Source organism: Cyrtonyx montezumae, unplaced genomic scaffold (genome assembly GCF_038088225.1).
Source record: "Cyrtonyx montezumae isolate F1298 unplaced genomic scaffold, pur_monq_1.0 scaffold_8, whole genome shotgun sequence".
NCBI lineage: Eukaryota > Metazoa > Chordata > Aves > Galliformes > Odontophoridae > Cyrtonyx > Cyrtonyx montezumae.
The window spans coordinates 41,851,186-41,995,364 of record NW_027072089.1 but is presented as its reverse complement, the minus strand read 5'-3'; positions in this window follow the sequence as shown (position 1 = coordinate 41,995,364).

Sequence of the window (144,179 nt, the reverse complement as noted above, 5' to 3'; positions counted from 1 at the left end):
TTGGCATATAATAGAGAATCTGGTTACTATAACAGCAAGATCTCAAAATAAAAGAAGAAAGAAGCTTGCACAAAAGAGGGCATTAAAATACAAGTGAGTGCTATTTGTTAGCAGCTATAGGATAAGCCCATGTAGAAACTGAGTCCAACTATGTGGCTTGGCTTGCGTCAAAGAACAGTAGAGACATTAACAGATTCCCAACACGGAATGATTTCTATGGGCCATTCATGTATTTTGTTTTACTTAGGCTTAAACTGAATTGCCTGGGCAGACAGGTGGAGATTTGATGTAATTATTAAAAGAGTAGGAACCTGGATGAGTAAACACCACAGCTGACATTCTGGCCACATCTCCTCAAGTTAAGAGGCCCAGTGCTGCACATCTTTGGCTTTCTGATTAGACCTTTTGCTTAGCTGCAGCCTAAATCAGGAAAACTCATTACTTTTTTTTTTTTTTTTTTTTTACTTTTCCCATCTTATTTCTTATGACTATATTCCCTATTCATTTTTTGTACTGCTTTAGATTTTCAACAATGACCACATTATTGGTCAAACCCAGTCTCTCTTTTCCATCCCCCTTCAGAAAAAAATAGAACAAACAGAAAGACTATACAGTTTCTTAAAAATCTGCTGTTGCACTTATGAACTTTAGCTGTCAGGCATTTAGATGCAATGTTTTTCATGAGGGAATACAAATCTGCCCATTTCAGTGCTATTCTGCTTGCCCTTAATTCTCTTCCTTCATTCTGAATAAATAAAAAGATTAATTCCCACACATTCCTGAAGCTCTGCTTGGCCTTAAATTAGATCAAGTTGGGAGTTTTGCTCATTACAGCTCTTCTTCCCTGCTGGCAGAGAGACTCTTGTCTTTGTCACTTGTCTTCCGCCTGTCCTCCTGTCCTTACAATTCAATTGCAAATCCCACATGAGCATCATTCAACCAAAGAACAGACTATCATCTAGACTTTTTAGCATGTTTCTCACTGTAAAATACGTACACATAAATGCACATTTCTTCCAGACAAACCCTTATGCTGCTAATAAAGTTTTAGATGCATAGAAAACTGAGCAGTTGAAAATATGCTACAGCACAAATTTTAAATATCTGCTTAACTCATTAGTGGCATTTCAGCATTTCACTGTGCCAGAATGTCACTTCAGTTTTGTGGGCCCTTCCCTTCAAGAAGAATTACCATCTCTCCTTATGCAGGCGTATTCAGTGACAACAGTTCCCACCATGTTTTTAATACATATGTATATACATTTTAGATGCATAAAAAGCTATACATAGTATGAATCATCTGTTTCATAAACTTGAATATGCTGTTGTCAGAACCTATAAAAATAATGTGACAGGCAGACCTTCGCAGTGTGTCTATCCACCAGCTATTGTGAAGACAATCAACCACTTTCAATCTTCATCACCTCAGCTGGAAAGCAGCCCCTGGAAGCCAGAGGGAATACAGGCAGGCAGGAAGCCAGGAGTTTGACAGATCTGATTTTTCAATAACCAGGGATATGTGTTTCATAGCAGAGATCTTTGAAAACACCTTGTCAGGCCCACCTCCCCATTTATGCTGAAGGAGCTGCAGGCTGAGCAATTTGCTGATTAAGGCACTGGCAATATTGACCCGTATGGGACAATCTAGAATCATTACTGCTTCCACATTTTTAGAAACATTTTTTTCTTTCTTAGTGCAGGCTTCTAAGAGATGGCATGGTCCTACACAACACTCTGGTACACAAACAGTTCACACTGTGCCCCAAATTATGTAACTGAGTCACGTTCAGGCAGACTGCCCTCCTCTTGTCACATGTAGGTAACAAAATATGCCCCTGGAAAGAGCCACCTTGTAGGTATCCCATGGAAAATAGAGAGCTGGAAAGCTCAAAGGAGTTGGAAATGTGTAAGATGAAGGGAGCATTAAGCACACATTTCTTTCACTTCTTTACCTTCCTCTGCAAGGGACACACACACACACACAAACATAGCTATGTATGGAGTAGTACTCTTCCCTCTTTGTAATTCCAGATGGCTACAGGCAAGTGTAAAGGAAAGGGTTTCTCAATATTTTAATACGCTGGTATTATACACACCGAAGTCAGCCTGATGTTGCTAATGTGTTTTTGTTGTAAAGCCAAACAACGAAGTGCAGTGTAATGGATGGCAGTATGTTCCGTTCTTCCACCAGAAAAAAAACAAAACAAAAACCAAAAAACTTAATATTTTCTTGGGGCATTGCCCTTATGAGTATTTTTTTTAGGAAGGTGCTAAAAATACCAAGACTCCTCAACACAAACTAGCCAAACCACAGTACAAATTGGTTTACAAAACTAAGCAGATAGGAGTCCTGTGAACAGGAGCCCAGGAAATTATCTTTGCACTTCTCTATCTCTTTTATCCCCCTTGTAAAAGTGCTAAGATGATTTGTCTGGCCAGCATGGACATGGGGATTTTGTTTATCACTAGAAGCAGTCAGAACATATCCATTTTATCATCCAGAAAAAGTATAGGAACAATAAATAAAATAACACCTCAAAGCACCTTTGGGATTTCATAGAAGGCCATATTTATAATGGTGGAAAAGTGAAAAGTAATGTTCAGTTCCACTTCCAGGAAGTAAGACTTGTGTGTAGTATGACACTATGTGAAATTTTGTATGATTTTGAGTGACAACATGTACGATCATATGTGAGGTAAATAACTCCCAAGGATGGTACTTCACAAATAGTATAGATGATGGTATATTTTGAATAGTCCTATATAGATAGTACACAAATAATACAAAAGAGAGGATAGCTCACCGTCAGGATGACAAGGTGCACAGGGAACTCCATGTGGGAGGGATCTCTGAGAAGAGATCCTTTCCTTGTGGTGGTCAGTCCTTAAATGGGGTTTGGGAGAGGTGCAGCCAGGCTCCACCCCTTCCAATCACACAGGTATATCACCTCCATCTGTGGCCCTATGGCTGACTCGGTGCTCACCTCAGGTGACCAATCAGTGGTTCTTGCTGTGATTCAGCAGTTCCCATACATCATATGCTTACTAACAAGTCATTCTGTATTTGCACATCTGGTCTCAATTTCACCAAATAAATTTGAATTTTGATGAATTTAGACAGGCTTTTTTTTTTTTTCCACTAAAAGGATTTATTAATTCTTTGAATGAACTTATTTGAATGAATGCAAGAATTAGTAATCACATTAAGGACACTTAAAAACAATTCAATATGTACTTCAACATGAGCACTTATTTGGGCTTGACTTTAATGATATGCAAGTTCTGTTTTAAATTTAGAGCATAGGTTGAAGCCTTTTCAAATTGAAGACACATTTCTGTAACGTCAATTTGTCTGAAATTCAGATAAGTAAAAGACAGGTGAAATGGTACATGTTGATATATACATTTTTTTTCTTCAGAATTGTCACCTGTCAAACCCCTACATCATGTTTATTATATTCAGAGACGTGAGAAAGTTCAGGGAGGAATAATTTCACTTCCTAAATTTCAATAAGCACAGTTGTACCTAAATATGAGACATAAAACCTGTCTGAAAGAGAAAAAATATTAAATTAACATGTAACTCCAATAAATGTTTGGCTAGTACGGAGTCAATTCTGAAAATGAAAATACGCATTTGATGTAACACATCACCCTGTAAGATAGCACATAGGACAAATTTCTTTTAGGATCTACTCAGGCATGCTTCTGTTTCCCAAGTTAAGCATTGGAAATCCCCTTTTCTTAACCAGTTTGAACAAAACACTAATGAATATACATAGATGCAGCAAATCCTTTACTGGCAGAGGAACAGATTTTATGACCTAATGGGCCTTTTCTTTCTCCAGAGATTATAATTCTGTGAAAAACGGATCCTTTTCCATGGAAATTTTTACTGCCTGAAATGATAACTCTTTGCAGAGTGATGTGAGTTCGTAATGCTACGTAGAGCTCACCTACACTTTGGTAAAGGTAGCAAATAAACAGATAATCATGTCAACAATACAGGTCCCTGCAGCATGAATGATTCTTTTCTTAAAAGTACATTAAACAATTACCCCATTTCTAGGCAACTCAATCTGTGGCCTCAATAGTTTTGTGTTGCCCATAATCCCACTAAAGTCTTACATAGCTTTGCTGAATTTAATTTCTTCAGTTTCCCAGTTGTATCCCTGTACTTTCTCAAACTAACTATTATTCAACTGATGTTGAATTATACAGAACCTTTTGATTAAAGTGCTAGCAAACACAAGGAGCCTTGAATATATCTGAGGTTTCCACTGGGATCAAACCAGCCTCATCTGCTTCTTTATGCCGAATTACAGAAGCCATGTAACATGGCACACATTCCAGCCCACTTTGGCAGGCCAAAACACTGTTTAAACAAGAAGGTACTTTGGCACCGTGTATAATTCCCAGAAGCACAAAGAAGAAAATTTCAGAGGGCTATGACTCAACAAACAGCCTTAAAAAAAAAAAAAAATCTACTTTCATTTCCTGTTGGAATCAGTAACAAAATAAATTCCTGCTTTCCTTTGTGCTTTAGGGTAGGCTATGCAATTAATTTTTACTAAGGTCTGCTGAGTAATTTTACTGAGGCCCACTAATTTTTACCAAAGGCCTCTGGATAATTTTATTCAGGTCTGCTCAGCAGGAAGCTGCTCTGGCTCCAGCTCTGATGGTCCAGCCAAATGCTGGATGCTGCTCTCATATCTGGGGACAGTAGCAGCGTGCTGCAAGGGCTTCTGGAGAGCTCAGGCCATGTTATGGATACAGTGATACAGGCAGCTATGTGCCTGCAATCTGGGTGAGCTCTGCTCAAAACTGCTTTTCCTCCTAATCCATTTGGAATCTGTTATTCGAGCTGATGTGGACTGTATTTTATTCCTCTGGTATTTTTTTATATTGCGTTGGTGTAATTCCATGAAGTTTACAGAGTTGTTTTTATTTATAGTATTGTCAAGGAGGAATGGAACAGGTCCTGTTTACTAAAGAGTTTTTCTTAGATTTGGAGGTCACTGTCTGCTGTTTGTGATGGTTTATCTGACAATCTCTTCAAGATGAAATGACTATATTATTTGTGAATGCTTTTTTGTCTTTCTTATCCATAACAGTATAAATTGAAGATATTTCAGTAGCTTGACTTAATAGGATCCTTCTTAACCTAATAAGCACAGGTTGCTACTTCCTGTGTATGAAATAAAAGATGAATGCAGAAAATAAGAGATTTTCTCTTTATTTGGATAATATTTTACTGACACGATTGCAAATTGGTATGTATCTCTGGCAAATTAAGGCATCTGAATAATCTGTTTCATAGTCATGTGTCTGAAAGCTATTCTGAAAACCATAGGAGCTGGAAGTACTTCAGGGATGGAAGATCAATCCCTTCTTAAGTATATAAACCTCAGAAAAGATTTCAATTGTCCAGAACATCTACTTTGCCTCAAACCATTGCTTGACATATTGATGTGTATATTTTCTATACGCTCCCTTAAACAGACTGAGGACTCAGATCATACAGGCTTTGCTACAGAAAACACATGCTCCTTATGGAATATCAGGATAAATTGTTTCAAGAAACTGCCTTCATCGCTTAGAAATATTATACTCCTTGTGCTCTGGATAGCAGAACACACTATATGGAAATGTTTTTCTGTCACTCTCTTGATATTATACAGACCTTGCAATTGACTCCTTAAATAAGGAGTCCAGAAGATGTAAGAACTTCTGTCATTTACATACCAGCTCGATCCCAAGAGCCATTTAGGCACTTATCTCCCATTGATTTTATGGAGCATGGGCTCCTAAAAGGCTTTTGCAGATCTAGTAAGTCATATTTTCTTTTCTTTATTGAGATGGAGGCAATTACATGGCCAAATTCCTACAAAATCCAAGAATAGTGTTGTCACTCTAATGTATGTTTTTTGATCAGTACTTGAAAACTTGTCAGTGTATTTGACTGCTGTGCTCAGAAAAATAATTACATGCTTTATAAAGTATAATCAATATTAGCACACTAAGGTAGAGAACAATCCAAATCTTTTAATTTGCTTGCTTTCCATATTAATGCATTTTTCAATATGTTTGGAAACGTTAGCAATTAAGTATCATCATGACTTAGAGAGGGAAGTGGAAACACCCCAGATCACATGGTCCAGGTCCTCTTCTGCTTCCCAGAAACTATAAAGCAATCTCCAATGGCACTTATCTGGTCCATCAGGCTAGTTTTACATCTTTCTACAGCTAGGGCAGTGCACATCAGCCTGAGTAGGCTAGTGACTCTGGCTCATTAATTTTAACTAGACACTGTGCCTGAAGGTTGTTTAATACCCCTGGACTATGGCTTTCTTTGTCCCTTCGGAGGCATGATTAACACAGTTGGCCATTCTGTATCTGTAGGTCCAGACTTGTGACTAACTTCTTGTAACCACACTGAAACTCAGCAATGGGTACAGCTACCCAAGAAGAAAAAGAAGCATCCTATCACCCAGTAATTTCCCTGCTGCTTTTACAGCCAGTTTGGTTTCACAGATAAAAGGCTCCATTTTTAGGAGACGCAGGGGAAATCTGACCCCATGGGCTATGGTGGAAGAGCAGGCCTGCTCTGCTCCTCTCTGCCAGCTTGCAGTAGTCCCCTGGGAACAATTATTTCACCTATGAATCACTGGAGTAAGCTCTTATGTTAGCCTATACAAGAATAGTGCATGGAAGAGCTTGCACTGAGGAGATCCTCAGCAGCTGTTGTGAAACACTTTTAAGTATCTTGCAATGTCAAGAGTCAGTCTGGCATTAATGTACCTTTAACTTCATACTTAAGATTGATGGGTCAACCCTATCATAAAAAATGAAGAACAGAGAATATTATTAATCCAGAAAGGTACTTTGTTTAATGACATATTACGTAAAATATATTGCCTACTGGCTTCAAAGTTAACAAAAAAACTATAACATGCAGGTGGCTTGGTCTGTGAAATAAGGTTTATGTCTAGAGGTGTTTTGGTTGTTGCTGGAACACCATCAAACTCTCTTCTACCCATAAATATCAGCCTTTGGATTGATCCAGGGCAGGACCAGCTATAAAAAATGCAGTGTGCTATTAACAAACTCAGCATACTATCCGAATAAGATTAGGGAACTCAAAGAGTTGCCCATGAATACACAATTATATGATTTCAGCGGAGGCAATATATGCTCCAATAGTAAGAAGGCACCATGGGACTTAAGAAGCTATCCTATCCGAAAAGAAAATCAAATTTTAAACATATTAGACTGAGGGTAAACTGAAGTCAGCTGCTACCACTCGTCTTAAATCTGCATTTCAGAAGCGCAAGCCAAACCCTCACGTTTTGCGCCCCAGGGAGAACCTTGAGCTTTAAAAGAAAAATAAAAACAAATCAAAACAAAGATAAACACCAGACGCAACAACACAGCAACACAAAGCTTGCTAGAATGGAGCAGTTGTGGGATGCCATAGGATGTAAGACCTCTGACCCTGCACTAAGCGCAACCATTTCTAACTCATACAAAAATGTGATTACTCTGATCCTTCCTTATGACTAAAACTTCACATTTACTTCTCAAAATGGATCTTTTGTGTTCCTTCCCCCATCTATTCCTACTGACTGAATGTGATCAGAAATGCCAACCAGCCTACAGAAGGGATGAGGCGAAACTCTAACACTTCAAAGTCCCTGGGCTTCTGAAGCACATCTCCCTCAGCTGCCTCACGGGCCTTGCAGAGAGCCCATGGGAGACACCGGCAGCTGTCAATGGAGCACTTTGTGTCCTCCCAGCCTCTGTGGCAGCTAATGAGAGAGCCCAGTGCAGGAGTGGAGACAGAGAGATGCTATGCCCAGAGGCTGCCGCTCTGAATAGTGCCCATTTAAACTGATGTTCTAGTTCTTCTGCTCATCATTCATTGCACTTCTGCTTGCACTACTTTCTCTGAAAGGAAAGAATTTAGAGGCCTACAGCAGTTAACTATCTGTGTGCATTCTTTAAGTGAGGTGAAGAAGGTGAACCTAGTTTTTCTTTATGGGTGCTGTTCAGGAAAAAAAGGGGAAAAATCAATGAGTGCAGAAAATATCATAAAATTAAATCTTGTTAAATACCCAATCCTACATTTATTTATGCTCATTTAACATGCTAAATGGGGCTATTAGCTGGCTATAACTTTTCTAAGTGTCTTTGCCCAGCCCAGCCCACACTGCTTACCTTCTAAATGCTTATAGAAAAAGGAAGGCTGCAGAGATTTAAAGTTCATTTGTAACCTTACATCCGTGAATAACACCACATTGTGTGTTTATCCATGTATCTCTCACTCTCGGCAATAGGAACGTGGATGTCTTCCTCCTGCTATGTGCCCTCTTGTTAACAGAGTGGTGTCCAATTGTCAGCTCTTACAGCCTGTGTCAACAGCTGCAGACTGAAAATTGGGACCCATCAGAAAACACAGTCGTTAACAACTGAGACACAGCACAAATCACCCCGTCCATTTTGGAGACCAAATTATACCTGGGGACACTTCCTGAAGAGACACAGGATTATGCTGCTATTCATGGACCTTTTTATTTTCTACGGTGAGAGAACACGAGGAAAAATATTTACGCTGTTTTGAAGGACACTGAAAAAAATGTGAGACATCTCACAGAAACTAGCAACAGAGCAAGTAGTTCACTCAGAGGTTACACGTTGCAGGGACTTTCCATGTGCTCCAGAAAGCTTTGTTTGGCATTTGTACAAACTTTGGTTTCTTGAGCCATAGTCCCACAACTTTGTCAAGATTTTTGCATCTCGGTTGTCCTTACATACCCCAGTTCATCAACTTTGACTACTTTTCTTAGGAAAAAAAATGAAGTAGAAACCTAAATCAAAGGAAAAAAGAGAACTTCTATCAGTACATAAAATGCTTGAGGCAGATTTTCATCTGGAAAAATATTAAGGAATGAAAGGGAATGCATAAGTGAGCTTCTGCGAACAACAATAAAATATAGTGATAAGAAAGTATATATAAAATAGACTTGAGCCACCAGCAGAAAGCCCACAGATTGTACAACAGTGCACAACAGTACATGAATGTCCAGCCTGACATGTGAATGCCCAAAGTCATACTTATCTTTCTCTTCTTCACTGCACTGTGGGCAGCATTCTTTAACAGTTATCCTAATAAGTGGTTTGGGGAAAACTCCCTCATATTTTCCATTGATATGCAAAATGCTTCCTTAGAGAAAATAAATAAGCATGAATAAGAGACTCTTAAAGTATGAGTTTCCTTACAAATGAAAATCTGGGCCAAGACTCAGCTAAATGCAAAAAAAAAAAAAAAAAAAAAAATCTTCTAGAAAAAAACCCTCAAAACCCAGCAACTCAGAGACAAGTGAGATGATGCAGAAAATAGTAGTATAAATTATTATTATTTCATTATATAACTGGCTTCATAAGAGTTTCCATCAACATTATGGCTGAATAACTTTGCCATGCCAATAAATCTGCTGTTTCACAAAATATCCTTCCAGGTTGATACTGCTCATTTTGCTCCACAAATGGAGAGCAGAAGAATAGTTCTGAGATTTAGTCTCTTTTCCCTGTTTAAGGTTATAAAGGAGCATAAGAAGGTCCGTTTCCCTTTTATGTTTCTTATCTGCTTCAGCAACCCTTTTAAAGTACAAGCAGGGAGAGAGAAAAAGAAGCAGAAAGAGACAGTTCTAACTAAGAACTCTAGATTCTGGTTAGGATGTACAATGTCCAAGGTAAAAATAGAGACTTGATCTGAGTACTTTCTTCATGGACTTTAAAAGAACTAAGCTGGAAGCACTTAAGTCTCTTGCCTGCTCCAGGCCACTGGCTTGCTCTGTAATTGTGCTGTGGGGCAAGGTTGGCCTTGGCTCCCTGCCTGTGGCAAGGCTGCAAGCAGGATTGTGTTTATCCCCTTTGAACACTGTGCCCATGCCTGCAGTTTCGTTGCAACAGAGTGCCATCTTTAATTCCTGCTGACATGGCCCTTCCTTCCCTCCTGTGTCAGGCTTTTGGCAGAATAGACTTGACTTGACTTTAGGTTCTGCAGAAACCCACCACATGCACAAGACTCACCTCCTGTGTTAATGAAAGGTTTGTACTCACAGAACAAGAATGTTTCCTGCTATGGCACTAGTCACAGCCTGTTAGGCCTTTGTTCTCACATGCTGGGGTGTTGGAGCCCTCCCATGGGGTACAGAGGGCATCTGGAGCTTGGTCTCTGAGTCACTGGGGATGAAGTGACTAGTACAGAGCAGCTGTTGAGGAGAACCAGACTATGATGCCAGGATACTCCTCCAGGCTTATGCTACCCTTGAGGAAATGTGGAAAATTATTTCCTTTTCATCTTAATAGTCAATCTTACCCCTATCAAGGTTAATGGCAAAGCTGCAATTTATTTGAGTGGAAACAAAGTCAGGTCCCAGGTGTCTGGAATTAGAGCTCGGAGTGGGAAAAGTCATTGAAGATTAAGAAGGTGGTTGTGGTTACATGCACATTTTTCCGCTGTTGTGAAGGATAAAATGGTTCTGCTTTGTCACTGTGAACCTAGACCATGAATACAGAGCCAAATTACTGGAAAACAAGCAGGTTTGGTGAGGGTTAGTTTTCAGATGGCTCAGATCCCTCATGTAGTCCATTCTGTACTCCTACATCCTTTTTCAGACATGATGTGGAAGGTGACAGGGATCAAGGATAAGTGGCCACAGAGATTAGGAGTGGCTGTGACACCATCTCAGTTCATTTTCTTTCTACTTCTCCTCTTCACAGGGGTTAATCTCTTCATTGCTAGCACCTTGGTCCCGTTCTCTCCTGTCTTCCAGGAGAGGTCAAGTTCAGGAGATAGGTAGCAAAACTCATTGGCCAGCTACAGTCAGAAAGTTTACTGAAGTCTGCACAAGTATTTAGACACAATGTGCATTAGATACTAGTGTGAATTACTGTTGCTTTAACTACCAACAGATCATCTCTTGATATGCAATAACTGCCAATGTGCATGTCCTAGGCAAATATAAAGTGAGCTGTCTTACTTAAGTCTCTTTTAAAGAAAGAGCAAAGTGCTTCCCAGTTTGCTGGGGCCGATCACTGTGCTGAGGTACAGCGACCTGACTTTGTATCTGAGCCCTTAGTTCAATAGGAAGCACATGAACATTTTAAAGGATCTAAACCTAAATATCAAGGCATGGCACTACAAGTAATCAATTCACTATAGTATGATATTCTCTTTTGGGAAATGATATGTTGCAATGTATCCTGCCTTCCAGTTTTTCTCCTTTTGCCCCCAAACTTCCTTGTTTCTTATCTTTTCTCTTAAAAGCGCCATCAGTTTCAGGGTTCTGCTGCCAGCTGCCAGTCCTGCATTGAGCCCTACTTCCAGCTCCTCTGACTCAGCATTTAGTGAAACCACACTTGGCAGAAAACACTCTTTTAGAGGGAACAACTGTAATTTAGACAAAAAGGCCATTAACTTTACTTAGCAGCAATGGCAAGACTGCGTTTGCTCTGCTGTGTTAAGACAGGCCACAGCAAGGATGAAGTATATTATGTATGTTTACTAATTTTTGGATGGGCAGCTTTTGAAAACTTACCCTGCTTCATTTGCAGCATTTTGGTAAAACAGATTACAGGCTCTGATGTGTGATCCTGCTCCAAGGCACAAAATGGCTAACATTAAATGTGCTGGACCCACAAACCCACTGATGCTTCTGTGGGCATTTCAAAAGAATATAGTGTTTTCTAAATGGGGAAGATCACAGAGTGTAGCAACCAAAACTCAAGGTGGACTTTGATTCTTGTTCCTGCAGGGCTCTGTCCGGAATTGCTCTATAGGACAGAATTATTTTCTTTTTCTCCATGGCCTGTGAGCAAGACACACTGTTTGTATCTCCTCTTTTGGATGTCAAACAGAGGAAAATAGCAGAGGCAGTTTGGGGTGATATATCTACTCCTTGTCAAGGGGAGATGTTTCTATCAAAAGAGTAGAACTCTTGCCTGCTGCAGTCAAGGTCTCTTGGAGTTGTCAAGGTAGATACTCTTCTAAAATATATAGCTCCTGACAAAACAAACAGAAGTTTTTCTGTGGAAACAGAGCAGTCAAAAAATCTATTCAGGCTTTATTTTAGGTAGACTGTATGGTTAAGGACAGGTCAAGGATAATGAGCTGTGATTGTAAGAATCATGTAAGAGAAAAAGATGTAGCAATGTGTCATTTCAATTAGGAGAGAGTGAGTCAGGGAGGGATTCGTCTTCTGCCTTGTCAGGGGGAAATCTGCCTGCTCTGGCAGCACCGCTGTCACCCTGCAGCAGACATGGGTTTGAACTGTCGGGTTCTGCTGCTGTGTCTGTGCCCTGGAGAAGGGGAAGAGCCTGCTGAAGGTTTGGTCTGTAGCAAGGCCCGGATGCAAAATCACGGGCTGAGCATTGCAACTGGGCATGATAAAAAATATCAGTAATTAAGGAGAGCCTTTGTGGGTGTGATTGAAGAGGACTTTATGTCTTTTTGCCTTTCTTTAAAGAATGTCTTTTTCATATATGTATAATATACACAAGACAAATACCCATAGAGCTGTGGGGGTAATACATAATGCTCTCTGCTCCAAAGGTTAATTGTCAAATGATTAAAGCATAGTTGCTTAAGGTTATTCCAACAGGAACCTGCTAACTTTGTTGCTATTGTTGTTTATTTGTGCAATTATGCCAATGTGTACTAAGAATTAGGAGAACAGTAACTTCTAAATGTATGTATGTATGTATGAATACATATATTGATGCATAAACAATATTTAAAATGCCTTTCTGACAAAGAAAGGTGTTAATAAATTAGCATAAGGAAATGTAAACTAGCACACTTTTTTACATGAACAACACGTAGTCTCTAATTGGAAAATTTGAACCTAGTAGCTAAATAAATTCTGAGAAATCACATTTTGTTTTCCCCATCTTCTTTTTCTGTTGAGGAAGAAGGAAACACCAGCAGTTGTGACTTGGCAGCAAACAGGAAAAATAATATGAAATAAAAATAATGCAGAATAGTGGAACACTGATTTTAGTGGTAGAGAAATGCTTAGCAGTTGAAATCTGCTCCCGAGACTATTCTACTTCCACAGATCCTCTGGATTTTGTAATATTAATTTGGATAGAAATTCATATGGAATTATTAAGTCTGACAATCTGAGAATTCATCTTTTTTAAACAACTCTTCAGGGTGGCTTGCCTGTTTGTAATATATATCCACTTCTCAAAGTAAAACTTCAGTTATTTTAAAATAGAACAAAACCAAAAGCACTCTGGACAATCAACAGATCTGATTACAAATTTAATGGTCTGATTCACCCCTGCTTTGCTTCAATTTTGGAGCCCTATGAATCCAGTGCTTTTATCTACTTACCCCAGACACAATCTGGACTGGCACAGCAAGGAGTAAGTTTCTGGGAGTTTAAGCTTGTTCTGCTTTATTCATTTTCTCTGTTTTTTAGAGCTGCTGTCTCAAAGATTTGTGGTCTTTTTCTCAAAGCATGACTGTAATGATCATGAGGGTTGGTGAATTTATTAATGCCACTTGATTAAGTCTTTCCTTGACTCCATTTTAAAATAATTAGTTCAGGAACACAAGTTTAGATATCCTCTACCAAGTATTCTCCAGATCTGGGCTGAATTTGGCAAAAGGTTTTTTCCTGTTTCGGGCTTGAATAAGAAATATCTGAAATAGTAGTGAAGACTACTAAAACCACCCAGTATAACCTGACTTATTCCAAGTACTAAACTCCAAAGTAGATTGTCCAATATAACTCAGCTTCCCCTGCAGTCCCAGGAATAAATGTGTAGCCCTGGCTTAACAGGTAAGTGACATTTTGAGGGAACCAAAAGTGGTTATATGACGTCACCCATGAACAATGTTTTCTCAATTAAATATCCTGCATGGGAGGAGACTGTATTTAAGTTGTAGCATCAGATATTTCAGAAAAGAGATACAGCTCTCCAATATAGATCTCCAATGCAAAACAATCTAAAGGATGAACATTTTGCTCTGAAGCAGTCAACTGTGCTAATGTTCCTTTTGTGGCATTTAGCAATGATTTTCTCATTTGAGTATGACTAAAACTCTCCTCTCCTCCCATTTCTTTTTTGGAGGGTTGTATTTGCCACATAAATCATTTAGTTAATCCTTGATAGTCCAAGAAAAAAATGGAGGCAATAGTTCAAGTTCTTTTGAATGTGTTTAGAAAAATGATATATGATTTCACTGTGAAAACTCTTCATTTTCTATCTCAATTCTAATAAACACTACATGAAGCATAACTCGTAAGTGTTCACAGCACACAGTTGGGCTGCTCCTGGAAATTGCATGTTTTGAGTGCAGCAAAAACCGGCAACTGTAGCGTGATTAGATGCTAAGGAAAGAGAAGAATTTCTTATGGCATTTTGAAACTACTTATAAAACAGCATCTTCACCTATAATTGCCAGCCAACATGTTACCACAGGACCATGGATTGTTATTTAAAAGGCTTATAAAGGCTTTTTCCCTAAAAATAATGATGAAATTAAACATTGTCATTTGAAAGCTTTTAAAAATATGTTCCTTATCTTCTCCCATTCATGCAGCAGTGCCTGACTTAGGGAAGTGAAGGGGATATGCATGATTAGCTAATGACGGATGATTTCCTAAATGACACCCTTAAGAGATTAAGACACTCGGATTTTTCTAAATGTATATTTTAGTGCTATATAAAGGTGCCAAAATGATAGCTCTGGAGACACCTCTTCACCCAGCAGTGGACTGAGGAGAGGATCATTCAGAGTTGGCTCCATTCAGATTATTCTTTGTCTACCTAAAGATACTATTCAGACTGCAAGTCAGCAGTAAGGATTTCTGAGGACATCTTAAAGATTAGAGGTGGAAGACCACTAATAGCTTTTACTTAAGATATCCAGCATCAGCAGCTTTTACTTGAATTGCTGATCTAGTAATATAGAGTTAAAGACTCTTCTGGTAAACAAATGCATTTTTTAAATTAGTATCTTTATCTGTTTTCTAGCTGAAAATGTACCTTACAGGTTTTGATGTGAAGGCGTATTTAAGAAGAGACTGGAAACGATTTCCAGAAGTGAAAAAACTGATTTATATTCAAGGATACTCTTCCTTCAGAAAGGAAGTTTACCTGGGGTAACTGCTGGGTGGGAATGTCCTTTGAAATGATGTTGATTGTACCTTGGTTCAAAGAGTTCTTTGAAATTCCTGTAATGCAATTATGCTAAATCAGAGGAAGTTAAAGGACTGTGTATTGGCAAAAATGCAGTTAGAATTCGAGCTGAAGTCATGTGTCAAAAGTGCTATTGATGATAACATTGACACCTGCCTGTGATAACTTCAAAGTCTGTTCTCTCAGTATCCTAGTTCACTAAGCTCAGCTGGCACAGGGACAAACCAAGACAAAGACACTGGTCCAGACCTACAGGAAGTGCAAATGGAACTGTGTCACTTCACAACAGCACATCAAACCTGAGCTCACTGCCTTTTAACACAGGGAATACAATGACTGCTCCCCACCAAATGAAGCCCAGCATTTGTGCACCTACAGCTGTTAGTCATAGACAGAAAGGGATCTCTGTGACTCTCTGCTTTCACCATGCTGGTGGAAAAAATAAAAGCGCTCTGTGTGAGATACTGAGGAAAGATTGAGTGTAAAAGATAGCTTCCATGCTGGTTTCTGAAGGCACTGAGGTTCTAAGTGTTTCTGATGTCTTCTGGGCTTGAGTTCTACCCTTGTGGGGGGCCATGTTCAGATGGAGTGAGGGTAGGAGACTTTTCATCTATCCCACAAAGTGCTTTAAAAAATGATGAATGAAGTCTGAACTGATGGACGAACCCAGAACTTAGCCTTTGGGACTAAGACTCATTATTCACTGTATCACCTAGTGTTCCACAAGCTGCTGTTCAACAAATAACGTTTGCATATTTTGAGTCTTCTTTGAACACTTCTCTCTTTTTAAACATCATTCTGATATTTTATTTAATTGCTGCTCTCTTCTGCTCAGTTCTGTGAAATGACACAATGGAGCTGAAGACCATGCAGCTCCTAAGATCTCAACCCTTATCTGGATTTGGCTGTGTGTACACTGTAAGAGTTTGTGTAGGAAGTCCAAAAAACAGAACAAAGGAAGTCCAAATAACAGAAGTCCAAAAAATTGGAATCAGGTGCTATTAATCTTTTTAGAAGATTTAAGATTATAAAAATAAGGTGGGAAAAAGACTAGAATTTTCTGCCCAAAGCACTTTTAAAAATTTTTGTTTTTTTTTCCCCCTCCAAAGTCTGTTTTGCAGCAGTGGCTCTGCCTTTAGATTTAGTTCCCTTGAGTTCACTTGCTGGGCACCAGCTGAAACATGTAATGATGTCCTTTTTGGGCATTTTCATTTTTGGAGAAAATTAGGGAGAAGGAAAAGGGAAGAGCAGCCAGGGTCTTCCCCAGTTTGGAGTTTCCATGCAGATTAGGCATATGAAGAGATTTAGATGCAGCCACCTAGAGCCCTCAAATGCAATGGTAGTCAGGTCCTTACCCTCCATTTTTGTTGTTTGCTGTTGCCAGTCTCCTCTGCGTTGAATTCTGTCCATAGCACCACTTAAGAGGAAGATATTTGGACTTCATATAATGAAATAATGGTGGATTTTAGATTTCAGATATTCACAGGGAAAAATGCACATCCTGATTACAGTCTTGTGTTGAAAAAAAAACCGTTTTTTTTTTTCTGCTATTCAAATTAATTCACAGTGAAAAGTGTCAGTGTGCTGAAAAGGAGAAAAAAGCACCCCAAATGCTTTTAAAGTGGAACTGAAAAGTATGGATTTATAGACAAAAATTATATGTAAAAAATTGATTAATTTTTCATGTCTTGTGCTGCAGTTAATCCTTGTGCTCACCGTATATGTTACTTAAAATCACTGAAGAATTCCTCCTCTGAATTTTTCTCCAGAAATTAGCCTGTAGCCTATACTTCAATTTCCTAGGAGCCTAAAATATTTGATTTATTTTGTATCTATGAGTTTTGTTCATTGTTCATTTATTTTAATCACTGTTCATTTTCTTTCTCTTTGACTATATCCTAAGATTTTTGTTCTGATACATCATCAGTTATTATTATCTAAACTGTTCTCCAGTGAATTCAGGTTCCCTAAAATTTCAAGTACAGCAATTTCATTTGAGAATGAGTATCATTAAATGAAACTGTTGAATTAAACTATCTCAGAATGTGCAGCAATAATTTTATATAATGTTTGTATTGGCAGTTCCAGCCATTGTGGCAACTCTTGAGAATTTTCTGAGTATTTTCTATTCAGCTTTTAAAATATAATATTTATTATAAATATCTTGCAAATGTTCTAAAATTGTAAAATGCAAAAGTGATGGTTTTTTTTGCTTTGTTTCGTTTTTGTTTTCTTTTAATAAACATTAGAAATACAAGTACTATGTTCAAAGTTAAACAAAAAAAATATTTCATTGGAGTATACAAAAATAGTTGGATGACAAATCTTTAAAAATTAACCTGCCTATTGCAAGAAAAAATAGAATGCCATGTTCCAGAATTTGAAGCTGCTGGATCCATTTGAATTTACTTACATAGTTTTATCTTTCCTGCATGCAATTAGGTTAGTATTTTTGGATATTGTATAGTTTGATGTTTTGATTCCAACTATAGACAGACAAGTATGCCTTCAGGTGGGTCACTGCCAGCTAAAAATATGGTGCTAGTTAAGGGCATGCAGCCTCCACAGTAGTATTGATGGCATCCAGAAATAAAGCATTCTGTAGCTTGTCCATTATTAAGCTAGAACCTAGCTTAGATATATGTGATAATATGATTAGTATGATGCTGAACAGCTATGCTTTTTCCTCCCCATTCATCCTTCAACTTCCTCCTTCAGTCTGGCCTTTTACACAAGGCCTCACACAGGAAGACAGTGAGCAACAATGCAGATAATAACTGAAAGAACTGATAGCAGATGTGGTTCAATAGCTGAGGGCCAATTGAGAATGTGCTTGAAAAACCAACTTATGATTATCAGTCAGTCATCTTACAACCATAAACAGTGAGCAGCCCAAGAGACCCTTGAACTCTTCTGTACAGTAGAGGTCTGCACAACAGGATCTCCCCTTGAGCAGAGACACCTTTTAAAAACTCACTTACTTGGAGATCCTTTACGTCTTGACATCAAACTGTTCATATTCCAGCTTAAAATTGTGGTTTCTTTAATGAATTACAGAGTCACGGGATTATAGGTGTTGGAAGGGACCGCCAGAAATCATCTAGTGCAACCCCCCTGCCAAAGCAGGCTCCTTAGACCAGGTTGCACAGGTTAGTGTCCAGGTGGGTCTTGAATGTCTCCAGAAGAGACTCCACCACCTCTCTGGGTAGTCTGTTTCAGTGCTTCATTCCCCTTACTATGATGTTCCCCTGCACATTTGTGTGGAACTTCTATACATCAGTTTGTGGCCATTTCCCTTTTTCCTATCGTCACACACTGAAGAGAAGAGTCCAGCCTCATCTCTTTGCCTCCCTCACCTTAGATATTTATAGATGTGGATACTTTCACTATCAGAAAGATGCCCCAGACTGCCACTCCTCCCAAGTTAAAAAAACTGTCATTTAAAATTTAGTTTATCATTGATGAGTCACAGCTTTGTCTTAATCTGTAGGCTGGTGTGTGTGGCATCCCAATGGAAGTCAGCTCGGCTCTTCCCAAAGGAAGACGATGAAGGCTCCCCATGCAGACAGAAGAAAACCTTCTCAAGCCTTGCTAGAACAGAGTGAACACAAAAACTTCTGCATGCTGCCAAATAATCTCTCTAATCCAGCTATTGGATCACACTCTGCATGAAATGAATCCGATCTTTGATAGCAAATAAAAGCCTTGTCTTCATTGGTCTGATTGATGATCTTTCAGAAACCAGAGGGGTGTTTCATTCTTTTGCATACCAAACTTTCAATACAAGACAGCTCTCTCTAGAAACCTTACTGTTTCTGAGTTCAAAGTCTACTGGCCATGGCTGCCTGGCAGAATGATATAAAAAAAGTAAGGATCAGATTTCAAGCATTTTACTCTTTACTTTGCACCACATTTGCAAATTCCATTCAGGCAAGTCATAAAATTGTAGGAAAACATAGCTACAGTGGATTATTTCTAGGCTTTTCCATTTCCATGTACTTTAACTTAAACTATTACTCCTGAAATAGGTGAGCCTGTATTTGTTCTCTCGATACTGGTGAACCAACATGGCCAATATGTTTGCACTTTGCATGTGGAGAATGACCTCACTTGGGCAGAAGGTGCACCTGAGAATACTTCAGCACTGACAGTCAAAAGTTTGACCAGTGTTACTTCACTGAGCACAAACTGTTCAGCAGAAGGTGACTTGAAGTGTTCCCAGAAAAAACATTTTATTCTGAGTCTTGTTTGTGAGACTTCTTGCTTTTAAACTACCGTGCTAGACTGTTAGGGTAAGAGATGTTATAAAAGCAACATTTACTTCTCTGAATTCCTACGATTTCTTTGTTGCAGTTATAATGGGATAATCTGGTGCTCAAAACATGTGAAAAACCTTTTACAGAAGCAATAGAAAGACAGTTTATGTTCCTTTTTTACTGATTGCTTTTGCCTGATGCTAGGAAATAATTATTTTAAGTGGATTAATTCCAAAGAATAATTTAATTTGATAATAAAACAAATACTACTTTTCCATTTATTGATGAATCAAGCAAAGTAATTGGATTTATTACTTCTGAATCTATGAGTAATCCTGTTTCCAAATCACATATGTATTTCCTCCTCTGCTTTTATGTTCATCAGGAGATGACACTTATTTATTCCTTCTCTTTCTGGCAGAAGTTTGCTTTTTTTTTTTTTTAAATCAGGACAGCAGCAGTCTTATGCACTGCATCTGAGCTCACAATGGAGCTAATTTATAGTTATTCAATAAATATCCTTACTGGAAAAAAAGTGAGCGCCAGTCACTCTAAATAGCTGAAAATACTAGTTAAAACACATCTCACATTAGTGTATAAAATATGCACAGTAAGAGTAGAATAGACATAACAGTGCTCTGATACAGTTTTGTACTTCATAACAGGAGTCTGAAAGCCAAAAGCCCCTGGAATATATATAAACCAGACTGGTACGTAGAAGATGCCACTGAAGGGTACATGCAGCTGATCTGAGGAGCAGCTGTGCCAAGCATTACTGTCTCTTCTCTTCCCTCTGCTTTTAGCTTGATATCACAAATCCACCATGTTGAATCTTTAGAAGATTATGGATGATTGAAGAAACAGTAAAATCACAGAGGATTTTTTAATCTGAGTTACTAAAATATTCATTTACAGCAGTAATTAATTTTGCAGCAATTTAGACTCTTACAGCATGTCTTCCCCGTGCATCTCTTGTCAGTTTACAAACATTAGGTAGACATTTAGGACTCCATACTTTCATTGTGCATGTATTGCATGGGGTTTCTATGCATCTAAAATGATCAGCAAGTGTAGCTGTGCTCACTCATATCAAAAGATTTCTTAGGCAGAAATGCAATTTACATTAGCAAAACAATTCCTCCTTTTGGTATAGAGAGAAGTTTGTTCCTTGAATAACTATGTCTGCATATTTTGGTTTAAAATGTGATTTCTTTTCATACTTCCATTCAGCTCAACATTAAAGAGAAAATCAAATCACAATTTGACGGCATTAAAGAAGCTCATTCAAACTTGGATTATTTTATTTCGTAAAGGGCAAACACTGCTTGTGTTCAAAATACATTATATTATTGATGAAATTCATTGATCAGCACATGCCCTTGGTCCCATTGATAAAGATGCAAATCTGGTACATTTCACAGCTTCAGTACCTTCACTGTCTGCATCAGTGTTGTCCTCTTTCCTCATTGCTCAGAAAAGGACTTCCGGAGGTGAAGGACCACATCTGCAGAGCTTGAACAGTGCAGCCAATTTCTGTCATTTGGAGCTGTAACCAAATCGTGTTTGCTGAAAATCACAGAGTTCTGCTAGCTGTTGTGTTTTTACTGTGGATCTCAGTGTTTAGGTGTTTTTCCTGTTCTGCCAGAGTCTGCCATGCTCTTTAGTGGTGGTCAGCAGTGAATTATTGAGATTTACTTAGGAGTTGTTAGGGTTTCCAGGCTACCAAACACCAGTGTGGTTTACAGCTGAAAAATTTCAATCCAGCATTTCCATTTGTAGGTGCCATTTGAAGTCAGTGCTGCACTTTCACTTGTTTATTTTTTATTATTGTTAATTTTTAAGATGGGAATAGAATGTGATTTACAGCTGAAATGATCTTTTGTGGCAGAATATATGGAGGAAAGAGGGCCATGCTATTTGTTAGGAAAAGGATGCTGAGGGCTTTGTGGTGCTGTGGAAAAGCTTGCTTCTGCTGAGTCTACCCAGAGTCTCAAATCCCACATCCTTTGCTCTGATTCCAAACACATTTCCTCTTGTGCCTTCTTCCATTTAGTGACAGAAAATTCCAGATCTTTTGGACTAATCTGATATCATCATTCCTCTTCAGTCTCTTATGTCTCTCCCCATTGTTCCCAGAAAGAGCAAGGAATATTTCTGGCAATTGCAGGGCATCGTAGGGCTTTCTCACATCACTTCCAACACATTCCTTGCCTCCATTCACCCAGGAAGAATCTGCTGCATTTGGTTTCTGTCTCAGCTCTCAGCTATGTGCCAGGTCAGTGCCAGTGCACTGTTGTGTGTGGCAGAGTTTTGTTATACAGGCAGGAGGGTCAAGTTTCACATCTTCAAAAGGAGTCTGTGTAAAGACTAACAGCATATTTTTAAATGCCAGTAATGCATAAACTACTGTGTCAACTACACAGCAGGAATATCTTTATCCAGCAGTGTTTATATATTATTTTCATTAATTAGGAGTGTTCCTAACACTTGATACAAATAATGACACTTTTTCTTTATGTGATTGCCTTTATATTAAGCAATTGTTCTTAAAAAAAATTAAATAAAATTCCTCCTAGCATTAACTTATCAGCTAATATATCACTTTTTATTTTTTATTTTAATTTATTTTTAATAAAATGGTCAAATGTATTCCTGGCATCAAAACACAGAAAAGAACATAATTGCATCATGGATAAACTTAGTCTTGGTAGTTCAACTGTGCTCTGAAAGCTTTTTGATGTACACACTATTGTATGTATGTATGTATATATATATATATATATATATGTTTTTCTTCTGTTTTGGTTTCCTAATACCAGAGCTGTCGGGGGCTGAATGGGTAACACTGACTGCAGAAGAACCCTAATGAACCTAATGGCATTTTAGTCTTTATCAAAGATTATGCGTTGTGTATAACCAACAGTATACATTTATTTTCAGAGATACACGTTTTGAGAGATCAGAATTACTCGTGCATATATTGACTACAGGGAAGCTACTTGAATTCAGACAAATGCATTTCACCCAATTCATTTCAGGGCTGATTCATTTTATCTGTGTGTCTCCTGTGCCAACTGGGAACATTAGGCCTCTTTAAAAAATGATGGGGGATAATAAATGCTCCAGGCATTTGTTTTGCTGAAATGAAGTAATGGCAGAGAAGCATATGGTGAAATATATTTTTAATTACTTTTCAACAATGTTAAATGTTTTTTTCCTTATTTTCATATTTAATGTTCTTGATCCAGCTTGCTAAATAGACAGCTCTTATGGAACATACCACTTTGTGCAATAACACATGACTAATTTTATGGGCAATATTATATATCACAGTATATCAGCAACATATTAGCAGTAGAACTTGGCTTATGGTGCTTTGTGCCACTGAAGGAAGCTGAGGATGGGTGTGGGGGGGAGGGGGGGGCTGTGTTGTTCTTATTTTGCTTTTTCCTGAGAGTTCTCGACATCTTTGGTTTCATTTTCTTATATTTTTGTTTGCGCATGTAAAGCAGGAAATGTGCTGCTCTTCTGGTAGACTAAACAGAAGGAAGCCCACCTGGGACCGAGAGGAGACACTAGCTTCTCCTTTAACAGCTTCAGCACTGAATCACCCTCCCATCCCCTGCTTTCACCTCCCTCCCTGGGACTCAAGCTCTGCACTAAAGCAAAGCGAACAAAAACAAAGGACACCTGTTTCCAGCTCTTCTAAAGAGAGAAAAGCTGCTAGCGCCTGAAGGCTAACGCTGAACTAGGGGTATTGTGGCTGCAGAAGTTGGCTAGGCTGCAGATACAAGGAGAAATAGGAGCCAATAGCACAGTGCCAGCAAACACAACTAAAGAACAACGTACATCACTGGGGATGGCAGTGGGAAGTCAAGGTACAAGTGTCGCTGTTCATCTGTGTTGGGATGTACACAAGTGTTCCCTTGATAGAAATTATTAGAAAAAAAAAAAACTTAAAAAAAAAATAAGGTAATTTGCTGTTAGGACTCAAAGCTGGCGACCATACTCTCCCCTCCCTTGCTGAATGTCTTGTACAATACTTTTACTGCAGATGTCACAGTCATCATCACTGCATGCAGAAGTGTGCTCTTGTAGCATACCCTGAAGATCAATAGGCCCAGGTAGTTTTGGGCCACTGAGTCTTTCCCAGAGCTGAGAACTCTGCTGCTCTGCTACCACCACCTTCATTTTCAGCTCAAATGGGTTTTCCTTCTGTGGCTGTGGCAGTATGATGAAAAGGGATAGGAGAGCTATCTCGCATGTCCACGGCTTCCTTTTTCATTGTTAGTGATTCATGAGATTGAGGAGGCCATGATATAAAGCCACTTCAGGCTGGAATAGAAGATGGGGAAATGCCCCCATTTTTTTCCATCTCTTCCCCTTCTCCTAGGTGTCCATTGGAGAGAAGCAGAAGCCATAGAGGTTGGCAGTGGAAAAGGTGAACCCTGAATACAGCTCCTGTTGTGAGGTATTTGTCTCTTGTCTCTCTGGTAATGGGAAAAATCCCAGAAAAGAAAAGCAGCAATTTGCCTATGTGAGAGGGAAGGCCTCACCAGTGGCTTGCATGTCAATTGGAGCTGCAGAGGAGGAGCTAGCCAGTTTTGAATCCGCTTATAGAAAGATTTCTTTTTGTGGGACATTTTTATGGCCAAGAGATAAATGTAGCCTGTCTGTCCCTTGACAGTGGGGCAGCCTTGTGCAGGTGATTTGTGGAGAGTGAGGAGGTGATACCCTTCAATTCCTTCTCTCCCCAGCTTGCTCATTGGAGGACTTCCAGGGTGAGCCCAGGGCTTCAGCGTCAGGGCAAGAGATAAAGGACACAGCCTCCAGAAATAGACTCAGTCCTGTTTTAACAGAAATCAGGGAAAAAAATTAGTCCCAGAGAAGAGACTTTTGCTTCTGGAGTTCATAACCTGGAGGTGATATGGAGCTTCCAGGACCCAGATATGATAGAGGATGTTAACTTTCCAGAAACGTCATTTTTAATCTCTACACATGAAGAATTGAGTCAATTGTGCATGGCCAGAGACAGCAGTTCCTCTTGCACTGTAGCTTGCCATACTGGAGATAACGCTTTCTATAAATTAAGACAGGCTGTAAAAAGCGACAAAAACTGTGAAGTTCAGCTTGCCAGGAAACTGTTATCATGTATGTGTATTTTTTTTTTTTAGGAAAAAAAGAAACCAAACAAAAAACAACACTTAATATCAACATCCCATTTTGTCAATCTTTCAAACCCCTGACAGGGATGTGAACGTTGCTCGGGAGCTATTACATGTCACGATTATAATTTGTTCTTTTTGAAGAAGGTTATGTCAAGTTGTTTTTGATGATTACATTTCCTTGGTCTATATTTATTCAAAAGGTGCTTTTCAAACCTGAGAATTGTTTCAAAACAGTATGCATAAATGATTAGCACTGCTTTCAGTCGTGCAGTTTGATCCCTAGTCCCTTTAGATGTTAATCTAGATGTGAAGACGACACCCTGCCTGGTGCAGAAATAATAGATCTTAAACTCTGCAGCAGTTGAGAGAGCTGTAATGGTTTAAAGGTAAAGCCAGACACTTCCTGTAGAATCAGCAACAGCTCTGAGTTTTAAAATCCACTGTATACCTTGAATGTGCTAAGAATGTGGTGTTTTCTCACAGAATGCTGTGGAAGTGGCTAGTAAATTCCATGGCTTCAAACTAACAGATTTCCTGTTTCAAATTGCATGCTCTTGCATACATAGATCTTGGTCCCATACTGTGGCTGATACGCCACAAACCCCACATTATCTTCTAATTTTTCAAATTCAGAAGAAATTTGGACTTTTTAGTTGTTTAAGGTCTCTGTAATGGAAGTATTTTGTGAATGCTGCAATTTATTTTCCACTTATGTGACAAAGAACATTTAAGTTTGGATAAAATGGGTGTGCATTTTTTCTTTCTTACCACCTTTTGTATTATTGGCATCCTTCACTATTTGAAGTCCATTTGGACAACTGCAAATAATAGGCAACCACTTAGTGAAAAGCCAAAACCAAATAGCTGTTGTGCTTTGATTACACGTGTTTTATACTGAAATGTCCACACATTCAAATATGCTTTAGATGTGTATTTATTTGGAAAAAAAATAGGAACAGATGTTGCAAAAATTAGCATGGATGCCAAAAACAGTATACAAGCAGAGGGGCTGATTTTTAAGACTGAAACCATGACAAATGTGAAATGAAATTGTTCTAAGTGAGAACTAGCAGCAGTGTAGTCTGATAGTTTTCATAGTCTTGGCTAGTTTTTGTCTAGAGCTTTCCCCTCTGTAGATCCTGTTCCTGGAACCATTCTTTCTCCTTCCCCATCTGATCTGATACCTCTTTCCAAATATAATGTGCGTTCTGCCCTTTATTTTTGTCTAACCATTCTTTTCTTTTTACTTCTGCTGTTATTTAAGACTACAAAGTATTGTAAAACTCAGCAGGCAGCCTTAATGAAAACCAAAACCTCACAAACTGTGCAATATGGGCAGAGTTTCTTCAACTACAGCCAGCATGTTCACAGAAGAGGCGAATGCCACTGAAACAGTTGTTCTTCTGAAATGCAAAAAGGGAGTTGGATTGGGTGTGCTCCTTTTGGTGGCAGTGTGCTGTGAAGCACACCTGATACCTCACCACTTTTGCATGCCAACTGCAAAGCCAGAGGAAGGAAGCACATTCTGCAATTTTACCACTGAGGAGTAAATAGCAAGTGGTTGAGATCTGAAAAAGTACCGAGGGGCAATACTGCATCATTACACAGGGAGAATGGGGAATGGCACAGCTGGAATCACACCAAAGATATCTGGTGACACTCCAGTGTTTATGTGGTGTTGTGATGGTGGGAGGAAGGACTGCTGTGACATCTTTAGTGCCCTGGTAAAACCGTTGCTAGCCCTTCAGCTTACTCTTCCCTTTAATGAAATTAAAAATGTCCTTCAGATGTCTGCTGTTCATCTATTTAGAATTATTTGTAAATTCTTTGCTGAATTTTGGCTTGCAAGTGGGCTGAATGAAGCCAGGAACCAGAGCTGTGAGACAGACCAGATAGTGTCTGCATAACATGTATCCCTTATAGATAATTAGTGTCGTCTTCTAAGAGCAGTAACAGAATATGAGCTGTAATCTTGATGCTCGTAGATTGTCAGTTTGGCTTCATCTAAGCTACCATTTAAGGCCAGTTTGCAAATGGGGTAGGAGTGCTAGAAAGGATAATTGACAATTGCTGCTTTCATCTATCACTTCCTAGCGAATGATTTTTTATTTAATTCCTGCTAATGTTTGTCAACAGTTTTGGCAGGGATCTTTTTTTATTCCTTTTTGATCTTTCTTTGTTCTGGCAAATTTACCTTCTAAAGAGACTGTGTTTCACTCTGCAGGCCATGCAAGAAGGACATCTGCGATGGCTCAGGTTAGGACCACCTTTAAGTCAGAAATGCTGAAAAGGAGAAAGTACACATCCCAGGACTAAATTTCAACACCTCTTCCTGTAGAACATGCAAAGCAGTATTGTTTTTGAATATGCAATAGTATTTTAAAAATCCAACTAAAGATCTGATGTTCAAGAGATCTTGTTTTCTACTCTGAATAATCTGCAGTCTACAGTAAAACTTTGTCATCCAGCCAAAAGCTTGAAGTTAAGAGAAACATTATGTGATCTTAGACTCCATTATGCATCTTTTTATTTATTGAAGGCTTGCTGTAGAATCTGCTTGTTTCTGAGGAATGAAAATTGCTTAGTATCCTGGATAATGAAAGAGAATATCGTCATCTATAATTGTTAGTTTAGGATACTTACTGTACCCTTCTATTATAAAGTGGTTTGCATAGAAACGGTTCAGTTTAGGAAGCAGTTGTTAAGGTTTTTCAGAAAAAAAAAAAAGGATTTGTATATAAGTGAAATTTATGCATTTTTGACTGCAAAATATACTGGAATAAGTTTCTAATTGACAGATTGTAATTTGAATACATACGCTATCTACTGAGTGCAGTCCATGAATATTATAGTTTTTTCTTTTTGTTCAATTACTACAGAAACATGCTTCTATATATACCAAAGTATATAAATAACCCACCTGTCTATGTATATATGTCTGTCTATGTAGGTATACTATATATGGCCTTATTGCTTTTTTAATGTAGATTTGCTGTATCTAGGCATTTTGTCAAGTCTCTTCCTTGCTTTATTTTCCCTGATTGGTTTCTTGCAAGGTAACATTTATGGGTATGAAGGTTTGCATGAACATCCTCTGCCTGGGTGTGAGAGCTCTGTAAACATCAGCTGTATGGCATCAGTCATGAAATCTAGAAATCGAAATTATAAGGGCCAAAGTCACAGCTCATAAGATGAATGCTATGTGCTGGAGTGGACTGCCATTCAGCCTGTGTCTGATAAGCTGCATTAGACTATGTGTCACACTTTCTAGAGCAGTAGTATTTGACATGAACACATAAAAGTATGCATGCATTAAAAAAAATGGAAAAATGAAAGAAAAAAGAGATTATCTACTCCAAGCTCAAGGAAGAGAATATAAAAATAATTCAACTAGAAGGAGAAATAAAGAAATGTTTGTGCCTACAGGGTTGGAAAACGACCTAAAACCCCATGAATATCAGGTATGCAGAGCTGTGAGCTCTTCCTGCAGTTGCAAAAGTGGGCGTTAAAACTGAGGCTGCAGTCAGCAAGTAACAGCCTATGTCTGCACAGAAGGAAAATCCTCAGGGCTGGGACAGAGAACCCAAAGAGCTATGAGAGCTTTATGACAAAGAAAATAGTAAAAAGGAGTGTTAAAATTGCTATCAGCATTCAGGGTAAGAGTTTGCATTAAACTCTTCTCCTGCTATCACTCATGGACTTTTCACCCAGGCCAAGATAGCCCCCATCCATCTCACTGACACGTCCTGCCAGGCTCAGGGTAACTCTACTGTGTTGAAGATATTGTCGCAGGGATGTCAGACCAGGGGAAGCAGGCTGCAGAGTGACTGTAGCTCAATTCTAAGCTCACACACGTGCTTCTCCCCCACAGTTAGCAGGTAGAACGCATCCCTGTGAGGCACACAGGCACAGCTGGGAGCCAGCTTTTGACTTCTGACAGTCTAATTGAAATAATGCTAATTCTAACAATATAATTATGACTTTGTAATGCAAAACAAAATGAAAAAAGTGTTTAACTCAGTGCTTCGTATTTTATTTACCTATAGCTTCCCCTCACCTTCTGCCAATTATGGGAGATATCTGCAGCAAAACTCTCTGTGGAAGCTCTTCAAACGTCTAGGTGGAGCTTGCAATTTAATAAGGCTGCAAAAACATCTCTGCTTTCCTGGGCTCTCCACATCTCTGGTTCTTCCAAAATTCAGCCTACTGAAGGCAAATCTCTCAAACCCCTCAACAACTCTGTGTACAGCCTCTGATGTACTAAAACATCTTTGCATGCTGTGCTGAGCTTTCCAAACCATTTCAGCCCTTCTTCCCATGCTTTATGAAGACCCTAATTCACTGATTTCATGGTGTGCCAAAGTGATGCTACTTTGTGAAAAGCTAGAAAGTAATTCCCCTGGTATGGGATTTGACAAGTAACTCTCCATATATTTCAGAACTTTTGGGTTTCCATCTAATTAGGTTGAACATTGCTGGGAAGTAGGCACCACGCTGTGTTTGCCTGCTTGCATGAAGTCAGACGCTTTCCAGCACTACTCAGGTGCTTCACAAAATACAGACTTATTCATTTATTTGCCCCCAGAGGAGATATGTGTGTGTGTCTGTACGGGGGGTGGGAATAAGAGGAATTTGTTCATCCCCAGATTCACCAGTCTTATAGAAAAGCAGAAGAATTCATATTCCAGCAATTAAATTGTCACAAGTGGAAAAGCTTGGATACCTTTGATTTATAGTACCTCTATTGTTTTATTATGGTATCAGATAGGAGGGATCTTCTTTGTAGTATAACAATAGCTATGAAATTGATCTTCTGGGGGAGGTAATCTTGACAGAATTTGCAACAAGAGAATGTGCATTCCCTTTCTGAAGCCATTTGATGTTATGAAAACTGGATGCTGTACCTGTGCTGATGGGAAAAAAATGTAATTTCAGGAGAGTCCTAGCTCAGTTGTATCTCCTCATATTTCAGCCTGCAGGCTGGTCTGGTGTCCAGAGACAAGTGGAAGGTGGTCTGTAAAACAACTGAAAATGTCAGAGTAAAAACCTTACTTTCACCCTTTTCCATGTATTTGACATTTTTGTGTCACTACCTGCTTACAGCTGCTGTCAGCATTTTTGTTGGGCAAAGTGCATAAAAGAGGGTTCATCTTGTTTTTCTTTTACCAAGAAAAGGTTAACATGGTGCTGGAATGGAAGGAGGTCAAGAAATACAACCCTTCATAGGATTTGTGCGCACATCCACAGAAATTTTAATGTACTGCAAGACTGCAAGCATTTCATGTCTGTATTTGAACCTGGACCTAAAGTTTTAGATGCAATAGCCATCACTTTATCTTTCAGCTCCCCTCCAGGGTCTCCAGGACCGTATGGTCAGCAGTTGTCACAGGTGGCAGACATTTGGCTTCTCCATGAGCACTGTTCTGGCTGTACTTATGGACCTTCAGAGCTTGACAGAAGCAGCTCCTCTGGGCTCACTCATCAGGAGGTTCTGCTTGAGTTCCTCCTGTTGTCTGGATGCTGGAATCTTGGGAATGTCTGCAGAGCAGATCTTCAAGGTTCCTAGAGGTGCTGTAAATCTTACCTTAGATGGCTCCCACATCCAGGAAAGTTTTACAGGGCTGTGGGGGTACAGGAGGGTTTATTCTGGCTAGGGATATTCTACTACACAGTTCAAAGCACTAAGTTGCCTTCATCCCAGCACAGGAGGGAGATCTGAATGTTGTTACCTGAGTGATTATTTCAGAAGAGAGGGTGGAAGCTTGGTTAAATTATCATATTTTAGTCTAATAAGGAAATGGTCCTAACTAACGGCATCAACTATCCCAATTTACTTGATCTGAGCCATTGGGGTCTAGGTCAGCAGGTCATCATCAACTGAGAGAGGATAATCTCTACTTTAATGAGGAAAAATGGCTTATTTTTGTTCTACAGATGGCAGGGGATATGACTCATAGGTGGATATGTCTATCTGGAATGCAGTTTTCCTAACAAGGTAATTTGTCTAGCCCTTTCCAGAATTTCTTGCCCTTCCCTATGGTCCAAAAGTTAGCACATTCTCTGACCATACACTGTTCTATCACATTTAGGAGGAAGGAAAGGCAAAAAGTAAAGCTACAATAATTTTTGCCTATGTTTCGAAAGGCCTTGTTGTTTCAAATAAAAAAAAAAAAACATCAATATGACAGCAACTTGAAGTCCTTATGTTGCCATTTGCTATTCATTATTTTTTTTCTGACAATAGTCCAGACTTCAAAGGGAAAGGAAGTGGAGGATGCTCAGACAGCATTAGGACTATTTGTGTAAGGAGCTAGTGTGACTTTTAGCAAATTATTCTGAGAATGATGGTCTTTTTGACAACTAATATTAGTAGGTTTGTATCTTTTAGTCATTTGTGAGCTCTGTCTGGGATCTTAGACTGCAGTGATCCCACAGTGTAGGTTTCCTAGTATATGGTATGTCAGCTTTTGTTTTGCATGTGGTCCCATGGGCCTCTGCTGCATGTTTATGTGAAACTTGCAGAAAATTATTGTTGAGATTTCTACCCTTCTTCACAGTTGAAGTGAGCCAGGGGATTCAAATGTATGTATGCACACTTGTACTCAGTGTGACTACAGAAACCATGTTTCCAGAGGGAATCAGGCCTCAACGATATGATGACTCTAAGGCCATGAGGAATTGCAGTTCAGAGATCTTGCAAGATAACAGACTCAGAAGCAGGGGCTGTCCTCTATTTAATTTTACAAGCTGATTTTAATGTCTGCTTTGAAAAGTTACATTACCTTTCAGTTTCTTAAAGTTTTATGTATATTTTGTAAAGTTCTTTCAAGCAAAATATCAGTCTCTGAACATTACCAGAGAGCACTCCTGAGCACACAGGATTGGTCTGAAATATGGCACTAGCTATTTTTTCCATAAGTGAATTTAAACACTGTCAGTGACAGTGGAACACTTGCTGTATTCTGACCCTGGCACAAGGAAACAGTTTTACTTGAGCTTTGTTAGGTTGAGTTAAACTGAAGATAAAGTGAGGAACAAAACAACAGTTGCCATACCTGAGATTATTTTGATACAGGTCTATCTGTGAGAAGGTGAATCAAGATTCTATACGCATCCTTGAAAAGGAGCTTTCAAGACACCTTTATCCATATTTCTAAAGAGTGTGAGCTACTTGGCTGCAGTGTATACTGATGTTCCCTCAAAGACCTTTCAAAGCAGCTGATAATTTCAACCAGATCTAATCGTAAAGATCTAAGGGATAATAGATCAAATATGTGCTATTTTTCCATTGCTCACGAGTGAGTATATGCTTGTGACTAAAACTTTACTTCTATCTCCTTTTCTGGTCTTAGATTGGCACGGTTGAGTGAAGTGCTTTTAAACAGCATCTTCCCTCACATTTTCCTCATGTTCCTGGAGCTACTGACCATTCCTGAACTCTTCTCACAGACAGTGAGTGCGAGCACTTGAGTATACAGCAATTTCACACCAGTTGAGCAGTGTTGCAGGTGTAATGTTAAAAACAGTGCTTTTTATGTGTATGATGTCTTTTCCCTTTAAGAGAGGACTGGGAAGGTCCTTTAGAAGAAGCCAGGTTATTTGTGGAGAAATGCTGTGGAAGAAGGGAAATGGATTGTTGCTTAACTGGGTTAGAGTGTCACCTGCTTTCTGGACAGACTTTGATACACAGTGAAAAATGGTCTGGAGGCAGTTATGTTTCATACCAACTCAAAGCACAGCCTCAGTTGTTTAAAGGCACACATATGTATGTATACATAACCTGTGTGTCACAGATCTGGCTAAGCTCCCTGGCTAGACATTGTCCAGACACTAGAACATGTGTTCCTTAAGCCTTGAAGTCTGAACAAAGCCTGTATAGCCCTGGGATTAACTTCAATCTGTGAGATTTGTCCTTGCTCTAGATTACCTTTTCCCAAATTTTAGCCACGAGCATGCTGTTCTGCAACTCACTTCTCAGATGCATGTGGTGATGTAAACAAGTTATTGTCTGCTAAATAGAGCAAGAAAATCTTCCTGCTTACCTCAAACGATAACTTCTGTTTATATTCCCAGCATGACTTTCTGTGACAACCTAAGCTGCTGCTGCAGCTCATGAGTTTGCTTCTGTTTGGCTGCTCCCACAAGAAAGTCACCTATTCCCTTTTCAGATACACCTGTCTCTTCTTTCTTCATTTCCTTCCTCCTCTCTCCACTTTTTATTTTTTCATGTCTGGCTTCCACATTGTTGTTTTGCCTGTAGTAACTCTTCCTGGCTCCAAGCTCCCTCTCAATGGAGAAGTGATCCTCTTAAACTTCAGTTTCTCTCTGTCCCCAGAGTTTTCTTCTCAGCAGATAACCATTAAGATTTAATTACTAGCTGCCATCTCTGGTCTGGAAAGGCTGTAGTGCAGACCTTGGTCAGCAGTACATGTGCAGGGGGATATCCCAAAGTACACCTGACTTCTTAGTAACAACTTCATAACATCAGCCAGAGCTAATAGATTGTGCACAGATTTTCCTCTGCTTGAAATGTAAAACACCACTCCCTTAATGCCCTGCGATGCAGCTATACAAACACACAGATTTCCTTCTTCCTCTAGCTCATTTGCTCTGCTCTCAAGCACCAATTTAGAATGACCGATCTGGTTTTAATCCAGATGGCTTGATGCTGTGATTTCTCTCCCTCTTGCTAACTCTCCCCTCTGCTCCTTCCCCGGCAATTTGTCTAGCTCTCTGTGGATCTGGTTTACAACCTTTGGGTAGCACAGGCATTCTGCTTGCTCCCTGACTGGATAGCTGACATTTGTGCTGCCATTGTTTGCAAGTCTTTCAAGTCACTCGTGGAGACACGGTGCTTAAAGGCTGCTCCTCTGGGAATTGCATTAGAGCGGCACTGATTGTCTCACGATGTGGCATCACTCCTATAGGTAGCAGGTATTTTCCTGGCAGCTTGTCTTAACCTTTGAGTGGAACAGCATAGCTGATAAGGGGTAAGAAGCTCTGAAATGCATTAGTAGAGCTCTGTGAGGAAGCATACACAGCATCTGCCTAGCTACAGCTCTGCACAGTGTTGTAATAAGGATATTGATAATCTACTGAGTACTTCTGAGACTTAAGGAAAAAAGCCAACAAACCACCACAAAAACTGCTCATACTCTCAAGGTGTACGTGTGCAGATAATGAATATTATTATCCTCTCTTTAAAGACAGAGTGTGTGCGTAAATGATTTACCCAGGCCCCCAGAGGAGCCCATGTTTGACTAGGGAGCTGAACTTTAATTGTACCTGACTTTAATCCTGTGTTCTGACTGTACCTCCCTCATTACCTACCTGTCCATTTTCATTAGCACTTATATCCATCAGACTCATTAATAAAACTGAGAGGGTGTTTTATCAAGGCTTCAAAACAAGAAACTTAATCGAGACCTAGACTTGAAATGTTTACTCGCCTCTAACACACATTGCCTAAAATTGCTGTCATTTACACTGAATGCCAGCTACGTTATGACATTAACCATGACATACTTAATGTCAGCCATTAACCTCAGGTTATGGTCACAGAATCACAAGTGACTAAATTACTGTTGTTTTTTTTTTAAAGACTACTGCCTACAGCTGGAAATTACTGTCCCTGGAGATGACAATCCTGTGACAGCTTAAGGCAGTCTCGGTAAGCACGTCGATGGTTCTGCCTCCACTGGCACCTCCAGAAAGATATTTCCATTCCTCTTCTTTTGGCACCAGCACCCGCAGAATGGAAATGCTTAGAGAGAGAAAATCACACTTTTTTTTTTTTTTTTGAGGAATTAGTTTGGTTCTCTGAACTGATTTACTCTCAAGTTGGTCACAAAATGGTGCTAGCACATTAGAGAGTGCAGAATCATTGCGTGTTCTGGTTGTTGTAGGAAGTTCCACACAAATGTGCATGGGAACCTCTTCCCAGTGCAGTGACGGAGCAGTGGCACAGCTGCACAGAGAGGTGGTGGAGTCTCCTTCTCTGGAGACGTTCCAGACCTGCCTGGATGCCTACCTGTGCAACCTGGGCTAGGGAGCTGCTTTGGCAGGGGCGTGGTATTTGATGATCTCTAGAGGTCCCTTCCAACCCCTACAGTTCTGTGATTCTGTGATTTTGACTGTTAAAGCTTATGAGATTGAATCAAACTTAGTTAAGGAGTTGTAACAGAATAAAAGAGAAAAAAGAGAAAAAAATGCTTTTACTTTGGATTTATAAGAGATTTTCCTCTATTTTCAGAACTGTCATTTAAACCAACTCTCTTTCTTTCTTTCTCTACCCTTACCTTTTACCTAGGGGTTTTACAGCATTAGTTTAGGAGCTCTTATTGCAGCCGTTCTGTTTTGAGTAACTAACTTAATATTAATTTGAACAGAAGTTGCTTAATGTTCAGGCAATAAAATCAGTTTCTCTTCCTCTGGCTCATTTTTATGACAAAAGACTGAGCTGGATTAAAGACCAAAAGACTTTCAAACCTGCAAATGATTTTTAATTCTGTCTCAAATGTAGTTGCTCACTTACTTCCCTACTCAGGGAACTAAGACCAGAACCAGCTGACCTTAAGGCTTTTTCTCATCTGATCTCTTACACAAAAATCATTTTTTTATCTGCTTCCTGATTGAGACTGTTCATGAAGCTGAAAAACTATACCAAACCAAAACCTGACTAATCATAACCAGCATCAACTTCAAAAACAATTATTTCTTGGAGCAGCTATACTGCCTGGAAGAGGGTCTCTATGTAGTTTGATAAGAGCCATAGTTTAGGAAAAGGGCGGAGAGGATCACATGGTCAAAAATGTGCCATTTATCCCAAAGTTTGTATCTATTTAAACTGTTGTGCAACTGGATGTCAAGGAACATCAGGTCTGGCTATAGAACAGGGTTTGGAGAGGCAGGAGCTGGGAGTGGCAGCAAAACCAGCACAGCAGTGTCCTCACTCTGATGGGTCACAGCCCCATGGTGCCCCAGCAGAAGAGCAGTGCATGTCTGGTGTCAGTACCAGGGTCAGGCACAGCCCAAACTAACAGGCAGGTCCATAGTGATGGGGCAGGTTCAAGGACAAACTTGAGCATAGAGTCAGGGTCAGATCAATGGTGTGTGTGGCCAGCACAGGTACACTGAGAAAATGGAGCTTATAGGATATGCTGGTGCTCACACAGCCAGGCATTGGATGCCAGAAATGAGACCATAAACTCTTCGTGTAACTATATAGCTATATTATTTGGCTGAGCTCCCTCTCTCCTCTGCTCACTTCTGTTCATTGTAACCTCACTGTTCAATTTCTGATGCTTTCAGCCATGCTCCTGGCCAACATGTCAAGCTCTCAATCAGGCCCGTGAAGTCATGCATGTTAAAAAAATAACAAAACAACAGTAAAGAACCTCTCCAGACCTCCTAATCGTCTGGAAACAGCTATTCACATAACATAAATAAGTACTCGTTGACAAGAGTCTTGCGAACAGAGGAATTTCTTAAGTTGCCTTCATTGACAAAGAAAATCATACAAATCTAGGCAAACCTTCAGGTACAAAAAAAGTTCATTGTGTACTTTGACATCGTAATATTAATAGTCCTTTTCCCATTACACTACATGTGTTTAATTTGACAATATGTAACATGTTCTTGTTCTGCATCAACGTTATTAGTAAAAAGCTATAAAATGCTTATAAGAAAATATGTCAAGGACAAAACAAAACAAAGGGGAAAGCAAAAAAAGAAAAAGAAGAAGTAAGGAGTAGTTCCATATTGTGTGAAATTGCTTCAATTCTCTACCTCTCGTGATGTTTTCGAGCTTGTGAAATATATTCCGGTACTTGAGGTCATTTTACTTAGGTTGGGTTCCATAATCTTGCACAGATAGTGCATGAGACTAATAACAACATAGACTGATGATTGTCAGTGAGATGTAACTTAGAAGGTACTTAGAAACAAAGGTACTTTCCTAGGAATGTGTTGAGGAGAATATTTATTTGACAGATCAGTATATTACATAACTTGAATGTGCTGCATTGTCACCACTAACAACAAAAAGAGCAACAACTTTTACTGCCTGAAGTTTTGTCTGGCACTGCACAATAATTATCTGACCTATCTCTCAGGTCACTGTATGCTGTGGTTTCATTGCAAGTTGTTTGAAACTACTGTAATTATTAAACATATTGTGGCTGCATAGTGTAGAATTTTTTTTTCATAGCAAGAACTTACAAAAAAAAAATCCAAGTGCATTTATGGCCTCAATATCTATGAAGCTAATAAAATACCTTAAAGTCACACTATTTTAATCCCAAATATCTACCAGCAGATAGAGAGAAAGCTCTAGATTTAACTGTGTTTTGCAGTTCTGCAAGGTTTTCTTCTTCCCCTTATCAAGGCTGCAGAAAGCACACAGCAGTAGATATGCTTGACGTTATCTGTAGGAGGATAAAAGCCCACACAGCAGCTACTCTGTACTGGACAAATTTGAAGCTATTGGGAACTGTTTCAGTCCTTTCAAAATGTTACCACATGCACATCAGGGGCTGGTGTACTTTCTGGCCTAATTTAGTCACTGCAGTGTGGAAGATAATCTTTCAGACTATCACACAGCATAGGATTTGGGTCTGGCTCCCTTCAGTTTTGAACTTCAGCAGTCCAAGACAGCATCTATTACAAAAACTAAATTCAAATATAAAGCTGATTATAACAAGTTCAAAACACAAAAATGTGCAGAAAGGATAAAAAAAAAAGCCAAGAATGTCACTGCTTAATATTAAACTATATGATGCTCAATATTTTGACAGTGGTACTGAGAATTTTTCCTCTTCTGAAGGTAATGTATCAAGGACAATACTGCTAAATATTTTAATGAGGTATTCATCTTATGATTTTCCATGACTCTCTCACCTTTTCCCACTAAACTGAAATCTGCAGTTACAGCAAATAAGTCATTCAATGAAGAAAAATAAATCCATATTAGCTAACAAGTGTTGAATAATACGTGTTCGAATCCAAGTTAGAAATATATGCTGTCTTTTAATGTGTTCAAAGCTTTTAACTTGTGGAGTGGTATCAAAAAACATTAATAAATAAGACTGTTGTTATGGAATGATTGTAATCACAGCCTTCAACTGTGATATATATATATATATATAGTGTAGAAAGCTGAAGTGTTACTAGATTCGGATGCCTGTGTGATGGATTGTTTAGAAATGAAGTAGATGTCTCTTCCTGGCAATAAGCTCTGCTCAAGCTTCTTTTCAGGATTCTTTGTTAAAGTAAACACAGAGGTTGTCCTCTACTCACTGCCATGGTAGTTAATTAGCTAACAGTCATTCAAAATGTTGCAGTTGTCAATACAATGCTTCATTTGGATGAAAACAACCTAAAGAGGTTTATGTTCTCCAAAGCTTCTTTCCCATGATGTCAGTTAGTCTAATAAAAGCCATGAAGCTTCTCTCTTTTATTCCTTTTGAATATCACAACTGCAGCAAAACTGCTACAGTGGGTAAAGACAGTTAACTATATAAGCTCACAAACTGATTCAGAAATACAGATGTTATTAACATTAACACACAGTAGAAATTCAATATATATTATTATGAAGCAGAAAACTAAGAGTAGCTTTTAACATTTCAAACATTTTGGACAAGGCATCTGAGTTTCATGTTAACATCTATTTATACTGCCACTCACATGTTTTAGGATGGGACAATTCCCACACACTGTGTTGACTGTGGATGTTAGATACAGAGACATGCCTTCTCTTTAGAGGTATTCTGGTATATGTCTTGTTGTGAATAGACTAACTTTTCTTGAGGAAAAAATAAAGCCATAATACATACATTAGGGGTGATAAAGAATTATAAATGTTTAAGAACAGCCTGTATATTACTTCACTGAGAACTGCATTTAAAGAAGGTGTTTCAACAACTAAACTTGTTCCAGAGACCACTTCTCCTCCAAAATTATTGTTTCAAATAGTATTTCTTATCAGATTAATTTCTGATGACTTAATCAGGAAATACATTTTCCTTTAGGCATTGTGAACATGTGATCTGCACATATCAAATCGGAGTTGGAAAATATAAACAGTTATGTAAAATTAGAGCTGTAGGTATTTTGCATACTGATACCAAGGTAGAGATTATAGCAGGCACTATATTAAAATGTGCAATTATTTTACTGCTAGATCCTCATTCCAAGCAGAAAAAAAATGAAGGCAAAATTAATTTAATTTATTCTAAATGTTCAGTATTTTTTCCACTTGATAAACTATGCCCATAAAATTAATGGAGATTCATCACTCTCCTAAAATTCTCTTTTTAATTCTGGAATTATATATGCTGCCACAAACTTGAGGAGAAATTAAGAAACTGAAAGTGCTTTGATTCAGTAAAGGAATTTTAATCAGAACTATGTAAAAGATTAGTCAATAAAATGATAAACAATATTTCAAAATATGTGAGTTGCTCTGAAAGTAATGCCTCCTATTTATTTCCAATGAAACTACAACAGATATAAAAAGAGCTCAATCACACTGTTTAAGAGAGCAAATTCTCAGCTACAAAACATTCCTTCTCAACTTACTCACCACCATTAGCTATACATTTTCACAAGTGATGAACAAGAGCCTGAATGCTGTGCTCATAAAAATCAGCACCAGCAGGTGATCCACTGTTTCACAGATACTGTGATGGCATTGTTGCTAGGAAAACGTTGGTCATGGAGTCCATCTTTCATGGGCCCAACAGCAATCAGAAGGCACCAAATTCTTAACTATACAGTGGGTATGGCAGGACAGTACAGCCAAGATTGGCAGTGTGCTCCGCAATCTTCAAAACTGGTATGGGGCCTATCTGTTATTGTCTTGCAAGAGAAAGGTTGTTTTCTTCTCCAGCCTTACTCTGGAAGTTTGAGCCTTCAGCTTAGAAAACATCACGATGAAGCGGTCAGAGTTGATGGTTTGACTGGGTTCGAGGAAATCCAGAGGAATCACTTTTTTCCCATCCCAAAAGACAGTGTACATCTCTTTGCCCCCTGAGGGATGCATCTTGAACTTTTCCTTCAGTAGGGAATACATATTGCCACTCGAAGGACTGCTGTTTTGACTCCTGCTCATAGTGATGTCACCACTCTACACACAGTTACAAGGCCATAATCTGCTGATTCCCATGGATGAGCAAATAAGAGATGCTCCTTATTTCCTGATGTGACAGCTGTCCATAGCCATCTGGAACGTGGCTTGTCTTTCACATGGCTGTCACCACTGCTGAAACGCGGCACCCACTGCCTCACTGTATTCACATCTACTGTTTGGGCTCCATAAATGTTCAGCAAGTGTCAGTAATTGTCAGTAGGTGCCATTTTTTCTGCATGGGGGATTTCAGTGACACACCTTTCCTTCACATGCTCTTTCATGTCAAACACCATTTTGTCAGACTGCTTCTCTGCTGCCGTCTGTCACACGGCAACAACAAGTAATGGGATATTGGTGGGAAGGAACGTTCAACCCCTAGTGCCATATCACTAACGTCAGCCTCTGACACTGAGGGTCAACATAAAATAGGAGGCATTGCTTTTGGAGCATCCCTGGTATTACTCTACGCTACTATACTGCATCTTGATATAATAATATTCCTACTTTGTAATGTTACAAAACAATGTGAAAACAATTAGAATTTACAAAGGTTAAACTTAAAAGTCTCCAAAGCCCAAATTAATATTTACCCCATGAGTTTGAATTTATTTTGATAAGACAACATCCTGAGATTTTTATGAGCAGTATTTTCCTGGTACACTTAATAATAAGAAATCACTTACTCAGGATTTGTCTCCTGGTGAAACATTTATGTTTGTGAAAGACAGAAAGGAAGAAATTCAACTCATCATTCACTCTTTCCACAGAATTCCAGATGGTGATCAGAAGATCCAGTTATCAGACACACTCACTGGAAGAGATTTAACTTGTGATACCATTGCTATTTCAGACCTCAGCCTTCCCCTCAGAAGTTGAACTAGTAAATTTATGTCAATTTTGTTGTCAAAAAGAAGACTTGGATTTTTTAACAGTAGCATATTATTAAATATCTATTATTAGCTGAATTCTCAAAATAGCAAGGTTACTTTGAATGCAGAGCATGAAATTACAACTGGATGAATTTTTTTTTTCTCCCCTATGCAGTATAGTGTTCCAGAGATTATATGAAACCTAACTCTGTTTGCTCATGTAATTATCCAAATTATAACAATGTATTTGCATTCTTGTAGCATGACTTTAGCTATATAGTATTATTCAACGTGAGGAAGGACATAATGGGGTTCATATTGAAATACATAAGCAGTTCTAGGGAGCATCTCTTCCTCCTTTTCCTTCTGAACTTCACCTTTATGGTGGGACAAAACAATACACACAAGCACTTACTGCAGATGTGCTGTAAATTGAGACCATGATTTACTGGATATGTGAAGAAGAAACTTGTTGTTGTTGTTGGTTTTGGTCTGAATAAATGAAGTGGTCCTGGTGCAACACACTAATGTTACCTCTATACTAATAACTGGCCTTCTGTTGTGGTGGTGACACACATAATAACCCCCATGGGAAGGGCATTGCATACTTTTGTTATGGGAGAAAATGCAGGCCATATCTATGTTTGTGGCAATTCCCAGCTGATTTTCCCACTAGGGACAGAAATAATTAGTGTAAATGGATTTTTAGTTCTTTAATGTCTCTGACAGTATATTGCAGTGAGAATACATTTTCAGAAAATTATACAATTTGTTATAACATTTTAATGTTTTTTATATGATTTATTACTACTTATTATTTATTACGCCTTATTCTATTGTGAATATATTTGCACTGAAATGCTCTTTAGGGAAGGATTGCCTCAAAGTGGAAAATGAAATAACTGCAAAGTGACTGTTCACAGCACAGAGTATGCCTATTATGTAGTCAGACTACATCTATTGCATTTCAATGTATAGCTCTGTGATTTGGCTTACTTCCTAACCAGTTACTGTCTATAGAAATGACATGTTCAGTGTCAGGGCTGTCTGCTAGCTGTGATGTACAATAAGGAAAAGGTCTGTTCAGATTAAAAGTTTTTACCTGAAATCCTTCTGTGTGCAGTGAATGCATTTATCTAATCAGATTTCCCCATGTGAGTGGAGTAAATAGATATAGATAGATGTTTGCAAAATGACTGATAAAGAGATGGTCAAACAAGTGCAAAAATAATGTACTGTTTCTCAGGATATGACCACATATATAGAACCCATATATATGGGTCTGTATGAACACCTTTAGTCATCAAAAAAATCATAAGAATGGCTTACTGAACCTTCAGTTATATGTCAGACCCTGTTCATCTTTGTTTTCATCAAAGAATATCTTCAGTAACAGTCACCATTTCTAATGCTAGAAAAGCAAATAATATTTTGTTCTATGTAGTCTTTGATGATAATAAAATGCATGTTGTGCTATTTATTCATAGAAAGCTCTTAAAGGTGAAATTATGTATAATATATATTTAATATTTAATATTTGATATAATATATATACATGTTATAATAATTTACATATTGGTGCTGATTGAATCAGAAGTTCAAGATGAATAGTTTTGTTTAAATGAAATGAGGAGGATTTTTTCCTAGAAAAGTAGATGCTCAACAGTGGAAATGCCAAGAATACAGAGAAATCTGCTCTTCAACTGTCCTTGTCATTTTTTAGCACACATTAAAAGGTATGGACTTTTTTCTCTGGAAAATTTGGCAATTGGAAAAGACAATATCAAGCCAAGCAATATATATGGACAGATTAAGTAGTGTTCTCTGGTTGCTTTATGCTGTTTTGCTAATGCAAAAGAGCCATAAAGCCAGCCAGATTTATGGCAGCTTTGTTTGCTAGAGCAATGAAAAAGCAGCCTGTGCGCCATGGCCTAGATTTTCAACTATAGAAACCTAAATCCACATTCAGGTGGTTAAATAAGTGGCCTGATTTTCTGAAGTGCTGAGCCTGTGAATGTCTGTCTCATTGAGCCATTAAAAAAGAAACTTGGGTTTCTTGTTTTCTGAAATGTGAAGTACTATCTGCAACCTGTTTGCAATGGCTGTGGTATCAGACTGCTTTGCATCTGATAGATGATGTGACATCTGCATCTGAGAGGTAATGTGAAGAGCAAGGGATGCATTGCAATGCCTGGTGTAACAATGGATGAGGTGTATGACTACGTTCAGGAGAATGTGGGGAAGAGCTGGCTAGGTGACATACTCTCACTGCTTGATTCAGTGTTCAGCAACACAAAAACAGAGAGTGTGTGCGTGAGCCAAAAAATGCATCTACAAGAGTAATTCATACAATCATAGAATCACTTGAGTTGGAAGCGACCCTTAAAGGTCATCTAGTCCAATTCTCCTGCAGTAAACTGGCTAAACAAACAAACAAGTCTGACCTTGAGTGTCCCTATAGAAGGGGCTTCCACCATCACTCTGGTCAACATGTTCCCATGCCTCACCATTCTTACTGTAAAATTTTTTTTTTCTTAAATCCAGTCTAAATCTCCCTTCTTATGGCTTGAAATAATTTCACCTTGTCCTATCCCCATTAAAGTGTATGTCCACCTCTTTCTTATACCCAAAAGACTCTCAGGTCTCTTCAGAGACCTTCTTCTCCAGACTGAACACCCCCTGCTCTCCCAGCAAGTCTTTGTAGAAGTGTTTGATCCATTGGTTCATTTTTGTGGCCCTCTTCTGGATGTGCTCTAACAGGTCTATGTCTTTCCTATACTGAAGATTCCTCCACAAATGGATGGAGACTCCAGGTGAGATCTCATCAGCACAGAGCAGAGGGAGGGGCACGATCACCTTCAACCTGATGGCCTTGCTTCTTTTGAAGCAGCTCAGGATACAGTGGGGTTTCTGGACTGTGAGGGCATACTCTGATTCAAGTCCAGCTTAACATCCACCAGTACCCCAGGTCCTTTTGGCAGGGCTGTGCTCCATCCTTACATTCCTCAACTTGTATGTATAGTGAGGCTACCATGACCCAGGTGCAAGACCTTGCACTTGGACTTACTGAACCTTGTGAGGTTCTCCTGGGCCCCATTGCTCAGTCTTGTCTGGGTCACTCTGGATAGCATCCCATCCCTCATGTGTGTTGACCACACCAGACAGCTTGGTGTCATCCACAAACTTTCTGAGGTGCACTCAATTTCCACTGTCAATGTCAATGATGAAGATATTAAAGAGCACCATTTACTGTATTGAACCCTGAGGGACACCACTTATCACTGATCTCCATCTGAGACAGTGATTGCCACTCTCTGGGTACAGTCTTGAAACCAGTTCTTCATCCATAGGATGGTCCCCATGTCAAATACATATCTTTCAAATTTAAACAGGAGGATATTATGGAGGACTGTGTCAAAGGCTTTACTGAAGTCCAGATTGGTGATATCAATGATTCTTCCCTTGTCCACTGATGCAGTAATGCTATCAAAAAAGGTCATTATGTTGGTCAGGCAGGGCTTGCCATACTGGTTGCTTTGTATAATCTCCCTCTCTTCCATATTGTTGATTACCTCAGTCTTCTCCTTCTCTGCCTATATTGCTCACTAGGAGAATACTCATTTTTGGTGTCTCCTTTTCTTGTTGATGTACCTGTAAAAGCCTTTCTTGTTCTTCTTTGCACTACTTGCCAAGGGCAGTTCTAGTTTGTCCTTCCTGACCCCATTCTTAGTGGAAAATAACAGCAAATTGTCTCTCCTTGAATAATTGGATAAGAAATTGCAACACTACTTTAACAGTTCTTTTCTTTCAATGAGCAGGTATCTTGCTATGCTTGTTGTTGTGTTGATTACTAGTAGGCTGGCAAGGATTTATTTTGATTCTAGAGAAAGCATGAAAACAATACATTACCTAAAAAAGACAAAAACAAACAAACAAACAAACCCAAACAACAACAACAACAAAAACAACCAGAATTCAGAATACAGAATGGATTTTGAACCTCTTACAAACTTGAAAGTCAACCTTTGGACAAATGTTGTAGAAAGGATAAAAAAAAAAAGTAAAAGCAAACTAAAGCCAAAAACAAGCCAAAAAAGAACCATGTAAGTGGTGGTCTTTTAGAGTGTTAATTATTTTTAAGCTTTTGCTGTGGGAGTGCAATGAACTGTGGTATTAACCTTTGTGGATGAAACAGAAAATCAGAGGAAGAGATGATTCTGAAATAGATTTATTACTGCCAAACCAGTAAGGTCTGTTGAAACATGAATTTCTTACACAAACATTTACTCCTACATCATAATGAACCAGTTTTGTAACTTGTTTGGGTTGCTATAGAATAACTGATGAGCAGTTTATTTATGTCAGCTGCAGATACAGTTTTCTGTGCTAATTTTTCCAGTGACAATGGACTCACTTTCCAATCATCTCTCAAGCACGTCTAAAATTTAAGAAATGCAATTTTAGTAGGGAGGTTACTTTTTGCAGCTAGTCTGCTGTAAGCAAAATGCAGAGGACCTTGTTTTAAATACCTTTTATTTTGAGGGATTTCTGAATGAAAGATGGAATTCTTTGTTCCTGTCCCTTTTAAAGTCTTTTCTAGTTTTCTGCACCATAGTTGTGTAACTCAAAAAGAAATGCAACTTCTTGGTTTGCAAAAATGCACAGTAAGAAAGGTATAAGCACAAAACACTATGGCTGTATTTTTGACTGTATTCTTTAACCACTGTTGTTCAAATATGTCAAATGCTAATGGTTAGTACTGTAATTTGATAGACTGTAGTTTAAAAACAGAGCGTATCATACTCGAGTCTGTTACTGAAGCAAAATGTATGCTTGTCTTATTTCTGTATGTTGAGAAGGGACACAGTGACTGTTGAAACAAATGTATTACAGAATTCAAATATTTCTTCACTTGGAGCATTTTTTATGCTTAGCTGATAAATCATAAAAAAAAAAAAAAGAAAATGAAGAAACTTTGACTTGCAAGGAAAAAAGGGAGTAATCAATCTTAAATTGAACAGATCACAAAACAAACAAACAAACAAAAATCCACAACAACACAAAACTAGAACTGCAAAACCCTCATCCCAAGCAAACCTTACCCACAGCCTTTTCTATCACATGCTTTGAAATATAGTGTTCATCATCAGCTGAGTCCAGACTTCCAGACTGCTTCCCTTTATAATATCTGACCTAGAAAGCACAGATCTAAAATATTTTATCTGCTTCTGTTAGAGCCAAGAATCCTATCAGTACCTGTGCTTGGAAGGCAGAGTGATATCAGAGTGAGGGGCAGAGAAGGCAAATATGCTCCTGTTCCACATTCACTCAGTCTCCTTACAGGGCATTCTCAGGGGGATTTTTCCACGAAGTTCCTAACCTTAAGCCAGCCTTTCCAAAGGCTCTCATCTGTAGCAGAATGGGGTATCATAAAATGTGTGTTCACCCTCAGGAGACATGGCAAAGGTTACTAGGCATTATTGACCTGCAGTGTAATAAAGTCCCTCAAGACTAACCTTTAAAGCTTTCAGTTCTGAGTAAGTAAGACTAGCTAGATCCTTTCTATGTGTCTGGGAATATTATAACTTTCCATAAAGCTATGTATAAAGAATACTGAAAAAGGGCAGGAGGAAATTGCTGCCTTCACTGAAAGAGACCTGCAAGGCATGGACATACTTAGCTTACACAAATCTCTCCTTTTTGTTAATCTGGCTGGTCAGGTAAACGTTGACAACATCAATATGATTTTGACAATGATAGCATCAAGAGAAGGAACAATCTGGCTATGTAATATCTTCATCCTCTCATTTCAATAAATAGAATGAGGATTATCATACAGCTTTACTAGATCCATTGCTGGTGTGCACTGGCTAGCTACTTTGAATTTGATGTATCTAAAAAGCTTTATGGTAACCTAGAATCTGGTCTTCAGTTCAAATTACAGACACAAACAATATCCTACATAACTAAACACTTTTAAAAAGAAAAAGAAACAAACAAGAAACAAAACAAAAAGCTAACCATTATTTTTCAAAATTAAGGAAATGGGAAACTTTCATAAAGTACAGTAGATCACCAGACCTATCTTGTGTTCTTTGTAGAAAATATAGATATCTATGTAGATATTTATATATTTATACAAGGTATATTTTTCAGACTGGAGATGCCTAATTAGTGGTCTGATGGCCATCTATTTCAGTCCAAAATAAAAACAGGCAGGATTTTCATTTTAAAATGAGTCAAAGCTTGCAGTGTAATTTTCAAAACAACTAAGAAATTTTGAATTGTAAATAATGGAAATTTTCAATTTTGAATAGTCTGGTGTTGTGGTTTCACAGGAATGGATGAGGAATGTTACAGGGAAAGGAAAATTTATTCCATTGCTTTCTTCCTAAAATGTTAGTGAAGCTTATTTATTTATGAAGCAAAAACTGGATGCCCCTTCATACTCTTGTGTCTTTCAGCGACAGTAACATTTACAACATGCAATAGAACTGCTTCTCATATCAGCTATCAACTACTTTTCCCATTAATGCACCATCTCAGAAAGATAGTCATAAAAATAAAATCCTTAGACATTTTATAAATAGGATGATTTAAAGAATATAATCTTGAAGTCCTTGGCATAGCTGGAAATAGTATAAACAGTAACCTAAGAAAGTCATAATATCACCGTAATTTCAGAGTTGCAAAAAAATCTGGGGAAGAATGATCAATGGTATATCCCGAGAAAACCAGAATCATAGTCAAGCAAGAAGCCCACTAGTGCCTGTCAATCTCTTTTCCAAATTTGATCAGAAATACTTTACAAAGACCTTGCAGAGAATTCAAAGTTAATCCTAACTACATAGAACAAGAGTGTTTCATAGAGAACACTTAACTACAGCTCTATCTCATTAAAACTTTAGCTTATACTTTAGCACATTGTAAGTATCAGAAATGTCAAGAAATAAAATTATGCCTTGAAGTATATGATACACGTGAAAAAGCTTGGTAACTTCCATCAGGTATCTGATAGAGAAATACCCATATCATGAATCTACTACCCTATAAGAACACTTGTTAGAACCCTACCAGAAAATTTGAGGTATTAAAAATGAATGGGAGCTGCATTCCTGAAAATCTTTCCTCAAAATACTGGCTAAAGTAAAGAGCTCTTGTGAGGATGTCTTCTGTATGAGCTCTACTTCACCGTACTTTCAAATACAGTGAATAAGTGATATGTTTGCCCAGTGAAATAGAAAATGACAACATGACCATGGTTGCTGGAAGGAGTTAGAAAAGGCATTACCAGAGGGTTTTGTGAAATAGAAGGAACTTTTATTTGATTGGACAAGGCAAAAATGCAGAGGTTAGTGGGATGTATCTTATCAATGGAAGCCCTAAGAAAGATAAAGACCATTCATCACAGTACTGCAGGAATTATATATTGTGCATATTAAGGCATAGGAATTTACTAGAGCAAATTTCAGACTACCCAGCTGAACATTTTTATGTATCAAAGGTTGAAATGTATGTGTCTGCCAAGAAAGACTGTATAATGTATCTCATTTTGCAGCTCTTCTGTTAATAAATGTGTCCAAATCTGTTGTGAAGGGTTTACATGGAGACTCCAAAAGAGCTAATGTGCAACTGTGCAAGTAGAAGGGTCACAGAAACCTGGGCTTCTCTGAATGCTTTCAGTGATTTAGAACAGCAATAATGGCTTTGTGGCATGTTATACTTGAAAATTGTTGTTTAAAAATCACAATTTCACACTCAGGCATTACTTTATCAAGCTCTATAGCTTTATTTTTCTCTATATCTTTCTCATTATGATTTTTTTTTTTCAGTCCAAGCATTATTAAATTAAATAGCAATAAGGATATTTTTGGTCACAAAACTGTTCAAATTTATACTGTCAATAGATTTCTCCTTCCACTGGTCTATTTCTTTAAATTCCAGTCATAAAAGAAGCTCTATACTACACGATTAAGGTGCTTTTTTTTTTTTTTGGCAGAGGTGTGGGAGGAGGAAACCTTCCATATCTTTAATTCAATAGCATTGATACTACGTCTGCTGTCTTTCAGGAAGTTTCTAGTTGAAGTCATGTAGCTATATCAGAAAGAAACATTATGATGTGGTGAGATCTTATCATAATCCCTTTTAGGCTATGAATTTCTGGTCTGGTGTGCCTCATGTTTTGAAATGAAAGATAGTGAAAAATTCCAACAACCAAAACACTGCCACCTCTAAAAGCTAGTAGGAGAGAAAGATATTGAAACTAACAAGTGCAATAAATGTTTAAATTGAAAATCAGCTTCTACTGAGTACACTAACCAGGTAATTTTCAGCAAGCTAACAGCTACATTACCTACCTCAAGTGAATGTAGGTTATAAAACCAGAAAGCCCTGTTATGTCAATTTTCTTACTGGCAATGCAATAATGTTGAATGACTTCCTTCCCTAAGATCGTTAACACTGGTAGAGAAAGAGCCATTTTTTATTACCAAAACTCAGCATACAAGACTAATGCTTCAATGACACTAAAAATTCTACTTACTTTCTCTACGCATCTACATCCCTATCATTGCAAGAGGAGTGATTTTATCAGTTGAGTTAGATATGGCTAAACATTCTTTTGTGAAATTTCTTAAGCAAACTCCAGGTCAATTCAGAAATTAGTTCATTAGCTGCACAGTTGTGGAACAGAAGAATTTGTGATAGGAACTGACAGCTGCCTTATAAGATAGAAATTGGGAAACACTCCTAAATTTGATTGTTAAGGAAAAAGCAGCCTGCAGTCCCATTTCCTTGAGAACAGTTCAGCAGCAGAGCATAGCTTGTATTTTTCATGCCCCTTGGTGACTGGAAACATGGGCTAATTACTGCACATAATCTCTAAAAAACTCAGTTGTCTTGGCAGCAAGGCACAAGTGTATCCTGCTGGTTATTGCTGCTTCTTAACTTTTGTTTTAGCTTTGAGAAGAATGTTAGGATGCCCTCTGGCCCAGCTTACAAACCTACATAGTGGTACTCTTTGCAAACCAAAAATCATGGCCTTCGTAAATTTCTCCAATTAAGACCATTGGTCAGGAGCTTGCTAATGAAGTATGAAGGTATTCCTATAGCTCATGTTTCTCCCTGAAAATGAGTGAGTTATTTCTGTAACATTCTCCCATTTTAGACAACATACTGACAAACATTTGGCTTTAAAGCCTAGGGTGAGTCCCAAGCACCCTTCTCTGGAAAACATCATTATTTATGGTTCCTGGTTTGGCTGAGGTAGTTAAGCAATTGCTCTTTCCCATGTCATTGAGACATTAAGTTATCGTCTGCAGGAAAACTGATCACCCCAAAACAGACTCCACAAATGCTCAACACCCCTCCCCCCTCCCCCCCCAACCATTAGAAGCAAGGAATGCAACTCTGAATCCCCTTCTGTTATGGACAATTCTGGTTCATGGGTGACAATGTGAAAGAAAACTAGGAATCCCTTTGGGATTGCATGCTTGGCCAGTTCATTCCCACACTGAGGGTATAAGCTTTTGAATTATACTTCTAAATAACTTGATTCTCTCTTCTTATCAAGGGAACACTGTTCATACTTCTGGATTTTGGATGATACTTATGGGGATAAGCTTTCCAAACAGCCGTTGTGCTGTCTAACAGAGATACATCAAAGATTTTTGGTCAGGGCCTTTGGGAACCAAAGACTCAGTCATCTTTGACTTGAGTTGTCAATCAGTGTCAGTAGGAAGCATATTTAAATCTGAAACAAATACCACTGTGGCACTTTGGTGCTAAACCTACACATAGGTTCTGCTTCTATCATTATTAAAGCAAAATGTATTATACTATCTTCTATAGATTTTTTCCCCAAAAATCTCAGAAGTTGGAGAACAACTTTCTTCCTTCTTCTTATGGTTACATCTGGTTCAGGACAAAATTAATAACTGAGATACACACTTGCAGGAGATGCATTCTGCAGGATTACACTGTTATTTCAGTTTATCATTATGTAATACGCAAAACAAATGCATTTCTGTTCTATAGGATACTGTGTTTCTAGAGTTTGAATTTTTGCTCATTTCATCATAATCCTGCCATGCACAAATGGGAACATTGCTCTCTGAAGAGGTGTGTGGTGATGCATTTAACCTAGTGACTTTCAGGGAAATTCTGGTATATTGAGTATCCACAGACAGTCCCTGTGGTGTCCCCAGATGTAATTGTTTTTAAAGTTTGATGGTACTATTTCCAACTTTTCTGGTGGTTGACAGTCAGTGTTTGGATCTAGTTTCATAAAAAGAGTTGAGGAGCAGAGTGATTTTATTGGAGTTTGTCCAACATCCACATCAAAGAAAATTAACTGTATGTTTTTCTTGATAAAGTTCTCTGAAATATGTCTCTGTCTCAACACACGTGCATTTTACAGGTGATCTAGGCTGTACCTTAGTAAAAGAAAATATATAAACAAAGTATTTTTATTACTACAATAGCTTGTGTTTTTAACAAGCACTGTACTGAGCTAGCTAAATACAAAAACTAGCCCTGGAGCCAATATTATAACAATTACTGAAGTATTTCACTACCATAGTAAGGTAATTTATTTATCATAATAAATCATCTCAGAATTAGAAGATAAAATATTACTTTAGCTAGTCTGTCAGAAAGTGCAGATTTAAGCATTCTGTTTTACAAAAAACTCTAAAACAGAAAGAAATGTCTTTCTTTCTTTCTTTCTTTCTTTCTTTCTTTCTTTCTTTCTTTCTTTCTTTCTTTCTTTCTTTCTTTCTTTCTTTCTTTCTTTCTTTCTTTCTTTCTTTCTTTCTTTCTTTCTTTCTTTCTTTCTTTCTTTTATATATATAAATATATATATATATATATATTTCTCTATTTCTTTCTCTCTTTCTTCTTTCTCTCTCTATTTCTCCATTTCTCTATTTCTCTATTTCTCTATTTCTCTATTTCTTTCTCTCTTCTTTCTCTCTCTATTTCTCTATTTCTCTATTTCTTTCTCTCTTTCTTCTTTCTCTCTCTCTTTTTCTCCTTCTCTCCTTCTCTCCTTCTCTCTTTCTTTCTTAGTTAAGAAAAACAAAAGTGTTAGTCCTAGATTCTAAGGACTAAGTCATAAAAAACCCCTCAGACTGACCTCTAGTATTTTGGAAGAAAGCCCAGTGAGTAAGAGGAAGATGGAAAAGGCAACTTTTATTTTTTCTTTAAATATGCTTACAGTGCCTTAGGGAATTTGTCTGGGTACACTGGGTAAACAACACAATGGAATTGTACCAGTAGTTTTTCCCTTGCCACAAGTTTAAATTATGCAACAAATATTTGATTGGTGGTTTCTTCATACTGAAAAGTGTCTGATCACTTCATCCCCCCTGGTAAAAGAGAACGTTACTTAAAGGGAAGTGAGTTAGAAGATAAAACAAAAAATTGGCAGCAAAATCACTGTGAGAGACTGAAGCATCCTTTCTAATATAAGCAGGCAACCCTGAGAATTGGAAGCAAAGGATTTCAGATAGCTTGGGAATTTAGCTGCCTGTGTGGAAGATACAGTAAACAGCTTCAGAAGTGATTGTGTATTTCTGCTAATCACTTAGGCCGTAAGATAAAGGCTAAGTTGACATTTTGTGCAAAAGAAGTGAAACTGCTTACTCTTGTTCCCTATTTTCTGTCATTTCGGCAGAACAGTGACTGTCAGCAGTGCACTCTGAGTGCAATAATGTTACAGCACATTGGCAAAAAGACAACCTTGAGACTTACATGCCCCCAAATGCAAGTCCTGACTGAAATTCTTTCATGTTTTAAAATGATAAATGTGACTATCTTCTCTGTGAATCATCTAGTAAGAATGCAAAGGCTGCAAAAAAATCTGATAGTCTGTTACTTGGGCCTTACTTTTCTAAGAAATATGCCCAATGCTTGCTCTTCAGCTTGCTTTCTTATCTGACTTCAACATGTAGTTCCTTCACTGCTGCTTAGTGGTAATTTCATAACTTGGGGATGGAATTGGTTTTGGTGTTAGAACTGATTTAAAACAGCTCCTCCATCCACAGATGTAGATTTCTGTTTGCACTCAGATTTTGTTGCACCTAGACTTTATTCAAATAATTATGAATGAAACCACACTGTAATTTTCATTATTAATACAATTCTTATTAAAAAGAACTCCCTGTTATTGTGAAGCAGATGTAGTGCTATAAGTAAGTATGCAAAGAACCTTCAATTTAGAGGTCAGGTAGAAGTTGCTGTTAGCCAGGTGATGTAAAGAGATCTAATAATATATGTAGATACAGTATTATTTCAAACTACACATTCAGAAAAGAACTTTTTTTTTCATGAGTCCCATTCCTTTTTCTTTAATAACAAATGCAGAAAGACTGAAATGATCTTTTCATGGCTTGAAGGTATAGTCTCACTCATAGTCTACAATGTTTTCTTCTGAAATTATGCTTTTTCTAATGCTACAATTAGATTTAATGCGCTGCATCTATCACAAGTATCACTTTGCTCTAGAAGAAGAAGCAAAGTGTTGAAAATTGCCTGTTCAACTTGTATTTCACATTTCTGCCTGCAGATAAACAGATGCTTCCAGTTATTACCTTGATTAATTTTACAAACAAATATGTGATTTCAATGCTGAAGAGAGGCTGCAAATGATCTTCAGATACACAGTCACCTGTCTCAGCGGTGAGCATCTCAAATAAGAGATCTGTGTAGAAATCCTGACAACCCATCTCTTCCCACAGTGAAGTTATGGAGATTTTTCCAAGGGTGGGGGAAATATTCTCTTGAAATCTTGCTAAATGTTCCTTTCAATGACATAGAAAGTGTCAAATCACATAAAAAGAAAATACGGAAAGTATATTCAATTCAAGCATTTTGGGAAGCAGAGAAAGAAAATACCTAGAGACAGTAGAAATAACCTATATGGCAATAAAGAAGAGTAAAGGTGGAGGTTTCCATAGGAACCAAGAGAAAAAGATTTGTCTGTTAAGAATCCCTTGCATGACATTTAGAGGGACCGGCAAGTTCCTTGGTACAATTCTTTCAGTTTCTCTTGCACAGGAAAACTCTTTAGATGTTTAGAAATTAAAAAGAGTTAGAAAGTTAGGCAGTACTGAAGAATAAGACTACTGCAAAATTAATGCCACCTGATTTCATGAGGTCTTCTGTTACAAGCCTCTTGAAGTGTTAATAAGATGATCTGCAGTTGAGAGCAGGTAGATAACTAAGTAGGAGCTAGCAATGCAATGCAGTGGCAATAAAAAACAGAGTGATTTTGTGTAGTAAGCCAATGGAACAATCAATCTGCAGAGCAGCATTTTCATTGCACCTCTCTGGTTGGATCACATCAGACTATTTCATTCTGTTCTATTACTTACAGCGAGGTATCAATAAAAGCAGGTGAATTAAGGGAAGGAAAAGTGTTACAAGGATGGAAGGAGAGAGTTAAAGTTTGGGAACAATTAATGGTTCCCAGCATTAAACTTAGCCACATAGCCAATATGGAACTGCATAGATGATACATGACAAATATAATGATTCAAAATTAGAATTATATTGTGATTTAATAGAAAAAGGCTGGAAAAAAAAGTGTATTTGTTAACAGAAATATTTTCCCTGTTGGAATGCAATCACTTTTAACATAAAATTGGGGAAAATACTGCAGAGCATGCATCAGAGTAATCACATACTGCAAGACATGCGTTTATCACATCTTTCTTACTATCGTCTTTATAATTCTATGAATAAGAGGGAGGGGAACTGTTAATGTGAAGAAGGGGAAAGGCGTAGTTGTATAGTGGTTATATACTCCCCATTAGGTCCATAAATGCTCACAAGAGTAAAATTATTTGGAACCAGAAATAAAAGGAAAAATATGCAGTGAAAAGTCTGACATAAAGGTCAGCAAGAAGTAGGCCTAAAAAGTACTGCCATTAAATCACAGGAGGTTTATCAGGTGTCACTGGGACATCTGTTCAAGGAAATGCCTTTTTTCAGAGGTCTGGAATTATTTTCTTCAAGCTTGAATGTCTGTAGTCCTCAGAGACAAAGATTCTACTAATGCTATTTTCTTAAGGCCAAAACATCAAAGAAAAGCTTTGCCTTGAGTGAACAATAAAAAATGGTGAGCAGAAATACACAAGACAGCTATACCTACCAACCAGTCTGGAATCTCACTAGACTGGTGATGGCATGAACATGGTTGGGTAGAAACTGACAGAGACTTTGGATTCCAATTGGAAGAGTCTGTTACATTTTTCACTTCTATATAAAATATAAACTACTAGCCTTGTTAAAATGTTTCACATAAATTCTTGACAGACTTAGAAATACACCCAAGACCCATATTGTTTTACCATTATGGAGATTATTGTTGTTCTGGCAACCCATGCAAACGTCTTGAAAATGACCTACTACAGAGTGTGAAAGTCACTTGTAAAAATAGAAGAAATAAAATGTTAAAGAAAATTCATGTTATTCTAACTGGCTTTGTCAGCTGGTTTTAATGAGACTGATACCCTCACTAGCACTGTGGTTCTTTGGATTTCTAAAAGACTGCTCTGGAATACAGAATTTAAATGCCATGGATCTTTGACAACAGAAAAAAAAATGTATTCTTGGGTGAGGGCAGAGAATGTCAACAACATGTTTGAGTCCCAGATTTTGCAGACATTCAACTCAATTGAAGGAGAGCCAGTAGAATGAGATAAACGAGTGTTGACAAAACATAGAAATGAAACATACTTTCACATACTTACAGGAGGTAGGTAAGCTGCTTCTCTGAAAGGCAGTACTTCAGAGGCTGGTCTCATGGCAGGCTTAGGCTGCAGATTGCTATGTAGCTTGTCTGTGTTCCTTTCACTGAGCTAGAAGTGGTTTGTCTTCCCTCCTAAAGGAAAATTTGGAAGGAAGAAAGGGAGAAGGTAAATCATGTCTTTTCTTCATTTTTTGAAGTTTCAGAGAAAGATGACTGAAGTGTAGCACCATCACCAATTCATGTGAAAATTTATTGTCTGAAAATTTATCTAACAGACAGCGTTTTATTTTAATACTTCACATTAAGTGGAACATTCAAACATTTTTTAGAGAATGGTTTTCTTGTGCATTTCTGCTATGAGGTCCCCAGGCAAAGTTATGTTCTCCTAGGCTAAAAAAACAAATGCTTTACTAAAAGAGAATGGATGCAGGTCTCTGAGCTATTTTCTTCCTGATTTGGTAAATAGATCTAGTAGCTTACATTATTAAAACTAATCACAGCATTCAAGTGTTTGTCTGAAGTAAGGTCCTATGCATTACTGAGTTCATTTTTTCTTGATCAAGAAACAAGAGTTTCAGAGAAAGAATTATCAGCGCTGATCTGGGTCAATTTGATGCAATTTTTTTTTTTTTTACATATAAAGTTAGATTCTCTTCATGGATTTATTACTGTTGCAAATTTTACTATGTATGGAATCTTTACACAGATACTAGTGGATACTACTTTTTAACCTTCATTTTGAAATAACTTTTACGATGTAGATTAGGTCAGGTTTTGACTTGATTAACTGCAGAATAACTCAATTCAGCTCAGTGGTGATAATCTAGTGGGTTTATATTAATGGGAAATGACAGTGGATTTTGTCTACCCAAGGCTGATACAAAGTTTCAGTAAGAGCTGGCTAAAGTTTCTCTGTCTACCTGGATTTTCAGCTTTTATCAAAACCAGTGAGATAAAACAGTATAGACTGAAATAAAGGTAGCCACTCGAGATTCAGAGAAAAAAACATGTATATATATATGTATAATATCCATAGGTTCATAGGTTCATTAGGTTGGAAAGGACCTACAAGATCATCTAGTCCAACCATCCTCCTATCACCATCCCTACCCACTGAACTACTAAATCAAATCCCTTAGCACCTCATCTAAACGCTTCTTGAACAGCGCTAGGGATGGTGCCTCAACCACCTCCCTAGGCAGGCCATTCCAGTGCCTGACCACTCTTGCAGAGAAAAAATGTTTCCTCAGGTCTAATCTAAATCTTCCCCAGCGCAACTTGTGGCCATTCCCTCTCGTCCTGTCATTATTTATCAGGGAGAAGAGGCCCACCCCCTCCTCACCACAACCCCCCTTCAGGAAGTGGTAGAGTGCAATAAGGTCTCCTCTGAGCCTCCTCTTCTCCAGACTAAACAATCCCAGCTCCCTCAGCCGCTCCTCATAAGCCTTGTGCTCCAGACCCCTCACCAGTTTTGTTGCCCTTCTCTGAACACGCTCCAGGGCCTCAATGTCCTTCTTGTAGTGAGGGGCCCAAAACTGAACACAGTACTCGAGGTGCGGCCGTACCAGAGCTGAGTACAGGGGGATGATCACCTCCCTGCTCCTGCTGGCTACTCTATTTCTAATACAGGCCAGGATGCTGTTGGCCTTCTTGGCCACCTGGGCACACTGCCGGCTCATGTTGAGCCGAGCATCAACCAACACCCCCAGGTCCTTTTCCTCTCCACATTCTTCAAGCCATTATGCCCCAAGCCTATAGCATTGCATGGGGTTATTGTGGCCAAAGTGCAGGACCCGGCACTTGGCCTTATTGAACCTCATCCCATTGAGCTCAGCCCAGCCATTCAGCCTATCCAAATCCCTCTGAAGGGCCTCCCTACCCTCAGGCAGTTTGACACATCCTCCCAACTTGGTGTCATCTGCAAACTTACTGAGGGTACACTCAATCCCCTCATCTAGGTCATCAATAAAGATATGAAACAAGATGGGCCCCAATACTGACCCTTGAGGGACACCGCTCATAACAGGACGTCAGCTGGACTTAACTCCATTAACCACTACCCTCTGGGCACGGCCCTCCAGCAAGTTCTCCACGCAGAGAAGAGTGAACCTGTCCACACCACGGGCTGCCAGTTTCCTCAGCAGAATACTGTGGGAGACCATGTCAAAGGCCTTGCTGAAGTCCAGGTAGACTACATCAACAGCCTTTCCCTCATCTACCATTCTGGTCACCCATGCACTATGCACGTGTTGTGTGATCTCCCTCAAGATCATCTGCTCCATAACTTTCCCTGATACTGAGGTCAGGCTGACAGGCCTGTAGTTCCCCAGGTCTTCCTTACCGCCTTTCTTGTAGATGGGAGTCACATCAGCAAGCCTCCAATCTTGTGGGACCTCTCCAGATAACCAGGAATGCTGATAGATGGCAGAAAGTGGCTTGGCAATCACCTCTGCCAGCTCCCTCAGCACCCTTGGGTGGATCTCATCTGGTCCCATGGACTTGTGGCAGTTCAGATGGAGGAGTAGATCTCTGACTGTCTCTGCTTGGATCACAGGGGGTGCATTATGTGCTCCGTCCCGAACTTCCAGGTCAGGGCAAGTACCCTGTGGACAACTGCTCTGTCTATTAAAGACAGATGTGAAGAAGGCATTGAGAACCTCAGCCTTTTCCTTATAATCTGTGGTTAAATATATTACAAAAAAATATATAAATATGTATATATTATACATATATTACTGTATAAGTTTTTATGTAGTTAAGTTTAAAGTTTTAAAAAACTATGAAAATCTCCTAAATAGTGAATTATCTATGTAAAGTAAGGATGAAAATTGTGTGACTGAATGAAGAGATGACTTCCTAGATCTGTGCAAAATCATCTGTGTACACATGTCTATTTGTATGGAGGAGAAAATCCCTCCAACTGTAAACAAAGAACAAATTTGAGACCATCCGAGGAGGCTGAATGTGTACAGGTCTATGCAGACAGATTACATTTATCCCATGGTCCTGAAGGAACTGGCTGTTGTAGTTGACAAGCCACTCTCCATTGTATTTGAAAAGTCGTGGCTGTCAGATGAAGACCCTTGTTACTGGAGAAAGGGAACCAATCATTCCCATTTTTAGGAAAGTGAGATAGGAAGGACATAGAACTCCACTCTGGGAAGCATCACATCTGTGCCTGGGAAGATCATGGAAGAGATCCTTCTGGAATAGATATTAAGGCACATATAAGATGAAGAAGGCGATCTGAGACAGCCAGAATTGTTTCACCAAAGGCAGATCATGCCTGACTAATCTGATGGCTTCCTATGCTGGAGTGACGGCATTGATGAACAAAGTGAAATAACACTGATGCCATGTGCTTGGATTTCTACAAGGCCTTCGATATGGTCCTGTGACACATAATTATCTCTAAATTGGAGAGAGAAGGAATTGAGAGATGGACTATTCAGTGGATAGAGTTGATTGAATGTCTGTAGCCAAAGAACTCCATATCCAGGTGGAGGCCAGTCATTAGTGGTGTCTCCCTGGGGGAAAATGATACATTGATAAATTGATAAAGATGTCTTGAGACATCTTTATCAGTGATGTAGACAGTGGTATTGAATGCACTCTCAGCATATCTGCAGATGACACCAAATTGAGTGTTGCACTTGATATATCAGACAGGAGGGATGCCATCCAAATAGACCTAGCTTGAAAATGGGGCTTATGTGAACCTAATGAGATTCAGCAAGGCAAAGTGAAAGGTGCTACACTTGGGTTGAAGCAATCCAAGATATATGTACAGGCTGGGAGAAGAACTCTGCAAGAGTATTTGGATGTTCTGGTGGACAAGAAGCTTGACACAAGCAAACAGTGTGCTCTTGAGTCCTTGAAGGTCAACAGTATACCTGGTTATATCAAAAGAGGGGTGGCCAGCAGGGAGAGGAAAGGGATTATCTCTCCTTGTGAACTTTTCTGTCACAGAGTTATCTCTAGATCTATCTGTGACCATGACAGGAGGACAGCAGGCCCACAGACCCACTGGCCTGATGAGAAGAGGAGGGGCTTGGGGGGTGATGTCAATGGTTTATGGGCCAGTTCAGTCTGGTTCTGTGACTAATGGAGCAAGGGGACCCATAGACCCATGCCCTAGGAAAGGGGAAACGGGGAAGGGTAGGAAGGATAATAAAAGGGAGAATGGATTAACACTAAAAGGGAAGGTTTCAGTTAGATTCTAGGTGCAATTTTTTAAATCAGAGTATGATGAGATACTGGCCTAGGCTGCCTGGAAAAGTTGCAGGTGCACTCTCTTATTATGCATTATTATATACATATCTTTATTAATTTATAAAATAAATTCTTATAAATTAATATGCAAAACTAAATAAGTGTCAATTGCTGCAAAATAAAAATTCTCTATGTGTATCTATTCTATTTGGGATTCCTAAACATTCTTTGTTAGAATAGTAATCTAATTCTCATAAAGGATGCTCATTGTATGCTATGGTATATGAAATATCTTTTAACTTCTGTTTGGGAAATGATAACATGCTGACTTCCATTTCTGTGTAGACCTTTCTATCTGTTATAAGCTGAGCAAAATAAAACGAAGCAAGGAAAGAAACAACTGCTAAGTTTACATTCGTGTCTGTGGGTAGCATCTCCTGAGGACTTTGTACTGTCTGATAAGTACAATAGAAGCATGCTGACAAAGTGCTAAGAAGAAAAAAACCAAAACAACTACTGTTATTATGTGAATAAAAACCTTAAAATAAATATGTTATTAAAATTGTCATTTTAAGGCTTCACAAGAAAATGAATGTAAATATAACTAAGCAAACAAATATGATTCTTCTAGCAGTAGGCTGAAACAAAGATAATTCAACACTGTATATGTTCCTCAGGAGAATCTGGACTGAAGGAAACTGAGATATTGCTCAGTGAACCTGAAGATACTCAGTGACTATGTTGAGGTCAGATCCCAGCACTGTCCCTACCATTCAGCAAGCCGTGAAAAAGGCTTTGGAGGCATAAGGATTAAAAGTAACCGGAACAAAATCTTTAAGCCCATAGTAGGACAAAATAAGTGTCATAAGGAAACATGATCAAGACCATCATTTTGATAGGCAGACTGCACATTATTTTCCTTGTTCACTGGCCAGAAATGACAACTTCAAAAGGTTATTTTTCCATTTACTTTGATAATAAACACAATCTGTAATTATTAAAGCTGGTTATTTCAGTATCAATTTATTAGCAACATTAATGGGAATGCTTATTATTTTTAAATGTGAAACGATGCCTTTGCCACTAATTTTAGAACTAATTTTAGTTTGAATTTGACATTAATATAAGCACGACACTGCCACTTTGCCACTATGTATTTCCTTCATGTATCTTTATTTTCTCATGGGAACTGACAGAGTATGATTCATAATGACAATATTAATATAAGCCTATGAATAACAATACGGATTTATAATAATATTAACATACATAACATAATCTGTATTGAAACTGTCGACATTAATAACTCAGATTTTGTTCCTTACGTGGTATATGTTTTCATGTGTCTTCATTAATATACATTTATGATTACTATTAAACTTATGCACAGTCTCTTTTAGTATGCAAATAAGGGTTATAACATACACTCAAAAGACAGTGACTCTCCATACATTACTTTTATCTTTAATAAGTCCTATAAAAAGCAAGTAGGTTAAAAACTCAGCCCTATGAGTTAAAATTGGCTTGTATTCTTGAACTGAAAATTGTCATAGTAGAGGCCATCTACAGATCCATTAATTACCTATCTCTATTTATCTATGCAAGATCTCCCACCAAAAGTGTGTATTACAGAACTGACAAAAATAATAAAAAGAGAAACGTACACCTTGAAGTAAAATTTTATCTCTACAGATATTCCGGTGCAGTTGGGAGCAATAAGACAGTCACAAAGGTGATTCTGCGTGATACATAGTTGTTTGAGGGCATATGGTACATTTCACTCTTAACTGAGACTTTTTCTACCCTTTTATGAATTTATGTCAGAATTTTACCAAGATGTGTTAGTCCAGCTTGTTTTCTTTAAAATATAGTTTCTAAAAAAAGCTGTGGAGGAGAACTAGTGCCACAGCCATCTGTGAAAAGTGGCAGAGCAATAAATGTGTTGAATTGTGGTGAGATCTATGCCAATAATGATGATAGTCTCTGGGGAAATCTTCATATGCAGTTGATCGACTACTGAATTGGACTATCAAATGCATCACTAACATGACATGGAGTTTTTTTACCCCTATGTTATTTATCTCTATTTACGAAAAATAGTTGTCTCAAGATAATGATGTGAGTGACATCTTCCGTTTCTAAATTATCCTTGTGCTTCTGTGGGAGTACAATTAGATTCACTATTCTACTGTCCAGGCAGACATACAAAACTACCTGGATGAGAAGGCTTTGATTCAGAAAGCTACTCAAAATGTCTATAGGCAACTCATATGTTTATAGTGAAATATATGAGTGCTTCAGGAGTTTTTTCCTGAATATGATCTAGTTGCTAAAGTCCTTGCAGGTCAGTAATACAGTCATACTTAATGCAGAATTCCTAAGGCTTGATATCATACTCCTTTCTCTAGTTGTGCCATCACTCATTAGTAGATGTATCTCCGCATGTATGATTAAAAATGTATGAATTAGAACAACTGCATCTATAGCTTAACGATATGATTTATGCTATTTGATTATGAGAGTCATTAGAATCATGAACTGAATTCCTGTTTACACCAGAAAATATTGCCTTTTAACTCAAAGATGGGTTTTACTAAAGGAAATGAAGAAAGAAGACAAGACTGAACAAACATTACTGTTTCTCCTAAATGTCTTCAAATGACCTTATGCCTGTGACATATAGGTTATGAAATGGGACCACAGAGATTGCTGCCTCTGGAAGAAGTTTCCTAGTGCTGCGCTCTGGTGCTTTGGGCTGCTGGACCACACAACTTGTCTTACCTTTGGTGACATCTTCCATAGACAAGTTCAATGGCCAAGTGCTACAGTTATGTTCTAACAGGAATAAAGTTGGGAGTGGAATAATTTTCCATCCTTCCTGCTGTTTACACAGTGATTTATCTATCAATGGTTAGCTTTCATTCCATGTCCAAATGTGGACAACTGTGATTCTGTCATAGGAAATGTTATAAGTGACTAGTGTACTATGGATGACTTTTGTCATAGCTGGACGTGCTGCAAGGTACTGTTTCTGTAGCTGCACAGGATATCAACTTTGTTTTAATTTTTTTTTCCCAAGAACTATCACTCACAAGTCACTTTAACTGTTTTTGGTCCTTTGAGACCCAAGTAGTGTACCAACCAGATTACCAATGTTTCACTTGATTTAAGAAACAGTCTACAATATATTTTTGGACGATATTACACTTAATCTGTTGTACTTCTGCTTTTTATTCTGGGTTCTGTTTGCAATATTTTTTCTTAGGCTTGCAGAATCTGTGTGAAACTGTGTAACTGTGTAGGGATATGATTCTGGTCCTGGTCAGTTTTTATTATTTCAGCTGGGTTAAATGGTGGATTTTCTATCACTCAAAATCCTGAGAACTGAATCACACTAGGTGAACTCTAGAAGAAATCAATGAGAATCTCCTATAGAGAGTTTCTTTTCTAGTTGTTTTTTAAAACTATATGAGAGGAAAGAAGACGGGAAATGAAAACAGTTAGGAAAGGAAATCATATTGAGATGGCAAAGTTTGAAAAAGAAAAAAACAATTTTTAGGAGTGTAGGTGCTACAGAGGGAGATTTCACCTTTATTTCTCTAAGCTAAAATTTTGGTTACTGGCATATTTGTTGTTTTTCTTGCTACATATTGAGCCAGGTGTTGGTGTGAGAGCTAGGGCTGACATCAAGGGAAAAAAAATATTTCTTTGTACTCTGCAGAAAAATATCTCAAGCAAATCTGTCTGAAATGTGCCAGGCTAATTTTACTTGTTTTCAAATACTCAAAGAAAAAATCTAAGAAATCCCCAACACCTTCATTGGAACAGCTTTTAAAGTCCTGCTTTAACTATAGAAAAATAGTGAAAGTCTAGACAGAAAACTTTAATTAATATATATTATATCATAAAAAGTAGGAATAGGGAAAGGATGCCTAGCATGAAGTAGTATGCAATATGTTAGATTAAACTCATAATTTCTATGATTTTATAGGCATGTCTTGTTTCTGCAACATGCATTTTGCAGCTGAATTTCTGTACTCTATTTTAGTTTAAGTTGCAAAACTCTCCTAATGTATAACGAGTGGTCATAAATTCAGTTATGAATATGGATTCAGTCCATTTTATACATCCATAGTAATAAATCATTTTTTTTCATAGGATAATAGACATCTGCTATATCTCTATTACATAGAAATATAATGCAACCCCTTGGTTAAATGATTTTGAACTCTCTGTATTTTTTTTCATTTGTTTAAGATGTCATTTTGGTACTACTTATCATACCAGTCCAGATGTTATGTATGTAGACATTTTCAGAACACTTGGAAGAAGCTTACCGATCAATGCTTGATTTTTCTTGCTTTTTAGTGAACTAATCTCAGTGCATTTCCATTGTACTTATAGCTTGCTCTGAGCAGTTTAATTGATTTAAATGGATTGTAGCTCCAAGACGTTATCAGAGTAGTTTGAAGCCATGCTAAAACTATAAATTATAACTGGCTTTGAAAGTTATTGAGTATGCCATGAAGAGAACACTTTGTCAAAATGGGATCAACATTTATAGATGAGAAAACCAATTTAAAAATATATGGAAATATTTCCTCATATCTTTGAGTACTGTTTAGCGAGTACTTCCCCAAGTTAAATTTATGCTTCTGATTTTTATTTTATGTAGGTTTATATAGCAGCAGGACCAAATTGGTGGAGAGCAAAAGTTCTCTACTCAGGGAAGCTGGGTGATTCTGTTAATATATCAGCTGCAAAATATTCCTGTTAGCCTTTACGTTGCCTGCTACTGTATGCAGTCTGTCATTACTGTATACTGTCTTGTCATTAATTGAAGTGTGACTTTCACTTCCCTGAGGATAAACTGTTCCATTCAAAGGGTCACATGAAGAACGTGACCTGAAGAAGTGGGAAAGGGGGCTCTGCAGTTTTGCAGATGCTTTTTAAGAGGTAGTATTGAAGCAGTTGATGCTAATAATGGGGTTTGTGTACATAATATAAAGATCACAACTCTTTTATGTTAAGGCTATACTATCCAGTTTTAATCAGCAACCTATAGAAGGATCATATGAAGAAGTGCTATACATGGGTACTGAAAAGGTATAGGAAAGCTGCAGGCAGATGAGCTGTTTGTGGATTTACAGTAGAGAGTTTGTGGGTCTGCATGTAACTCATCTTTCACGATGTTTTTGCTATTGCTAATATTCATTATGAAATGCCTTTTCATGGCCTGCCTGTTTCCTGTGAGGTGGAATCTCATTATTTAATTCAGTTTAGAGGGCTGGCCATGCAGAGATTCTGGGCAGCATTGTATGTTCCACTCTCAGCAGTTTATCAGCACGCACTGAGAGCAGTAAACAGAAGGCTTGGAAAATTACTTTTTTAAATTAATCTTATCAACAAAAACAGATCCAATCACCAGCTACGCCTTTGCAAACTGTACTATACTCATGGAAGCAGAAAAAGAAACAACTTTTGATAGTTAAGTCTATATAATACCAAAACTGTGTGATTTAATTTAGAACTGAATTCAATAAAAGTGCCACCCTTACTAGGCCTCTGTGAACTTCTGGATGTAGGTTTTACTGAGTCTTGACTTTCATAGTTGCTTTAAATTATGAACTTAAACTAAAAGGGCACTGTATTAATAAATATCACTCTATTACAGCACAGAAAGTTGGACCAAAGGAGTGCTAGGGCTCTGATTTAAACAAAGAAAAAAGATGAGATTAAAGGAATAAATACTCAGGGTGATGTTGTAGCATAAATTATGGCAATCTGAATTGCAACCCACTCAAAGAAGAGCATGTCTTAAATGTGCATAATTATTTTTGGAGACTTCCCTCTGAGGCCAATTCAGCTTCTCAGAAACCTCTGTTTCTCTTGCCCTTCTGCTTATTCTTAGCCAAATCTATATGCCCTTAGCCATTGTAATGTTCAGATAATGAAAATAATCAATAAGATGTGTTGGTTAAGTGCTATCATACTTAGCTTTGCATTTGGGAATTGAATTTAAGTCAAAAGTAAAAATAAATTGAACACAAACCTAGAAAGTCTGCAGCAGGGTAGGAAATGAAATGCAAGGCTTCTAAATCTAATTTTCTGTCTTCTGATCCATCTAGCACCCATAGTTAATTACCTTTCATATGTCCCAACTGAGTATGCCTGAGTATTACTCTCCAATATCAACTTGATCCAAAATAAGTTTGTTTTCTCACTGTTTCTTCTCATTACTGCAATTTTATGCTCTGTCTTTTAAGCAATGTTTGCCTTCTTAGGAGACAACACATAGTCAGAAAATGAAGAAATAGATCACAGGTGTATAGTGATACAAAATCCCTAATGTTGATTAAAAATTTGACAAGAACACATATTACATAATTTTGAAGTGTGAACAGATTAGTGGGTTAACAAGACAGACATGAATGCTACCTTCATTTATCAAGTACATAATTCTTGAATGTTTGTTTTCAATTTTGAAAATGATAAAAGATTTTCACATCCAGGCTTTATTCTGTCCTTTTCTTCACCAAATCTACTAAATGGAGACTTCTTGTGATGCACTGATATTGAAAGGCATTTAATCACCAATGCCATTAATATTTTGCTGAACACATTCTTGCTTTCATGGCGTAGGAGTCTGGGTTGGAGATACCTCATTTAGTTGGAAGAAAAAGTGTTCTTTCTCAGATAGAATGAGGGCAAATCTAGTCATCTTGAACAGCTCGATACATGAGCCCCAGTTACGTCAAAGCAAAGTATTAGTGAGATCAGCAGGGACAGAATTTCTGAAGAAATTTACGCAAGTGTCTTAATAGGGTAATATTCTTGCTTACTAAGACTTCAAAAATTAACATCTACAAACAGAATTGTTCCTTAACCTTCTTAGAATCTATGTTACCAAAAAGTCATGCAGGAATTATTTTATTCCACTTTCAATCAATCTCTGTCTTGACTTTAAATATTCAAAATTGTAGCAATCATAAAATATCTAAATATGAAGAAGTTTCTGCAGTTAACTGAGGCTGACTTTCAAAGCTACGAGCTTTTTGATCTAAAGATCTGAGAGCATTTTGTAGTTTACACTTGCATAGAGGTGTTTCAAAAAAGATACGATCATCTCATGTTAATAAAATCATAATGAGTTATTTTTATTTTATTTTTTAATCTACAAAGCATTTATTTTTTGTGTGATCTTTTTTTCCCAGAAAATCCCAAAGATTTATGAGAGAAAAGATCCAAAAAGCATTGACTTTGAAAGAACATAAACACACATGCTAACTATATATTCATATTATTTATTTTTCATATAAAAAGTTAAAGGATTTCATTAACTGAAGAAAGCTGTAGCTCAAAGCGTTTTTCTGGAATGTGCCATGTCATCTTTAGTGGAAAGAAATACTGGTGGAGTGTAAAGGGCTTGAACTGACTGGTAACATTAAACAGAAATACTGAAAATTCTTCAGATCTCTATTTTTTTCTATGATGAATGATTGTAGAACAACCTGTGCATGTTTTAATCAAGCAAAGATCATTATTAAAAGAAAAAATGAGCTGAGGTCATTTTGTAAGTCAAGTGGTATTTTTTTTTTTCTGAGTAATTTCTAGGTTGCATGAGTAATCTAAATTACTTGAGCTTATCAACAAAGGTTAGGACATCCACATTTGGAAATAATTCTGCTTTGCTAAACCATCAAACATATAATTTCCACTTAACTAATTGTTTTCATGGATTTATTTTTTCCAAGAGAATAAGCAAGACAGCCAATTATAATATGGAATATCTGATATGGAAAGGAGGTATATTCTTCAGCATTCTCCAGACACTGACTTTTTTTTCTCCAGAAGTGAAGGAACACAACTTTAAAAAATGAAATGAATTTCCAAGACTGTGCAGAGTTGGCAATAGTTACTCATTGTTTTGCCAAAAAGAATGCTGAGAATGTTTGTTACACTTGAACTGAATACTGTGATTTATTTTAGAGACTATGTTATTTAATTTGCTATTTAGCTTCCTTTTCATCATCTCTGTACATATATCCACTGAGAGCTGAAGTTGCTGGGCACTGCTTATGATTTTTTGGTATTACTTACTGGTTTACTATGTGTGTTCCTTTGAGAGATGGAATATGAATCTTTCTTTGAACATGTGTGGCCTAAAAAGGAAAAAAAAATGAGCAACCTAACCTCCCCCCTCTTAACTTCCCAGACAACTATTTTCAAGGAAGCTCTCCAGTTCCCTTATCTCATTAATACACCTGACAGCTTGGCCCAACAGCTTTTCCATCTCTCTCTAGAGCCCTGGCAATGTCCAAAATGACTGTTATAAGCAGCATGTTTAGCTATTGTTTCAAGTGAAATATAGACAGAATGCAATGTTCCTTGTTTGAGTACCATATTTTTCTGTACTACAAGCTATTGTCTTCCTGAATATATGTCTGACTGAATTGGAGAGCCTTCTACTTTCCTCAATTAGAAGGTACCATTTTGCCTACTTAAAACTACTAAAAAATATATTGCAATTAATATATATAGACATGTATAGAAAAAGTATAAGGGTTACAACATTTGGAAAATACCAATATCAAGATTGCTTGAAGAATTATGAGCTATTGTCTGTATTAAAAGTTTACGTGTTACAAGTGCTATGTATGGTTTTCTAAAGGTCTTAATACTAACTAATTTTTTGGTAGATTGCCAGTCTTATTCATTGCAGAAGATGTCTATTGAACAGATGTATTTAATATGTGGTTTATGTACTTGATGTTTTATTAACCATACCATGTGTAATTCCTTCTCTGGTGGCAAAATATCTTCTTCCTCTTGGCTTGCTTGCCTGCAGAATTCACCCACCTTTGCTGGTTGAAACACACCAATATGCTGGTGTGAACAAATCCACCAGAATTCTTTTTTTTTTCAACAAAAACGACTAAAGAAAAAGGGAAAAATAACTGGAGATTTAGAGATGGTGCAGTTCTGTTGGATGACACTTGTTTTTAAGTTGATTCTTGATGCAGGATTTGTATGTAGCCACAGACACATGTGAAGCTTAAGAAGTCCTTTCAGCCTTCCATCTGGACTCCTCAGGTAGCTAAACACTGCAGAAATGTTTGCTTCACCTGTATAATAAATTCATCTTCAAAAAGACTTTTAGGAAATGTAAGAAAATACTCTCTATTTGCATATGAGTAAGAATTATAGAAGAAACTGCACTTTAAAGTTTCAATCTCTGCAACACATAGACATTGATTTTTCAAAGCTTTTAGCACATTTAAAACATTTTCTATACATAAGTCTCTTCCATGGCTTTGATCGCAGTAGTAAATACTCAACCTCTTTGAAACCAGAACCTCTTTTCTCAAGCTGGGTACCCAGAAAATTAGAAGTTAGGAGAGTCATTTCATAAAAGTTTACTATAGATGACTTAAATTACCTGACAGAAATCTCTTAACAAAATTAGAGGTGGAATTCAACAGCATGTATTTGTTACATGCATCACAATGGTTTTGGTTTTTTTTCTTTTCCTTTTGGTACAAATATACCGCTTTGGGGTACTAATGTGGCTGAGGACCAACATTACTTCACAGACTGTGGTTTTCTGCATCCCATAAGACTTTAGCTTTCAATTTCTCTTATGCCCTTTCCCATTTAGCTAAAATTCATTTATTCATTCATCTATATATATTAGAAATCTTCTAATTATATATAAATAGCTCACTCCAAAAGTAATGCCTCCTATTTATTTCCATGGAAATTACATCAAATAGCACAATAACACTATTTGATTGAGCAAATTCTCAGCTACAAAACAATATTTGTTAGGGGTGTACAGAACATAGCTTGCCATGGTTGTTGCTGTAGCCACTTATGAAATCCACCACCCACCATCTCACTGTGCTCATATCCACTTTTTGTTCTCCAAAATGTTCAGCAAGGAAGTCAATGTGTACAATTTTTTCTGCATGGAGGAGTTCAGTGACACACGTTTTCTTCACACACACATGATTGGCAGATGCCATTTTGTCAAACTGTGCTTCTCCTGCCACCTCTTACACAGAAACAAAATGTAATGTGATATTGGTGGGAAGGTTAAACCCCTGCTTTCATACCACCAACTTCCACCTCTTATATCCCGGGCCTAATAAAAACAGGAGGCATTACTTTCGGAGCATCCCTTGAACATTAATGGTACTTAGAATTTTTGGAGTAGGTCTATTCTTAGGATCAAATTTAAGAGAGGTGAATACATCTGACTCCGCTTTAATTGGAAACATGGAATGTAGTGGTTGTTTCAACATGCAATAACCTGCACAGTTACAACTCTGTTTTAAGACACTTGGACTGCTGATTCAAATACTCTATTATATTTGCAGGGAAGGTGTAAAGTGTTCATACACCTTATGCAGAATATGAATAAAAAAATTATACTGTACTGGTTCTTGAGCTTGAAGCTTTCACCTCTGTTTTTGCAAAATTGGTGTCTGACAATAAGTACTATTTATGGTTAGGGTGGGGCACTAGTAGAACTACTTTACTTTCTGAACTCATGTTGTGGCTTTCTACCATGTTGAAAAAGAATGTGTGGATGTCAAAATCTGATCACAATTAACTTGATTAGTCTGTATCTGGGCCTTGTGCTGTACAGATGAATACTAAATTGCCTAAATATTCTTTTGTGTTTCATTTATACTTACAGTACTTCCATCCAGCTCTTAAAAAATTAGATGCGCTTCAAATTCTACTATCAATTTTTATTCAGTGCCTGTTTTGCGTGCGCTGGCTTAAGTCCAAATATAATCTATCAGCTCAATTCCTACTTACAGATATGTCCTGGAATGAAGAAGATAACACTTCATACTCTTCCACAACATCTGATGCAGTATGAGTTCTGTTAGGAGAAAGAAGACAGCCAGCAAGAGGAGGGGAAGGAAACAGAGCAGTGATTTGAACCAGAACTCCTACCTCCCCAAGGAACCCTTTAACCAACAATGAGCCTTCTCTTTGTGGCACTATGGTATTAATGATTGAGATATTCACAGGCTGAAAGATGTTAAATCTGCATGACTTGCCTTGTTTCCTATGTAGATGCAATGTGGTTTTCTTTTCCTTTCTATACTAATAACTAGGGGAAAGGTTACCTGCTTGTTTTTTTGTGACTGTTTTGGGACAGGCTGAAACCTCACGTGGAAGCAGGGTAGTCTCCCCCAAGCAGAGGAAGATCTGTGTCTCTGTGCAAGTAGTGTGGTCCACGTTAACAGTGAAACTGCATGAGGACCCAGCTTCTGCGCTATCTGCATTACGGGGAAATGCTTTGGATGAACTGTAGTCTTGATCTGTGTGTTAATTGTCCTTTGATATTTGGAACCCATCAGGAGCCTTCCTGGAGCACTTCTGGTTTCATTCCAAAGGGATTAAGTTCAGGTGCTCTTAGACAATTTCTTTATGCATTTATGCAATTGCTTTTAAAAAACAGATTGAGATACTCTTTTCAAATCCTGGAAAGCAGAATGGTACTATGAAGGAGAAACCCAGAAGGAAGAAAACTACTGTATCTTCTTGAGGACCTTAAGAGAAACAAGGGGCAACATGCAGCAGGGAGCAGAAACAGACCTCAAATTCCATGAACATGGAAAGAAAGATACCTTTATAGGAGCACAGAGGAATCTACATAGAGTTTAAATGATGTGAGAAACTGGTGGGAGTTGTTGAAGCGGGAAGGATTGGTGAAAAAGCTGGGATTTAGTGGACAGATGGTAAACCTCTATTCATGCAATTTATTTATCTCTCTGCCACCAGATATACATTTTAACTATTGAATGAGGTATCTTTGAATAGTTTGTTACTTCTGTGTCAGAATTAGTCTTGTAAATGATAAGTCTGTCTTACCTTTTTGTGTTTTCAACAAATGATGTGGGTTAGGGTTTCTGGATCTCGGTCATTTTAAAGAAGTAGTTTCAAAAGATGCATTCAGTCTGCTGTCATTTTGTTTAGCTTATGCTGCTTCTTATCTCTCTGATTTCATAGAAAGAACTAGCAGGATCAAGAAGGATTTTGTGGGCTATTTCTCTATGTCAGTTTTCACATATGATTTCACCCAGAGATTTTCTACCAGTAAAATGAGAGCTCAGTCTGGAACTCAGTTTTTGTTCCATCTCCATTGGAACAACAAATATAATTCTGTTTGAATGAAGGAGACTAAAAAGTGATATCAGATTTATTTCTAGGTTTTAAACAAACTTTTTAATCTGCTTTGGTTCTTTTTCATTTCAGTAGAGATTGTATTCAGTTTATCATCCCAGACATTTCTTCCTGAAAATTCCCTCAACAAGTTTTGGAAATATTAGAGAAAGATTTCTTTTTTCTTATGAAAGAAATATTCCACCTCTCACCCTGCTGTTTCTTTTCTGAAAAGCACAGTCACATTGGAACTAATTGCTATTCACTGAAATGAAGTGTTCACTCAGAAATAATACAGCTTTATTTAATATATGACATCACATAACATGATAAATTATGAATTAAAAATATCATTATTTGGTATGTGAATGCTTGTCATCCATTCTGATAGCAAATTAATCCTGAAGCTTTTGAAAAAAGTCTTCAGTGAGCACACAGCAACGTTATTAGTAGCTGAAGCTCAGAAAGGTCCCAAAGCTCTGCTTTGTCTGCTTTTGTTGATTTACTAGATTTTCACATATAACATATTGCAATCAAAGCTAAATAGAATAAATATCATCCCACAACATACTTCTCTACAAACTGCAAAGATATGGATTTCATGAGTATAATGTTTGATGGATGAGGAACTGGTTACAAGATGGTACCTAGAGATTGGTGATCAATGGCTCGATGTCCAGATGGAGATTGGTGACAGTAGAAGAATATCCATTAACAGATATTCCTCCATTTACCGTCCCTGGAGGCGCTCAAGAAACACACAGATGTTGTACTGAGGTACATGGTTTAGTGGAGAAATATTGATGGTAGATGGGCAGTTGGACTAGATGATCTTGGAGGACTTTTTCAACCTTGGTGATTCTATGATTGTACGATTCTATGATTTTCTATTGTTATGAAATAGGGGAATAACCACTAATTATATTTAAACAGTTCTATAACTGATTTTCTAAGAACTTAAAATTTCTGAGAAATTTCTCTGATTTGCCCTCTTGGAATCCATAGTAAAAGGTATTTCATGAAGCCTGGTCAGTTGGGGTGATTTCTTCTGTGTATATCTAGATTCCTTTAAGACCTTTAGTGCTTCTGACAAACTGAACTAATTCTTTTTTTTTTTTTTTTTTTTTTTTTTGACTACAATTATAGTGAATAATTTGTCACTGTTTTTATAATCACATTTAACATAGGGAAAGAAAGGCATGATTTCTGCAGATAAGCATGCCTCTTCAATAGTAAATACAACAAGGTTCTTCAGTCGTTCATCACAGATTACACTCACTAAGAGTTCACTGTTGTTGTTGCTCTTCTCTGGTTACTCTATGATTTGTTCACAGCTCTTGTATTATACAGCACCCCAAACCAAGCACCATATTCTAGCTGAGCCTTCAGCAGCAGTTGAGTAGAGACAAACAATTCTTTTATGTGTCCGACTGCAGGGTCCTGCATTCTAGAAGGGGATTTACCCACTGGTAAAAGTGACATGTTGAATTATTAGATCATCAGGTAACATAATTCCCAGAACCCAACTAAGGTTTTCTCTGCCAGATGGTCTGAAATATATTTAGCTATTAGGTTTGAAGTTTGGAAATGACACGAGAACACTTTTTTGCAGTTATTTTGGTATTTCCATTTCTGATTTCACTAGAAATGATGAACTGATGAGTTAGAATGAATAACACAAAGCTAATTAAACTCCTTCATATTCCAAGACTGACTGGTTTTGTTTGGCTGAAGTTTCAAAGATTTGTGCAGTTTCCTGTTTAATCTGAACTGATTCATTCATTCTAGTGAATCCAAGAATAGATTTTCTGTCTATGTGTGTTTCTTGACTGCCCGTAATCTGAGGAAATGAAAAAGGAATGAAATGACTTTTGCATTTACTATAGGACAGTATTTGGCTGAAATTCTTTCTTCATTACTCAGTTTTCAAACAAAAGACCCTGAGAACAGCTTCCAGCTTATTCAGCATTACATATAAACTAAATCAACACCACCTCTAGTCTGATCTTCCGTGTTATTTGAGTCAGATATCTCACACTACATCTAATTTTCTCTTTTTGCTGATTATAGCTGCTATATTTTTTTGTTTAACCCAGGCTAGCTTATCCGTTATGGGGAAAGCAAATTAAAGTAGGGGACAAAGATCCAACACTACACAGACATCACAAATTCTGATGATATGAACCGGATAAATATGGTTCAAGAAAAACATGGTGAAATTTTGTCAGTGAGTTTACATTTAATATGCTTTACAGGACCATAATAGCAGACATTTTTTGTTGTTGTTCATTTCAGATGGGAAAGGTGAAATGTGATTTGTGGTACAGCTAATTTGGGTGGTACAGGTACAAGGCAATGTCTGCCTACCTTATTTACAGCTAGAATTATTTCTATAGAGTGAATTGTACATTACAGAGAAAGAGCAGCAGCTGCAAAGAGGAAAAAAACAATAGCAAAGGTAAGGACTTATTCAAAGGTTTCTTCCAGGGAGGAAAGAATATTCGAGGAAAGGGCAAGCTGGAGGAAATTCTGAGAGTAGCTTGCCATGCCTAGGGCTAAACATCTAAAGTAAAATGCATTCACTGTAAACTGTTTGTTTGTTACTTATTCTGGCACAAATCATGTGAATTGCACCAATGTATGTGAGAGGGCAATGTGTTTCCACTCAGTGAAGTTTAAAGTACAAGCTGGTTTAGATCTGAGTCAAGAGCATGGAATGGGAGAGTGTAAACATTAGAGAAGTTAAGAAATGTGAGGTTTGCTTGAGTGATATCTAAATAAACAAACACCTAGATCTTCAGTGATAATCAGTTTGACACCGCACAAGGCTTCAGCTTCTCTCTCTAAGACACTTGTTAAAGTGTATTAGCACATACAGCTCTGAGTCACAGGTAGACCCATGGAAGACACTAGCACAGTTTTGAGTCAAGTAAATGCATATGCTTTTGTAGCTTTCACTGAATCTATGTATTCTGTTGAAACAGAATTTAGTAAATACCAGATTCAAGAGGACTAAAAGCTCAGATAAAATATATATATTATTGAAGAAAAGATTATTCTTTTGATTGACATCAGAGCAATATAAATTTAGCTTCTTTAATGCAGTAGAGACAATGATCAATATGACAGATGCATGTGTGACAGTTCAGTGAAACTTTGAAAATATTAGATAGTTATTGCTGTTGCTTTAACTGGATTATCAGAAGTAACACATAATTTGCCATTACTTTATTCTACTTCACGTTTATTTATACAAGTTTCATAAACTGATCATGACTGCTCTAAAAGCAAAAGGTGATGTTGCTAATACACAACAGGAAGAAGCTTTTTTTTTTTTTTTGAATTACTAGTAAATCAAAGCAAGCAAGTTAGAGAAAACACATTTATTTTTAAAAAAAGGGTCTCAGCTCTTTGTAACTATGTATTTTAATTTTTCCCTCTTATAAAGCCATAGTAAGAATGGGCTTTATGTTGCTAAATTGATGAAGGAAAGAAGTATTATTCCAAAATCAAAGACTGCTAGACTGCTTCTTTCTTTCTTTTTTTTTTTCTCTCTCTCTCTTTTTTTTTTTTCCCTGCCCTGTATCATCAACAATCTTCAGGTTCATCCTAGCCAGTCAGTTCCAGTCCTATTCATATCAAACAAGATGATATAATTTCTTGTCAATAAAGTGCTAATACTGTAAATATACAAGCTAAATACAAAAGCCTACAGTCCATAAAACCTTAACACTGATGTAAAGCAAGGCAAAACAGCATTTTAATAACAGCCTTAATTCTTTCTTTGTTCCAGAAGCCATTCTGTGAGCACTTTATCTGCAGTAATGAAATCATGTGCATTCAGGTAGAGCAATGGAGTACTCATGATTTCACCTTAAATGACTCTCAGAAAGTCTGAAAAATCATTGAACTGCTTTGAAGAAGGTGGAAAACAATCCAAGGTGGAAAAAAAATGCTAAAAAACAGTCCATTACCTTGATTATGGGTTCACTTGGATGTCCTATACCTGTGTCAAAATTCTGCCAGACAACACAGAAGCCAGCACAACACACAGAATGTTAGGTCATGGTCTTAACATGTCACATGGCCCTTTTAAGTTATTTCAATAAATATATGCAGGGCATCTGCTGCAGACAAACCATTCACTGCATAGCACAGCTACCTGAACTAGACAATGAGTGGTGGGGAGACAAAGGAGGTTGTCTGGGTGGTCTGTGCTTTCACAAGGAATTGTAGAATCAGCCTTTGCATTTCCATTTTTCTGTATGTGATTTTCCCAGTTAGTAATTGGAAGGAGGATGTCCTCCGAACCATATCCAGAACTGAGCTCTCAGTCAGTTCTCTAGAGATGCTGACTAATAAGACAACTATTCAGTATAATTTCAGCTATTTTAAATGTTGATACATTTATTCTAAATCAGTGTTCCATTAACATCTATGGTAGCCCTATCTTAAGGTGTGCTGCTGTTGAATCCAAGACTGCCTCAGAAAGACAGCCAAGAAACTGCCTCATGCTTTGTATCACATTCATACACTTACCTATAAATAAATATTTCCCATTATCTGCACTGAAAAGTAGAAGCACCAAGTCTTGTATTTAACCTTCTGCACCATCATCCAGATAGGTAGGTATGTTTTTTATTCTAAAACCTTTGTCACTGGAAAGAGAGGAGAAGAACAGTCTGCTTTCCAAGTAACACGTAGCCGCAGTACTGGCAGTTAGTAGAATCTTGTTTTTACTTGCAAACTGAGCACATTTGATAACTCACTAGGGGAGAATAAATACAAAACTGAGATATCATTTTTATTGCATCACTTTTCTTATTATAATAACCACTTCTTAAAAAAGGTAACTTTAGTAGTAATTTTATTTATTGTTTGCATCTACTTTGAGTAAAGCTGAGGCAGCAGAATGCAGAAAAGCATACCAGTAACATTTCTGAACAAGCTGAAAAAAGATATTTATGTTTCACTGCATAGGGCAAATGTGAGGAATAACACAGAGATTATACTCTTCAATGTGTACATGTGGTCTTTATTTTTTTCATCAACTGATACCAGTTTACATTTTCACGTATAATTGGATTCTATATTTTAAATGTGCTGCAGATGGAAAATGTTAAAAAACTGCATGAAAACAGCTTGAATTATTGTAAAAATAGATTTGGAAAGTTGACTTTGATATCTCTTGCAGCCTAAAGACCGGAGGGGATGTAGTAATAAAAAACAGTGCTGGGGATGGTGTAAAAATCAGAGCAACTTTGCCCTGGGCCTCTTCCTGGTGTGGAACTTTCAGTGGTTAAATTACAGCAGTGTTGTAAGGTCCCCTCCAAAGGGAAATGCAAAACCAGACTCCAGAAATTCTTTGGAATATCTGCAAGTTTTCATTAAGAAGTGAATATTCAAGGAGAAGCAAGAATTTGTAACTGCTTCCCTAGAGCTCACTTTTCCTGTTGTTTGCTTTCCTTAGAGAAACTGACTAGATTCTTCTCACATAAATTCTACAATAGACCAGATGAACTTCACTTGCTTATTTATAAAACTATAGTTAAAATCCTTACAAACTGTGGTCTAAAACAAATATTAACAATGAAAGGAGTGTATTGTATGATATTGTCCATGTTTTGAATACTAAGGTTTGGCCCACATGATACCTGTGCAACCCTTCCACTCTAAATTATTCTACAATTAAAAAAAAAAGGTTATAATAACAATGATTAAAACACTGAAGAGTATAGCTTGACCCTGGTCTACATTCAGACAGGGAGAAGCCCTGAAAATTGAGGTCATAGAGCAGTATTGCAGCTTTGTCACCCTGGCCATGAGTCTGAAGAGTGGAAAAGCAGGATCTGAGCCAGAGAGGTGGGAAGGTCTGAAGCATTTCTGGCTTGTATTCCCTCATTATGTTAGCAACTGCTTAATAAAAGTTAGAATGCCTTAGATGTATTCTGTTAAATACATGAGGACATCCCTGCATTAACTTGAGTTTAAAGAGACTTGAAAATGTCAGCACAAATAAGGCTAGAAGAGGGGAAAACATCCCAAAATTTTGACCTAGAAATCACTCAGAACATGATTATGGAATTGAATCTGTACATAAGCAATTCTTTTTTTTTCCTTCTATTGCTGAATTATACTAGTATAAAATAACTGGAAAAGGCTAGGCTTTGAAATTCAGTAGGAAGTAAACAAAAGTATTTACTTATTGCTTTTCAGTTATCTTCACCTTGATTAAAGCATTGTAAAATAAATTTGTAGTAGTTAAAGTATCAGCCCAAAATAAAGCCTAGCAATTAGAATGATGATCTGATTTGCAGATGTATTTATGTTGGTGAACAGGGTGCGTGGGAGGAGATAGAGGAGACAGAAATGAAAGGAAGCACCATTTGCTATTTTCTCATTTTTAAAATTTAGAAAAAGAAAATGGAAAAGAATGGCACTTTTAGTTGCCAATACAAGCACTTTAAATTTTAGTATAAATGCTAGTGTTTTGTTTTTCATTAAAGATAGTGAAGATTTTCAACTGAATGGAAGTTTCTTAATAATACGTGTTCTCTGGGAAAATAAAACTTCTTTTGTAGACTTTTTTTTTTTAATAGAGATATTTTAATTGGCTTAAACTTATACGCTTCAACTATTTAACTGTTAATACTCCATGGTCCCTGTGACATTCACCAAATGAAGCAACATCAGTCAATTGCACTCCCAGATATGAGGCACTGTACTGAGCATTCCCTGTCATCAAGAGGAGACATACATACATACGAATTCTCAGTATGTGTGGACTCACTATACATTTTCTGATGCAGCATTTTCGAAAGATCTGCTGAAAAAATATGAGAAAAATGTATTGGTTCATCATAAAGCCTAGGTAATGACCCTCAAGCATAACAAAAGGAGGGCTGAATTTTTGCAACCAGAAAAGCAGGAAATGAAATGTAGGAAATATAGAATAATAGTTTAAAAGATCAAATAGACAGTAGGCTACCTTCAGCTATGTATAAACTTCATCTTGCTAAGATCTATGTGTAGAACATACAATGCTCTCATGTCTTCTAGTCTCATGTGATACCCTATTGGATACCCTAAGATGCATCAAAATGTAGTATAGATTATACATGAGCAACTGAAGTAAGTCAGGGGGAGAAAGTGTAGAACTGGATCCAGAACTGGATCTGGAGAACAGTGTAGCTAATTTTTTGTAATAAAAGAATATAGAACAAAGTTTCAGTTGTAGTATAACAGCATACATGTTCTGCAGTATCATTAATATTTGACTTCTTCCATGAATAATCCAAAAATTGCTCAGGTAATACATTAAAATTTTTTTTTTTATTGTTTTGAATTTAGAGATTAGATCCAGGAAATTAATTTGGAATAGAAAAACAAATCTGACATGGAACAAATTTTTTTTACCATACAGGAACGTTCACAAAACTGATTTTGTAGAAGTTCACAAAAATATAGAAATGTTAGACGAACTAACTTGAAACTTGATTGTTATGAATGTAAATTAAGAACTTATTGCATGACCATCCAAGCAAAGACAATGCTGGCTGATTCATCTGAGCAGTCACAATGAGACAGCATTGGCCACTAACTGTATTTCAACAAATGTATGAAAATAACCATTAAAGATGTTCAGTGAATCAGTTCAAATAACAGATGTAATTCTTGGTTAATATTTAGTTTGTGGGGCTGAGCTGTGGGGACTTTGGGTTTAGGCAGGTAGTGTTAATTATTTTCATACCACCTCAACTCTTCAAGTTAATAGAGACTCTTGCAACCAGCTGAGATAGTAGAATAGGTTAATGTGCCTCATTTGCTGCCAGTCAGCTGCTGCTGTTCTCCCGCAAAAGACTGGTACATTGCTTGCACAGTTGGAGGAAGAAACATTCATCCATATCTCTGTTGTTCCAGTTTAGTTTACAGATGTATGTATGTATGTTGAAGATTTCTAATGTTTTAACATTATTGAACATTGCAATGTTTTTTCTTTCTCTGTCTCTTGAGAACTCACAGATTGACAGATCCAAATGCAGCTGGTAAAGGTAGAGAACATGGCCTATTGGTGGTCTGTGCTGGAGCCATGTTTCCAGTACTGGCAATAGAAGGAGGTTAAAAGCTTAAAGAGATTCTTAGGTTTTGCACATTCAATAAAACAATCCTAACAATCTTATTCTTCAATTCTAGATTCTCATTTAGAACATATTTTTCAACTTCTGAGCGCCAGTTATTTATTCCATTTTTTTTAATTTTTTTTACTGCAATAATCTAACTATTTTGTGAGGAGATATGTCCATATGTTCTTTTAAAAAGGTTTTATTTATTTATTTATTATTCTTGTTAAATCCAAGGTATTTTTATCTTCCTTGCCTGGGATTTTAATTAGTGCTTTGACATAAACCTTCCTGGTGCTCTCTGTTTGTTTACTTTCCAAGGAGCCTCTATTACTGTAGAAAAAAATGCTCTAATTTGTTTATGTCTTGCAGAGTTTAGCATCTTATAATAATGAGGTGCTTAATTTCTGTCATATTGATTTAATCCTAATTATATTCACCTTGACTGGCAATTGCTTCTTTTCCTTTTGTTTTCCACATTCTTCCAAGCTCTCAAGGCATAGTTAGCTTTCCAGAAAGACAAACAGGGGCTGATGACAAGATGCCATTTTCTCCTAGAGGACTAATCTCTTTACAGACCACATTCACTCAGGAGTAACATCACAGAAGTCAATGAAATTGAAGTGGGCCTCATCTGGTCAATTAAACCACTCTTCTTATGGATCTGATTCTGCCTTCATTCCTCATATACCTCTACATTTGCCAAATACACACTAACAACCTGATTTCAGCTACCCCAGTTGTACTTACTTCTTAATGTATTCCTGTTACTTTATTAACTTAATAGCGAAATGAAGGGAGGATAGGAAAAGAAGAATCTTCCTTAACTTGTGATGCCCATAGTACTGGGTATGTTTACTCTGCTTTGCTGGATGAATACAGACAGAGTGCCTGCCCATTTATATTCTGTTTTCATCAGGAGGAAGTGACAAAAAGGAGTGAAGAGCTGTGAGAAGAGATGCAGTTGTTGATCATGAGCTCATCCACCTACATGGCAGTGCTCAGATCCTCAGAACTGTATACATTTCCATTTTGTCCTTGTGGCCTCTGTTGAGTTAGGTAATCTCAAAGCAGTGTAAATTTAAAGGGTTCATTTATTCAAAAAAAGAAAACAACGTACCCCCATCCAATTGAATGAAAACAGACTCTAATTAGTCTATGCTTCTACATTTTACAACAATAAAAAAGATTTCAGAACTCATAAAAACAAGTACTCCAGGTTGAAAGATTGAGAAGAAAAGATTGATGGATATGAATAGATTTCAGCAAAAACTCTTCCCTTGCAAACTTTATCCTAAATTCTTTTCCCAGGGAAAGACAATTAAATTTGGAAACAAGTAAGCTGCTTGCTCTTTTATTTACAGAGCTGATCTACGCTATTCTACCAGTCTCCCTTGCTGCATTTCACTCACTAAAACACCTAATGAAATTTATAAAATCCAGCTCCCTTTGTTCTTTCAGTTCAGCTGGAGCCAGTCAGAAGTCTTTTCTGCATGATAATAGGGTTAATTCTTTAGCATAAGCACTAGATGAGAGTATAACTCTGATAACCACCCTGAAGGCAAGTAACATTAGGCCTATTTTCAGAGGTCTTCAAACACTTGCTCAGAATTGCCTGCAGACCTTGTGCAAAGCTGAGCTTCGAAGTATGGGGCTTGTTTGAGGATGAAAGTGGGCACTGCTATGCATAATTAAAGAGAAGGACAAAATTATTTAAATATTTGTTTTTAATGGGAAAATATTACTTGGATTATTTTTTATTCACCATAAAGAAACATTTAGACTGTGTGCTAAAGGTGATACTTTGAACAACATTCACACAAGACTAGGACCGGATTTGAACTACAGTGAAAATCACAAGTTATAATTGGCTTATGTAACATCATTCTTAACTGCAAATAATTTGCTACAATATACAACAAATAGAGCAATTTGAAATCCTGCTGGTATTGCATCTCTTGAGTATCACTTTTATACAAACGTTGTCACCTCAGCATTATCTTATGTATGATCTTCTTCCTCTGCAGCTGGGACAATTCCTGGGAACTTCAAACAACACCAACTTTTTTTCCTTTCACTTAAAACTGGAACCTTCAAACAATAGGAATTAAAAGTGCCATCTCTTCAAAATAACATTTTATTTTGTTTTTGTCTGCATACTCAGTGTCACTTGGAGGAACAGAGTTCTGAATAGATATTCTTATCAGTAGAAAAGGAAAGTGCTTGTGGCTGAGCACTAAGAGCAGCACTGTGGTGCAGCGATGTGTCCTAGTCGTAAGTTTAGGGGTGGGCACATACTGTTCATAGGTTCATAAGGTTGGAAAGGACCTACAAGATATCTAGTCCAACCATCCTCCTATAACTATCCCTACCCAACTACTAAATCAAATCCCTTAGCACCTCATCTAAACGCTTCTTGAACAGCACTAGGGATGGTGCCTCAACCACCTCCCTAGGCAGGCCATCCCAGTGCCTGACCACTCTTTTAGAGAAAAAATGCTTCCTCAGGTCTAATCTAAATCTTCCCCGGCGCAACTTGTGGCCATTCCCTCTTGTCCTGTCGTTATTTATCAGGGAGAAGAGGCCCACCCCCTCCTCACCACAACCCCCCTTCAGGAAGTGGTAGAGTGCAATAAGGTCTCCTCTGAGCCTCCTCTTCTCCAGACTAAACAATCCCAGCTCCCTCAGCCGCTCCTCATAAGCCTTGTGCTCCAGACCCCTCACCAGTTTTGTTGCCCTTCTCTGAACACGCTCCAGGGCCTCAATGTCCTTCTTGTAGTGAGGGGCCCAAAACTGAACACAGTACTCGAGGTGCGGCCGTACCAGAGCTGAGTACAGGGGGATGACCACCTCCCTGCTCCTGCTGGCTACAGGCCAGGATGCCGTTGGCCTTCTTGGCCTCCTGGGCACACTGCCAGCTCATGTTAAGCTGAGCATCAACCAACACCCCAGGTCAAGATAGAATAAAAAGATGTAACAAATCTAAAACTCTTTGTGCATTGTGTCATACTGGGACTAACAGTCCAATGATGCTATAAGAACTGTTGAATCCCTGAGTGAACGCTGACAATGAGCTAGTTACATTTTTTGCTGATAGGATACTTAAAAACACTTTCTGGATATATGAACGGTCACGTGCAATCCCTCAGAATTAATATCGTCTCTATCACTCTTGTGATATCATAGATATGTTGAAAAGCTAGTATGGATATGAATTTGCCCCTTCTGTTCTAACTAATTATGACTTATATACAAGCCTGTCAATGTACTTTGGATAAACTTGGCTCACCAAGTATCTAAATCATACCTATATTTAAGTTGAATAGTTAGGTTCAGTAAATGGCAACATAATGGCATGGATACACACATTCTCTTCTAAACTGCTATAGTTAGGGACCTGCTGTTCTGAGAACGCTCTTGATTTACTTTGAATAAATCACATGCTTCAAAATACCTATCACTGAAGATGTTTCTGGGACTGCATTTTGCCTTCAATCTCTCAGGATGCTTTATCTTTAAAAAGAGCCTTCCGTTAAATTTACACAAAGAGCAAGTCTCAACCATTTTGCTTCTCTTCAAACTAGCACTGTTTTAAATAATAAACAGTTGCCAGGAGGAATAGCACAGGCTTATTTGTGGTTGTGTATTTCTCTGTCTGATCATTATTTCTGCTCTTCGTCCATCTCTCTAACCCGGCAGGTACAAGTAAATCCTCAGGGCTTAAAGCCTTCCTACGGAAACTTATTCTTCACTTACCTGTCAACAACATCTGTTGTTTTTTATTCTCTTTTTTTTTTCTAGTTCTTTTTTTTCCCTTGATTTTGTTCTGATGTACACTGCTTTTTTTCTTCACTGTTAAAAAAAAAAAAAAAGACCAAGCTATTGACATTCATTGGTCTCTCTGACTATCACTTGATGTGAATATAACTTGATGCTTTATAGATAGGAGTTTAAAAACATCTTAAGAAAGGACAATGCTCAATATTCTTAAGAACAAAGAGAAAATGGACTAGCACAATAGGAAAATGGTTACTGCTTTTAACTTTTTCCAAATATCATGGCAGTAGCAAAGGAAAGAATGTATGCATTAGGGATGAGTACTCTCTCTGAAAAAATGCTCAGGTGCTGTAACAGGGTGCTCAGGGAGCTGGTTGAGTCACTGTTCCAGATGTTCAAGAACTGTGGCGATGTACTAAGGAACATAGTTAAGTCAGAAATATTGGTTGCAGGTGGATGGTTGGACTGGAGGATCTTGGAGGTGCTTTTCAACTTTGGCGATTCTATGATTCTATGATAATAATAAAAATGTCATATATAAACTTTATGCCTATTTATGGCAGATTAAAGTATTCTGAACCTGATCTGCAACTGGTGCAAGTAAGAATGGTTTGACTGAAATCAACACGTAATTTTCATTACTGGCAGAAATAGCAAATTCCATGAATCAGCAGTAGATTTTGTATGCTTCAATAAAAAACTTGTCTTTATGCAATTTTTAGTGCTATTATAATTATACTCTGTGTAGGTATTAAAGCACTGAACCTGGGGGAACACATTCTGCAGATCTAACCTAAGAGTGAGTCTCTACCACTTTCTTTAGAATGTATTCCACAGGGCTGGGATTCTTAATGAGCTTGCATAGCAGGTTACTATGCTTAAAACACATTTTAATATGTATTAGATAGAGATGGTTTCCACCGCTTTTAACAACTTTCTTACTATACCTGAGAAGTTGTAGGTGCTTCCTTTGATTATTTGTTAAAATGTAAAGTTCTCATAAAAAATGTTCTTTCTTTGTCTATCTTTCATCAGCAAAGATAATGAGAACAAAAGGGAAAAAATAGTTCAAAGGGATAAATAATCCATGTTGTATTGACAATGGGAGAGAGATGGGTAAACCCTATGTTTCTCTACTGTGTTTTATTTTAAGAATTTGGTTTTCTGGAAATGAGGAAATAAGGAAATTTCAAAATATGAACCAGGTTTCGGTTTACTGAAGTTCAATTTCTGCTGCTTTGGTGGTGCAAAAACTACAGAAGGTCGTGCCATCAGTAATTGCGACACTGCTGCAGAACACTTTTGAAAGATCATAAACTTAAAAGTATAAATTTACCTTTCTTTTGGATTTAGGAGATGTTCTGTAAGATTATGTATAGATGGCATTTGATTTTCTCACAGTCTGGAAGGTTAGCAAGTTTGTTTTCCTTAAACTTAACCTTTCTTTGTTGTCACAAAAAACCAGCAGATTTCTAAAACCAATCATCTTGTCACACAAAGCGTGGCAGTTTGAACTTAACTCTGGAAGTTATTGATCAATTTTCAAACATTTCATTTCAATGTACTTTGAATGATTTTCCTTGTAGTTATATCCCATTAGATGATTTTTGCCCTAAAATTTGCTGGTAAGTGATACAGCAAATTCATTTATTTAAGTATTACAAACATCCACCAAGTGATTATATATATTAACTGGAGCATTAAAAATCTCTGAAATGGCTAAACTATTAATATTAATTAATGACTAATCTAGTTTATGCTTGAGAGAATACAATGCTTATTTATGCGATCAGATTTGATTTAATAAGAAAAAGTTCTTGGTTTCTTACAAGTAAAGTAGGACAGTTAGAAACACATTAAAAACAAGGGTCAATTTTGAATAGAGATATGGAAAAGTAGAACTGTTTAGCTGATATAAATAGTTCAATATTACCAATAATTATTCTGACGGTAAATTCTGGAAATGTGAAAAAAATACTAAGCTTGTAGGAGTGAATTCACAAACCAATATTAATCTTAAAAATCCTCCTAGAAGTATAATATGTTGTAAATTGCCACCCTCTAGTCTTTGTTCTCTAGATTTAATTATTTAGTTATCTAGCTGAAAGAGGAAATATCCCACAGTCAAGCCACTGTCATAATAACTACTAAATAATCAAAAGGAACATGTCTTAAAGAGATAGTATGCTGAATACTTTTTACCCTAAATGTATACTTATTGAGATCAGTCCTAACTGTAGCAACTAATGACTATCAATATAAATTTGCAGTGGATAATTAAAAATTTATTCATCTCAATGCTTGTAACAGTTTCCTTATAAAGCAGGAAAAAATTCCAAGGAAAGTACACTTTGGAGAAAAGAAAAAAAGTGGAACTGAAACTTCCATTTACACTTCAATTCCTTAAATACTGTAGCAAATGAGTAATATTTCATGGAAGCTCTTGTGTCTCAATAAGCAAAATGCTCTCTTCTAAGCCATCTAATGACTTCACGGAGCATGTCAGGAAAAATATTGGTGCTTCATTTTCTGTTTGGGTCAGACGAAAGCTCTGCACATTAATCTGTCAATTCAAGCAAAACCATTCCAGATCTCACCTGCTCCAGCTTTCTTACAGAGTCACCTTCATGGCTGTCTGTTTTGAAGCGTCAGATTTTGTGCTGGGAAGTAAAAATGACTCAGAGCTTGTGATTAAATGAATGAAGAAAAGAAAGAAAGAGGAGGATTCTTCCTCTGATGGTATTTCTGAAGGGCTGAGAACTGTTCTACAGAATTTTGAGATTCAGGTTGTACGTTTTTTTCTTCCTCAAATATGCTCAAAAAAAAAAAAGAAAAAAAAAGGAAAATTTGAACAAATAAATACTCTGTCTGGAAATCATTATTCAGTTTCTTATTACTGCTTAAAAGAGTGGTTAATAAAGACTTGTTCTTTAAAATACTGTTCAGTTTGGAGGTATATAATCATTTCAGCAAATATTATTGTACAAATCCCTTTAAAGAAACTAAATATTTCTGTTCTTTGAGTCAGATTTGGAACAGATTTATACCAGTTACAAATTATTCTTTTTTTTTTTTTAAATTCCCTTTCCAGATGAATATGATTGTTGACCAATATCTAACCATAATTGTCTGGCATAATTTTTTATTATTATATCAGACATAGCTGGCCACACAGAATATGTAGGTAATTTCTCTTTGACTGTAGAGAGCCAGTGTATTTTTTATGCATTTTGCAAAGCTGCTAAAACTTCTCACTCCAACAGCAGCGAGAAGTGATAATGGTTAGCTATTTGGCAAGCAATCATATCTAATCAGCCTTTCTATTAAGATACTTTATTTTTTCTCCCAGCTTTGCAGTTTCTATGACAGTATTTATCTCCTCAGTGAGCCAGCCATCTTGCTAAACCAGGTCTCTTGCAAATGAAGTTTGGTTCTCTTAACTGATGAGCTGGTTACAACCACAGATTTTTGAATCAACATATTGTTATTATCATGAAAGATGGTAGAAAACTTTTGGGATGCAATGCTCACAAACAATCTCAAGATTGGTCTCTTCCAGGGTGCTTTCTGAAAGTCATAGTCCCTGGGTTTCTGTGCCATTTGGACTGGGAGGGTGACAGTGACTGAATGTTGACTGATGTCAGCCCCCATTAAATGGTTACCTGGGAAGACAAGTGTCCCTGCAAAAATGAGATGACAGGTGAGCTTTCCTCTAGAGTGCTAGAATTATTACTCCATTCAGAGTCACTGAGTGTGCAATGTGTAGGTACTGAAAGAATTCACTGTAGCATGATACATAGTACATGGAGCTGCAAATAGGGTCATTCTTCTGTTCAGAGCCCCAGTGCCCAGAGTAATTAACTTCACATGCCATGGCTGAATGCTGAGGCTGAGTTCAAGTGAAGTGATGAGGAGCCCAGCCCTGAAGGGCATGGTTGCTTGAGTTCTTTATTACAAACACAATGAAAAAAGTAATAGTTTTTGCTATACAGTATTGCAATGCTTCTGCTCAGGAAATGAAATTTTATGTGTTTTGTATCTCATGAATTCTGCATATTTTATTTCCCAGAGTTTAGTGTAAAAATCACACTGTATTGCTAAGTAATATGACTAATTGTACAAACAAAACAAACTAGCCTCATACATTATGAAGCTGAAATGTCACTAGCCATCAAGAGATCCCCAGGAAAGAGTGCCTATGTCATTTTAAATAGTTTTTTTACACAGCACTATCTTAGGGCAAGCACAGAATTTTTTAGCCAATTTGTGTCTCAAGATTAATGACAGCAAAGGTTGTTTGGGTTTAACTTTATTTTTGAGCAATCCCAGACAAAAATGTTCAGTACTGAAGGTGCAAGAATTTCCTGTAATAATTTGTAAATATCATGCAAATAAAATACTGCAAGTGCTGAAAACTCATTCCCTAAAAAAAAACCTCATTCTTTAAAAAAAAACCAACCCATAGTCTGCATCCAGTATATAAGTATCACGAATGCCATGATCTGACTAAATTACAGCAGCCTAGTCTGAATAATACAATGCTTCTTTCTGCTTCTGAGCAACCTGCTCTAGCTGTAGGTGTCCCTGTTCATTGCAAGCGAGTTGGACTAGGTGACCTTTAAGAGTCCTTTCCAACTCAAATGATTCTGTGATTATATGAATTCTGTGTGGATTTTGGTTTTGAGCTGGCTGCTGCCTGAACTCAAGCAGACATTGTGAGAACTTAAAAATCCAGACATTTAACATCCCAGATCATGTTAAACCTTCCCCAGTCTCTTCTCATGTAAGCTAGGGACTCCACTTACTATAAGAAAGGAACACATGGAGAAATGGGTGAGAAATAAGAGGGAGGATACATAAAATTCTTTGACAAACTTGCTTGTTGCAGCAATTTCGTTGCACTGCATATCTCCCATAAATTTCAGTGAATTGATGCAGAAAATCAGCATGTAAATGACATATCTGTTATTTAGTCTCCTGGGGAAGTTTCGTATCAAAAGAAATAGAAGTAGCTCACAGCAGAAATCATCTACAGTGAGCACTGAATGAGTGAAAGTTTGTCTTGCAGATTATCTTTATTACAGGCTTCAGACCTCTGGTTAGATGTCCTGATGAGTGTGATAATTGGGTAACATCTTCCAGTTTGAAGGAAGCTGCTTGATGAATGTTTTTACTATTGGGAAGCCATAGAGTTTAAAGTACTGTATTTACAAAGTATAGTGGATGGAAAGTGAGTAAATATTTTAAACAAATCTTAAAAAGACATTTAAAAGGCCACAGTTTCCATCCTTCTATCCTTAAGATAGAATAAACTGTATCTGTACTTTGTTTTCTAAAAATCCTTCATTCCTGCAGAGAGCTATTTCACATACTGTGAGTTATGATTAAAAAGCTGTGGTGAATTACTGAATAGTCTGTATGTGTTGGGGAATTTAATTTGTAACCTACTGAAAAGCAACCTGGATCTATAAAACAGGTTGAAGTACAGAACTCATTATCCTTACTCAACCAGTAGCCTCTTATAAACTTTGAATATCGGAAATGTCAAGACAAATTTTCAAGGGAAAGGACTCAGTCACAACTGACTGCAGTTGCAACAGAGTGACCTGAAGCATTCTGGGTCTCTGCCCTGGGCTCAGTAAGCTGTTTAAAGCTGATGGCTGAATGTCTAAGAAAAATTCATGCCATTCTAGAATTGCTCCCCAAATGGAGCAGGAGTGAGTATGTGCCTTTCAGGAAGAGACTGGTAGTGCTTTTCTCAAAAGTTCTTATAAAATCCTAGTTATAAGCTGTGATTGAAATCACTGGCTGAAGCCCTTCCACATCATGTTGTAACTACATGTGGATTACAGAGCTGCAGTCTGGACATAGTTGTTAACCTCCTCCTTTCATCTCCCTAGTTATAAAACAATTCTGTTTTTCTCTATAAATACAATTAAACTTTGACAAAGAGCTTGTTAAGTCGTGGAAACTGTAAGATGCATTAGTGCGCTGGTCGAAATATGTCCAGTAATGGAGCCTCTTGTGTATATCGTAGAGTGTATACATGGCTAATTATTAAAAAAGAGAATCAAGATGACTCTACAAATGTTGTTCTCAAGACTGAAATATGATGCAGTACTTGTTGTGGCTAATTGGAAGTGATCATGAAAAACAACAGTTTGATGGGTCTAAAGTGGCAAGGAGAGAAGAGAGAAAAGAAATATTAGCACTACAAGACAGAGTTATAGGAAGCCCAACAGATACATATATAAAATATGGACTTGATTTGGTTGATCATGCAGAGGGAGTTAAAAAGAGCATATGGTTTCATCATTTTATTCATTTTTTAATAATATTCTGCCTTTTGAATGCATCAGAGAGTAGTGATAGAAATACATGAGGATAAATCGTCATCAGTATGTTCATTCAGACATTATGGACCCTCTTCTCCATTTACCTATTTATTGCTTGGGAGGTATTTCTTATAATTTAATAAGTAAAAGGCTCCCTAGAATATCAGAGAAATGCACTCCCAAAATCAGTTTCCAAAACTAGGCTGTTTCTCCTGAATGAATGAGCTCACTAAAGATATGAACAATGATTTGAAATTTTCTGAAAGGCAAGTGTGTGAAATTAAGCTGAACTGTGGCTTCCCTGTCAGTTTGGCTCTTGTCTTTAGGATAAGCAGCAGCCTCGTTGAACAGTAATACAGAGAGCACAGTACTACCTAAAACATTAGATGCTCATCAGATTAGTTACAATGAGAAGAGGACTCTATCAAATCATGACTGTGTTTGGTAAATGACCTCTAAAATTATGGACAGCTGCAAGAAAAGATTTTCAACATACAAAGAGATGTCTCTCTGTATATTAATTTAAAGAAAGGAAAGCTGACATTGCATGTGATCTCAGATTTGTAAATCTCAAAGGGTAATGTATGATTTCATTATCTCAGATACATACTCACTGGATGATAAAAGAGTAACTAACAATAAGATTTTCAACAGTTGAACTATGCCTAATGGCATGGATACAGCACAGTATATCTTTTTATAATTTACAGTGTTGTGTTGAGAAAGCTCTGGCCTAGCTGGGAGATTCTCATTTATTCAAGTGGTTCTATTTAAATCAATGAAACCATGGCTTTGCCTATTTATGGGAAAGGACTCCTTGAATTCAGCTGATTTTCACATTTGAATTTCAGTGATAATGGTCTGAATATTTATTAAAGTTTTTGGAAGCTTAATATTCTTGTGATCATCAGTATACAATTTCTTGTTACTATAACAGAAATGAGGCACTTTATTTTAGAGTTGAAAGATGGAAGACTTTTATTATTTATTTTATGTAGTTTGTATCAAGGCATAACAAATCTCACTGGATTAAATTCTGCAAATTACCCAGTACAAAGTTTATTTGAGATTGTTGCCAACACTAGTTGAATTTAGTGTGTTTTCTTTTCCCCAGATTAATATTTTTTAAAGGTTCATTTAATATTTACTCAGAGCATTAGTACCTACCGGGAATCATAGCATGTGTGATAGAGGTACCAAGATTTAGACTCTAAAAAAACAACAAATAGAACAGAGAAATAGAGGATTTATAAATTTAGCAACTGAAACAACTATATTCAAAAAGCTTGATAATGATTCTTAACAGACAATATAGTTGTACATGCTAATCAGCCAATTTTTCTATTCCTTAATGGTGAAAGGTCTTTTCAGTATACAGAATTCTGCTCTATGAATGTCAGGTAAATATTAAATCATTAACAGATGTCAGATTTCCTCTGAAACTGGAACTGTGTGCCTATATACAAGTACATTCATATATGAAAGAAGGATGTGATAGAGCTGTAAGTTAATGCAAGACACGATTTTTAAATCACTATCAAGAAGAATTCGTCATTATTATTACTATTATTACTATTATTATTTATAATTTCTCATACTTTTTCTAGTGGAATTCCCATTCTGCTTATGGCACAAAGAAATTTAGTAACTAACCTGTTCTAGGATGTATGGTTGCACATCATGGAAGCAGTTGGAAGCGCTCTGACAGGGGGACCTGCATCTGTCTTACAGTTGTGTGCTGCTCTGGTAAAGCTGGTATAAGCAGAGAAGCAAGCACTTTGAAACTAGGTGACTGCAGAGATGAGTCACAGATGGTTTGAAAGAGCCCCAGTTTGGTGCTGAGCTCAAATGAAGTGAGAGTATTGTCAGCTTTATGAAAGTTGGTCTTTATGAGACTTAGCTTTCTACACTTTGTCCCATTCTCAACTGAGACTGCAGTTTCAGATTGAATAGGTGCAATAACAAGAAAAGACACAGCCAGGACCTGTGGGTTATCCTGTGGGTTATTTCAGCTATATTATTGGCATTAGGCTGATGATATGATTGCTCCAAAAGCACTGAGAGAGCATAAGGTGGATGTGTCTCAGAACCAGCTATCTGTGCTGGAGGCAATTAAATGTCATAGGCATGCTGGCACTGATCCTCTGAAGTCATCTGATCCATAGTAAAAAGCTTATCTTTCATAGCTATTTTATTTGCTGCCTCTGTGCGCATCTTGCTTCTGTTTGCATCAAGATATAACTGTAATAATGAGGTGCTACTGGTTCAAGTGACCATATTAAAGAGATTAATAATCAGATATGGAGGAAGCGAAGAAGCAAATGTAGCTCCACCCTGCTAAGACAAACTAAGATAATGTAACTCACATTTAGAAATGTCTTTACAGCTCTGAAAATAAGCTTTTGTGTTTTACAAGAAAATCGTACTCTAGTAAGAACACTCATGGCAAATTGCAGAAGGTTATTTATGGTAGATAGTACTGATAAAAGCTTACAATATGATTGCTAGCTGTTACATTGGGAATATATCTTCCAGGCTTCCTACTTAGCTGTAAGCAGAGCAAACGTGCTTATTATTTTAATACGATTTCTATTCATGACAAGCTTTCTGTGTGGGGAAAAAAATACCAAAAAACAACAGCTCTTTCTTCATTAACCAACAGCCCCTTCTCCGTTTCCTGAAGTCTCTGCACTACTGTTCCAGATGCTCAGGGAGTACAGGCTGCCCCTGAATCCAGATGTTTGCCATTTGTCTCATGAAGAGCTGGGACATGGGAGAAGCCAAGTACTTTCAGTTTTTAGGAAAAGTAATTATTATCTCACAGCAGTCAATGGGCTGACAGTATTGTGATATAGAAGACATTTAGCTAGCCACACAGCACTATACAATTTTGCATTTACTTTATTAATCTGTATGAGTTTAATACATCATTTCACAATGTGCACCTGTTGTGACAGTTGCAAATATATGTTTTGCTCAGGTGTCTCTCCTAAAATTTTAATGAAAACTGAAAAAGTAATGGTTAGTGTCTGGACTTTTAGTGGCATGCAGTAATTGTTGGCATTCAGTCTACAACACAGTTTTACTGAATCAAGAATGTTGAGCAAAAAGGAAAAGGAAGCATTTCATGGTTGTTTTTTTTCCCACTCAGTGTATAGATTTCAAGCTTTTAGAAGGAGGACATAATTGTATAAGTGCTGCTTCCATTAGAGAACAGCTGATAAGGCTAATACTTTTGAAACTGTTCAGCAGGAGTTGGTAATATCTAAAAATAGAGATGCCTTTGTGAGTCTTGCTTCTTAACTCTTGGAATGCTCTTGATGTTGGCAAGAAATCTATTCTGGACAAGTAGTTTAAAGAGCTCTGGGAAGGAGGTGGACAGCTGAACTTTGTTTTGGGCCAGATGACATTTTCCAAGATATTCTACAGGATATGCTGGAGGTCTGCCAAAGAAGGAACAAGAAGGCTTGAAGACTGAAGTTGTAAGGCAGTAGTCAGCATTTATATGATTATTCAGTAACAAAAAAAAATATTTTATCTTGCAGCTACAGCTGTAATGATGTAAAGGAAATGATAACATTATAGTGATGTTGAAAGGATTGGTAAAACACTGAGCTAATTGGCAACGAATCACTTCCTTTAAGTTTGGAAGCATCTGATATTTCTTCCATTTAACCAACAAAAAATGTTTTTTCTTTTTTTTTTCAAAAGCCCAGTCAAAATTCACAGTGCATTAAAGTAGATAAAACTCTTCTCAAAATCCATTTTCAAAAGCCCTGCCTTTTCAGTAGAAAATTTGGATTTTGATATAATCAGATTTGTAACACATTCTTACATGTTTATGTTCCACAAGTAAACGTACATTTACATAATTTGCATAAATAATGTACAAAGAACACTTTGAGATCAAGGCTAGTGCCTTATATTGACTACATGTCAGTATGACTCTGGTCAGCTTCTTTGGTGTAATAGTAGTGAAGACCTGCTCAATTCCTGTTGTGTATGTTATGTAAGTTCTCCAATTGCTCACATCTCCAAATAATTGAATACCATCTGTAGTGACTAATTTGTTTTGAGGGTAAAAATTGATTTCTTGTTCTCTTTCTATGAGCAGATTGCATCAGTTGCTATATTGTTCTGATAGAGTTTTAATTAGAGAAGATTCATTTCTCATACACATGTACATGAAACCCATTATATAATGTAGGTTTTAAACTTTTTTTTCTTCATGTCAGAAGATGAAAAAGAGTTGAAGAGTGTACCTTGCACAAGCAGAGGCAAATCTGCATAAAATGATCACAAGTAAATAATCAGTTAGTATATTGCATGAAAAGTAGAGAAATGTAAGTCACGAGTTATGGGACAGCAGTAGACTTTGCAATTAACAGCACAGATTTTAATACTGTGTTTTAGGCTTATCCACTCAACATGTTTTCTCAAGCCCTACTTGTTTCTTAATTGGTGGAGAGGGTAAATACTCATGTGCTGTTTATTTAGGAGCTGCCATTCTTATTATTATGTGTTAACCAGATATATACAACACTTCTGGTTAGAAAATATGCTGTTTACTATAAATACGCTGAGCTATTTTCTGTAGCTAAATATGGACTGATACAATCTTTTGAAATGAGGCATGTCGCATGAGTAGGGCAGGGTTGGTTCATGATAGGACACTACAAAACGTCATTTTTCCCTTTCTGGCAAGCTACTTATGCAAACTCAGTACACTTTATGTTTGGGACAATTATCTGATCAGCTTTTGAGATGGTATCTTGCAACTGGAAGGAAATAAACAGTGCATGTCTACCTGTCAACTATTTCTGTAAATATCATAACTATCTTTTTGCATCATAAAACTGAATGTCCACTATGGTCATGTTTAAAAGCTAAAGGTATTTGACCGTAAGTGATGGAAAGTATTTATAGCACTGTAATTCAGTTTTTCTTTATATAGATCTGAAAAGTCTTCTGTAATTAATTACATTGTACACTTTGTCTAGTTGATTTTCTAGTACTAGTCTGGAAAACTCATAAGGTAAGAACAATGAGCTGGATATGCTAGTAACATCAGCTGTCAAAGAAGAATATAATAACATTACTGTGAAAACCAGAAGGCTCATAAAAAAGAGATATATTCATGTCTGTACATTTGCGAGACTTAAAAAAAAATCAAGACCTCAGGTATTAGAAAAGGAATGTCATTTTCTCTGTGAATGATGTGGTCCAAAGGAATTAATTAACTTAGCTAGTCCACTTCCAACCCTAAAATGGTGAAAGGACACCAAAAGCCCCAAACGTCTGTTATCAAAGGTAATCTTGAAGGCAAAATGTGAGGGTAGTTTTTACTTTTGAATAATGTCATGCTGCTTTGACAAGACTCTGAGGAAAGGCGTGACTCATAGAGCACTGCATATTGTAAATATTTAACAGTAAATATTTAAGCACCTGGTAGGTGAGTTTTTCTTAATATGCATTGCCTAGTAATATTTCTCACAGTATGCATCCAGACAAATTCATTTTTGTCTGGTATTTCTTTTTTTTTTCTCTCTTTTTCTATACAAGTGTCAAAGAAATGCTATTTGCTTTAAAAACTTCTCATAGTGAATTGCAAGGCAACTAGCACAACCCCTGAAGAGTATCTTGGAACATGTGGTGTCTTGGGGAATAAGGAGACAGGAATAGGTTCCACAAGTGATGGTCATCTCTAAGGCATGACTGTGATGAGACTGTGATGAGGACATCAACTTTCAGGAAGACCTAGTCAAGAGGGAGTAAATCCCCAGCATTCCTAAGCTTCCTTATGGAAATGAATAAAAGTAATGAAACTTTTCTTAAGACCAGATTGCCACAGAACAAGCCGTGCTTCAGATCCTAGTTTGTGCCTCAAGCTGCTCCCTGGCTTGATTCTGCTGTGTGTTGAAGAAGCTCTGGGGACATTTAAAAATGGAGATAGTTCCTTTCCTCAGGTGCTGACAGTGCAAGGCAGTCACTGAAAGGAAGAGAGGTGCTAAGGCATTGATCAGATGGGCAATGCTTATCTATGGCAACTAAGGGCTATCAGATTCCCACTGTTTCCATGACTTCTGGCTGCATTTCCTTCTAAATAGTTCTTTGTGGAGTGAAATGAACTCTTATAGACGCACAGAAACAGGACATTCCTAAGAATGCACTAAAGTACGGGAAGCTCAAGATATGCTGAACTTGCTTATATAACCGTGACTTGCTTCTCATGATAATTGTAATTAATAGTTTTCTTATATCTAACAATTCGCTACAGTTCAGCTAGCAGGAAAGAAGTCTTGAGGTTTTGGTGATAAAATGTTTATCAGTAAATGTAGCCACAGATAAGTTGGAACTAATAGTGGCTAAGATCTGTTGTACTACTTAAATGCACAGGTTAAGTTGAAAAAAGCAGAGAAAATGTAAGACAAGAATAAAATTACTGTTAAGTTCAAGTTACTCCAAAAGAACTAGGTCCTTAGTTACTCTCAGATCTGTTTATATAACTTTTAAATGGGAATTTTTTCGGGTACACTTCATAATGGGAATCAGTACTTTTCCATTACATTGAACTTTTAGAAAATTGGGCTGGAAGCATATTCTGAGTATTATAAATATATATTTAAATAGATTTTTCTTTTTTTTTTTTCCCCTAAAACTACTAGTGGAATTCATTCTCAACAAGAGAATGCTGCAAGAAAAGAATATATAATAATTAAGTTTCTCACATTTACTTCTTATCCTAATATTTTGTAGAGATGAACATTAAATTCGTTTAGATGGGTAAATATAAAGGAAGATTTAATCTGAATACATAATAATACTAAGGAAGAAGAAAGCAATGTCATACAAATTTTTTCTAAAGAAAAGTCTATTATAATTAATCCTGTAGATAAAAGGAGCTTGAATTTTGTAATGCCTTTTGAAAATAAAAGACATAAGTTTTTCAAGTAATTAAATAACAAAGTTGTAATTGGAAATTAAATATGTATCCTGCTTCTAAATATAATAATAATGTTGGATACAATTCAAACCAGTCCACACTATGTAGTGGACACTATCAAGTACTTCAGAGACAAGACTAAATACTTAGAGTCAGACACTAATATTTTCTGATAAGGAATACATCTATAAATATATCTATAAATGTATCTATAAATATCTAGGGATTGGGAGGCAAAGGGATGAGGCTGGACTCTTCTCAGCAGTTTGCGGCGATAGGATGAGGTGAAATGGTCACAAACTGAAGCATAGGAAGTTCTGCACAAATATGTGTGAGAACTTCTTCACAGTGCAGTGACGGAGCAGTGGCACAGCTGCACAGAGAGGTGGTGGAGTCTCCTTCTCTGGAGACGTTCAAAATCCGCCTGGACGCTTACCTGTGCAACCTGGGCTAGGGAGCTGCTTTGGCAGGGGGTGGGACTCCATGATCTCTAGAGGTCCCTTCCAACCCCTACAGTTCTGTGGTTCTGTGATTAATTTCTTAGAAAAGATAGATGATTTATGGGAAATAAATACTTGTCCATAACTGAAGTCACTGACTGTGGAAGTGCATCTGTGCTTTGTGAAGTTTATTTTTCTCATGCTTCAGCTTTTATTCTTTTTCTTTCTGCAAAACTGTTGATGCTTCTATTTTTTTTTGACCTGACTAATATTAGTAAGTTAAAAAATATTATTTTGCTGATTTCAGCCATAGTTGTGGTACTTTTTCTTGTTTATGGCATCAACCTTTGTGACATAGATGCTAGTAAATGAAAAAATGTATTATGAATATACTACCAGACAGGACAAGAAGTTTTCTGTTGTAAATATGTGTCTGATCCTTGATAGATTTCTTTCAACTTAGTCTCACACTGGAAAATGTAAAACATGTTTTTTCTCTTAGAAAAGTTTGAGGACAAATCAATGCATGGGGCAGGAAAAAGGAGCTAGTGCAGTACAACTCGACCTTTTGGTTGTAACATAACTTGAAGGCAAAGAGAAATAAGATAACATTTTTCCAGATTTTCACTGTCATTCTCAGCTCATTAATAACTTTTTGGTGTGGAGACTGTTAGGAAATGGTTGCTAAATTATGTCATTTTAACAAAATAGCAGAGGTAAACAAATTAGAAAAATTCAGTGCTGCTTATCTGAATTCAAAACAAGAAATTAAATTGAATGTGGTCAATTTTAAATTTGGGCATACTTTAGGTAAACAGTGATAAGTAAATATGTACAACATTTGCAAATACATAGAGTTTTTTAAACATTTTCTTTTCTAAAAACCAAATATTTGCTCTATAAAATAGCAATCTGTTTATTTCTGCACGTGAAATAATTGCTCAGATCTTTGTCTTTATTAAATACTGAACACAGAAAATATGAGTTTAGACAAACAAGAACTCAGCTTTGCCTATATCATGTTGAACTGTTTAAAAAATAATCATGCTCTCCTTAAATTCTGGTAGTGTGTATTTCAGTTTTTAGAATATATTCAGACACACACATGGCTTAGATCAATATAATACTATTAAAGTGTATTCCATAAACTATTAAAATAGTTTGACAAAAACTTTTATTCTCATTTTTATATGATATTACACAAGAATCAGACCTTAATCCATCTTTTCTCTTTCTAAAGTGGAGCCATTGAGACCATGATTATCGAAGAGTTCTTACACAATAGAGATGTCATGTCTTGAAGCTATCTAGAGAAATAACTGGTACTTTGAAAGGTCACATTCGCCTAAAAATAAAAATACATTTCATTTTAGCCTTTTAAAGTCTTCAAACAGTCTGGTCTGATCTTTCAGATCTGGTAGAAGTAAGTTTTATTTTATATTTATTTCTAAGGTAAGTACAGACTCATTTACTTGGGAAACCCTTCTACCTATAAGAGGACAAGCAGGTAGTTGAAGGTATTTAGTAATTTAGTACCTCTGCTCTGCATTCAGATTCACAAAATTGCAGTTTCCAGGAACTACCAAGACATGACAAGCTGTTAGTGTTGTTCAGAAGATCATCTGTTGATTCCAGCACCTCATTTTAGGAAGAAGCGTCATTGCTTCTTTGTCCCTAGCACTGTTCAAGAAGTGTTTAGATGAGGTGCTAAGGGATTTGGTTTAGTAGTTGGGTAGGGACAGTGATAGGAGGATGGTTGGACTAGATGATCTTGTAGGTCCTTTCCAACCTTATGAACCTTATGAACCTATGAACCTATGAACCTATGCTAAAGGCAGATTTCTGCATTTTTTTCTCAAGCAAAACTCCCAGTGGAGAATTTGCTTAGCAAATTTAGTAAAATTCAACACAGTAGTACATAGTTGCATGGTTAATTGTATTTCTCTCTTCATTTTCAACACAAAAGAATTGTAGATGCAGTTGATCTCTTGAGATCGCTTCTAACCCCTGCAATTCTGTGATTCTGACAAACAGGTGGAAGGTTTACCAAAGTGGCAAGTCCTGCTGGTGATGCTGTAACATTATTATAATGGTCAAGAACTGAGTTCTGTTTTGATATCACTCATAATTTAGTGAGCTGTATCATAGAATACCTTGCATTGGAAGGGACCTTAAAGATAATCTAGTTCCAACATTTGTTTCCACACACACAAAAAACCAAACTTGTACCTGTGACATAGTGGAGATCATTCTTTTCATGGTTTATCTCAGTAAGAAACTATGGTCTAGTAGGAAAGGTAAATTCCTTTCTTCAAAAGTTTCTGACAAAAATGCTGTGAACACATTGTTAAACTTCAGTATCTGTCACAAAAAGTGTCAATGTAAGGGACACTTGTCATCAAATTTGGAATAAGAACCTTGGAAGATATATTCCTTCAATATAAATAAATCTAAGATTAAGTTCTGTAAACGGTACCCAGTCTTTTTTTGTTTGTTTGTTTGTTTTAAATAAATCAAAATTCTGTTGCTAAAGAAAAAAATAAAGAGAGAGTTTTTGAGAGAGCATTTGATATATCATTTGGCCAAACTCTTACCTTGTGACTTACTATTTGACATCTAGGGCACTGTTTTTGATGGAAGTTAACATAAGAACAATAGAGATGTGAAAAGAAGTTACATAGAGAAGTTTCTAGAAACATTTCATGGACAGTCCTTTTTCCAGTATTTCAGGCTGTTGTCTTCTAAGATTATTCACAAGGTCTTATCTTAAAGTTCAGGCAATTACACACACAATTCATCTTTCATTACAAAAATAGATAAATAAATAAATAAATAAATAGTAATTAAAAATTAATCCTCAAAACCGAAAGTCTGAAATAAAGGCAAGTGCTGAGGAAAAAATTGTAGAACATCAGCCAAAAACAATTCTGTCTGGACATTATTGAAATGATAGAATTCATTATATACCCAACAGATATTTTTGGGAAGTCTTAGTTTTGAAGGGATTTTAGGTTCAGTGCTGAGCTTGGATATCTAGATGGTCATAAGCTATTCATATCATTTTCACAGTTCATCCAGTTGAGTGGCAAGCACCAGGCAGTTCTGATAAAGTACCTTTGTTATTGACTAATCCCATGCATATTGTCTAGAAATACTGGAGCAGTTTTTTAGTTTGATTACCAATATAAAATTTATTGAGACCCCTTGTTTAGCCCAACATTTATGTTCAACCTTTAAGTGAAATTTTCATCACATGTGAAATCTAAGAAAATTAAAGAATTCTGAAGGTGGAAAATAAAGGGAGGAAAATCGAAGTAAAGAATGTTATACCTCTTTTTTGTCTTACACAAGACAGTGATGATCCAAACTGGGAAAAAACCTTCAAACATGATGAACTGAGGAATACATACTCTGACAGCCTCTGTGTGATCAAGCAAGCTTATGCATTCAGCTATAATTGCAATTGAAGGCAGAAGTCATCTGATTTTCACAGCTGGTAGTAAATTTCCTTATCCATCTATGAGGAATAGGAACGTTAGTCATTCAGAGTTATTCAGCTAAGGTGCTTCACCTTCAGCTTCAAAAATGACCATGAGGTATTCCTCAAAAAGACATGCTGATTTCCATATTCTTTAAACCTCTCAAGGGAGAACAGTAGTGAAACCAGAAATAGGATGCTTTTGTGTAACACCATGCAGAGTTCAGGTATGTTTGGACCACAGTATGTTTTCAAAACGCAATTAGTAGACAGAATTTACACACATGTAACAGGGAGGGCATGCCTAATTTATGTTTCTGGGGAGTGCAAACGTGGAATGATATATATATTTAATACGGAATTATTTACTTTGATTTTCTTAGCATGCATTAGAAAAACAAAGTATTACTTTGTATGAGGAAATAACTTCAAAGGATAGCTATGTGAATCTCTGTACATTTAATAAGGATTGCTGTGAGAAAGAATTGCTTTGGTTCTCTGGGGGAAAAGGAAATAAATAATTAAAAGAGGCTGATAATATAACTAATACTACATTATGCAAATATGCAACACAGGGAGGTTTGACACAAAACTCACTGAAGTATATGCTGTTTAAAGACACCTTATCTTTCTGCTATGTTATTTATAGGCTGGATTGTGGATTTGTTTATGTGGCAGCATATATAGAGAGAAATGAAGAGCTATTACTCGCCTTGGTGTCTCCACCAATATCTTGTGCTGAAATGGTGATCTGATCTTAGTATGCACCCATAGATACCATGAACTTTGACCTAAGTTGAGGACCCTCAGGCTACTTCGAAAGGGTGAACAAATACTTCTGTGTAGGAAGTTTTATTTTTATTTCAGGTAATGGATTAAGAAAGAGAATTTTTGACAAGTGGAATTTCACTCTTCTGTTAAAGTAAGATGTTCAGTCACCACATCTATTTATAGCAAAATGATAACTACTGATATTTTTTAGTGTGGAATCTCTCTCTCAGGATTGAATTTAAAAGTGAAGGATGTTCTTATTTAGAAAAATGTTGGTAAAAAGTACAGGATGAACTGACATAAATTTCTAAGCTTTGAATTTGCTTAAATAATTTGTTGAATAAAGCAAGATTTAAGCATTTACATGCCATTGAACTGGACCATGCACCTCTGTATATGCTAGATATAAACAGGGAGTCCCACAGAGGCCTAAACCTGCAGAATTAATGAGTACTTCTGGTGATAGCCCTGAACACTAGCAATGTATTTTCGGTCTTGAATTGATTTGCTAAATTTGTAAAATGTAGATTTCATCCTAGATCACACCGTGACAATGCATGTGAGAACTAAATTAATGTTTGTTCATCTAATGTTGCTTCCACCAGATGGAATTGATGATATTCAGCCTGTTCTGGGGATATAGCTGTCATAGAAATAGTAAAGAGCCATCAATTGGTGAGGACTTCTCAATACTACTGACTTGGATTAGATTTGATCTGTGAACTTAAACCATATAGCTTATCATTAATTTGTAACAAGTTACTGTTTTATTTTTAACCACACTAATCTATTATTAATTTATTCATACTTTTTAGTGTATACATCATCCTTTAATATAAATGCAGAAAAAAACTGCAAATTGTAAAGAGAATTAATCATAAAATGAGAACCATGTATTTAGAAAAGTCAGTAGCATACTACATTTTCTCATTGTGACGAAAGAACAAGTAGCATCATGCTGTCTTTTACAAAGGTAGATATAAAACCACTGAAGAGTGAGTAGCTAGTAAAAGTAGCTGAATACCAATGAACATGTACCATGATGAGTAAAATCTCTGGAAAGAAGCAACAAATTACAAGGCAATTTCCTCTAAAACTCAAAGCCATCAGATTCACTCTGAAGTGACCTTTCATTAGTGTCTTTGAGATTTTATGCAACTGGGGAGAATGCACTCTTCATTAAGGTCCACTGCTCAAGAACTAAGATGCTGAAAGTGTTACAGATCTTGTTACATTCACTGGCTTAGGAGCCAAAGAAAATTAATTTTTGTCTTGTTGCATTCCTTTTTTTCCTTTTCTCTCAGAGGTCATAGCTGTCGGTAGGGTAAGCTATGAAGTACTTTAATCTGAATCAGAAATCATTTCACATAAGGCTAATTTTTTTGTTTGTTTTGTTTTGCTAAGGCTTCATTTATCTTGCCAATAACAAGAACTGAGAAAAAATAATCATAGGAATTTCAGTACACGATTGAATATTGCAGCTTCCTGTGATTAAAAGCTGAATGAAATTTGAATAGCAGTACTGGATATTATTGTTTGAAAATAAGGACTACATAAACTAAACATGTACTTAAACTAAACTTTAAAAACATAGGTAATCAATACAACATAAAATTTGTTAGAACTTGAGAAGCAGTAGAACAGTCATACTAGGATCAAGTTAACTCATGTCTTGTTTGAAGCAGTTCTTGGATGTGGCTCATTTCATCTATATTCTGGGAGATCCAGGGCTATCAGTTTAAGCATTGGTCCTGCAAATTTTTTTAGGGGATTTGCACATCAGCAGTTTTGGACTGTACCTAATTCTCTCCTTCTTTCATTAAAAAGATATTCTTAGTGAGGCAGTACATTGAAAGATGAGGGTTACTTAATCTCTTTTTTTCAAACAATGTATTAGTGAATCACCACATGAGAAGGACCTTAAGTGTCTTAGGATTCCCTCTAGTGACTGCACATCAATGAAGGCTCTTTCACTTTCCAATCTGAACTAATTTCCCATGCTTTCTTACTTGCACTCCAACCTCAAAGACAGATGCATCTCTTTGACCTGCTTTGACAGACATCTAACTCTTCTCTGTTGCTTTTTCATTTATCTTACCAAAGATGAAATCTAAATAATCCCAGAAGAGCAGCTAAAATCTGATAAGCTAGTACAATAATGTTGTCACAGCATTAACCTGTAGGGCTGTCTTAGTGGAGGAACCTGCCTTTACTACTTGATAAGATGCAGAAATTTTCTTGCGCAAGCCGTTTAAACTGCCTTCTATTTGGAAAATACTTGTTTTCTGTCTCCAATATTTGTTTTCTGACTTCCATAACCAGAAATCTCTTCGTTTTTCTGTATCTATCAATTTTTAGGTATGTGTCAATTAAATCAATGATACTTTTATTCTACCAAGTGTCTTATTTAAAAGAAGAAATATAATTAAATAAAAACACGCCTTTAAAATCTTATTTTTTCCATCATTTCTAAATGCTTTGATTTGTCTGTCTACTCTTTACTAACAACCTTTCTTTCTCAAATAAGGCATAAATTGGTCCTTCTTGATTCCCTGGTCTTTTGTGTTTGTGCTATTACATCTCTTAATTTTGTACACTCTTATAATCAGATTTGTCATGTATACTATACAGATGTCTTAATATCTACAGGTGTATTAAACCACACATCTTTTGTCCTTTACCCTTTTTAAACCCACTGTCCAGATTATTCTAAATCAAAGGAAAAATAAGTTTTGTACAAGATATCTCATGGAGGTTTTTGATTTGGGGAAAGATGGCAGTGATGGCTGCAAAGAGAATTTCTAACGTGGTATCAAGTGACCATAGAAATTGGTAATACAAGAGTCAGCTTTTTTGGCTACCTCTAACTATAATTACCTAAAGCAACAAACAAATAAACAAACAAGCCACCACAAAAACAATTAAATCTACTCATCAATTCTAAGACATGTTTATATAATAACAGAGATCTCACTCCTATGTATTGTAGGGGCCTTGTAAGCCAATCTTTGTCCAGAAATATAGCTGTTGTATGTTATGTATAATGTGCTGAGATCAGAGAAACTGTGCTTCCAGTTCTTATGGCAACATTTGCTCGTTTTACAAGTACTTTCTATTGTAGTTATTAACTGCAGAGGTGAGTCAGATAGAACAAGAGAAAGAGTATTAATGTAGAGTTGATTGTAGATTTGATGGTGATCTGAGTGTTTCCTGTGTGCTGCTGATAAATTGCTGGCATTTAGAATGCCTGTTGTCTACTTCTGTTAAAACTGGTTAGGTACGGTACAGTGATGAGAATGTCAGAGGCCATCAACACTAGATCTAGCCTAAGATTTTTTGTTTCCTTAATTGCAGCAAAGGCAACTTTGGCAAGGGTTCTGTAGCAGATTAGTTATGACAGGCCTATGTTTACTCTAGCCTCTCAACAGCAGATTTTGCAGCTTTCTTAAAGCTTAGATATTCAAGACAGTGTTATTTTCCTTTTGAGAAAATCTGCTTATAATCTTTGGGTTTTCAGGCTTGCTCTTATAATTTGTGTTTTATTTCAAAGCAATATAAAACATTGTTATATCAAGAAGTCATTTATGTGACATCTTTTGATTTATGTGTGAGTACCTATATTATTGAAGTAACACAAAATAATGACTATTAGTCCAATTTTTTTTATTATAGGGGATGTTTCTAAAACTTCAGCGTTGGTATCAAATCTTATTTGAAATGAGATTGCTTTTTGCAAGGCAAGATATGTTGATGTGCTCTGTCTGTAAATGAACACCATCATATTTTGTCAGTGAAGATACTTCAGGTACAATAGCATACAAACTGTGGTGCATAAGCAAAAGAAAACATCTCACTTCTTTCAGTGATTTACATATTCCATATAAATGGAAAGACTAGAAAATCGGGATTCCACATGGATTTGTGTAAATCCAAATGCCTGTACATTCCAGAATCAGTGAATTAATTAAAAGTTATTTTGATTGGTTCTGCAGGATAATCATATTCTTTGGTTGAAAAATCAATGAAATATAATTCAGTGAATTTGATTGTTAAGAACAGACAATTTATTTTATTATTCCCAAATATGGATAATGAGAGTTTAAATAACCTTGCTTAAAAATGTTGAATATTACTTACATTTTCCCTGTACATTGGGGAATTTAAAACCTTGCCATGAGATTCCCCTTTGTTAGAGGTAAGCAATAACTAAAATCCAGTTTAAACTCTCCATATCACAATTAAAAACAGGCTAAAAAGAAAAAAAAACTAGCACCAACAATCCAAACGCTGCCCTTTTTCTACATTATACGATATTGCTGAGTTGCACATAATATATGATTGCATTGATTCTATTAGTATATGAAGACAAGAATGAAAATTACTGTCTATATGATGGCCTTTGATCTGAGCCTGTAGCTCTGCTTGAGCTGTTGGAAGACATTGCATTGCTCTTCTATGCAAGTGGCTGGTAAATATCAATTGAAAAAAAAAATAGTTCTAAATTCTTACCTATCAGCCTAGTGAAGATTTTATATTAGGAAATATCATGAAGAGAAGATATATGGACATAAAAGCAATAAAAGTTTGCTATGTTGGTTATATTACAGTGCATTAAAAACCCATGTGTCCAGCAGACCAGAGGATGATGTGGACACAGTAGTGACACAGTTTTCACCCACGTTCCAACAGAGATAAAGGAAAGAATAAGAAATGCTGTCTAAATAGGCTAGAAATAATGTAATGAAACATACAGGCTTTAAGATGTACAATCAACTAAATGTGAACATATTTCAGACAAGATTATGGTCACAAGCTTCTCATTCATGGTTAAATTTGTTCACCAAAGCTTAACAAATGTGCGGTTGAGTAATGCAATATGTGTTATAGATAATCTTTCCTTTAAGGGTGTGGAAGGATTCAGGTGTTTATCTTCCAGTTATGCTGGTGTTATCACAGACAGTTCCTGATTTATGTGTAGAATGAATGGAAGTACAACTTATACATGAAAAAAATAACTTGTTTTAAAACTCAAAAATGGTCTGCTCTCATTTTAACTGATCTGATTAGCCCATTTGTAATATTATTAATAATATTACAAATTTTTAATTTGTACTTTTAATGTGACTTCTTAATTTGACTTTTAATGTGACTTCTTTGAAGTTCTTTGATGGATATCTTATCCTTAAAACAATGCCAAGTTCTTTGTACTTAAACCTGCCTGCTATGGGCTTTTTTGCTCATCATAAACATTTCCCTGGAGGTATTCATTGCTTTGGATCCCCTCCTATGAGGAGGATACACCTCCTCCTATGAGCTTCCTTCTGTCTCTGAAGACTCCCTTACACTAGAGCTTCCTTCCTGAGGAACAGCACTTTCCTCTTGGGAAAAGCAAGGATTGGCTTCCAAAATGAATGGGAAGTTTAAATGAAAAATAATGCTTACTTCAAGAAAACTCAAGTTGGCTTAGTGCCTGGACTTCCTAGTATTTGATTTCTGAAGTTTAAGTCTCCAGAATTCATAGTTGGTGCTGAAGGAAAACTTCAAGTCTAATTTGTGATGACTCATTTACTGTTGCACTGAGTGAGGAAGAATCTGTACAGTTTGTGGACACAATATTTTTTTTCTGAGATAGATAAGCTATCCGTCCTTATGGATGGTCACTAGGTATTTTTAAAAGGTTATGGCATTTATGTCCAACCCTTAGAATTTGCATGCAACCCTGCACAGCTGGCACTGCAGCCCTGCTGCTGCCCCTCACTCCCTGCCTCAGTTGCCACTGTGGCTCTGCCTCGCTGAGCGGCCCAGCACAAGAAGGCACCCACTGCTCAGCAGCAGCCCAATGTTGCTGTGCTATTAACACTGTCTGAGCTGGAACTAGGACACGGGGAGCATGCAGGGCAGTGCCAACTCAAGTCATAGCAAATAACTGTATATGTTTCAATTCACTGACTGAGTTCAGTCCTGTGAACAGCAAAAAATATGCAACCCTGCATTTTGTTCTGAGACAGGCATTTGAGAACAGGTTTCAAGACTGCAGAAAAATAATCTTTTTTTTTTTTTCTTTTGTATATTTGCAACTTCATTCTCAGTTACTGTAAATACATTACCTGGGAATTTTCAAGTGGAGTGTATAGAGTTGCAATCAGGCATTCAACCCCAAAACTTGACTGCGTCTCTTTATTTTTATAAGCCCTCTCTTACTAGAGAAAAACACTCCTACGTCACAGTCATGCTTTATTCATGTCATCGCTTTGAAGCAGTATGTACATTTGTGAACAACTGTTTTCAAGGATGAAACATAGGAAGAATAAAATTTAATCAAAGATCTCTGATGAACACTTTGATAACTCTCTGAGAATTGTAACCACTGACATGAAAATAGATACTGATGCAATAATTTCCAGAAAACAAGGTCACATATCCCACTCATTCCTTGTTTTAATAAAAAATATTAAAGATTAAAAAATGTTTTGTTACATGTATTATATTATATGCTTTATAAGTGCTGCTCTGAAAGTAGTGTTTCCTGTTTTGTTATATTGGCCCACAATGTCACAAGGAAATGTTGGTGGTTATGGCTGCAGGGGTTGAATCTTCCCACCAATATCCCATTAGATTTTGTTGCTGTGTAATAGGTGGCAGAAGAGGGGCTGTATGACAAAATGGCATCAGACATGGAAGTATGAATGAAGCAAAGACATGTTAATGAATTCCTCCATGCAGAAAAAATAGCACACCATGACATTCACTTTTGCTAGCTGAATGTTTGTGGAAACCAAATAGTGGATGTGAGCACAGTGAGGTGCTGGGTGCTGCATTTCAGCAATGGCAATAGTGACTGTGGATCACTCCTACAGGTGCAGATTTTGACAAGCATGACATGCAGCTCTTGTTCATTGCTGGCAGAAATGCATACCTAATGGTGGTGACTATGTTGTAAAATAGTGTTTTGTGGCTGAACATTTGCTCTGCCGGATAGTGTTATTGTATTCTTTGTTTCTGTTGCAATTTTCATGGAAATAGATAGGAGGCATTACTTTCAGAGTGACCTTGTGTATGCAGCCCAAGACAATTCCTATTTACTCATTGCAGCTCAGACAAGGCAAAAAGTTGGAGACCCATGGGTTATGGCATTAAAATAAATCTCATTATCTATACCTATTAAAAGAAGACAGATTATTGGAAGTAGTGTAATTTAAAGCCTTTTAGAAGATCTTCCTTGTTTAAAAATAAGTAATTATATACTTCTCAGTTTGATGGTCTGGAAGAGATGTCCTCAGAAATTCAAGAAACTCTTTCATCACTTGACTACTCTGAAACTTGTTTTTATATTTGTAAATATGTAAACAAAAATGTACCTATAAATGTTTTGTAAATAAAACAATTAAATATTATACATCTGGAATGAAAGTTATATCAGCAAGTCTGACACAGTCTTTGTGAAGTCTCTGCAAGCATAAATACATCAGGAATTCATGATAAAGCCTCAGATTTCAATAGGACACCAATTAAAGTTGATGAGCTATGAAGCACTTTTGTTGTTTCACTCTGAAATGCTTTTTGTGTGATTTTAGTACACATGAAAGATATAAGAATGACAGCTCTGGAGAATGAAGGTTTCAGTTTATCCTTTTAATGGGCAAAAAACAGGCAACAAGAGTGAATTTTCTTCAGCACAGTTCTGGAAGGAAACTTCTAAGGGTTGGAGTGCAGTCAAATATTTTGACCTTTAGTAGATAATCTGAAGAAACCATACATACTCTCTGAGTCCAAGTATTCAGATTCTCTAAACATATCCTGCATGCAAAACTAGTTAAATGTGTTCACTGTTACTTTGGCTGATTTTGAAATGATAAAGTTAGCCCTGGTAGAGTATTCATCAGTAATAAAAATGGATATTATATTATTTTCTAATACACTACAACACATCAGTTTTCATGCTCAATGAGCATTTAGCTTCTCTGTTTACACTGCTACAGAGGTATCCATTAGTGTCAAAGGTGTTTCTTTTTCTAGATATTTCTAAAAGCAGCCACCTTCACATCAACACCAAAAGCATTGTAGTTGAAATACAACTACTAAAATGTGACAGTAATACAACAAGGCCATAGTAACTGAGCAGCAATTGCATTGTCAATAAAAGTCGATGTCATCAGTTTAGAGAGTTCTTAGCTGTTTTGGCAACAGAATCACAGGAAGCTAGTTCATTAAGCAAGATTTTTTTTTCTTTTTTTTTCTTTCTTATTTCTTCTTTTTTGCTTTTTGCTTACTTGTTTTCTTTTCCTTCCTTACTTTTTCTCTATTTTCATTCATGATTTACATAAGCAGTATGCTGAGAGTGCTGCTGCTGACCAGAATGCAGTCTGGTCTCAGTTCTATATCTTACATGCACATATCTAACTGTACTGAGTAAACAGATAGGTACCATTTTAGTGCAGTCTGTTCTTTTCAGCACAACAATTACCTTTGTTTACACTTAATTGAAAGTTTTAATTGAGAGTGTTAACAGCTAGAATGCAAGCTATTGTACCCTGGAGAACCTCAGATGCATTGTAAGACATAAACTTCACTCTTAGTATGGTTTTGCAAACAAGACTGAGCAAAAATTAATGGCCAGTGCTGCAATGACTCTATGTTTTCAGTAAAAAATGCTTCAGGGTACACTGACATTTGCCAGTTAACAACTAATCACCCTGAAACACCCTATTTTGGACAGAAAAGAGAAGGATGACAGTATTTTCACAGTACAGATGTTGGAGAACTCTATAGTCATCCATATTACTCTGAATTATCAGTGATATGGAAGGGAGGGTTTATTCTGAGCCATTTTTGTATGGGTATTTTACATGACTCATATTTTCCTCCACAACTTTCTTGAAAGACAATCTAGTCCCCCTTTCATCATCCTATTTTGTAATCAATAGCCTTGTGTTTCATTATATAGGATTCAGGCATTTCCAGACAGCATTGCTATAAATCTGGATGCGTGACAGAACATTAAATGAATTGCCATAAATTTTAAGTGGCTGTATTCTGGCACTGGTGAAGAAACTCAGAGAGCATATAAAATGCAATGGAAAATGATAAAATTATTGCAATAACTGAAATCAGAGGTCTAATTAAAGAATAGATCTACTTGTTTATGTTGTTGAATGTTAGTTTCCTAGTCCAAGGAAGGGAAATGTAATATGAATGGAGAGATATATTTTGCTGGAATAACAGTGTGATGTCTTACATTACACTGGATTAGTTGCAATAGCTTTCTTTCCTTCCTTTCTGGAGGTCAGCCTCTGTGGTCCAGGAAGGCTTTTGCAGTCTTGTGTTTCTCCAATTCTTTCATCTTTTCTATGAGGAGAACAAAGACTATTTTCATGTTGAATAACCTAGTAATGCATAAACTTAGAACAGGGGTCTTTTTTTAAGCAGTCGTATAAAATTGGCTTAATGTTTGATCATTCTGAACTCTTGGAGTTAACACTAACTTCTGGACACCAAGCCTTTTTAAAATTAAGTTCTAAATAGCTTCAGGTTTGTTTTATTTATTTATGATTTGTTGTTGTTGGTTTGGGTTTTTTTTTTTTTACCAATCTTTTGGTGTACAGCATGTGATTTAAATGCACAGGTTTCAAGACTGAGATGATAAGTGTTTGTGGCAGGCTGCATAAACATATCTTTAGCTTTAAACACCTGAGTAGTCAGTCTTGTTTCAAGATGTTTGCCTAAGATTAAGGTTGCACTTATCGTGCAATAAACATGCAGTTTGTGAGAACAAGGTGTGGGGGTCCATTTCACAAGAGTGGATGTAACCTGCATCAGTCACAAAGATGACATCATTTGCTTCAAAATATTGTATTTGGTGCTTCCTATGAAATGTTTATGGCATTTCTTGCTCTGGAGTATTTGCTTCTTTCCCACTCATCTGATACATTCAAGTGCCTGAGGCCCACTGTCTGTCAAACCCATTATTTGGAAATGTCACTGGAGCAATGAAATAAGAAAGAGGTGAGAAGCTAACATACGAGACTTAGTGAATAGCAAAGCTCCATTGCTCATGAGTGATCTGTGATAGGAATCTAACAGCAGAACCTCTGTTTTCAGCTGAGTTGAATCAGTCAATCTGCAGTCCACCTGGAAATGATAAGCTCATAATTTCAGATCTGTGAATATGACAATATATTTTATTGTATCCATCATGCTATATAAAGATTTGGGTTTGATTCACCACATCTTTATATATCTTCTAAGCCAGTACAGCTCTGTGCATTTCAGCGGATTATGGTCTTATTTCAGATTTAAGTACTACACTGTTACACCATATTTATACTAATGAATTGGACACTAATTCTGAAATGGTGTCTGCCATATTTTCATTGTACTATACATCACCTGGCAGCTGCATATGTAGTTGCTGTGTAATTTATGCCTTGCAGGTGTCAGTAACTCTGTGTCAGAAAATAGAAACATACTTGGATGTATTAGGTAATTACTGTGTTACTAACAGGGTAATTTCAATCTTACTTCTCTCTACAAATAGTAGTCACTCTCAGAATTACCATTAAAGACATTCTCAGTAGACACTAGTGAACAAATGCTCTTTAATTACAATATAATTACATGCTCATTACTGTATAGTAGAATAAAGCACTACTTGATTTTGTACACTTTGTGACATTGTCATAGCAGCCAAAGATCCATGGACATCATTCACATGAGCAAACTGTGCTCACTCACTAAATAATTTGGAAGTGTCTCTCTCTATGATTACAAAATGCCTGTCTCTGCAGAGGTGGTATCCCTCCTTCAGTAAGCAATCCAACCTACTAGTAAAGACTCATTCACTTAAAGTTAAGCCTGACATAGTTTTTAGTGTTCATCATGACTTCTCTGCTTTAAACTGACAAGAACAGTGTCCACACATGGATTGAGAATGAGAATTTGCACAGGACTTCCACCAAGAAAATATGAGCTCAAAGCTCCAAATAACTGCAACACTTTCCCACCAAGTGCAATGAGCTCTCATTCAGTAGTGGACTGTAAGCTGCCCTACCATAATGTGCTTGGCCATGAATTTTAGAGTTCAACTACTATAAAGTAGCACCTGTCTTGTGTTCCAGGTTTTCAGAAGGAAGTATATTCACAACTTCTAATGAATTACAACAGATGAAACTCAGAGTTCTAGAAGTGCAGAAAGAGATGTATCTTATTCAGTTAATTGTAGATGAAAAGTAAGAAGCTTCATCCTTACTCCGTTTATAAGCAGTGGAGAGTGGCAGAATATTCAAAAGGTTGATCTGGTTTCAGAGAATCAGAAAACCCAGGAACTCAACAAAACCAGTATATACGTTGCTCCAAAACTACAGCCTGCTCCAGATCTGACGGTGAAAATTCCTTCACTGGCTTCTGCTATGTTTCCCAAACATTCTCAGAAAGGAGTATTCTCCTCACTGAGGCTGGCCTGGAGGGTTTGCATGCTTTTAGCTATGGAATCACCTTACCAAGAACTGTGACCTGGCTTCAGACTTCACAAAGATAGTTAATCGTGATTAAAGTCTTTACTGTGAGATTTTTGAGTCTGTTTTATTGCAAATACAATAGGCACATTAAATGAGATTCAATTAATCACTGAGATTTGGATAGCCTGAGTTCTGCAGAGTGTTAATCACAGTTTAAACAAATAGCATATTCAGCCATTTAGACCACGCTGTGCCATTCAACAGGCTTTAAAAATGAGTTAAATTCTTCCTGTGATTCTGCATGGAAAAGCAAAACAAACTAAAACCAGGCAGTGGAGAAACTCGATCTCTGTTTTGACTTCTAAGTTGTAAAAAACCTTTCTGTTTGCTAGTTTGTTATTCTCCCTCGTGGCAATGCTTGTTCACATACTTGCCACTTTCAATAATGTACTGATTTCCAGATAATGGGAAAAATATTTTCCATCTCAAATTTCAACCTGAATCTGATCTTTTATGCCAGTAGGAGGATAAATGTTTGAATGTAATAGATGTAAAAAATTCAGCTAATAATGGGTACCGAAAGAAGAGAAACATCTTCAGTTAACATTCAGTTACAATCTGATAAATTCTTTCTAGTTGTCCACTCCGCTTATGTTTTCCCCCTCAAGGATAGTTTGTATCTTCCTTGCAAATTTTCTTATTAATAGAAGAAGTTGAAATTCAAAGAGCACTCAACAGTTCTATGAGCAGTGCTACTAAGCCTACTTTCTTTTCCTCATAATTCTTTGATTTGAGTTCATTTAAATCTGGCTTGAAGGGCTGGCAAAATAACAGTAGACTAACATATTGAATTTCTTTGTGTTTAAGTAATAATACATTTTGTTTGAGGCCAGAATTTTCAAAATGATTTAGCATGTAGCATGTATGACATATTGACAGTCTTTATTTTCAGATGATTCCTTTTTAAACTAAAATACTGTAGTATATTTTTGAAACAGAATTGCTAGGGTGGAGAGCAAACTGCAGACCATGCAGTGGTATTGCAAATAATTCAAAGGGAAACCTAGTGTTTAAAGGGTATAATTTGCTAAAGGACATTTGACAGCAGACTGAAGCACAAGACAGAACTACTGTCTCAGCTGAACTTTATAGCACGGTGAAGCCTAGAGCATGTGTGTGCTGAGATTTATAAATTAAAGATTTTATACTGAAATATTATTATAAGATTGGAATTATAGAGAAAACAAGAAGCTACTGGACACTCACGGTATTCTCAGAAGTAAATATCAAATGGATAAAACAATACTTTCTCCGTGGTCTTTGAGACATCTAGCATGAGTTCACTGAAGTATAGCTATGCTTTCCATAGTAATTCCAAATGGAAAGTTTTAAATAACTCTCCTGGTGCTGGAAACCATTTTCTTCCTTTTACTTATGTTCAATCTAGCCCCTAAACCTAGATCAATCTGAATCCTGGATTATAAAGGTTTTGAAGTGTTCACTGGAAGCTCTGTATCAGCAAAGAAAGAAGCACAGCTACAGGGGTTCCTGATATTGGAGTTAGTTAGATCCCCAGTTAGAGCATGAGTATCCAGCTTCTTGTCTGGTCTGAGCTGCAATGAGTAAATAGGAATTGTCTTGGGCTGCATACACAAGGTCACTCTGAAAGTAATGCCTCCTATCTATTTCCATGAAAATTGCAACAGAAACAAAGAATACAATAACACTATCCGGCAGAGCAAATGTTCAGCCACAAAACACTATTTTACAACATAGTCACCACCATTAGGTATGCATTTCTGCCAGCAATGAACAAGAGCTGCATGTCACAAAATCTGCACCTGTAGGAGTAATCCACAGTCACTATTGCCATTGCTGAAATGCAGCACCCAGCACCTCACTGTGCTCACATCCACTGTTTGGTTTCCACAAACATTCAGCTAGCAAAAGTGAATGTCATTGTGTGCCATTTTTTCTGCATGGAGGAATTTATTAACGTCTTTGCTTCATTCATACTTCCATGTCTGATGCCATTTTGTCATACAGCCCCTCTTCTGCCACCTATTACACAGCAACAAAATCTAATGGGATATTGGTGGGAAGATTCAACCCCTGCAGCCATACCACTAACTTTGGACTCTGATATTGTGAGCTAACTTCACAAAATATGAGGTTACTTTTAAAGCAGACTTGTGAAATACATAATATAGTTAATAAATAGTCAACCTTTTATTTATTAATATTTATATTAAAAATTAAACAAAGAGAGAGTACCATAAAACTCATGGAATACATGACCCTGTTTTTTTTTAAATTAATATATTAATATCTGTTTTGATATCAGTGGTTGAAATTCTTAGTGAGTTCACAAGGTATTCGTCAGAGATTTTTGATGAAATATTACCTGTATTTCATCCTTGAAAACAGTTGTTTACAAATGACAAAAATGATGACATGAAAAAGACATGGCTGTGAAGTGAGAGATATTTCTCCCTGCTAATATAGGAGTTATTGAAGTCAGGTAAAGAGACATGGTCAGACTTCTGATTTGAATATCTGATTGTGCAACTCTATGCATTCCATCATATGCATCCCAGGTAATGTATTTATATCAACTGAAAATGGTCTCAGAAATATGATGATCTTATTGGCAGTCTTGAAACCTATTCTCAAATTCCTGTACCAAAACAAAAAGCTGAATATTTTTCTCTTTTCACAGGAGTTTGTTCAGCCAGTCTACCAAAGTACATAGAATTATTTGCCATAACTTGCGTTATCACTGCACTGCACACTGTGCCCTGGTTTCAGCTCAGATACTGTTAATAGCACACCTCTGGTTGGTTGTTTCTGAGCCTCTTGTCAGGGCTCAGCTGCTGCCATGATGGTGTGGGGAAGCTGGGCTGTGCCATGGGTTGGACATGCCCAAGTAAGAGGGTATGTTCTCACACACTAAGTACTTGGCATGAATAGTTTCACCTTTAAAGCTTTTTCTTGAAGCAGCAATCTTCTGTCCAGAACACTGAACCAAAGAGGTATTATACAGAGTGAAGAGAATCAGCAGTTGATCTTTAAAATGGCCCATTTAAACATGACATATTCATCCTAAAATATCAAGTAAAATGTTCATCCTACATGCTCTTGATTCATGCATGCTCCATTGCTGGAATAATTGAACCTTGTGTAGTTCCACTAATCAAAAGAAACACAAACTCAAATCATAGGTAGAAAACAAAGAAGAGGATGGAGAAGTCTAGTTGGCTGAGGCAGATAGCCATGAAGTAGGAGGCCTGAGATTACAGCATACTTCTGTCTTAAAGTTATGCAATTTGCACCAGTTATTTAAACTTTCCCTAGGTATGTACAACAGAGGAATAATGCCCCCTCCTTTCTTTCCCTTATCTTCCCTGTTTATTTAGCCTGTCAGATGTTTGGCACATGGATCCACCTCTCTCAGCATTCCAGTTTTGATAGAGATGTCTGGCTGACACAAATAATTCAGTGCCAACAGCAAGAATCAAAAGTGTCTTGCACTGACTTTCCTGTGTGCCTACAATTTATAGCAAGTGATTCTACATGGCAAACACAGTAAGGTACCTTCTCACTCCCTCTCTGCACAACCTTTGAGGGCAGATTCTGTTCATTTGCTTACTGTGAGGTTTAAGAATATCCTTTTCAAATTCTACTTTTCATTTGATTTCTTTGCATTCTCAAATATTGCTATAAGCTCAGGGATGCCTGATATTCTGATGTATTTTGGTGTGATTTTTTACAGAGGTATGCCTCCTTACCTAAGCTAACTTAGATATTTTATGTGGATTCATTAAAATAAATTTTAAAAGATATGGTGTATGATTAGGTGTTATGTACATAGTGGGTTTGGGTTTTGTTATTAAGAGTGGGTATTACTTACTTGACAGTGTCTGTATGCTATATCTATGCATGGCCTAAACAGAAAAACAGTAGGAAAGGATATTCTGAGAAAAGCTGATATGAGTGGAGTTCTCTGCAAAATACAGATGTGCATCTGCTTGTACTTGTTTTACATGTAAGACACTTTATAGGAGCAAACTGAAAATGTGGCTGGTGATGAAGAGCAGAATGGAAGAGAGGGATATGATTAAAGCTACAAAGGAAAAAAAGCCTGAAGAAGTGTCTGAAGAGCAGATAGTTTCATAGGCAGTATTGTCTGAGTGGGCAGTGACAGCAGATGAGAGAATAGGGAAGGAAAATTGGTGGTGAGGATGAATGGTTTTATTTTTAATTGGATGGGGAGTCTAGAAAAAAGGTGTCAGGAACTGGCACCCAGTCAGCCATTTACTTTCAGCATGTTCTTATGTTTTTCAGAAAGCTTTCCAACTTGACCAAGTGTGCAAAATTTCTTTTACAAAAGTCACTATAAAAAATTATTAGTTGTCCATCAAATGAAACTTCTCTGTCTATGATATTTTGTTATATCTGTAGATATGGACAGAAAAGGTAAAAATGCATTACATGCATGCACAGTGGAGAAAAATTGTGTTCTGAACAACCAGAAGCTCATAACGAGCATTATATCATTCACAGAAAAAAAAAAGGAAAATTTTCAGGTTGGTAAGCATTATTTTAAATTTATCATAACGTGTCTCTATAATTTTTTGTAACACAGATCAAAAATTAATATTTATTTTTGAATAGGTGGACTTACTTAGCTAAGGATCAGGAAGAACTGACTCTCAGCTAGCAAATCATTTTTATATTAGGCTAAGCAAAATCTTCACAGCAAATGTATGTAAATCATTAAGTTTCAGTACACCAAAGGGAATGTACTTCATACTACAACCTAAATACTAATGAAATCAACTGAAAATGATAATCAGTCAACTGTGCCTTGATAGGATTCCCTGTGGACTGATATAAATTCACCATTAGAAATGGATTCACTCATAGTCCACAGTGATCATTTAATCCCTCTGTAAAGCAGATTTAAATTCAATGTTTAATGTGTTTTTTTCATTTCAGGCCTCATGTTTCTGTATTTGCAGCTTGTGTTTAATCTTTTTTTAAGTCACTTAAAGTTTTTTATCTGCATTTTCTTGATTTTCTCTGAATATTGTTGACCTATGTGAGTCATACAACCACAGATATTAACGATCATCAGTAGAAGTGATCTAATTAGCACAGAGCTCAAAATAATGATGTCTCTTGCAACTCAAACGACCCACTTTGATTTCAGTGCATTAAAGCAATGTGTTACCATATTGAAATGTAAGGATAGCATTTTGAATGATATCCAAGAAAAGGATAGTTACAAAAATTCATCCTCTCTTTCCTTAGATAGAAATAATTTTAAATGCTCTTTCAGTGTCTGATTCTGACGGATTATGTGAAAATAAGTTGGTAAAGACACACGCACACATGTACTTTCAAAGCTTTTCAAACCTTGGCTGAGGTTATTTTGAAAGAGTGAAAACTAAGATTCTTGCTACATTCCTGTGAGTCAAATCATGTTGCATGGCATTAGGAGTATATGCTGCATATCCAGGTCTTGTACCACTGTGATGTCCTCATTTTCTTACACTCGTCAGATCTGTGTAGGAAACATCAGTGGAGCAGCACTAAGCTGTTAATAGAACAGAATCTTTACTGAGGGAACACTCCCACTGAAATTAGTAAGAATTCTTCTCTACATAGGAAAAAACATAATGAAATAAAATATGTATAGTATTTCTTAGGAATATTATGTTATCTATGAGTTTTCTTGGCTCACTGCCCTATCTGCGCAATATTTATCTTAGACAGTCATCTGTGGAAGAAACAAAGCACAATGACAATGTCCTACATGCACTCTGCTAATGACAACCCCTTCCTCAGAAGAGGCTAACACTGTCATTTCTTTATGGGAAGAAATTATTTCAGGGAATATGAAACTGGCAGATGAGAAATCTTTCTGTAAAAAACATAGCTTATGTACTGTTGATCTTTTAGAACAAATAAGATCCTGAAAAAGCAGTGACTTCGTTGCTACTGATGATTTATGCATTGCTTCCTGAGGGTTTATAGAGGGAAGAAATGCAAGTTCCTGAGCACACTTCAACGTATAGATAAATATATCTTAATATTCTTAATATTTGGTCCAGAACACTTTTAAGGATTATATAATAACTTTTGTGTTACATATATTTATCAATGGTATCAGTTCATCATGTCCTCTTTTAACAACTGAGACTTCAGATTTGATAGAATGACTTTTCATCTGTATTTTGTAGTTTCTAAAGTGATATCTGATGGTCAAGAATACCAGTAAAATGAAGAAATAAAAGGCAATAGTACTTCTAGTCATGGAAAAAACGATTTTTCAAGGCCAACTATAATGCAACCTACAGCCTATGATCCCTCTTTTTTCATAGCTAACTTACCTACAGAGGATGTAGTGATGCCTAAGACACCTGGCCTAAGTCACTTTTCATAACTTCTCTCATGAGCAGGGCTGTAGTGCCCTGCATGATTCTCTTGTGGAAAGCTGGCCATTCCACCTTCATGTGCCTCAGAAAAAGTGGGCATCGGCTGCTGTGAGCAACATGAATCTTGCCGTACCCACATGGAATCATAATATCCTTTAGGTTGGTAAAGATGTACCAAAAACAGAACCGACTCAGGAGATGCTAGTGGCCACTAGATGTCATCCAATAAGTGTGATCTGGAAAGGTAAAAGGGGTCACTCTCTGACCTTCTTCACAGACAAGAAGGTCTTGTTCCTGGGTTCAATATAAAGGTGGAAAAATCTGATGACTATAATTCTTAGGAATCATCTACAAACCACTCTCCTTCCTGTCTTTCCCTCCGGCCCTGCACAGTCTGAAATCAGAATTTACTGCCATTTTGTTGATGATTCAAGAGGCAGTGACCTTCTTTCCCAGAGAAGTAATGAGTCATCTGCACAGAGAACAGTAAAACGTGGTCTTTGAGTGGCCCTTTATCCATGTCTGGCTATTTATCCAAGGGCTGCAAAATACATAAAGAGTATGAATGCCCATAAATTAATTGTCAGAAGGTGTACTGATGCCTCTAATTTGGAATAGTTTCCTGATGCCTGCAATGGGATCAGCTCTATTTTAACCCTTACTACTCAGCACTGTGTTTAGTTAACCAGTGAAGAGACACCAGATTAACAAAATTAAAAAACTTGCCCAAAGTCTCAGTTGAGCACTGGCAAAACCAGTAATGAACACAGAGATTTTAAGTCCCACAGATATACTTCAGATACATTTTCTTGGTATGCTCCATGGGTTTTGCTCAGACCATTCACAGGAATCAGATATTTTTGTTGAAACTGTCACTTTTCTGACAATGACACGATTTTAGTGTGATGGTTAATTGAATAGCACAGATAAGTAGAAACGGCATGACCTACCCATGCTTTTGTTATATTTGAGAGTTTCCTATGAGTTTTAGCTTGAAAGTATATTTTAAAGGCAGTTTCTGGCACCATTCACAGTAGCAAAGCAGATATTAATTCTGACTGCCCTGCTTATCTTTTTCTATTCCCTTTAACAAGTTTTTTACTAGGTTTCATCAGTGCAGATCAGCCCTGTGAACCTAGCAAATATAAAATAGATCTGTGAGGCTTGCTCATTAGACACATTTTACTTAAATGGGGGTGCAGATTGCTATGGTGCCAAGTCAAGCAAAGAAGTGAACATTCCAGCCAGCAATGATGAGAGATGGGAGCTGGGTTTGCTCACTGCTCTGCGTTGTCTTCACTGTCACGTGCATCAGTGATTAACTTGCTTTACTCACACAAGGCTAGACAGACCAAGAAGGCTGTATGGTAGGTAGAATTCAAACATATAATAAATCCTAAAGCTTTAACTTCAACTGTGCATCACTATCCTTGAAACTTAAATCATTTACTTAGGCATACAGCTCAGGACCAGAATGTTTGCTATTCTTTGAGGGTCAAAAGTTTTCTCCTTCCTTGAGCAACTGTGCTGCTTGATACTAAATAAATGATCTTTACTGATGGTCATATGTGTCTACACACGTGTTTATGTACACATCTGTATGCATATTCTGTATTATATATTTATGCCTGTCTGCATATGGACAATGTACTTACAGATAATACTTTTATATATGAAATATATGCAAAGTTTATTATATTTCTCTGAAGCACTGTGAAATGCTGCTTTTTTTTCTTAACTAAGATGAAGGAAAAAGAAAAAATAAAACAATATGATATCTTTTTTCTCCATTATCTTTGGAGTGAAGTAATGCAATGTGAACACTCCTGATTGACAAAAGTTTCTCAAATTATTTTTGCCATCTGACATTCAGTACTGCATGACAATTCACCTTCTCTTTCCCTCTCTTCATTTTCTTGCTTCCTGTGTCTACCTGTCCTATGTGCTTTTACATGCAGAGGTTACTAATCACTATATGTGTGCATATTATTTGGCATATCAGAAACATGGACTGGCTAATCATCATCCTAGTGCTAAAGAAATACAAATACTTCATAGAAATAATAATAGGTGAATAACATTTTATTGATTTTGGAAGAAATATGCCCATTATGAGATTCTTTTTTCCCTTTGCAGCCCTTAAAGATCTCTGTAGTTTTATTTCTTACTTAGTTTTTGCAGTTCATTAATCAAGACCTTGTTTGCATCACAAAGACTGCCGAAGTAGTAGTGAAAGATACAGTATACCTCTATTCCTAGACCAAGTAAACTTAAGACTTGATTAATTACATCTCTTTTTACATTAAACCTGCTTAAAATTTCTATTCAAATTATAATGTCATTGTAAAGGCTCCCTTCAGCATGACAATAGTTCCAGTATATAATTAGGATATATAAAAATCTTCACTATAAACAGAATTTTAATACCTACAACATCATCAGAAGAGAGATTTTATTTCATGGAATGCTTTTATCCTATTTTGAGGCTCTAGCATGAGCTGGTGTCTTGTTAATGTGCAATGAAACAATGTCAAGATCGAGTCTACTGGCACACAAATTATCTTATGTCAGGAATTATTGCAGGCTTTTTTAATCCAGCAGCCTCACACGGTTTTTCAGTGCTAAGGCAATGCCACAGCAGTTCAGATACAATATGCAAGATTTAACAGCTAAGACAATATTCCACTCTTACTTATCCAGTCTCTGTAATTTATTTTCCATTACTGATCTATTTCTTTTCACGAGATGTGAAGATAATAATAGAGCTAACTATCATTTTGAATAGATAGGTATTAGAAGGGTATTCTTTATCTTTCTATCTGTATGGATTTAGCTAGAATTAATTTTCATTTGCAACCCTGATTGCAGAGAAATCTCATCCTTATATTGCTCAGTGTTCTTACTAGAGTACAGAGGTGTCAAATACTATCAGGTACTAAATTAGCAAGGACATTTTCACTGAAATTGATTTCTCGAGTCTTTGGGATCCTTGAAATCACTCAAAGTCCTTGTTGCTTTTCAGGTACCCCATTAATCTTTATAGGATTGTATTGACACTGTTGGCTGCAGCTTTCCTGCTTTGCCCTCTGGACAGAAGTAAACATACCACAGATGGGTATGGACCCACTTTTAATTCAGAAAAATCCATGTCCAGTATCTAAACTGAACAGAAAAATCATATTAAATGCATTAGTAATCACAAAGTGTAAGTGAAAAGTAAGGCGCTGAATTACTCATGAGTAAAGATAGTATTCATGTCAGTCTCACTACTGACTTACCTTTGCTTATCTCTCAGTTTGGTTTGAAATCTAATAAAGATGTAGTTCAGAGTGAGGTGAGTGAACCTCATAAAAACTCAACATTTTCCAAATATTAATAGTATTAATGAAAAAAAAAAAAGAAAGAAAAAGCAAGAAAAACAGCTTGAAACAAGGAGTAGTAAGTCTGGTAGAGAGAAAGGAGGAGGTGGACTGCAATTGTAAGACTCCATTTGCAGGGAAACAAAGAGCAATCAATGTAATAGCAGTATAAAGCAGTCAAAAAAGGACAAAGGCTGCAGACTGACATCTTTTATTCCAGAGCCCAGGTGGAGCTATAATTGGCAGTCCCAGCTTGGAGATGAATGCAGTGTAAAAGAGCCCACTCCTTAGAACGGCAGTCAAAGAAATGCCCTGGTTTTCAGAACAGTCGAAGAATATCTCTAGTTCTTTAGTTGTGAAAAAGAAAAAAAGAAATGAAGAAAAAAAAGAAAAAATAAAAAAGAAAAAAAGAAAAAAGAAGAAAAAAAGAAAAGAAGAAAAAAGAAAAAAAAGAAAACAAAAGAAAAAAATTAAAGGCCCCCCCCCCATCCCCCCAAACAGTCTAAGAGGCCATGGGGGAATAAAATCTTGGCATGTTATAAAACCTGTGGCTGGAATCTGTGAAATCCAGGGCATCTTGGGCATGTACCTTCCTGCTCAGAACCCTTATGGGCCAGTGAGAACAATCAGCTAAAGAGACTCTGACATCCTCACACAGAGATGCTGGCCATATCTTCTAATTTGAGTGCCAAATACTAACTCTTCTGTTCGCAGTTAGCAGGGATGACAGAAAATCTGGGCAGGATCAGTAACAACCACTGACATTTAGATTTAACTAACACAGAACGACTGGTTGCTTGCTATATAAGAAAGAAAAGATATTTTTTCACTCAATATTCTCAGCTGCTGTACAGAATTCCAGCTATGAGGTGTGTTCCACAAGGAAGTACATGGCAGCTTTTGTGTTGAAACACAGGAGTGTCAAATATAGGCAGATGGATTATGCCCTTTTCAATGTAATTTACTATCACTACTTTGCCTCTCTATTTTTTTTTCTCACTTGAACTCTATTTTTTTTAATTATATTCATGAAGTAGTTCTGCAATGAAGACCACAAAGTACATAGATTTGATGATAGAGTGTGCTTCACTTTTTTTTTTCAGAAAAGGAATAACAGACCTCAAAAAAAATCTAAAATTTATATGAAATACAACAGCAGGGGAAGAAGAATAGCTTTTACAGCCTCTCTAAATAAACTAGTTTCTTAGGGAATAACTGTATTAAAATTAATCAGACACCTACACTTCAAATTAACCAGCAAAAAATGCTCATTTTCTTTTCAGATGTTCTAAGCAAGTGTGCTTAACTATCATTTACTCAGTGGGGGACAGATAAAAAAGGCATATAATATGAGTGTGTTGGTTTACTCCTGTCTTATGGCCAAGAATAGATCAGCAATAAAGACTTAGTTCTCTGAGACTAATAGTTTGCAGTCACTGACCTTTTGTTTCAAGTTTTAATTTGAAGTTTGGATGAAAATTTATATAACTCCAAGAAAATTCAGCCATCAGTTGTTGAGCTTCCAACAGAAAGTGTTTCTTTTCATGTGTGCATGTGTGTCTGCCTATATCTATGTATGAATAAATCCATATACAGATACACAAAACAGCTTATAACAGAATATAGTTACCAGATTGGGTCTGCACTAGCAGTCTCTTGCCAACATAGCCCATCAGCTTAGAGTAAGTGCAGTATCTATGTGATGTTTAAATCTGATATTTTCCTAACATACAATTATTTTCAGTTGATCGAATTTACTGAGCTGGATGTGGTTTCTGTTTGCTCAGTGGATCTTGCTGAGATTATTATTCAAGCATTTGTCCAGTGTATTGTTGAACTCATTTACACCTTTCAGACTTACAAAGCTCTTTCCAAAGATGCTAGATATTTTTTACATTTTGACCCACTGTTTAAGTCCCGGTGTGATTTAGGTTAAAACATCATGCGGAGATATTGTTAAGAAGCTTATTACTGTTTTCCATATAGACAGATAACAGATCCATCATCAAGTCCTGGTCTCACAGACTGGTGGCAGGGGAAAGACTGTAACTACTCAGCTAGATTAAAGACTGTTGGATTATTCTCTTCCACTGATGAAAATAGTGATAGGAGTTATTCCTGGATCCAAATAACAACATATTCTACCCTTAATCACACTGTTACCTCATCTGTATGCATATTTAGAATAGACTTTGTCCCACCTAATTCTCAAAACTTAATGAAAATTGCTAAGCAAGTGTTGATGATGGGATATAAAAGTTGGTCAAGAAAATGCCAGAGGTGATTCTAGAAATCTAAGGTTGCAGAGGAAAAAGTTCCAGTGCCCAGGAACTTTACCAGGTATTCATTCATTTATTACCATCACTGCAATCTTTCAGAAGTAATTAGTGACTTCCCTGCCTTATTTACTGAACTTTCATGCCAGTCCTAATAGCTATTCCTGATCACTTCACACACCTCATACCTACTGGTGTTTTAATCCATTCTACTTCTGCATCTTCATCCTGATTTCTATCTCTCACCTTTGGACTATTCTTCGTGGAATAAAAGCTCCATGCAACCTCATAGCCACAGTATTCAAATGATCCATACAATCAAAATGGAATCCCGTTTTAAAATAGATCAGTGACTATTATTTGTTCCTGACTACAAATGGTATGCCCTGACCACAGCCTTCCTTTGCATTTCATCTGGGCATAGCTCTACTTTCCAGCACTGTTTTCAATATCTCAGTTGATTTTATTAATGGCTTACTTTGCTATTGGGTCCTCTATGATTATTAGGCCTGAATTTCAGACTGCACTTGTTCCTTGCTTGACATCATCTGTCAATTATAATATTTCATCTCTTAATGGAATCAATGTAATCAGTTGATAATATGTACAACGTAATCGGAAATTACAATGAAAATTAAGGAACAATTTCTAGTGAATACATGCATGGACATTGATTCAAGACTGCCACTCTCTTGCTCATTTATAGCTCTACCTGTTGCTCTTTCAGCTACACTTTGCAACCTATTTATCCAGCTTTTTCTCCAATCTCTTTCCTATTCATTCAGGTACAAATTAGGATAATGATGTTGAAGTTTATTGATATGTATTAGTGTATACATGCATTGAACTCAGATGTATGGGAAGAAGTACCAACATACATTAATGATTAGAGGCATTCCATATACAAGGAAAGCCTTAGAATTTCTGTCAGTCTTTGTATCTAATTTTTAACTTTTTATGTAATGCATATACATATGGTTTCTAAACGTATCTAAAATTGTTATCATAATTCTGTTTGTGAAATTTATCTACATGCAAGCCTGACATATAAAGTTGGTTATGAAAAGAACTTTAAAATCATGTAATTTTAAATTTTGAAGCTGGTGACAGGAGAAATATGAAACTGGGGTAGGAAGTTGAGTTTTGATAAATTTTATCCATCTTATTTTTCACTCATCCAGTTCTGTATTATTTATCACTTTTGTTTACCTGCTGCATTTGCCACAAATTCTGCAAGTGTCAGAGGCAGGGAGCATTTTCTCTGTTATATGCATGTATACTACATAGTGCAATTGATCCTTGATTAGGTGCCTAGGCCGTAGTGTGATGTAAATAAATAATAGCATTACAGTGCATGGCTTTCTGTGACTGAATTAAAGAGAGAGTGGGAAGGTGGAATAAGTATGTTGTAAATTGAAATCAGTACTGAGAGAATCATAGAATCATTTGGGTTGCAAGGTACCTTTAAGATCATCTAGTTCCAACCCCTCTGCTACAATCAGGGACATCTGCCACTAGACCACTAGGTTGACCAAAGCCCCATCCATCTTGGGCTTGAATACTTAAAAAAAAGGAGGCATCCACAGCATCTCTGGGCAACCTGTTCCAGTGTCTCACCACCCTCACAGTAAATAATTTCTTCTTAAAATCTAGTCTAAATCTGCCCTCTTTTAGTTTAAAACCATTTTGCCTTTTTCCTATCATTACATGCCCTTATAAAAGTCTCTCCCCAGCTTTCCTGTAGGCCCCCTTCAGGTACAGGAATGCCACTTCATTTCTCCAGACTGAAGACCTCTGTGTCTCTCAGCCTGCCCTCGTAGGGCAGTAGACAAATATTACAGTCCCAGAATAAATCGGAAGAGGCTCAAACTGAAACTTTATTTGGTTTGGAAGAGCCAATAATTGACACTACTTATATTCATTTTATCTCTTCACATAATTGGGATGATCTTCCATGCTTACTAACCAAGATCCAGCTGGATTTGCTAGCCCCATCTGACAGAAACTGAAAGCCTATTTAATTTGAAGTCTAATATTTTTGTAAGTGAGTAAGGGAGTCTTTCATATTCAAGCCTTCCTTACAACTATTACAATTTTTGAACTCTTCTTGGGAATGTGTTATATTAAGTGCTAAACTGAAATGGATTTTAGGGAAGATTATCAAATACCTATGGAACTTCATGACCAGATCTGCTACTCTGCTTACTGGTTCTGCCTTGGAGAATGAAAGTGCTTAGCAATCTTCAGAATCTATTAATCCTTGTGCTCTCTCTAACAGTATAAAAAAAGAATGTTAATTATTAAAAACACTGCAAGAAGTATATGAGCTAGACATTCACTTGGAAAATATTTAGAATAACATAGGAAGATGTATTCATCAAAGAATCGTGAAGTTGTAAGACATTTGTGATCATGTCCAACTGGTGTTCATTTTTTAAACAATCTTATTCCATCTATTTTAAAGTCAAAAGAATATGGAACAATTTAGTAGTTGGCAGCTCAAAAGGAATGTCAGTGGGCAGCTGCTGAACTGTGTGGCTGGGCTCTGAACTATTACTTCATGAGCACCTTACCCAACATCAACTACCTGAAAGGAGAAATGTTTAGTGCTGTAAAAATCATCTTGCATTAGTTATCACAGAATTTCTGCAACTGCTGTTAGCAAATACACTATAGCTGGATTTACCTGTCATAAAGATTGTAGTAGTTTTTAGGGCACTTGGGAGTCAGAAAATATGGGACATTTAAAGTATTGTATTTGCCCTTGAACAACTCCTGAAAGTGGATTTTAAGGCTTAATGAGGTCCCTGAGGTCTGTATGATGAAGCTGACTGCCCATGATAGCCCTCTCTAGACAAAACTACTTCATCAGAGATTAGTTTATGGAGGTGCCTTTTACTGGTGTGTTCTGTAGGTCACAGTGGCACTGGTAAGTGGGATGAACTCCCCACCTGAGAGAAATTATTGAAATAGCTCTGTTGATCACAAAATTAAGAAAAGAAAATGCTACACTGCAGTAAAACTTCTTGAGAATACAGAGCAATCTAGAATGTCAGTATATATTGAGCTAAATTATGATGAAAATCTCCTTTCTTGACATCATAACTGCCAAATCTTAAAAAAAAGTATCCAGTAAACTAGTTTTATTTCTGTTTTATCATGACTGTTTTTATCCAAGTCCTAGGGTCAGGAAGATATTAAAGCAAAGACCTCCTGGCAAAGGAATTCAGAACTGCCATGACAGTGGTGATATCACCAGCTACACGATGACAGTGCTAACTTTACCCAATGCTCTTCATGCTGAAAATGAGGGGTTATATGAAGCCTTTTGGCCGTTGTAGGGCTGAGATATTGCCAGATCTCATTCTTAGGAAATTCCTGGAAGCAAGAAGCTGGGCTAGACTCTGAATAAAGCTTGATACTCTCTGGCAGTGTCTCCTGCCTGGCTTGGAGAGTGATAATGACCTGAGATCACTTTTAACTGGGACACTTATAAGTATTTTCAACCTGATCAAATAACAAAAATTCAAAAAACAACCTCTCTATAGTTTTGATGAGACAAAGCTAGGTCACTGTGATTGCACACTTTTAATTAGTGCAGGGAAGTTCACATTAGAAGACAAAACTGTTAAAAAGAAAGTAAAGTCTGAAAAAGTCTTGAGATGCAGTGCACACTTTAATATCCCTATAGTACAAATGTTTGTACACTGCAAGCACAGACTGAATCTAAATTAGCAATCTTGAAGTTACAGAGCTTGATAGCATGCTAGTTATCAGTTATTACTTTCCCTGTCTTCACATTTTTAATCTTCAATTTTAGAGTTGGAATTTAATAAGTCTTCATAGCCAACTGAGACCACCTCAAATCATGTCTATGACTTTCCACTTTACCTGAAGTCAGCTTTGAATTGGCTCAGCAGAAACTTAGCAGTATGTATGCTGCATCACATGTGGCTGTCAGAGTATAGAAAGTACAAGCTAGACAGCAAGGGAAGTGGAAAAGCTTACAGATTGGTAGTTCTAGGACAAATTATATTATCTGGACTACATTACTGGTTTTTTTTGTTATTTGAAGTCCAAGCCTCTCAAAATAGTATAAGAGTTCATATGGTTCACAAAGCCAACATATGATCAAAGTACTATATTTTGCTTTGTTTTCTTTTTTTTTTTCTCCAGTAATGTAAGCCTATTTGCTCTGTGGAAAGTTGTTTCCAGCAAATTCAAAATATTCATAAATAAAGAGAATCCTATCCTGTTAAAACACAGTATATCTAATTGGCGTGTGTGTGTGTGTACATACATAGATATTTGTGTAAATATCTGTATGTATATGTATGCATTATGTATTTAAATTGCACTTTCCTCTCTCCTTCAGCTTTTCTATTCTCTGTATCTCAGGCTTGGCTTAGTTACTGATCCATTTTTACATTTCAGGTAACATTTTCAAAAGTCTTATTGTATGTAAGAAAGAAAATGGCATTCAGTATCTGAAGGCAGTTTAGGTGCTTTTGAAAGTGAGGTCAGAGTTTCCCTGTCACTTGGATGCATAAGATTTTTTACTTTCTGTGCTTATGACAATTTATTATTAGTATCAGAGTCGCATAGAGGAGGCCCAGTTGTAGGAACAGAACTCCATTGTGCTGAGTTTTGAACAAACATATTCTAAATGGACAGCCTCTGACTCATAGGATTTAGATTTTTTTTTCTGTCTGTCCCTCTGTTTTCTTTTTATACTTGAAATTAAGTAGAATGAAAGTAATGTTAAAATTTAAATCTGCAGTGTTTAAATATGCTTGAAAGAACAAAAAGTGAATTTGCTCATCCATGATCTGTAGCAGGAGAAAAGATCCATTGCAAAATGGAAACATAAGGAAATAAAAATGGTTAAAATCTGAATAAGGAAACAATTGCATGAATGAGTAAAAATCCCCCCTATTCTCTGTTTAAAAATGTTAACATTAAGAAAAGCACATTTAAAAAAAATTCAATACTTTACCAAAATTAATTAATAAAAATGAATGTTTCAAAAGACTATAGTATGTGATGTAGTTATTACTTGGGATAGTATAATTTCCATGCCTGGGCTGTGATTGTATTCAAAATGAGATTAACTTTTGAATCAGTATGGCTGAATCCCTTAGATTCCAAAATTGTGGAGCTATATCCCTCGTTCTTTTCTTTTTCCTTCAATAAGTGTTATCCAGAGAAATATCATGGCTTTTACTGCAGAAATAGAGGGAGAAAGTATTATTAGAGCACCCTCAGTATTCAATAGTAAAATTTGTATTTCCAAATTCAGTTCTCCAAGTGTTTTTAGATCACATCTCCCTTTTAATTTTCTGGATGCTGTTCAGTGAGCAGAAGGTTATTTCTTTATTAAGAATTACTACTACTACTACAAGTGCTGCTACTAATAGTAATAATAATAACAATGAAACAAATTTTTTATTTTGTGTCATTCATACTATAAAACTAAAAATAGCACATGGTCTTTATAATTTTTTATTATTTTTTTTGTGGCTGCTTGAATTGTCTTCTATTTATCTTTTATTTTATATTGAGTTCTCCAGAATTTTTTATTTAATTACTTTGTACTGCTGTTAATGACCCATGGAGGCATTTATCAATTGTTAAAAATTCCACTTTATTGGGTAAAAGAATTTATTATGTTTTCAGGCATTGTGTAGTAGCAGAGGCACCTATTGATTTACGGGAGTGGAACTATGTTAATGTACAAGATCTGTCCCATTGGCTTCACTTAGACTCCAGAAGCAATTAAAGGACTCTGGCTGTTTGAATAACTGTGGTCATTATGCTTTATTTACGTAGATATGTAATTTAGTCTGCAGGGTATATGGACTTTTTTCTTCTTTGCATGGCCAGCCTAAAAGTCAACAAAATTCTAGTCCAGTATATTGCAAAACGTTTCTTGGAAACTGCAAGAAATTGTTGGTATTTCCCTCCTTATTCTGCTCTTTTATTAATGCAAAAATATCAGAGATGTCAGAAAGTCTGGGCTTAATTCTGGAGAAGATGGTTATTCAACTAAGCTCATACAGTTCATCTGAACTGACATATGCACATGCTGTGCTGGGCTCAGGTTCTCACCTCCCATAAAGAGAACACCATGAATCCTCCTTTCTGGCATCATCAGTGAAAGCACACTGCACGGGGGCTTATATTTGCCCTATCGTCTGACAAAGTAAGTTGAAAACTGGCTAGAGCATTCTTTCTAAACACAAAAGGCTTGAATAGACCCAAAGATCCTTTATTCTTAGAAACGTCAAGAGGATTTTCTAGAACAAAATTTCATTGTCTTTCACATATGAGAGCTCAGTTCATTCTTTAATGTCTCTGGGAAAATAATAAGTGAAATTTTCTAGTTTTATCTGCAATTCTTTCAAATTTATTCAAACATTTGTCCAGATATTAGCAAATGGGACAATCTGGGAAAGGAAAAGAGCAATGCAGTATAATGCATTATAATTCAATTTTCACTTGTTTTTTTGTTTGTTTATTTTCATTATTTTGTGAGGGATTTTTCTTAAATCTGGAGCTATCTATGAAGCCACTGGGTTGAGCAGAAAAAATAGTTCAGATCCAACTTAAAATGAATAATGAAATGTAAGTTTTCAAGAGCATTTTGGAAGATTTATAAGAAGAGAACAGATATACATTCATAAATACATTCAATTTCCTCCTTCTTCCTTTTTCCCTTTTCTTTAATCTCCAATCTTCTTTTTCATCTCCGAAAGCTCTGATTATTGAAATAATCTATAGATTTGTCCCATATATATATTTTCATCTGCTAAGAGCTGGAAATTAACCGTTTACACTATGCAGTTTTCAAATGGTTTCTGCCTTCTGAATCCCAGGAGGTGATTTGTTGTGTGACTCTAAGAAATAAATACTGCACAGAATGACCTATAGACAGAGAAGCCTGCTAATCAATAGAAAATATTAGTATTAATGATTAATAAAGGCATCCTGAAAATCAGAGCACAATAGGGATATAAAGTGTTACTGATTTCACTAGTGTTTCCAGATCAGCTTCAGAATCATCTACTGATGTTAGCTCTACCATTTGGGAGAAATTAGTTAAGTGGTCTAAGCTTTAGAAATTTTAAGAAACTTTCTGAAAACACAATCAATTTTTCTACCCACTTGGCCACATAACACATTCATACAAGACGGGTAAGATTATTGTATTTGAGCTCTGTTCCTTGCAGAAGATAGAGGCGGAGCGTTAAAGACCATCCTTAGCTACTTAATCTATAGCCCAGATCTTGGCAAAATTTCAGCAATTAGAGCACTCACTAAAATAATTCTGCTTATATTCATAGAATAACAGATGAATGTCTTGTTACCCTGCAGCAAGATAAACTTCCTGCAAAAACAAACAGCCTAAAAAGAACTGTAAAAATGCAGCTGATACAGAACCTTGACTGAGACCAGCTGAGTGAGATATTGGTTCATCAATGGAATTTCAATGGAGTTTTCCAAAAGCCTGCTTTCACCCCAGCAGGCTGTTGCCTTTGAACAGGAAGTTTTAAACCAGACAACTCAAACAGCTTCTGAAAAGATGGGGAAGTGTCACATTTCCTTTTTTGTCCTATTACAAAATTTTAAGTGGAATATGTGAATTTAATTTGAATTGGTTATTTTCTGCAATTTTTGAGTAATTCAAACTGAAAGAAGACAACTGAAAGAAGCAAGGAAGAAAACAAAACAAAACAATAAATAAAGCCTTTTGGGGGATGTTTGGTTTGCAAACAGAGAAGACAAAGTGAGATAGAGATTTTCCTATGTTCTTGAAAGATTTCCTTTGTCAGAAAATCAATTTCTATTCCTGATTCATTTCTCTTTGTAGAAGAATTATCTGCCTGACCTTTGCAGCCAGTTTCTGACCTCTTTGTCTTATTTAAATATGTGTGTGAACATGTATATTCAGTACTCAAACTAGCAGACTGGTACACTTTTTCTCATCTTTGTGCTAGATGGATATATTGTATGATGACAATTTTCTTCACCCTACTATGACCACCGTGAATATGTATACACATATGCACATTCCAGCTAAGTCCCTTGTTTCTAGAAACGTTTAAACAAGAAATAAATACATAAAAATATTTATGAATTAGAAAGTTGACATAAGTGGATGGAAGATTCAGCTGGTTTCTGTGTTATTTTTCATCTCCCCCGTCAATTCATTTGTACTTCATTGGCTAAACTTAGCTAAAAACATTTCAAAAAGATGGATATTCAAATTTAAATGATCTGCCTTGTTTATTTTCTATGATTTTTGTATTCTTTCCATCTGCTACTAGCACCAGTCATAAGTATGAATGAATTGAAAAAAACCTGACAAGTTTCTTGCGAATATTTCTTCTATTTTAGTAAAGAAAGTGAATGCTGTGATTTTTACTTAGTCCTGTTATTTCCTACAATAATTCATCATCACTGATCAAAATTAAATCAAACGGGAGAAAGAAATGTCAGTTAGGTCTAATTTAATCACATACTAATCTAGGCTTTTCTCTGCATGACCTTTGTTTTTTTTTTTATTTTATTTTTTTGTGGGTTTGTTGTTGTTAGCTACAATATCTGTATTTACTTAAACATCATACAAAATATGGAACACAAAGGTTAACATTCTTGTTTTAAAGCATTACTATTAGCAAGGTGGAAAATTTCCAAGTACAAGCAACAGTGTAGTTATAAAATATGATAGTCACGTTTTTACAAAATTATATATACAAAAATATTCTACCAGGAAAAGAAATACAAGTATATGACTACTCTGTTCACTAATTGTAAAGCTGACACTGGCCTCTCTGAGAGATGAGGCTGTTCAACACTACTCTGACACTAACATGTGCATAATTTCCTACATCTTAAAATCATTGGCTTTTTTTTAATGAAAATTATTTTTAGAATAAAAAAAAAAAAAGATATTTTTCTGGAACTTCCAAGATTTTTTTTTTTTTGCTTGAAACTTCCACCTACGTATTTGGTCATTTTAGTATAATGATTCTTTCATTATCAGCCTTGGTCTCCTTAGCTTTATGGTTGGAATGGACAATCTTAGAGATCTTTTCCAACCTTGATGATAGTATGATTCTTTGATTCTCTTTCTATGGTTCCTTAAAGTAATTTTAAATGTTTATAACTGTTGTCATTTCCCTCCAGAATTTATTAATGGTTAAGAATAATACTAGTATAGTAAATTTAATGTTTTTTAATTTTGACTGGAATCATTTCCAGTATTTCCCATTCAAAGCTTTCTTAAGAAATCAACATCTAAAACCAACAAAAGCTATCTAAATATATCTGAATATGTGAAGATTTGTACAGTGAAAGGGTTTTCCAGAAACAGGGAAGAAATAATTATTTTGAGTTGCTTTATAGGTGTAAATGAAGTTTGCATGACCTACAAGTAGTGCTGATAAAATCAGGCTGTTACTTTCTCCTTTCCAGGGTGGGCTTAAATAAAGATGACTTAAAAACAGAAGCAAAATACATGCACGGACATAAAAGCTTGCATTTTTTCCCACAGATATTTCCCCCCCACCCAGAGGCCTGCCTTTTAGTGCTGTCTGATCACACTTCATCTAATTTCTAATTAGAAATCATAACTTCTCAATTCTAAAATTTGTATGTGCAATAAACTATTTCCAGAGACGTGAAAGACTGTTTAATCAAACAAACAAACCAAAAAAAAAAAACACCAAACTTTGTCTAAAGTGAAGCATGCTTACATATTGTTGGAGGTACTGGACAAAGTGTGCCAGGAGAAGTTTGGGTTAGATATTAGGAAAAATTTCTTCTCTGAAAGAATGGTGAGGCTGCCCAGGGAGGTGGTGGAGTCACTGTTCCTGGAAGTGTTCAATAACTGTATGGATGTGGCACTGAGGGATGTGATTAGTAGGCATGGTGGGAGTTGGCTGGCAGCTGGATTAGATGATCTTAGTGGTCTTTTCCAACCTTAATAATTCTCTGATTCTATAGTATTCCCTGTGCTAAAGTTGCTAAGTTTCACAGGCGTTTTGAGTATCTATTTCATTTTTGATCACTTGAATTAAAATTGCTTTTAGTGCAACAGGTCAACTTCTATAACTACATAAATCTGCTTGGAGATGGCAGGCCATAGGAGTTTTCAGACTGAGTAGGACTTTTTTCTAATTTCTTTTTGAATTAAATTTGAAATTTACCTTCTCGGAGGCTTTGGCTTGTAAGATGAAATATGGAAAGCAGACTCCAAAGGAGTTTATAAATTGAGGTAATAAAAATATAATCTCATCATTGTCATCACAGAAAACTGGAAAATTTTCTGGACATTTGTACATGCGATTATGTTTTTTGTTTAATATTGTGATAATTTAGAAGATTAATAGAATTAAATCTGTAGGAAAATAGATATGTAACCACAATTTTGGCTCAACTTAGAGAATGCATTTCCATTCAGTCTCCAGCTCAAATCTATCCATCCTTAATAGTAGACATAGCACCAGGGAATTCAAACTTGTGTTCCCCACATTACCAAATTATTCCAGAATCTATATTTCCTTACCAGGAATTGAGGATAGTTTGGGGAAAAGAAGAACTGTTGCTATGTTCCTTCAAGATGTGATGGTGTTATCCTCTACCACAGGACTTTCATGCAGGTTCCACCACCAGGCATGGCTTAATCTGTAGAGGGGCAACTCAGAGCTGGATGCCACACAGAAGGGGTAACTGTGGGTCCAGAGATATACATATATTTTCACTCTAAGTGCAGTGACTGAGGAGCCATGTGGCAGTCCTGAAGGTCACTGAATGTAAGGGAAATTGCTAAAAATAATGTTAGATTTTTTTCCTGATTGGGGTTTTCTGATAACTATGTCACTAGGTTATCAAATAAGGTATCTCTTATGGAATGGCTTTCCTATTCAGCCACATCTTGAAATTTCGATTATTCCAGAGCCCATGTATAGTTCTTTGGGAGCTCTTGTCCTTTATTTTCTGGATTCACCTGGTTGATATGTCAGGAGGATAAACAGTATCACAAATGAATTAAGGTGTAGGTTTGAGTCTACTAGTCAAAAACAACAGCAACAAAACAAAACAAACAAAAAGAAACTTTTTTTTTTTTTGAATTTGTCCTTTCCTCAGCTTTCTCATTACATATTTCTCCCTCTGAAAATTGTTAACAACGTATTTTACCTGTCATATTTCTCTACGTATTTGCAAAAAGCTATTCCACTGACTTTTGTAAAATTAGAAAATTACCATAGAAACTGTTATGTTTTAAAAAAGTTATCATTGCACCAAGGAGAATGTAAAAATAATGCCTGTTTTCCAAAAGAGGAAAACATACAGCTCTAGTTCATATTGGTGGTCAGCGGTTCAATGTCTAGATGGATCTCAGTGACAAGTGGTGTCCCACAGGGATCAGTGCTTGTAACAGTCCCAGTTACTCTTTATTGTCTTCATCAACGACACTGACAGTGGAGCGCAAGCTGTGGGATACAGTCAACACACTGGAGGCACAGGATCTAGACAGGCCTGAGCAGTGGTCCCAGGTGAAACTCACGAGGTTCAACAAATCCAAATGCACCTGAACCAAGGTAACCCTCACTACCAATGCAAGCTGAGGGTTGAAAGTATTGAGTGCAGCCCTGTCAAAAAAGACCTGAGGATATTGATGGATGGGAAGCTGGACATGAACCAGCAATGCACCTTTGCAGCTCAGAAAACCAACTGCACCCTGGTCTGAATCAATATGTGTGTGGCCAGCAGGGAGAGGGAGTTGATACTGTTTCACTGTTCTGTGCTGGTGAGACCTCACTGGAGTATTGTATACAAATGTGGAGTACTCACTACAGGAGAGACATGGATTCGTTGGAGCACATCTGGAGAAAGGCCACACAAATGATCCAAGGGATGGAACACCTCTCTTGCAAGGACCATCTGAATGACCTGGAGAAGGCTGCAAGGTGACCTGATAGTGTTCATAAGTTCATAAGTTCATAAGGTTGGAAGGGACCTATAAGATCATCTAGTCCAACCATCCTCCTATCACTATCTCTACCCAACTACTAAATTAAGTCCTTAAGCACCTCATCTAAACGCTTCTTGAACAGCGCTAGGGATGGTGCCTCAACCACCTCCCTAGGCAGGCCATTCCAGTGCCTGACCACTCTTTCAGAAAAGAAATGCTTCCTGAGGTCTAATCTAAATCTTCCCTGGCGCAACTTGTGGCCATTCCCTCTCGTCCTGTCATTACTTATCAGGGAGAAGAGGCCTACCCCCTCCTCACCACAACCCCCCTTCAGGAAGTGGTAGAGTGCTATAAGGTCTCCTCTGAGCCTCCTCTTCTCCAGACTAAACAATCCCAGCTCCCTCAGCCGCTCCTCATAAGACTTGTAGTGGCTTTTCAATACCTAAAAGGGAAGCAACAAAAAAGAAGGGGACAGATTCTTTAGCAGTGTCTGTGGTGATAGAACCTGGGGAAATGGCTTCAAGTTTAGAGAGAGTAAATTTTGTTTGGATATGAGGGAAGAGCCTTTTACAGTGTGGGTGGTAAGGCACTAGAGCAGGTTGCCCAGAGATGTGGTTGGTGTTCTGACGCCTGAGACTTTCAGGATGATGCTGGATCAGGCCCTAGGCAACCTGATCTAGCTGTGAATGTCTCTGTTCATTGCAGGGGAGTTGGACTAGATGGCCTTTTAAAGATCCTATCCAACTCTAAGGATTCTGTGATTCAATAATCTTTTACTTAGTTAATATCGTTCCCCATTAAAAATAAATGTTCTTACAAGTAGTTCTTCTTGGTAGCCTCTCTTAGTTTACATAAGAGAAAATAACAGCAGCTTCTGACTGTAAACAGTGAATTTTAAATAATAGCACTGGGTTTTGATCTGAGTTATTTTATTTTTCCCCCCAGGATGGCTGTGCTATCACATTACTTTCTTCTAGAAGTTTTCCATTCTTAAAAGATAATGCAGTATTTTGAAAGAGAGACCACTGAGGCAGAGAAAAAAAAATCATAAATACATATCTGAAGCAACACTGGCATATTTTTAATGTTCTGTTTCTGACTAGTTCAAAAAAAATTGATGAAACTGAGTTGGAAGTACTCAGAACCTTAGAAAAGTTCTTTTTCACTTGCCAGAACCGTGTCCTTTATATTTGACACTTGCTAATGTCTACTTCAGGGTATCAAAACCATAAGTAATCCAATTTGAGCACTCAGGACACGTAGGTATGTTATTCTGATTGTGCACAATGGGAAGCCAGAGTGCATCTGATTTGAAAATATAGCATTTAAAGTCAGGGTGAGCATTTAACATATTAAAACATCATCAGCTCCATGATCTTTTCTGCACCGGTGGCACAACAATTATTTTTGGAGAAACAGTATGAGATGTCATAAACACAGGGTTATGACTTCCTTCAGCTAAAGGAAAAGGTGATTTTTGAGAGAGAAAGCTATTCAAATACTAACATCTTTAATAATAGCAAGGGGAAAAAAGAACGTTGCTATCTAAGGAAATTGCTTTTTATATGTTCAGGGGTTTTTTTCTTTTCTTTTTTTTTTTTTTTTTTAACGCACTCAGTATGAAAACCTTCTTTAAATTAAACTGAAGAAATTTATTCCTTTCGTTTCCTTCCTGTTCAGTTTTAAGGAATTCTTGGTTTTCCTCTTCACAGAAATTTTAGACAACAGGTGAGGTAACCGTTGTTAAAACCCAAGAAAAAGTCCATAATCATGATACATTTGGAATAATGTAAAAGTGATACATTCACTACTCTTGACCACAATTATACTTTGGTTATTTTCTTTTATTTTTTAGTTCGTTTTGTCAGTTTTTTAAAAGATTTCAAACATCTTAGCTTGCTACTCCAAAAATAATTCCTTCAGCTACTCAATATTTATTAAAGTACAGGAAAGCACCAAAAATATTCAGGCACAGGGTTGGAAGAGAATCCTATCTGCTCCACTGACTGATGAGATGTGCACTCTTGTGCCTCCTGATACACTTCAGGACTCAGATTTGTGGCTATCACCACCACAGCGAAGGCAAGATGGACATCGTCAGCACTAAATTAGGGCAGAAGAGCAACACAGCTGAATAACTGCAATCTTAATTGGGGATAAGCACAAAACACATTCATCTTATTATCGTATCTGTTTACGAAGAGTGCTAAAATTTCCTATTGCTCTTCACTCAGTTGTCAGAAAATTGGCCGATTTCCCGAATATCTTTTTGGGAAATTTTGTAGTCTTAGAGAGAGATTTATTCAAGTGTGTAAAAGGGAGAAGAATTTAGCTGATAATAGGCTAATTTAGCTGGTAATAGGCTAATATGGCTGAAGTGGTAGAAGTGTTTGCCTCTACACAGAGAAAGAAGAAAGCAGGGCTGGCATATAGATAAAGATGAGATGGTATGTTTACTTGTTAATAGATCTGTGCTCATAAGCAACACTTCGAGTTGTAGTGAACTTTGAATGCTGAATGTGATAGGAAAAGTAGTTTGGTACAAACTGAACATATGGGAAAGAAGTCTCAGAGATATGGTTATAGACTGTGGAATAGCATATCAAACAGACTCAATCTTCCTTCAGTCACTGAAAAGCAGACTAACAAAACCATTATGAATATTATATATGTGTATGAAAATATACTACAATATAAATATATATTACTTAATGCAATTGAATTTAAAAATATAAATAAACATTTCATATAAATTCTGAATGTAAACCTATTTTTATATGCCTTACAAAATTCCAGAACAGAGCTTATTTATATTCAGTAGTCAAAATGGGAATCTAGACATACCCCTACCTCATTGAGAGCTATTCATCAATGTTCAAAGAGTGTCAGTATTTGTGATTATGGTTCTGAGAAGTGCTGAGAAGGCACCATATATCAACTCATTTTGATCAGTGGTTATATTGCCTTCAGTTATAAAGTGCAGCAGTTCTTTTTCCAGTTGCAGGAAAGAACTTACCGTGAAGCAGCTGTTATTGTAAGATTTCCATCTGAATCGTTGCTGCTCCCATTTTAGCACGCAGCCTTTGGATAACGTTTAAATAATCAATCTTTTCCCTGCTTATCCAAACCAAACCTAATGTGTTGAGATTTGTCCTTCACTGCTGATGAGAATTTGTTTTATTAGTCACATCAGTTAATTTTAATTATCATCATTATTCAGTTATAACCTCGTGTCTGACAATAGGAAGGATATCAGTGCCTATTGAACCTTTTATCCAAAAGTAGGAAGGTTATTGTGTGAGATTTATTTTAGGAAGAGAAGAGCAGATGAAAGGCAATATTCAGCGTAGCAACAGCAACAGTTTTCTAGCTGTACAGTGCTGTGTAGTTATTAGGATAAACATGCCTGCATGGGTCCCGAATTATGACACTACTTTTCTGTTTATCTTTGTGAATTCCATTAGAAATGTGTATCTTTATTAAAGTGTAACAAAGAAGACAGGCTTTTTTTTTTTTAAGTCTTCTTTCCAGTACTTCTGAAGTTTTACTAAAATCACTTGATTAAAAAACATTTACTGAGGACAAGCTTTCTCCATGGGAGCACAATGAAAGAATCAACCAAACCAATTTCACTCTAATTCAAGAATGCAGTGGTAATACTTCTCTGCTGAACCTGATCTGTCTCACCTTGTATCACACTGTGTTAGGAATGGGGGAAGAGTGTGTTTGAGCACGTCTGAAGGGTATGAATGGCAGAGAATTGAAACCTATTCTGGTAATGGAGCTTTATAAAAGCTTCCATTGTCTCTGAACCTGACTCTTTTCCAAAATGGGGAGGCACTGTTGTATCTTGTTTGTCGTTTCTGCACACTAAATAAAACAGAAATCAGATTCCAAAGTAGCTCCTTCCAGAATATCTTTGAAAACCACCAAAGCGTGCTTACAGGAGAGAGCAAGGGAAAAAATTGGAGGCTAAAGGATTTATTTCAAATGTACTGCAGAGCCCCCAGTAGAAGAGAGCAGCTGAACTACAGTGAGGCATGAAAGAACAGTCAGTAAGAAGGCAGGTGCTCAAATAGTCCATGTCAGAGTTAAATAAATTACAGTATGTAGGATTGTATAAGATGAATTTCTCTTCCAATTTTGAATTACTAATAAACAAGTTTTCAGTGGATGGTACATCTTGGTGTACATAAGACACACAAATTTGTGCAGCAGAAAAAAAGTGGAGAATCCAGTCTAAGTGTGTACATGGAGGAGGTTATATATCTTCTGCCATTTCATTTTTACTTCAGAGTTTTTGAACAACTAAAAAGGGAAACCATCCAAGGCATTGCATGACGTAACTGTGTCTTTCACTCTGCTAAGCACTGAAGTTACAGTCCTGCTAGCACTAAATCCAATGGAAGGAACCATGTCCTGAGGCTGATCTTGCAGGATACAGACCTTTATCAACTCACCATGCAAAACAAGAGAATCTCAGCATGTTTTTTTGTGCTCACGGCTTCCTCTTCTGCTTTACAGATGCCTCCCTGGACTTTAGGAATTTTTCTTGTTGCAGTTATCCAGTTTTATTGTTGCATTTATCCAGTTGCAGACTTGGATAAAAAGAGGCTTCTTACAGTATTTTTGGTCAGCAAAGAAAAACAAACTGATCAAGGAAAGGGTCTAGGAAGTGGGAAGCTATCAACACACCCATGCCCTGGTCTAATTAGAACATAATGCTAAAACCTCAATTGATTTAGAAGAGGTGGAGCTCATGCAACAGTCATCTCTAGAATATCTCAATTACTTCTTAAAAGGGGCTATTCTTCAGACTGATCTTGTTTGTATAAACTAACAAGTTTATATGATCAACTTATATGATCAGTTACTTTATTTAGGCACCCTATTAATTGATAATGATAACTTCAAGGAATAAAATTGAGTAATTTTAGCAAAAATGGCAATTGTCCCTTCTTCCCCCCCTTAAAAAAAAACAAAAAAAAAAACAAAAGTTTAAAGATTTAAAATATCTTAAGTGAAAATTTTGTCTAAAACTTTGCCACCATATTTTAATTTTAAAAACCTGAAGACAAAATAAGGGAGTTAATAATTCCACTTTTTGGTCAAAAGCAAAAGAGAACTTATTTTGGCCTTTTCCTTTCCATAACTAAGAAAAAAAATATTATTCATAAAACTCCAGTGCAGCTGTAATACCATACTCTATCCAGTACAAAATAAATCACAGTTTGAGTGTCCCCTCATATGATGAAAGACAGAATATCGTACCTGCTAGCACTACGTTTGCCCTTTATTACAAATGGAGCTTGATGATATAATATCATATTAACTTTCTTTCTTTTGTCATGCTTGCATTAATTGCAGTGCCCTGAGTGTGGTGCCAATTACTGCAAAAATATCTGTGAGTTGCTGACTCATAGCTGTTATTCAGGGAACCGTGCTAATGTTGAATTTCTTTGAGAACAAAAATCAAATAAAGATTGACATTTTGTTCCTCCCCTCCCCTTTCTAGATACAAGTACATTAGTATATTATTCACTTTTCATGTGACTCATAAAAATCAAGTTTCAAATCATTATGTTGTACACTTTGTGACAGAGGCAAGGTTGTTTCCTACAGGGCTCTGCAAACAAAATTCATGAGAAAACCCTTAACTCAACAGAGCTTGTCTGCTGCTGCATTTTTGCAACCACTTGGCAGCTCTGACCTTTTAAAACAGAGTTGCTAATTTTCATGAAAATTAGTGGGGATCTGAGCATGATCCCCATTCCTGAAGTCATGCATGAAATTTCACTACACCATTGACTTGGGAGCCTACAAGCCATTTTATAGATCACTGAAGAAAATATCATTACAGAAGGAGACTAGGAGTGGGATGAAGAGGTAGTAAATAAGGTGAGGAAGGAGTCTGGCACACAGACAGCACATGAAGTTTCCAGGCCATATTTTTCTGGTAGCTGTTTCATTATCCTGGTTTAATAACACTATCTATTCTTGTTCTTGATTTTAATGATGAGGTGGGGATCAGACGTCTGGGGTCTGAACACTGTGAAGGAAATAATGTAGGCTACCACTTTTCTACTTTTTTCCTCCAGTTTTGCTTAGAATGTAGCCATTAGAATATGACAAGTCATTGAAGAAATGCACACACGCAAAGGAAACACAGGGCAGGAATTAAAGCCAGTTATTATCTGCTGTTTCCATAGTCATTTTCACCTTTTCAAAATGAGCCCTAAGTGATGCTAAATTGCTATCAGGGCCAAACAGCACCAATTCACATCTGCTCTGTACTCCTTGCACAAGGTGGAAGGTACTGGAGGATCAGGGCCCTAATCTCTTTATCCTAGTCAATTCATGATGCGCTTTGGACAAATTGCCAAGACACGGCCCACTTCTGCTGAGCCCGCAGAGGGCTAAGCCACGCTGTGAATGGAACATATGGCCCTTCTGACAGCACTTACACTGTAATCAAGTCTCAGCATGACAGAAGGATATCTCTTAGATCCGTTTTATATAGGCTTCAGTTCGACCATTCCTGTTTGTTACTCTGTCTTTTATAAACTAGGAAGGATTTTCAGTTCAACAAGCAGGATGCACAACCCTATGTGCTATGATCTGATGCATGCTACATTCACAGCAAGGCTGTTCAAGTGTGGCAGAGGAAGTTGTCAAGCCTCAGCTTTCTGCAAACACAGTATAATTTGAAAGGGTCTGACAATACCAGTCCTTCTCCATCTTGAGAAGTCCTCAGGTCACATGAAAAGGTCAGCATTACTTGTGATCAGATGAAGGTCACAAAACACCATACAAAACAAGAGCTCAGAGATGAGCAAGCTGAGTGAAATTTTTTTGGTCAGAGATGTAGTACCTTTCCTGGCTGTTGGAAGAGGAGATATTTAGTGTTTAGCTTTACCCACTGATACACTGACCTGATAGCTGACTACCTGAAGGCTCTCCAAAACTTATTGGGAGCCTTAAGGACAACTATCTATTAGGAAGGATGAATATATTTTCCCCA